This window comes from Coregonus lavaretus (assembly GCF_964263955.1).
Source record: "Coregonus lavaretus genome assembly, contig: HAP1_SCAFFOLD_495, whole genome shotgun sequence".
NCBI lineage: Eukaryota > Metazoa > Chordata > Actinopteri > Salmoniformes > Salmonidae > Coregonus > Coregonus lavaretus.
Window position 1 is genome coordinate 434 of NW_028156244.1, and position 144,179 is coordinate 144,612.

The window sequence follows — 144,179 nt, forward strand, 5'->3', positions numbered from 1 at the left end:
TAAAAACCATATGACACCCTGGGCTGCACTGCTTAATTACAAAGGGATGAAATCTTTCGTCTACATCTGGAGAAAACATTGCCCCCATAACACTGATAGATTTACAGCTCCCAGTCCTAACACTGGACTCCAGCACACAGCAATTAGGCCAAACATACACCACTTGGATAGACAGCCATCGCCATGGGGGAGGGTGGGGTTGACTTTTTTAACCCCACACTATGGAACTAAGGCCTTGAGGATCTCCAGGTTAGGAGTTCAAATCTCCCCAGGAATAGTGTTTGAGCTATGGGGTTGGCTCGGTGAGTTCCCATCTTTAAAGAAAAAATGTCCATAGAGAGAATTGTCTAATGTTAGACTAGTTGAAAAATGTATGCACTCAATAACTGTAAGTCAATCTGGATAAAGAGCGTGACTAAAATGTAAAATGTAAATGTAGTTCTAAATATTAAAGGGATACTTCGGGATTTTGGCAATAAGCCCTTTATCTACTGCCCCAGAGTCAGATGAACTCATGGATAAAATGTTCATGTCTCTGCATCCAGTATGAAGTAAGTTAGAGGTAGTTTCGAGAGCCAATACTAACTAGCGTTAGCGCAATGACTGGAAGTCTATGGTATATACTAGCATGCTAGCAGTTACCAAAGTCTATGGCATCTACTAGCATGCTAGCAGTTACAATAGACTTCCAGTCATTGCACTAACGCTATTTAGCATTTGCGCTAAAACTAGTTAGCAACTTCCTTCAAACTGCAAGCAGAGAAATAAAAATGATATCCACGAGTTCATCTGACTCCGGGGAAGTAGATAAAGGGCTTCATTGCCAAAATCCTGAAGTATCCCTTTAATATAGCAAATACAATGCATACCACCAGCATTAGACTTAACCCATCAAATACCCATTTAAACTCACTAGTGGGGCATTACAAGGTAATGGGAGTGAAATTCAAACAGCTAGGTGCACATTTCCATTGGACTCTTGTTATTTATCTGTCCCCAGATTCTCCTCGGCAGCCCAAACCTAAACATATTGGGGTCCCTGTGTGCTCATCCTGATGCCTGAGATCCCCTCTCTGCCTACTCCCCCTCACCCCCCTGCCCGCCCCACAGCCCCACTGAATAGAGAGGCGAGTGGAGCAGTTTTGTGGCCCTGACCACTCGCAGGCCGTTAATCTGGTCGCTAAGCCACTGATGTATTGATGGTGGTGAGCCGGTAAGCCAGCCTGCCTCTCTCTCCATCCCTTTAGCTTAGGAGCCACACAGATCCAGAGGAGCTCCGGTCCAGGCCTCATCAAATCAGCGTTTACCTGCCCATCGACTGCACTTGCTCTCCTGGTCGACCTGGCTGCGGGCTGGCCAGCCAGATGGCCCCAGGAGAGACTGGAGAGGGGAGACCATGATAGACAGAGAGACACCATCCACCTGGCCTGTCATTTCACTGCGCTTTGACTAGCAAATACATGCAAAGTTAACACCAAATTATAGAGCCTGCTGATTAAATGTGGCTCTTATCTGGTCTTTTTTGAAGACAAGGAAGGGGATGCAATCTCGCTGTTATCTCTGGGATGGGAAATGGTGGGGGAGGGGGAGGCTGAGGGGGGCCAGAGATAGGACTATGGCTGATATGTCTGTAATATCATCTTTACAAGATTGAGGCTGGCAGTGGCTGAGTAAAACACTGATTAGACAATAGAGGAAGAGACCCTCTGGTCAGGTTCAGCACAGGAAGTTGATTCTGTAAGATGTAATTGCGCTCTCAATAATTCCTCCTCTCATCAAGTTAGAAAGTACAGCTCTCAGTCTTACGGTTGGTTCGTCATGACTAGGGGAGTAGAGGAGAAACACAGCCTTCAAAAGTGATGTTTGTTTGCTCTATTTTTATGGTGAAATCCTGTGTTTATCCTTTATAAGGTGTTTTATGAAACCCAGTTGAGTGAATAAATTAACCAGAGCATAAACAACAAACGTCTTGCCCCAAAGTAAAGAACGAGCAACTATAAAGAGAGAGAAGACTAAGGGGAGAATAGAGAAAGAGAGGAGGGAGGAGTATGAGGAGGGGTGGGGGTGTTGGGGGGTGCAGAAAGAGGATTTGGCTAGGGAGAATATTTAGTTTTCCAGCCTGGTTGGATTAAAGATATTTAACCTTAAGCAGAGCCCCATACAAGACCACCCACTGGCCTACAATCCGTATTGGTTTGTTTTGTGGGTGACGGGTATTTGCCTTGTTTATTAATTTTCAGGAGACAAAGAATGGAGAGGAATGGAAGGGGGGAGGAGAGAAAGAGACTGAAAAAAAGGAAAAGACGGGGAGAGTGAAAGAGAGAGGGATACGGGTGTGTGGGTGTGTGATAGGGGTGTCAGTAGGCCGTGTCTTTAGGTGGAAGGGAGGAGGGGGGGTGGGGGGGGTCTGTGTGTGTGTGTGGGGGGGGGGGGGGGGGGGGGGGGGAATAGACCTGTAGATCTAGGTCCTGCACTGACAGCACCAAACAAACCTAAAACTCTACTAACTCCCCCCTCTAGAATACACTGAGCTGCTCTAGTCCTCTCTCTGAGTCCTCCTCCTCCCCTAACCCTCCCCTTCAGCCGCCAATCCGCCTTTTCTGCTGATCAGGCAACAGATAATAGGATCAACGGCTTCCTTGCACACCGGCAGGAGCGTGCTCAGTTGCTCTTGTCCGGCTGCCCAAAGACAAAAACTAAAGTCAAAACAAACAACCATTAACACAATAACCAAGGAACTCCAACTCCCGACTGAACCAGAAACATAACATCCCACTCCTCTCCCCTCTGGCCCTCCCTCTGTGGGCCTACAGAGACATGACACAGTGCTGGACACGTCCCTATCTCTAACCAGGGCCCTGCTCCCCCTTCTTCCATCTAGCCATTCTATTAGTCAATCTAGGTAAACAGCTTGTGAAAAAGGCTCAAATAAAGCTGGGCCTACCCTGCTTGGGCGCCTCTCTCCCTCCCTCTCTCTCTGTGCTGGCCCTCGAAACACCCACGGAGGGGCAGATGCACTCCCAATCAGCAGCAGCAGTGCAGCAGCTGGTCCACGGGTCAGCGCCTGGCCTTCTCCGAGGTGGGAGCTGGAGGACTTGTGAAATTCCAACACACTGCCAAACACAGAGTCCTGAACACGCCCGCTCTGCTCTGATACCACACCCCTCACAGCCTGACTGACAGCCACTACAGCCAATCATAGACTGATCCTCTGAGCTCTATTCCTCAGAGAGAGCCCTGTGGTCCCACCCACCCTCTGGAGTGATTGGGTTCTGTTTAGGCAATGCAGCCCAGAGTTCACCACCCTGCAGGCAGGCTATCGACAGAGGGAGGTGGGAGGGGGAAGGGGGTTCTGGATCATTGCTATGTTGACTGAGGGAGTGTAAGGAGGCCCCACACACAATTTAAACACTTCCTCAGCTTTACATTACGCCGGCTACCACCCACTTGTACCGAGCTACACAATATCATATGACCTGCACTATGTACTAACGAATGTGATCTGTACAGCCGCGTGTAGCTATTCACCCTAGCCTCTGTAAAGGTGATTGCTGTAAAGGGGGAGCGTGTGCGTGCGTGTGTGTGTGTGTATAGGGGAATGGGCTGTCTCCCAGGATGTGCAGCGAGCGCTTTATTAGAGCGGTAGTACCAGTAAATCTGAGCTCTTCCTGGAACCGCTGCAACCTTTCCCACTGAGCACTATTACTGAACAATCACAGGCCAGCCATGATAATTAGCAGAGTATCTCTGTCTAAACGAGCCTCTCTCCGTCTCCCTCCCCCCCGCTCTCTCTCTCTCTCTCTCTCTCTCTCTCTCTCTCTCTCTGTCTCTCTGTCTGTCTCCCCCCTCCCCTCCTCTAACTGCTGTCTGGTGGTGGTGAGTGTCTGTCTGTCTCCTGACGGGGCTGAGGTTGGGCTGATCGGCTGGCAGATGAAAGGACCATGACGGATCGGATCCCAACAGCGATTAAATGCTCCCCCGTGACTTTAACTCCAAATTACTCTCTCCACTTTTATTTGATAATAAAAAACAATCCTTTCTGGAGCCGGCGAAACCATTACTTATTCGTTATGATGATGATGGTTTCCCCTCTCCTCTGATGGTCAGGAGGATTTGGAATCAATCCTGATAATTATGATCATTAATGGGGAGGTCAGTGTGTAGTCTGGGGCAGAGGAGCAGAGTACTTGTGCTGAGTAGGATCATCAGTAAAACACCTTAATGCATTTCCATGTAGCAGCTAATCCCTTCATTTACATTACACACGCTTTGCTCCTATTATACTTTTTTGATTATTTGCTCTCTGCAGAGCAAACATTTTCTTTCCTAACTGCTCAGTTATCCAGTTGGATCGCACTGGAGGGGAAAATAAGGAGAGAAGAGGCGTCCAAGAAACAGATGCTTTGCGCTGGTTAGTGGGCCAGGCTTGGGTCCCAGTCAGCACCGCGTTAGTCTTAGCAGCTAAGACTTGAGAACATATGATCTGTTCTGAAGGCCTGTTTTCAGGGGTAAGGGAGGCAGTCGCTGTGCACAGTCTGTGTGTGTGTGTGTGTGTCTGTGGGAGAGTTTGTACAGTTGTGTGTGTGTTTAATAGAGCGGGACCAGGACCGAGGGAGGGGTGTCGGGGCTTTCTTGGTTAAAGATTCCCAATGTGATAGTAACGGCACTTTCTTCCTCTCTTTCCACGGCCAAGCGGCATCTGGAGTGGATTTTGTGCGAGCAGACACCGAGGAACATGATTACATTCAGCTAACTGCGCTCTAAACTGATTATGCATGTGCCAAGCTAATGGACTACATTTGCAAGGGGAAAAATAACATCCAATCAATCTCAATTACCGCAGATCGCACCGGCCCCCGAGACAAGGAAGGTAGCCAGCTAGCCCCCCATGCTCCTCCCTTTTCCCCAAACTCCTGCCTGGAAGCAGAGGCCTGGCCGGCCCAGGCTCCACCCATCCTTACTGAGCAGAAGCAGAGGCTGAGGCAGAGTACAGCAGCTAAGGCCTGGGACTGGCAGGGAGCTGGCCGGCTACCAGCCTCCTTTCCCCTCCACTCTTACACATCCAGACAAGCACCTGAGGCCTGCTGGGAACGTCTAATAAACCTGTGTGAGTCTCTATCAGAGATGTTTGGAGCGATGTGTTACTACTACTACCGTAAGATAACTGTGAATAACTGTAAATCAGGAGTAGAAGTTGGGTTTCTCCAGGTCAGAGTGTCCCTAGGGAGAGTGGGAGAACTGAAGCTTCCAATAAAAGAGAGCTTAACTTTGGGGTGACCTGCATATTGTAGTGTAGGGCCATCTGCTTGCGCTTATGGGTGACCATCATGACATCACTACCGCAACTACAAAGTCGACAGTGAGTGGGGAGAAGTGAAGGGAAGGTGAAAGTTCATTTAAGAGCAGAGGGGTGTGTCAACTGCAGCCATAGTGGGGCTCCAGAGTGAGTGTCTCCAAACCCAGCACAAGGGAGTCAGGAAGAGGCTGCAGCATCACCCCCACTGTGTGGTGGTCCGTGCGGTGAGGATGCCTCGCTCAAGCTTTCTGTGGGCTTTCAGAACATTCCAATACGTGGGGTGGTGGGGGGGATATTTTTAGAAAGCCCTAATATGGGCCGCATACCACAGACTCTCAAATTATCCCATCCAGCTTAGCCCTCAGTTTAAACCTTCCTTTTTAATTCTAGTAATTACAGGCTCCAATTTATATGGATCCGTGCACACAAAGGGCCTGTTTAATGCAAACCAGTTTGATTTGGGTGAAGTGTCCCAAGGATCTCCCACATCTTACAGCCTGTTTATGCTGACTTTATGATTTATTTTCTCCCCAAAAAGGTTTAAAAAATGCTGCTATTCGCATCACATTTCTTTTGGGAGGAATAAATGATGTGACTTTCCTTTTTTCCTTTCTTCATCCTTGCATAATCTGCCAGACTGAGGCTGAGGCTGTGGCTGAGCTCAAGGGCCTGCTGTGCTGTCGGTTTCTGCCTGCCTGGCTGGCTGTCATTCGCTCTGCTCTACAAGGACTGTAAATCCAATACGTCACAAAGGCTGTGACATTGTCAAGTGGGGAGCCATCCCGTGCTGCAGTGAGCTAGGCCTCAGAACCATGTACTTATCATCCACTAATCACATTTGTGGGTCGTGAAATGCAGTAATAATTATTGTCAAGTTGTGAACATATTTTTTCGCCACTACACGTCTGGAGTGATGGGAGCTGCCTGCTAGTGAGGGCCAGCAGGGCTCTGTGATCCGGGGGTGAGAGCAGAGGTCATTCCTGGGCAGATACTTCCCTTTCTCTGGAGATCAATTGGCTTTAAGAAGTATGGAGCCATCTTAAGAGGCTTAAGTGGTGGAAAACGATCATGCTAGGATGTGTTGTACATATTTAATCCTCCCCAGTCGTATTACCACATACAGTATGTCAACTTTCTACAGTAAAGCAAAGTTAGGGGAAGGAAAAAAACAGTCTGTTCCTTTCACCGTTTTGGCACTTGGTAAAGTGGAAGGCAGACAGACAGACAATGTAATATAAACTCTTCACTCTCCTTTCAGACAAAACAGTATTTTCCACCTTAGGTGTGAGGAGAATATGCAGGATGCCAGGGTCCATCTATTTCGGTCAGGTGTGAGACAGTGCCACTGGCATGTGGGCAGAGTGCCTTGTCTGCCTCAGTGGCACAGAGAACAACCAGGGTAACCCCAGCCCTGCCCAGTGATAATGAACCCTGCCTGGGGCACTAGGAGGCCCCTCTCAGCCTCTCTGCCTCCACAGGCCAGGCCCAACATGTCCTACAGATTGTGTTACATATTTTAATCAGTGTGGTATTTGTAAATATCCTGGCTACGTGTCTGGGCATGAGCAGTGGAGACACTGCTCCAGTCCTGCTCCACTATAACCCTGCTCTCTGTCTCTCTCCAGTCCCAGATGCTGCTGGGATGGCGGCCGGGCCCCTACCCTACCCTGACCGAGCGTCAACAAGGCCTGCTCCCTCCGGCCCTCCTAATGGTCGACCTGGGAGCAGAGCCTCACACCTCCCCCTAAGTGTTAAAAAAACATTTATCTCCGTTACTGTAGGTTCTCTCACTACAAAGGCCTTGCAGACAGGAAACCTGCAATAAAAACATCAGCGGATCCCTGGAACCATTCATAAAGCAGGTCGCTTTCAATACAGTCAGGAGACAGGCTTTTGGAGAGGGTTTTCAATTGGTCTATTCTAGCCTAGCTTTTTACTGGGATTAAAAACACAATAATGTTTCCTCATTTTTCACCCTGTCCTAAATTACACTATTTGCCAAAAGCAGGTATACTGCTAAAAGACAGAAAATAAGAGTTATACTCGTATAAAACAAATATAGTTTGTATTTGTTATAGTTTGTTTTGCCCATTTACTTTCCAATAGCCTAACACTTGAGAATGGAGTGGAGTCTTTGTGTAAATAAGGGCACAGTGTGTTTGGGGACAGAGCAGTGTGATGAGCTACAGTTGTGTGGTTGTGTGAATGCTTGGGTGAACGGTTTGTGTTTGTTTACGTCTTAGTGTGTGTGCGTGAGTGTGTAAGCCGTCTATGTAGCCATGCCAGATTGGGTTAAACACAGACTGGCCCTAGTCTAGCCGCAGACATACAGGATAGGTGCCTAAGTGGAATCAGGCCTGTTAGATTTATGGCCATTTGTTCGGAGAGTGTTCATCCATTGGCTATTATGGAATGATTAGAGGAGAAGGTGAAGCTCCAAGTCCAGCAAAAATCAATACGGCTGTCGAGAACGATTCTGCCTTTCCCGCTCCGAGGAGTATTAACACCAAACCTCTGTCTCCTCACACTTCTTCATCTCTCTCCTAGTGATTTCACCCCTTATCCTCCTTACCCAGCTCCACCTGCCATGGTCTAGCCCCCCCACTCTTCTCTACGGGCGCTGTGAACAGAAGGGTTAGACAACAGGGCCATCATTCATGACTGGTGGAAGAGGCTAGTAGTGGAGCAGAATCCTAGCATCTGCAGTGGAGTTCTGTGGAGGAATGTAACGTTAGGAAGGAAGAAGAGAAGAGGGAGGAAAGGTGAAAGGTAGGGTGAAAGGTAGGGTGAAAGGTAGGGTGAAAGGTAGGGATGAGAGGGGAGGGTGAGGCACGTACCTTGTACAGCTTGAGGCTGGCCTCGTGGCGCGAGTTGATGGTGTGCATGCGCAGCTTCTCCAGGCTGTTAGTGTAGTAGTCGCAGGCGTTGCACTTCAGGTGCACCGGGTTGCCGATGGCCACGCATTTCAGGCGCCACTCGTTGCCCTTGCCCCCCTCCTTGATGTGGGCCACCAGCTGGTACTTCTGCACATGCTTGTCGGTTTTGCAGTGCAGCTGGAAGTTGGCCTTCAGCTGGGTGGTGTATCGGCACAGCTTGCACTGGTGCGAGTCGCCTACCACGGCACGCCACTCCTCCTCGGGCAGGCTGCGCTCAGCACCCATGTGCATACCCAGCACGTCCAGGTTGTCGGTGGTGAAGCGGTTGCACACGGCACACTGGAACAGTTTGAGGGAGGGGTCACTGGTCTGAGACAAGCTCTCCCCCAGGGTCATTAGCTCCTCAGACACCAACTGACCACCAATGCCACCCAGCCGCACGTCCATGGGGATCTCCCCACCTACTGAGCACCAGGGATGGAGAGAGAAAGAGGGAGAGGAGGGAAGAGAGAAATTGCGAGAGAGAAAGAGAGAGAGAGAGAGAGAGAGAGAGAGAGAGAGAGAGAGAGAGAGAGAGAGAGAGAGAGAGAGAGAGAGAGAGAGAGAGAGAGAGAGAGAGAGAGAGAGAGGAGAAAGTGCTTAGTTGGTTACACGCACACGGTCAATTGGTTATTTTCAAATTTCACAAGCTCTAAATTCTAAGTACAGCTTTCAGGGATTATTCCTATCTAGCCATCAATCTATTTCACTTTGTGTTACATGTACTTTTCTGGACATAAGGATTTATTTAGAGTTTCTTAGAGGGGGTGGAGGCATGGGGTTTTCCAAAGGGGCTCTCAGTTCTTTGAGCCTCCCTCAGCATGGAAAATGTCCTAGGAAAAGTGAAAGGTGTACGGTTAAACTTTCAACAAAGAGCCATGTTTGTCTCTGCAGTCAAAGTGGATTTGCTCTCTAGTTCCAATACCCCTCGGAGGATAATGTGCATGTGTGTATTTATGTACCTAATTTTATTAAATCAAGATTATCCTTCCTTTGAGCCGAGAGAAAGAAAGCCTGGACTTTTTCACAGGGAGCAGAAACGTTGCACCGCCAGAGTAAGGATTTACACGTAGTCCTGTTTGGACTGGTGCACTTTCATGGCCCGGCACTAAATCAACTCCAGAGGCCGTGAGCTCCGCAGAAAAAGAAAGTTATTCTATCATTACAAGAGAACTAAAGAGTTCCCAAGCATACATTACTGTAAATCAAATCCAGTGCCCTTGTTCACAAAATAATAATAAAATAAAATCATTTTTCTGTTTGGATTCTCCTGCCTCTTTCGACTCCGCATAGCTGCTAAATCGATACAGACACCTACCAGATTAATCCTACTCGGTACTGAGCGAAGGAGGGGGGAAGTAAAAAAACAACGCACGCATCCAGATCCAACAACAGAAACAACCATATCTACAGTCTGAGGAGGAGGAGGAGGAGGAGGAGGGAAAAAACAAAAGGCGGTAAAAATGAGGTAAGAGTGGCTGGGGAGTTTTTGCTTGCTGATCTTTAATCTATCACTGCCCAGACTGAGCTCACTGGCTGACCCCGCCTGGCTTTACACTAAATTAATTCCAGCAGCCCCTTTTTATTTATTGCTGCAGTATGCAGCCTGCTCTCGGACTTTTCTCCATTACCTGAGTTTTTATAGCCGGGAGAGGGCCTCTGTGAAGCCCTCTGAAATCACTCACAGATCCACCTCTCCAGCCATGGCCCCCCTTCTCTCTTTCTCTCTCCCAGTCCCCTCACTAGTTACTACCCCTATCTCTATCTCTTTCTCTCCTTTCCTCATCTTTATTCTCTCATTCCTGTGTGGCTCTCCCATTATTTTCCACTGTAGACTCCATGGTCCGACATAGACACAGTGATTACCTCTGCCTTCATGGCTGTGTGAGAATAGGTTCAGTCTGCGGTACCTACATGTGTTTTAGATGTAAGCAGGCCTCTGTTAAATATAACCTATAATATTTTGACTGAGACGTTGTCAGTCCGTATCAATGTTTAGGGAAAGGGAGGCAGGACGCCGTGGAAATATTTTACCTTTCAAATAACATTAAAAGGCTTGAGATAAACACACATGGGAAATCTTGGAAACTCTATTCTTTGACATAAGCAGAGTCCAAGTCCAGGCTGTAACTATATTAACGCGTCTCTACAGGGCTTGGTGGAACTTCCAAAAGATTAGTGGTGGACTGGCTTTGCTGGATTTTCAGAGAGCTCTACCTAGATGCTGCAGCATTCAGGCAGTATATTGGCCAACAAAGTAGAGCACACAATAGCTAAGGCCCAAATGCACTCCCCCTCCCTCTCTCCCCCTCGTTCTCTCCCCCCTCGCTCTGTATCTGCAGCAGCTCAGTCCTGGGGATAAGGATTACCAAGAGGGTGAGATCATGTGAGGTCAGGATTTGTCATCTCCCTTTCTGTCTGACAATGTCCTCAAAAGTCCCAAATACACAGTGGAAAAGAGGAGAAAAGGGAGGGAGGTACAGACGGATACTCTCTGTCCTTGAGCTGCACAGGCAGAGTTATGATGGCAGAGTTGTATGTGTGTGATGGAGTGTATCAGTGTGTACAGTCAATCAAAATGTGTGTGGCTGGGGATGACACCGTGGTCGTTTTAGGGCTGAGAGTGATGCCTCGTCATTCCTCCCTGTAACATACTTATTAAACGTTCCCTCACAGGAAAATGAACCAGATGGCAAGAGAGGGGATAGAAAATTAGTCACAGCAATCAATTCTTGTTCGTGTCTTTGAACCGGCGACAGTTGGAGACAAGTCTGTACAAACTGTGGGGTTGTAACTGGCACGCCAAACACTCAGCTATTCCACTGAATTACCCATGCTGGGCCCTCTACTCCTCCCTTCTTTGACCAAGATACAATTTATTGCTGCAATTACAACGTTGGGGGAAAAAAGAGAGCTCCAGTGGCGGAGTTCAGTGGCAGTTTGGAAATAATGACATGAAAACGCTGATGTTCAGAGGAGTGGAGGCCTGGAGCACATGGGCGAACAAGAGGAAGGCTCACTGAGCTGCTCGCTAGTTCTCTCTCTCTTCCTCTCTCTCTCTCCCTCCCTCTCTCACACCGTCTATTGTGAGGAAAACAAGGTATCACAGGGGGACTTTCCCAGTCAGTGTGACCCATATAGAGTGACATTGACTGGAAATGTAAATTAAACTCCTGCGTGTGTTATGAAGAGAAGTGTGGATGTGGATGTGTGGATTTGGGGAGCATATTTGAGGCCATATAGGAGCTTTCAGATAAGTTTTACCTACACCGATTAATATCTGATGCAGACAAAAAAGCCCTCATAACTCTAATGGCTAGGGTCGTTTTTTAACCCACCTGTAACAGGTTCAGCTTTCTCTAAAATCAACACAAAAAGTCCCTAACTCAAGCTCCACCAATACCTCCACTAGCCTTGGGTCTAAAGGTCCACTCTTCTCAGCCGAGCTGGAGTGAAACACTGTCCTAATACCAAGGCCACCGTCTGGAGAGTATGCTCTCTTTTACTGGGATGATATCGATTCAGCTCCAACTAGACAAAACATGGCATGGAAGTCATGGGCCCTGGCACATTGGTGAGAGAGAAACTGTCATATAACAACTAACAAGTCGTCTTTTACACTAAGATAGAAAGGGGGGATTGTTGTGGGTTAGGTCCCCCCTCTAGAAATCTTCTGTTTTATACATTGCCATTATTTCACCTTCTCCCTTTTCTCTCAATAGTGCTGTTTGCTTGGAAAGAGGGCGAATGATGTTAAGTTCAGTAGGGCAGGTGTACCTCAGGGCAACAGAAACAGAAAGAAAGAGAGAGCTGCCAACATGAAAGATAGGATTGTGTGTATACAGTGTGTGTGAGAGTGAGGAAGGGAGGGCTAATGTGTTCCCTGGTTAACCCTTTGCCTGCATGTTGGTTCAGAGAAAAGGCTGCTCTGCTGTTTCTCATGGGGATTTTTTATATTCTATATTCATCACTAAAACTATAAATCATTGAATGTAAATATAAAACTACTTACCATTTATACATTCATTTACTGGCCACGCTACACACATTCAGTAAATAAATGAACACAATTAGCCTATGTCTAAATGGGTTAAAAAGTGAAGCATTTCTTTTTTTAAATGAAAGCTGAATACTGTTTATAACTGTGTGTTTCATGTTTAAAAATAAATAGCTGGCAGCAGTGAGAGTGATCCCACCCCTTGTGAACTCGTACTGAACTGCAGTCTGCTTTCTCTGTGGTGACCTTAGGCAGTACTGAGGGAAGAGCCAGAATGGCTCCCACTGCTCCACTGTTGCAGAGGCGGACTGAGGGAGCTCACCTAGTTGGGGGGCCAGGGCGGCCATGTTGGGGTCCAGGTGGAAGCCTCCCAGTAGGAACTGGGCCTCAGCTCCAGCCGGGTCCATCTTGAGGCCAGGGGGCAGGCTCATGTTCTGGGTCAGGTAGTACTGGTAGAGCTCAGCCTCGGAGGGAGAGGGCATGGCCCCCAGGCCCAGCCGACCATGCTGCATCTGGGTCACGTTCTGCTGCAGCAGCATCATGTTGTGCATGTGCTTCTCGCTGGTCATGTGGATGCGCAGGTTCCGCGCCACGTTGGTTTCGTAGTCGCACACCTCGCAGCGCCACGTGGGCTTGCTTTTTGGCTTGGTGGGCGAGGGGGAACCGCAGGGCCCCGCCATGTGGGTGGAGGACTGGGTGGGGTGGTGGTGGTGGTGGGGCGGATGGTGGGTGCTGGCCTGGGTCACAGAGGGCACGGTCACCACTCCTACCCCTCCAGGGTGCTGGCCAAACACCTGCTGCTCGGCAGAGGGGATGGAGCCCCCGTTCTGCAGGGTCTGCATGTTGTTCAGGTGCTTGTCCGACTGCATGTGGATGCTCAGGTTGCCCTTGGTGGTGGTCGAGTAGTTACACACCTAGAAAATAGAGAGAAGATGTTCATTTTTGCTCATGTTGTAAAGTGGAAATCTTTGTTGTCTCTAACCTATAGTCCATGAAATATAAATCATATCATGACATGTTGATTGATATGTAATATCAGTCAACATGTCAACATATCAACATATTTCACATTGTGCTAAAGTTCTATTCAAAGTCCTACCACCTGTCAGTATACTAGTCATTAGGCTGAGGTCAGTACTTCAACTGACTAGGTTGGATCTTCAACTGACTAGGTTGAAGTACTGACCTCGCAGCGGAAGGGCTTGTATCCGCAGGTGTAGCTCTCTCCTCGGGCCAGACGCGGGTGGCTCTGGCCACTGCTGCAGTACACACAGGAGCCACCGGAGTCTGGGTGCTTCTCCTTCATGTGGGCCTCCAGGGTCTGCTGGTACTTGTAATGCCAGTTGCACTTGGGACACTTGAGTGTCTTGCACGAGTTGCGCGAGTGCATCATGGTCATGTGTCCGCCCAGGGACCGCGAGGAGCCCAGGACGGTGTCGCATTTGGGGCATTCCACCCCACTTCCTCCAGGCCCGTGGTTCTGAGGGCACTCACCGCCGCCGCCCATGTCACAGGACCCCCCTGGGTGGGGGTGTGAGTGAGAGTGGGCGTGGGCTGAGGGGTGGAGGTGGTGGTGGTGATGGTGCAGGTGGTGATGGTGCAGAAGAGCGCCGCTGTCCTCCTCTCCCTCTGCTGGGCAATCATTTGGTTCAGGAGCTGTGGCACTATCTCGATTGGCACTTTCGTCGGCGGCGGGGTTGGAGGCCAGAGGTGAGGAGGTGCCCGCGGCGTCGTCCTCGCTCCCTCTGCTGGCGGCAGCCGCCATCGCCATTGGGACAGTGGGCCCCTGGCAGTTAAAGCTCAGAGGGAGCTCCGAGGTCCTCCCCCCACCGTCTGCCGCTGAGCCCTCATCCCTGACAGAGGAAGAGGAAGTGGAAGCTGGGGCTTTGCTGTTGAGCGTGGGGCTGGCTGCAGAGGGGCAGGCAGAAGGCTGGAGAGCGCTACTAGGCATTAATAAAGGAGATTTGGAAATGCTTTGGTTTGAGACAGCCGGTTCCCCCACTTCTCCGCCGCCACTGCTACTGTTACCAACACAGGCCAGCGCAGTTCCTTCTTCCTCCACCTCGTCTTCCTCTTCCTCTAATAACAGTTCTTCCTCTTCCTCCGAGCCCCCCACCTGGCTAGCCAAGCGTACCTTGCCTTCTCGCCCCTCCTTGTCCCTGTGCTCTCCCCTGCGGATCCCCTCTTTCCCAGCAGGCCCCTCTGTTCTCCCTCCCTGCTTGGGCAGGGCGTTGGAGTCTTTGGCAGGGCCTGGGGTTGAGGTAAGAGCAGGTGCTTTGGGGTTGCCCAGCCCCCCCAGAGAGAGGAGGGAGCCTTGCTGCTGCTGGAGGCCGGAGGAGTCAGAGTCTTTGTTCAGGAGGGCCTCGCTGCCCCCACTGCTGCTCCCTGCCTCCAGGTGGACCCCACTAAACGTGCCATAGAAGCTCTGGCCAGAGTTCATGGGGACCATGGTGGGGGGCGCCGGCACAGGACAGCTCTTGTTTTTTGGTTCCAGGAAGCTGATGAGGGGCTCTTTGTCCTTCCCGATGCCCTGGATGATGGCAGACGCCTTATTGTCCCCCAGCAGCCGCCTCTCGTCCTCACACAGCGTCATGCGGTGGTCGTGGACGGCATGAGTGGCGAAAGAGCGCGGGTAGCCGAAGGACAGCTTGCAGAGAAAACACATGAGGATGGGCTTTCCCTTGCCATAGAGGGCCAGCCCATCAAATTTGGAGAAATCCACGTTGTTGGGAACATCTTTGGATACGCAGGACTTCTTGGCAGACCCGTCGCTGTTCAGGTAATCCTTGTTGCTTTTGTGCCGCACATCGAAGACGCGGAAACTGTGCAGGACAGGACTGAGGCCTGCCAGGGTTGAGGTATTGGGGAAACCTTGGTCTGAGGAACCGAACCACTTCCCGAACGACGAGGCTATGTGGAACGTGTTGATGATCTGAGGGTACACCGAGGATGAGGTCCCAGCAGGTTCCCCCGGCTTCCCCGCCACGGGGAGAGAGTTTGTGGGGAGCAAGCCGGGCACCGCACCCCCTCCGCTTTGGATCAGCTGGCTGAGGCTCTCAACAATGTAGGCCGAGCCGTCCGGCTGGTAGACTATCTCTCCAGCCAGGTTCTCCACATCACTGCTCTCCTCTTCTTCCTCCTCCTCTCCTTCCTCACTCCCGCTCTCCGCCACACCCCTTCGTTGGTTGGGCTGCTGGCGTAGGAGCGTGGGCATGCCCCCTCCTCCAGGAGCTATGGGTACTCCGGGGAAGGGCTGCAGACTTGGGAAACAGCTGTCGATCTCCATCTCATCCAAGTCCTCCAATTCTTCTTCTTCCTCTCCGCAGCTCACTCCCTCCTGCTCCTCGTTGAGTTCCTCTCTTCTGGGGTGCAGCTGGCCTGAGGCGGAGCTGTTGCTGTGGGCCAGGGGTGGGGTCCGGGTGGGATGCTGCTGCTGCTGCTGTGGCTCTCTCACAGAGGGGTAGGGTACCGAGAGAGACAGGGGCTCCAGGGAAGAGGGCTGGCTGCTGGGAGGGACCTGCGAGTTAGAGTGATCGTTCCAGGTCTGCGGAGGGTGCTGCTGCTGCTGCTGCTGTTGCTGGGAGGTGGTGGAGGAGCCGAGCCCATCGTCTGTCCCAGAAACCACGGGAGACTCACAGCTGTCCATGCTGATGCCTACATGAGGCGTTCATCGCATCCAGGCCTGAAGACACAGAGAGAGAAGAGAGAGAGAAAGATTGGTTAGAGACCCTAATGGTAATGCATATATGAAAGGACCATGGTTATCAACAAGGACACATACACATATGCACTCTCTCTCCCTGAGCTTGTAAGAACTCCTTTCATAAACATAACCCATAGCATTGTTCTCATCCTAAGTACTTCCATATTTTCCCCTCGCCTAATGCTTTCTTAACGCAAGGGGGGATTAAAAGCACCTTCATCAAATCACCATCTATCTATAGAACCCAGGTGAGAAGAACACATTTAATGTATAGTGCATCGGGTGAGAGCCAAAAGTGTGAGATCTAATTAGGTAAATGACAGAGTACTCATTATGCTAGATTAGGTACTTAAACACAATACCTGAGACAAGCACTAATAAGTCGTCCCACGATTCATCTTCCTGCCATATCAGGAAGTTACCATCTTTTATCTTCACCTTCCAAACAACACCCCTAATCTTACATTCTCCAAATCCTACATCAGTTTTTAATTAACTTCCAGTCAGAAAGAGGGAGAAACAGGCCTAACTTAATGGATAAAATAGATTCAATGTGCGATAATTAGACACCGACACAGAGAAACCACCCATCAGCACATGATACATTTACATAACTAGAGAAGAAGTGAAGGGTACTGCTGATAACTTCACAGCCATTTTACAGCCCTCTCCCTTTCTACTGAAATAAGAGAAATCATGCATAGAAAAACACAGCTAGACACATCACCCACTCCTCTCTCGTTGAGTGCACACCATGCAGTATGCAACGCAGGTAATTACTTGAAACCTCGCATACACACACACACTGGAAGAGGATGAGAGGGAAAAGCAATGTATTCAGTGAAGCCCAAAATACACCAGCTGGGTTGGGACTGAAATGCAGCTGTGTTTAGATCTGGCATCCACCTCCTCGGTCAGCCTGGCTTCAAACACAGCCATCCTCTGCCTCTGAAATAATAAATTGGGCTGTGCTTTCAGGAGCTGGCCATGCCCCGAGCACCAGTGGCCCAGCAATATAAAGACCACAATTTAGAGTTGCGAGGAGATAAAATGATATCGCGAGATACTGCTGAGCTAATAATTGTATTAAAGGGATGCAGGCAGCATTGATTAAAGGGGGGCGACCGGGCTGAAACCAATAACTCTGGCCTGCCCTTTAACCCAGCCAGTACTGAATATTACATGAGCAAAGTTTCCCGGCACCATGCTCAGCCCAGCCGCCATGTCCCGGCTGATTAGCACATTCGCTGCCGCCACTTGATTTATTTACTTATTTACTTAGAGATGCAAATTCTAGCTGTGATCAGACAGTGTGTCTCTCCCCCCACCCCCTACCATATTAACTAGAGAGGGCTGGCCCACACTGGAGAGATTGATCATGTCTGCCTCGCTCTTCATGAATGTCTGATAGAAAATACCCCCACCCCACTCCACCCTATATGCACTTATGCTACTCAAACAATGGGCTGAGTCTTTTAGCATGCACCTTTGCATTTTGACTGCATTTTGCTAATTATGACTGTCTGCCCTGACTGGAGGAGTGAATTCTAATCAGGTGTAATTAATGCACATAATTGGTTTGATAAGAAATTGGTTTAACTGCATTATCTGAGCGTAATGAAGGCAAGGCGGGGAGTAGTAGTTGCAGGATCTTCCACTGAAAACAGTGAAGGTAGGCAGCCATTTTGTGTCAGGCCAAGTCCACTTGCTTTTATTGTTTATACTCTACACAGACAGAGCCACCCTGATGACCTCTCTGTTGGTTTGCATACGGAATGAAAGATAGTAGGCTTATTAAGAGGATTACTTGAGCCAGACAGACATGATTTGTAGCTGACTGCCATATTGAGTGAGAGGATAGTAACCAGGCCAGTCTGCATTCACTACCTGCTCCATTAATAAGAGAAAGCTAGGCGCTCTGCAGACATTTCACCCAAATGGACTGAGGTAGACGACACGACAGCGAATGAAAACAAATATTTAAAAAATCCATGCCTTATAAAATAAATAAAATAACTAATTCATTCATTAAACAAACGACATCTGGATCATATTTTGCAGCTAACTAGAAAAAATGAAAAACTTTCCAGTGGGTGATTTGTCTAATGAGAAGAAGTATCAATGAGACGAGCACCTATCCTGTCTGAACAAGGATCTCCTTCACACCTTTTCCTGTAATCTGTTGTTCCATCAGCCCCTCCTCCAGATTCCACTGCCTGTCCTGACCATGCCCCGAACACAGTGCCCACATCACTGCCTGCTACGTGGGGCGGCTAGCTAGCCCACAGAGGGGTGGGGTGGAAAAACACACAGTACACCAGCATAAACTCCTACTCTACATCCCTCATTCACTACATTTATCCAGTCCTTTGTCCAACATCCCTCTATGGATCTCTGAGTCTAAACAGAGGTGCTAGCATGTAGCTACTGTATAACTGTACGTGTGTGCACTATGCATCTATTAGCATCACGTCCTTGTAATGTGTCTATAGCAATTAGAGTGGGAGAGGAGAGGAGGATGACCCCTGGCCAGTAATGGAGGCTGAGCCGTGGCCTGAGCCAGCTCAGCGTGTCCACTGCTTACTAGAAAACAGGATTGCTCTTTAAAATCAAGATGGTCTAATTCAATAACCTGTGGTGGTTACTGATGTGCAATGGGATTGTCTGGAGTCGGAGAGTCGCAGATGGGCCGGCTGATACAAAGCTATCTCCCTGTTTGTCTTTAGGAGGTCTGCTCGCTAAGCGACACCTGTTCAGAACAGGAAAAGGCTGAATCTTTCAAAGGCACTAAATGAGGGAGATGGACAGACGTGCTGGAAGTATGGGGCAAAGTGTCTCTGTGCTGTAATAACCAAACATTAAAAGGATGAATCATGCCAGTAAAGGTAGTAATGCCTGCAGTATGTTAACATTAACACCCAAGGTTAAGTACTATACTATGCAAATGACTTGGACCTCTCCTTTGCATATTGGTATCTGAGGTGCTGCTAAAGATTCCTGCCATGGCCTGTGCTTTCCCCCCCCCTTTCAATTTCAATTAAATTCAATTTAAGGGCTGTATTGGCATGGGAAACACATGTTAACATTGGCAAAGCAAGTGAAATAGATAATAAACAAAAGTGAAATAAACAATAAGAATTAACAGTAAACATTATACTCACAAAAGTTCCAAAAGAATAAAGACATTTCAAATGTCATATTATGTCTACATTCAGTGTTGTCATGATGTGCAAATAGTTCAAGTACAAAAAGGAAAATAAATAACCATAAATATAGGTTGTATTTACAATGGTGTTTGTTCTTCACTGGTTGCCCTTTTCTTTTGGCAACAGGTCACAAATCTTGCTGCTGTGATGGCACACTGTGGTATTTCAATTCTTTGTGGATCTGTGTAATCTGAGGGAAATATGTGTCTCTAATATGGTCATACATTCGGCAGGAGGTTAGGAAGTGCAGCTCAGTTTCCACCTCATTTTGTGGGCATTGTGCACAGAGCCTGTCTTCTCTTGAGAGCCAGGTCTGCCTACGGCGGCCTTTCTCAATAGCAAGGCTATGCTCACTGAGTCTGTACATAGTCAAAGCTGTCCTTAAGTTTGGGGCAGTCACAGTGGTCAGGTATTCTCTCTCTCTCTCTCTCTCTCTCTCTCTCTCTCTCTCTCTCTCTCTCTCTCTCTCTCTCTCTCTCTCTCTCTCTCTCTCTCTCTCTCTCTCTCTCTCTCTCTCTCTCTCTCTCTCTCTCTCTCTCTCTCTCTCTCTCTCTCTCTCTCTCTCTCTCTCTCTCTCTCTCTCTCTCTCTCTCTCTCTCTCTCAATTAAATTCCAATTTAAGGGGCTTTATTGGCAATGGAAACGTACATTTACATTGCCAAAGCAAGTGACATAATGAACAGTAAACATTACACTCACAAACGTTAAAAAATAATAAAGACATTTCAAGTGTCATATTATGTCTATATACAGTGTTGTAATGATGTGCTCTCTCTCCCTCCCTCCCGGGCCCATTGAGCTGAGAGACAAACAATAAGCAGCCTAAACAAGCCTCAACTCACAATAAGAGATAATCAGAGGGAAGAAAAGCATGGATTCCTGAACTCTGGAAGAAAGGGAGGGAGGGAGGGAGGGAGGGAAGGAGGGAGTGAGCATGCCCATACACACTACACAGGGCCTGGCCATAGGGGGCAGTCCTCACACCCAGCCTCACACCTCTTCTACACAAGTCAAATGCCAGACCATCTCTTTTCTCCTGTCTCTGACTTAGAGGCATAAAAAACATGATGCTCTCCTCCCCCACCCTAACAAAGCAGATAAGGTTGAGCCTATTGAAAGGGCCCAGGTCCTAATGAACCCTGTCGGAGAGTGGGTCTGGTTGTCATTTTGCAGGGATGGAAAATGAGATAAGTTTTTATTTATGGGCCCTTTCATTATGTGGGATTTACCGGGCAAGCCGGGGAGGAATTAAAGGCTAAGGATCCATCTGATTATAAGCATGCACAATCACCTGCCTGGGGGCCAGGCCTCCAGAGGACCAGGGAGAACCAGGGTCTCCTGGGGAATTAACTCTGGCCCAGCCCCAGCTGAGAACACCCCCATCGGGCTTGGACCTGAACCCCACCCTACCCCCCTCCATCTCTGCCTAGACCCCAGCCTTGCTAGCTGAGGGGAGACCTTTAAAAATAAAAATAGGTTCACCCCATGAACCCCCCAAAAAGCCACTACACCCCTCCACTCCCCCCTTCATCTCCCATTGTCCTTCAGGAGGGCTGTCTGTGTTTGAGTCTGAGCCATCTCACAGAGCCTCGGCCTTGCCAGCCACGCATGGTATGGGTGCTTATTGGAAAATCAATGGTGTAAATGCTAAGCAAGTTACAGGAAAATGTGGGAAGGAAGGGTTCTTATTGATAAAGCAGGGAGGGCCTTTGATGTTGCACAGGGGACATGCTTATCGATGGGGGAACCATTGTAGTCCTCAGGCAGAATGAACAGGGGCTCTTATCAAAGGCTTGCCCCAATTAATCACCAATGTATGTATGCATACATCTCACTCTTTACCTTAAGTCCATGCTAATGCCCAACATAAGGCCCCTGTATTGCCCTTATCCATTAGATGGTTGTATCTTCCTAAGGGACTACATTGAGGCACATGCTGCTTCTCGCCTTCTCGCCACCTCAGCCTTACTCCGGCTGCCCCTATCACCCACTAGACCAATTGTCTCTACTATATACAGTACTAACATCTAGGCCAATTAGTTTTTACACAATTAACAAAATATGTTACAGTGCTAATTAAATATGATTCCTTACACAGTACATCAAAGTGTTTCAAATCAGGCCAGTGTTTGTCTTTTCTCTGTGTACTGTAAACTTCCTCCCTCTCCTCTTCTTCTCCTTCTCCTCCTCCCTGTGAGTGTATAATGCAGACACAAGAATGCTCCAGTGCTGCTCCTACTTCAGGAGGGAAAAAGTCACCTCAGGTCGATGGCACTCAGTCTGTAAACAGGGCTTCCCGTAAAATCAATGATCTTCAGTTGGAGCTATCAGTCTGTGGAACAGAAATAGCCGTGGCTGTGTCAAGACCGAGGCTGAGGCTGGGGAGGAGAGTGGGGAGTATAGCGGTGGCGGAGGAGGCGGGGTGGGGGGTGGGGGGGGGATCAGTGTAGTGTGGCTGGGAGTACTGTACATCAAGGAGCTGATAACAGGGCTATCTGAGGCATGCTGCATCTGTCATGCCACAACCACTACACCTTCAGGCCCCAGGCTCTGAGGAGAGGATGTGGGCCAAACTACAATTCCCAGCACGCATCACCGCAGTTACAAAACATTTCCTGCCAAAATTCTAGAATGAGATGAAGATTGGGCTGACTACTATATGGCACAGTAAAGCACCCTGGAGGTGTAATGGTGTAACATAGACCATTCTGTATCACAACATTAATGCCTGTTACCATTCAGTTATTACACTGTTTTTCGTTGGCCAGAGAAAGCATGAACAAATTGATTTTGTAGTATCAATTGCCTCCTTTGTTCATGGACTCGAAATAGAACCTTGAAAATGATGTTATCGTTTACGCAACATCATCAGATTCTCTTAATCCATTCTGTGTTGCAGAACAGAGGTTTACTGATTTGAACAAAGTGGCAGGGCTGTGATACAGCTCCTGACAGTCTGAACAAATACGTCAATCAGAGAGCAGTTAGGTTCAAAGCCTTCCAGAAGGGATTGGAACGTGGCGGCAGAGTGTCTCCTCATTTTTGGAGGGTGCGATGGAAACAGCGTGGTGTGTAATTAGAAGTAGTTCATTAGCTGTGGGTTAATTACTCAGTTGTGGGGAAAGAACTGCTGGGGTGGCAAAGCGAGGGGAAGCAGCGAACACACAGCAGGAAGCTCCCAGTCTCCCGCCAATTAGCAGGCAGCATGGGGGGCAGTTGAGCTGTGGCAGACTGGGAGTACAAATGAGAGAAACCTCACATCATCTCACTCACACCACAGAGAGGGAGAGAGGGAGAGGGAGCAGACTGAATAGTTTCAGATTAAAAATTCATACTGTTAGACATTGGTTTTCCTCGCTGTGTTGTTTTTGTTAAGCGATCCGTTTGCACAAAAGCCACTCTTCCGTTTTAACATTGTTTGCAATCACAGTAATTTTTTACTGGACTCCAGATTCCGGAGGAGCATGCAAGTTTCTGCAAAGTGTCAGGTAAAAAATTTAACAGAGAAGACACTGTTTTAATAACTACAAAAATAACTTATTGTTACAGCAGCCGTGAGCTATCTTTCTTTTTTAACAAAACATAGTGGAAGTCAGCGCTGTGTTATTTCCCTGCGCTGTCCCCAGTGGTTCGTTTAGATAAAGCTTTGTGTTCAGTAAATGCATAAATTATCCCTGGGATAAAGGTTTTGATGTAAAATCAGAGATGGCCGATCATGCTCACACCGCAAAAACCTACGTTCACCCCCAGGCAACCTGGTGCACAGAGCAGGCACAGGATGCGCCACAACTCAGCAGGGGGTCCCGAGTTAGCAGGAGTGTGTGTGTGTGTGTGTTTGTGTGTGTGTAGGCCCTCCTTTACCTGCTAACAGAGGCTCACAAACACCAGGCTGATCAGTTAGATACACTTCCACCTTCTCCACCCCAGTTCAGACAGACAAGCAGGCTAAGTTGACTGATTAGTGATGGTCTTATATAAAAAGAACTCCTATTCCATAGCATGCTGTGAACATTTTCTCACAGGGCTGAGTGTGGAATGCACAGGGACACATGGGGCATTACAGAGCCCAGTGGAAAGGTTAGTCTGGCACTAATCAATCAGACGACATCATGACTACCCATTCCTGGGAAGATCAGCTTAGAAGAGACTCTCAGAGAGAGAGAGCGAGAGAGAGACATAAGACAACTCCCTGGTCCAAGCTTCCTCCACTCCAACCAAAGGTCAGCGGGGAAAGGGGGAGATGTTGCTGATCAAAGTCTGCCAGGCCCAAGGCCTTTAATTCATTTTCACTAATTATCAAATCTCCCCCTGTTCATATATGAGGGAAGCAGGCCCTCTCTCCCGAGAGGATGGAAGTTAAATGTGCTAACTACAGGGCTTTTGGAGCCTTCAACTTCTCTGTTTTCACTCAGTCCATTTCATTGCAACAGGATGAGGGTGGAAGGGGGGGGAAGAGGACTGACCGCGAGAAGCGCAGGACTATTTTAGTGTTATGGGCGCTTAGACGCTTATGAACGATAGGCAGCCATGTATAGAGCAAGGCTGAATGGAATGAGAGAGGATAGGCTCTCACATAGTTGTTCTATGAGGTGGGACGCTGGTCTTTACATGCTAAACAGTCATAGGAAAATCTGCAGTAAAACTGTATCGTAAAGAAAAACTGCTGCTCAACTAGATCACATTTTGTTGTAGCTCCTGCACACACACACACATACACACACACACTCACATTTGTCCTGCAGGCCTGCAGTAAAGGCAAGCAGACCGCAAACACGGTTGTTAAGATGATCAATACCATTGAAATATTAAACCTTAAGAAGCCACATTATTGATTGGGAGGCCGATGATAAAACTGTTTATTATCATAATCGCAAGGCTCTATGTAAACGTTTTGGAGAGGACTTCAGCTGTCCAGCTACTGGAGACTGGGACTAAACTTCTTGACCCCCGCTACCCCCCAGGCCCCTACCCCCCTCTACCTCCCACCCAGCTCCTCTGTCCTGTCCGGCCCATCCTAAACCCCAGGGATTGAGTGGATAGGGGCGGACAAGGAAAAGTAATTACCACACTACTTCTAGTCCCATTAAGGACGGCTGGGTGAAAGTCTGATCAGCATACCCAGCCTCTGTTGACAGGGAGAGCTCCTGTCCTTCCTCCTCCACCCCCTTACAGCCAACAGTGGCCCAGGCTGGGAGGCCGGTTATTCTGGGCTGTGGTGTGACAGATCCCTAACAGCACCAGGAGCCAGGCTAGCCTCCAGTGTGACTGGGGCAGGACACAGGCAGCCAGGCCCCACACTGGGGATCAGGGCCTGACAGACAGAGGGGGACAGGGATAACACGCCTCTAATCCTGGGCCGCTCCATGTAATCTGGAAAACAAATACCTTAGTAATGACCCAGGCCTGCACCTGGTAAAACACAGGGATCGCTGGAACCTGGAATTAGACAAATATTCTCAGAAGATCATTCTTAAAGGGACACACTCCCTTTCTGGAACGCCCCTACACATACATGTACACACACACTAACACACACACTAACACAGGTATGGATTGTTGAGGGGCTTTGAGCAAAACTAGTGGGCAAGGCCTCATACCTTTCAGTCTATTACATAGACACAAGTGGTTAAGCTGTGACAATAAGCCAGCTATATGAAGGTCAGGGAAGCCCAGATCTGGTCCACCCACAGCGGTATTTAGGGATATCAGAGGGACAATGAATGGGGGAGCTGGTGGGTAATATAGAGCTTCCATGCCTAGCAGACAAAGGCTGAAGCAGTGCCACCAGACAGACTGAGGGTTAGGGTTAGGCCCAGTGTTTTTTTAAGAGTTTAAACCTGAGGAGGGTGATAAGATAACCCTTTAGATGGCATGTGAAGGCAAAATGACCAGGAAACCTGAGTGGATGACAGCTGTCTGGGGGTGAGAGCTGAGACCTGGACCTAATGTGTGGAGAATGATGTCTAAGGAATGGACACTTAAGCTACAATCTCTTTCCACACATCAGAATTAAACATGGGCTGAGGCATATGGGCCTACATACATAGACACGTAGTCATGCACCCTAGCAATGACACACACACACATTTGTGCATGTGCTCACACACACACACACACACACACACACAGACAGACAGAGAAAGCAGAGTCCGGATTAGAGAGTGTCCCAGTGAAACCATTCTGTGGAAATGATTTCTTTGCAGAAAAAAGGCATGAAAGCCAATGGTGACCCAGCCTCTAATTCTAGAGCGGGATATCCTGGATAAATAATTAGAGGGTTCCTTTGAAGACCCTGCACAGCCTCTCCATTCACTCTCCACTAGACATTTGCTAAAGTCATTAATGACAAAGATTTGGAAAGAAAAAACGAAAATCTTTCTGGTACACAAATACTTACTTTATGAGGCCAGGCCTGAATTCCTGTCTGCTTAGTTGAAGCTCTTATGCTGGGAAAGAGCTGTGCTCGTTTTAAACAATAAACCTTGAGGGAGAACTACTTTCTGCAGCTTTCCCCCCCTTTAATGAATTATGGAGTGTTAATAAAGTTAAAGGAATAATGTGTCCTGTGCTTAAATAGAAGGAAGCGAAGGAGGAGTGTTGGGACACTCAACGTCCGGGCATTTGGAGAAAACAAAGACGAGAGAACAGACCCAGAGTTAGCCAGAAATTTGAAGGCCGCTCCATTTTGAAAGAATAACTCAGGAGTGGGAGTTGGCTAGGACTGCCAGTGAGAATTAAAGAGATGCACTAGTGATCCCACTGGCGTGTAATGCCTGGCTATTCTCATACAACACTGGACTACAGCTCCAATTAGGTACCCGTGCTCACACTTAGTGACAGGCTATTTTTACATGGAGCTATGCAGCTTCCCAGGCTAGTGAGGCTACCCAGGCTCATTCTCACTGGAAACATAAATAAAGAGGAGATGACAGCTGAAATTACAGTCGTCATATCCGGATCCCTTTCATTTTCAACTGGGACTTTTGTGCGACCACTATCTCCCATTTTCTTGTCTAGTTCCATTTAAAATGATGAATGTTAGGGGAGGGAGGATAAAGCAGTTAGAACTATGAGAAGGTGCATTGGGACTATATGTCTCTGGAGAGTCAAGGCCATTCAGCACCTGTCTACCTACAGATGGTACACTTCATCGTTAACAGTGTGGCAGTTTATACACAGAACACTCATAAATCATATCTTGATGCAATCATCGTGTTAGAAAAGGTTTAGAACCTGCCCCACGGTCTACAAGGACAGAAGCCAAGGCAAACTTTGGGAGGTGATGTCCATTCCTTCAGAGCAGAGCTGCGATGAGGAACTGTCAACAGAGGAAGAAGGAAGAAAAACACAAAGAGAAAACAAGTTGTTAAGTGTGCAACAAGGTGGCCTGGATGGCGGCGCTGAAAGAAGCCTTGACGCTCTGCGTTCAGGATTGTTAGAACAACTGCAGCTATGTGAAAACAATTCAAGAAGTAAAGCAGAACTGAAGTCATTCACAACCGTTCCTAATGTAACCATACCAAACCATGTAGCTGGGTTGTGTTCAAGATGGCTGAGGAGCTGTGAGATTCCCAGACAAACAGGCCCAGCAGCCCACTGCAGTCCAGGCCAGGCCAGCGCTGCGCCCCAGACCTCCTGAGGGACCTGACTCACTACCCAGGGTGGGAACAAATGACTGCCAACAGCAGAGACAGAATGACCCACTCATAAAAATAAACACCAAACAATGGGCAAGTCTCATCTGGCTAATGTCCTAACAGCCTGGGATGCCTGCTCTGCTCTGTTCTGGTCCTGGGGTAATATCCATCTATGTATCAGGTCCGGAGGAGAACGGCCCCTGGGACTGCTACTGGAGCTGGGAGGGAGGAAGAGAGGGAGCGGGAGAGAGCGAGGGCGTCTCTCAATAGTAATCCCTCTAGCAGGGAGACAGTGGGGGTGAGAAGGGGTGAGGAGGACACCACAGGGCTCTGATAGGCGGCTGGGGGGAAAGCCGACACCACACTGAAAAACATAAGACGATCAAAGTTGTTGGCACGTCAACTCTCACAGACAAGCCGGGCATTGTGATGGCTGCCAGGGCTCAGAGATTGATGCCTGGGCTGCAAATGCACTCACAGTCCCTCAGCCTCTATGGGTGGGGAGAGAGAGAGAGAGAGAGAGAGAGACAGAGAGAGAGAGAGAGAGCGAGAGAGAGAGAGAGAGAGAGGGGGGGGACAGAGAGATAGAGAGAGGGGGGGATAGAGAGAGAGAGAGAGGAGGGGACAGAGAGATAGAGAGAGAGAGAGAGAGAGAGAGAGAGAGAGAGAGAGGGGAGGGGGGGGGGGGCAGAGAGAGAGAGAGGAAACGGAGAGAGGAAGAAAAACAGCCTGATATTGTAAGAAGCATGACAAGTGTTTGTGAGTCCCCTCTTCCTCCTCTCCCTCTCTTCGTCGGGTCTGATCTAGGCGGTGGGTGGAGTGACAACCAGCCAGGCAGGCCAAGCTGAAGGGGCTGTGGACTGTGGTTGTTTGAGAAAGAGCAGAGTCCTGCCCCTAGTCTCCATACACACAGTGCAGCCCTTGTTCCCCTTGGCTCTCCTGCCTTAATGAAATGGCCACATGCCGTCCTCTCATCCCGCTCCCTGCACTGCCTGCCCACTGCAGCACCTGTTAGATATAAATCAGCCCTACTGAGCTGTATTTGGGAAGTGAGGCATTAAGCATGACACAGCCTGTCAAAGTTCAGATCGCACCAACCGCAACATCTAGTTGAACCGCTGCGGAGCAGACCCGAACCAGAGACGGGGCCCGGCCCTGCCTCTCTTATCTCCTGCCTCCCAGCACCACATGACATGCCTGCCACATCTGGCTCCCAGCTGGGCGGCCTGCCGAGCAAACTAGCCGAGCCGGGAAGAGGAGAGAAACACTACAGCACCCACGCTCCACAGGGAGAACTACAGCCCCAGCAACCAACCCCTATCTTAGAACAGTCACTGGTCCTCCACTTATAGCCAATTCAATGATCTTTATTTGTTCATGGTTTGAGTCTTATCTCATTGGTGAGGGCTGTGGGCGCAGTGCAGGATATTACTACTGCTCCCGAGTGACTGGCTTCTATTTCAGACAGGCTAGATAAAAGTGTGTGCGTGTGTGTCCTGCAGCCCTCTACAGAGCTGAAGAATCTCAGTCACGTGTCAGCCTGGGGTCTGAAGGTCAAAGGCTGGAAGAGAACCCACACATTCCTCAGAGAACAGGCACACATCTTCACTGAGCCGCTGTGTGTGTGTTTGTGTGTGTGTCCAACTAGCCTAGTTCTCCCCACTTCACCCGTCTACCCCAGGACCTAGCAGTTAAATATTAACCAAAGATGTTTTCACTCTGAACTTCACATGCGGTGCATGGGGTAAGCAGCTCAGATGGAGAAAGGGAGAGTGAGGAAGAGAAGGAGAGAGAGAGAGCGAGAAAGAGAGAGTAAAGAAAATATCATCTGCTAGGGATTTATTCCCTGGTGGTGTATGCTAAAATGTGGCTTGTTCTGTTTAGCTGGGAGCTGCAGGGGAGGGTGGAGGGATGGGAGGAGGCCTGGGAGGGGAGAAGAGAGGAGAGAGGAGAGAGGGAGCGGATGGACAGGGCCAGTAGGGGCCACGGCTCAGCTCAGCCCTACTGTAATTTACATTGCTGGGTAATTAGCTGCAGGATCAGGGGCTACAAACCAAATGAAAGATGCATCTCTCAGGGAGAGGGAGACATGGGGAGAGGCCTGAAGGCTTACTGTGCTTCTCGCTTTCTCTCGCTCTCTCTCATACACACACACACACACACACACACACACACACACACACACACACACACACACACACACACACACACTCCTCCATCACCCAGGGTCTCCCAGGGTCTTGCTCACAGGCCAGGGAGGGAATGGAGTAACACTAACACACCTACATTAAAGGAAACATGCCAACGGCGAACATGTTTAGAGCAAACAGACAAATCAGACCACGCCCTCGCAGTTATCGTTGGCAGGGGTACACCAAGTAAAGTCAGAGAGAGAGAGAGAGAGAGAGAGTGAGAGAGAGAGAGAGAGAGACATACTGACCCCATTCACAAGGCTCAGATAAACAGCTGTCTATCAACCCAAACCCAGCTGATGGAACAGCCGCCAGGGAAACAGGATCAGGTCGGAGTAAGCCTTAGCTAGGCTAGCTGTAGCGCTGCTTTAGCTAGGCTAACTTTAACTGTGGGGGTTGGTGACTGTTGGTTCTATTACCAAACAGGCCCGATCACTCACTCACTCCAGGTGGGGGTGGCTGTTCTGTGTACCTGCAGCCAGTTTGGCTGAAGTTCTTCTTTATTGTGCAGCCAGAGTAAACTAAGGTGTCTGCAATGTTGACTTATCTCCTATTTACATATGGGTACATGCACGCACACGCACATGTACACACACACACATTATTACGACAGAGGGAGATGGCATCAGATCAGTGACCAGAGACGCCACACAGATAAGTAAGTCCATGATACCAGCAGAGATAACCCATGCTCACTTACGAGCAGCATGAAGGGAGGAAGGTTAAAAACTAAACTACACTAACAAAAATACCACAGAGTACTGACTACAGTTACTCACATAACTCCCCATGTAAGAAATGCAGAATCTGGGGGGAATGTGCATAGCTCAGAAGCAGTGGAATCAGCACTGCCTAGTGGACCGTGAAAATGGTGCATTTAATACGCGTTTAATTAATGATGTCATTGTTTTGACATTGAAAGAGCATGCCGGCTAACAAGATAAACAAGCTCTAGCTCTGGGGAGAGTGCTATCTGAATACTAAAGGAAACACCAGGCTGAGAGATCACAACCAAAGCACTCTGAATCTTAACCCCGGGCCTTTGGACTGCTCTACTCAATCCCCCATACGATGAGATAATATGTTACACATAGAGCACAGCTGCCAGGTCTCCACTGTGTGTGTGTGTGTGTGTGTGTGTGTGTGTGTGTGTGTGTGTGTGGTCAGGGAGAGCAGCCAGATATAGTGCCATATTGTGAATGAAATCCCTCTCTGGAGCTGTGAGTTTCCACTCAGGCAGGAGTGCCAGTGCACTGGGCATAGGCAGGAGATGCTACAACTGCCAGCAAGAAATTGGCAAGGGTCCACAAGTATGCACATACAATACAGTGCTACCATGCACGCCTGCATGCACACACACACACACACACACACACACACACACACACACACACACACACACACAAAACAGTGACAAATATACACATACATGCAGACACATATTCACTGAGTGTACAAAACATTAGGAACACCTTCCTAATATTGAGTTGCACCCCCTTTTGCCATCAGTACCGCCTCAATTCGTCAGGCATGGTGCCGAAAGGATTCTACAGGGATGCTGGCCCATGTTGACTCCAGTGCTTCCCACAGTTGTGTCAAGTTGGCTGGATGTCCTTTGGGTGGTGGACCATTCTTGATACACACAGGAAACTGTTGATCGTGAAAAACCCAGCAGCATTGCAGTTCTTGACACACTCAAACAGGTGCACCTGGCTCCTACTACCATACCCCGTTGAAAGGCACTTGCATCTTTTGTCTTTCCCATTCACGCTTTGAATGGCACACATACACAATCCATGTTTTGAATTGTCTCAAGGCTTAAAAATCCTTTAACCAGTCTCCTCCCTTTCATCTACACTGATTGAAGTGTATTTAACAGGTGACATCAATAAGGGATCATAGTTTTCACCTGGATTCACTGGGCCAGTCTATGTAAGGTGTTCCTAATATTTTGTACACTCAGTGTACATAGTCATAGAGGTGAAAACTACAGCAAGGCCAACTGGCTTGCCCTAGAAGTTCAAGTTAAGTCTCACAACAAATTATAACTTGACAGCTTAAATTACCCAGAGTAAATTGTTTCTTACAATGTATGTGCGTGCTGGGGTTTGTCGATGGGACCTGCAGCGTGATTCATGTTCTCTTACAGGTATTTACATCTCCACTATTATCTCTACACAATATACACAGGAACAGAGCACATTCTTTCTCCTGCCGTGCTGTTAAGAACATCTCTACCCCTACCCCTCTCTACCCCTACCCCTGCTCTCTAGTAGGACCTTCAGTTCTATCCCTGACAGATGCCCTAATATTCGAGCTGTGAGGGGGGAGGGCGAGGGGGAGGGGGGCAGTGTAAGATGAGAGTGTGACTAATTGGCCCAGGACCTGTAATTGGGGAGTCCTAATTGGACTGGACTCTATAATGCCAGGTGCACCTTTAGGGGGGTGGGGTGGCGGTTTGCCCTCTGATTGGCTATAGAGGGGTGGAGGGTTGAATGGGGGTGGGGTCTGCACGTGGGGGGACAAAGAGTACTGCCACACTCAAGGCTCCAGTAGAGAAGCGCTGAGGAGTGGCGTGTGCCTCACGCTATTAGCCCCCTGAAACCACATGAAAGCCCCCGTACTGAGCCCTGTCACAATGACACACACACCCACCCACGCCCAGTCTAACATCTACACACACACACTCAACGGCTACCAGCAGCAGCATTCGCTCCGCTTGCACATTCTCAACACTCTACTGCTAGGAAAGAAAGCTCCAGCTCAACATTTTCCATTTCTCATGGTTCACATGACCGGTCAATGTGATCAATGTGTTCATGGCTCACCTATCCAATACTACACCACTCCCAATCAATGTAATGGGGGCTGAGTGTTAATTGGGACAGAGGGAGCGAGAGGGAGGGAGAGGGTTGCTTTCTGCAGAGACATCAAAAACGATAGGCTCTTACAGAAAAGCAGCTTAATGCCTATTGCGTGTTTCTTTAATACGTTATGCTGTGGAGTTCTGTTCTTGTACTTTGAGAGAAAGAGGTGGTGGGGAGTTGGAGGATGTTTTGACAATCAGGGCACATAGGTAACACCTGTTTGTCCTGCCACCACCATATGATTATTGGTAATTAGCAGTAGCTAGCGCCTGCAGTGGCGTTGGGTGGGCGTGGCGGCGGTGCATTCCCCTCTCTGGGCAGGTATGTGGAGCGCCTGTAAAAATAACACCCTACCCTACCTCCTGACTCCTGCCTCCCGATTCCTACCTCCTGACTCCTACCTCCTGACTCCTACCTCCTGACTCCTACCTCCTGCCTCCTGATTCCTACCTCCTGACTCCTAACTCCTGACTCCTACCTCCTACCTCCTGACTCCTACCTCCTGCCTCTTGATTCCTACCTCCTGACTCCTACCTCCTACCTCCTGACTCCTACCTCCTGACTCCTACCTCCTGACTCCTACCTTCTGCCTGCTGTCTCAGGATCCAGGCTTCAGGCTGGCCTCCACACAGACACACCACTCACACACACACTTCCTGGGCACAGCCATTACAGCCATCACCCACTTTCATTAGGAGGCTCTGCCATCATATAACTTCTGTACCATCATCTGGAAACTGGTGAAAACAATAGAAGACAACAACGTGCTCCTACACGATGATAGAGAAATCTCCTTAATGATCTAAATATACCAGTCAGTAAATAGGCCTGGTGTCTATATATAGCCTGGAGTGGGATTGATAAAGGCTAATTATGGACAGTGGTGATTGTTCATCTCTCTGGGGCCTTCTGAACGTTCCCATTGGGAAAAGCAGCAAAGCTAGATGAAGCGCATCAACAAACAGAGCCTTTCCAGAACCCGGGCCCAGCTCTGAGGAGATCCCCCCTCTACAGAGGAGATATGGCCTTCAAATCTGGCTTTGAGGAGGACTAGAGGATCCACTTCAAACACCACCCTTCGCCGCTCGTCATCCCTGCCTCCCGTTTATCAGGGAGAATGAAACAGCTAAACATTGTAATGAGAAATATATCTGCATTGCAAACAGGGGAGAGAGAAAGAGCCATGTTGCTGTTTGCAGGTACAGTAGATGAGCTGGGATCGGATGTCTCTCAGATCGTTAAAATAAGACTCCGTTATTCAAACATTTAAGCTAGCATCCTACTCTCTTGACGTCCCTTTGATGGAAACCTTGGGAAGCTGCCACTGAAGAAACTAACAACTAAAACAAAGGCAGTGAATAAAGGTAGAGAGAGAGAGAGAGAGAGAGAGAGAGAGAGAGAGAGAGAGAGAGAGAGAGAGAGAGAGAGAGAGAGAGAGAGAGAGAGAGAGAGAGAGAGAGAGAGAGAGAGAGAGAGAGAGAGAGAGAGAGAGAGAGAGAGAGAGAGAGAGAGAGAGAGAGAGAGAGAGGAGACATGTAGCAGAAACAACTGTTTACTGAGCTTGTTTAGTGCATGTTTTATCCTTCTGCTGTGCTTGCCTGTAACCCCTTGATGAGGAGCGGGGACTGACAGCTAAAAGTATGGAGCTATAGCAGGAGAACCTGTCTGTCTGTCAGATAAGGGGTGAGACAGGGAAGGGGGAAGGAGGGGGGCTGTATGTAAGCAAGAGGAGCACCCCCTGTGCAGCCTCCCCTCTTTCCTTGTATGTGGGGTGAGAGGTTAGCCACTATGGCCTCTACCCCCATAAAACTAGGCCTGCAGCTCATTTGCCTGTGGTTGAATTCAACAGAGAGGGCGTGGGGTTCAGTTCTACTGGGTTTAGTGAAGCCACAGTGAAGCTGTGTCTCTATACCCCATCTCGTCCATATTTCATGATAAATGGGATTTTTAGCACCGTGGCTTGGTGTAAGTACTATAAATCCCCTTCACTAAGAGAGAGCCCCGGCCGTCTGCTTGACCATTAGGGCTGAGGTGAGGACGGGTGATGGAGATGTATTGATTATGCAGCATATTTGGTGTAATTTGGTGGAGATTAATTAGCATTTTGTCCCTTTTCTCCATCCCTCTCCCATTCCGCTGACATGATGAACAGCGCCAGGTCATCTCTGGGGTCTGGAGTGTCTGGATTCAGGGCACATGGTCAGTCCTGTGGCAGGGCGGCTCCGGCCAACCCCCAGCCTCTAAATTACCCAGCAGGCTGGCCTGACACAGGGAGAAGAGATGAGGAGTAGGTAACATTAGCCGTCCACTCAGGCCAGCGTCTGGCTGGGCAGGTCAACCCCTTCCCAATCAGGGATCAGGTCAAAGCCACATAACTCTTTAGCTAAGGTGAGGGTCACTGTGGCGCTGCGGCCAGGCCAGGGTTAACCAGAGGTCTCCGGCCACTGAGGTTCATGGCAATACAATAAAGCAATCAATCCTGCCACTGGACCCTGGTCAATAATATACTCCCGGGGTCACCACCTGTTCTCTGGTCTCTCCTTGGACTGTCCTGGCTTCTGGAGGTGTGCTAGGGTTTCACTGTCACCCAGGGGTTGAGGAGGGGTGAGGGGAAGGCTGTGGGGGTGCGTAATCAAACCGTCAGCCTGCTCGGACACAGGTGCAATAAAGCATCTGATGCATTACGTAGAGGGAGGCTGTCATTGGCTGGTGATGAGGCTAGTTTCTGTTTAATTACTGTAATGCGGGCTGACACAGTCAACCTTGCTGTCTGTCAGACAGAGGATGCCCATCCTGTCACAAAACTGGGCTTTTCTCCATGTAGATCAGCCTGCTCCACACAGCTCCCACTGACAAACATCTGATGATATAGCTAGTCTCTGTAGCTATAGCAGACTGCTGCTGGCGTCAGGCCATGGGTCAGTGGTGCTCTTTCCAGGCATCCTCAAAGACAAGAGGACAAAACACCCTTAAATGCCGTTTTGTAACAGAGAGTTTTACATAGACAAAGCAAAAAGAGAGAGCGGTGCTAAAATGTGAAACGTCCTGTAATCGGACACCGCTCCCCAACGCCAGCCCAGCCACCCCCTCTCTCTATGAGGAAGTGCAGACGTGTGCTTTATCTATTTTACTTCAGAACACTGTCTTTCTTCCTGGCAGAACCTGACCAGATACACCCGAGCCCCCAGACCAAGATACATTATTCCTCCCTCAACTAATCCACCTTTTTTCCTCCTTTTGAGGTTTAGAGGGACTCATCAGCAGCACTGTTTCTCTTTTTCTCCCCCTTCCATTCCCTCTACCTCCCTCCCTCCCTCACTCCGCTCTCATGCTCACCATGAATGGAGGCAGACAGCATGGTCGTCGGCTGCCAGGATGAAGCAGCAGTTCATTCTTGGCTGCCCTCCCTCTCTGCCTAAAGGCAGGTATAGAGTTTCTAACAGCTCTGGCTGGCTGGATACAATGGAGACCTCAGAGGCGCAGGCCGAGCTCCAAACAGGTGAACCAAACCAACCAGCCTCCCTACCCTGGCCCTATACCCTCTTACACCCACCTCCACCTGTACACCCCAACCCTTCTGTCCCCATCTCCCTTACAATCCCCATCTATCTCTATCGCTGTCTCTGTCTGTCTGTTCTGACATTCACTGTGCTTCTCCCCTGTCTGTCTGCCAGAGAAATATAAAACTCCAGCCAGATAAGATCTGATCCAGGAACTAACTAGCTAATGAAACACTGTAGGTTCAGAGGCCAAACACCTCTCACATCCATTGTTTCGAGGAAGGTAAATATTTAGACTAGAATATTGATATTGTTCAAGTGGATTTTTATGCATACTCATTCACATCTCTGGTTTTGGCACCTTGACTTCCCCCCTTCTCCTTCTCCCTCTCCTCCCAGGTCTCTTCTGCCGGCAACACAAGGCGTCATTAAGCAGCATAATCAGCATGCTGTTTGCATACATCTGCCTTATTTTATTGATCCCTCTTCATTCATTAAGATGCAGGGTATATAATTAAGGCCCCTCCACCTCACCCCAGGGAAGGCTAATTCCACTGCATGCCAAGGGGATTTCAACTGAGGGCACAAGTGGGCTTGTCACGACGGGCACAGGGCCAGTTCCAGTCCCAGTCCCATCCCTGCCTCCCCTCCGGCTGTCCACAGCCCCAGCCAACTCCCCTAACAAGGACAGCCTTTTCCTGGCCGCGTTAACTAAAAGGACAATTATCTGGAGAACAATGATGCTTTTCACAGGGCCTGTGTTGTCATTAATGCACTGGATCTGGTTACAGCAGCCAGCTTAAGCTAATTAAGGAATGCTATCTGTGGACTCTCATTGCTTCTTAATTAAGTAGGATTCATTTAAAATTGGGGACAAACAGAGTCACATTTTTTTGTTTAGTTTTTGTGCTGTTCTCACCAGTTTTGGATTCTGTTGGGATTTTTTTCTTTCCTTTTGGCTCTGTCTTTTCACTTGATAAAAACTGACAACTGTGTAAGGGAAAATACAGTACCATTCAACACCATTCCAGTTCAGACAAAATTAACCTCAGTAATTATGAACACAGAGAAATAATACAATACGCTTATGCGTATGTATAAATGTTTTATAAACACAGGCTCAGTCTCAGGCCTCACTCAGCCCCAGCAGGGTAACAGGACACCTGGCCTGTCTGCCTGGGCTTTGTCCCTCTACAGTGGACCGTGTGGAGGGGTACAGGCCCTTTCACCACCTTTCACCTCCTGACACAACCTACTCACCAGCCCAGGCCCCAGCTCCATCCACCTCCACCATCAATAACACATTCCTATTAGGCCTGACTGAGTGCCGGGCAACTCTTTATTTCCTTAAAGACAGCTCACTCTTTCTTTCCTCTAGGACAGCTGACTTCTCAAAAAAGGCCTGTTAGTCACCAGTCACTCGCCACTAACTGACAACGTGGGGAAAAGTGAACGAGTGAGGGAATTTGAGGGAGGTAGAGTTGTGAGAGAGCTCTAGCAGAATTCTTCCATGGTCTTGAGCTCTCTCTCTTTAGAGGGACTGACCCCTCTGAAGAGGTTAAGATGACATCCAGGCCTTCTCAAAGGCCCAGCACAGCCTCTCTAAAGGGGACTCGTCACTACAGACCAGGGTCTAACACTGATGAGAGACAGAGGACCTAACATGACGGACAGCTAGTGAGCCAATAGTGAGCCAATATTGAGCCACCTTAGGACTATAGGACTACACAGGGCGGGCTTCAGTGCGTTAGCACTAGCAGAATGTAAAGAGTGTGTGGTAGTTCACATTTGAGAACGCAAACAAACACACACAGACACACTTGAGCAGAGAAATCTGGTTTGGCAAGTATATGTCCATACTTGCTAGCTAGGCATTGTACAGCAGGCTACAGCTGTTAATTGCGATTACAATGTAAACAAAAGCAGAGTTCAGTAAGAGGCCGGGTGTGTGTGTATTGTCAGAGCTGGTGTGGATCCGGATGGAGGCTATACACACACACACACACACACACACACACACACACACACACACACACACACACACACACACACACACACACACACACACACACACACACACACACTTACAAAGACACACACATACACTTACACACCTCCCATATCAGGTTCCAGGAAGGTTAGCTTCAGCCCAGCTCACTCTGTTCTTCAGTGAAAGACTAGATGGATGAAGAGCTTATGGCCATGTATATTTATTACTTTTCCCTTTCACCCCCACAGCTCTCCACACCCACTCAAAACACTCCAACCATTCACACAGCTTCTCATGGCCTGGCACCGCCTTAAACATGCTGCAAGTACCTGACTTCTTTCTTCACAACTACTAGGATCCATGTAACTGGAGTCCTCTGTGTCAAACCAAAAGTGAGTGTTATCCCATTTTCCATTTTCCCAGCTCTTAAGTATGCTAAAGTTTGAGCTCTACAAATCTTCTGATGAGCCCATGTGCAGCCATCTGGACCGTCCACTACCCATAATGCCGCTGGAGTGTTGTCCCCGCCTTGTGGCACCCCATGTCTGGGGTCACAGTGACCTCTGGTACTCTGCTCTTCTTATCAACGGCAGCGCCGCTCCCTTAGTTTGCCCTGCTTTTAGCCTCTAAACAAGAAAAATGTAGTGTTTTAAGTAATCCTAGTTGGTACAGGCCATAATTGATTGGGTAATCCTGGTTTAACATGCACTAAAGCCAGTGCTTAAGAATCTATTAAGAAAGCTAGCAGCTTAAAGAGGCAGAATCTATCTCACATTGGCTGGTTGGGATGGATCTCACACAGCATGACAGCCCATGTTACTGTCCCGAGCCCAGAGGGTGGAGGCAGCGATGTGTCATTTTCAGCCGACCCACATTTGGTGCCCAGTGGTTTAGTCCCTCTGTCTTGTTTGTTTGCCTACTCATGCTTGCTGCTTGCTCCTTTCACGTGCTAAAGACAATACCAGGCTTTGCCCCCTGATCTCTGGCTGACTACAAATCCCTCCGTAAGAGGCCATGCTGGCGCTCCTCCATTAATCTGGTGGCTCTGTGCCGGCCCTGCCCGGGCGCCGCCCCGTCTCCACAGACGTGACACCAAAAGGGCCCGTCAAGTCGACATGACACACGCCACGCCGCCCGCTGATCACTGTGACAGCCCTGTCATAATCACCACAAATCTCCCCACATCAGCATGGAGAGGGAGAGGAGGAGGAGGAGGAGGAGGAGGAGGAGGGGAGGAGAGAGCAGAGAGAGGGGGGAGGTGAAAGAGAGACGGATGGTAAGAAAGAAAGAGGGAGGAGAGAGAGGTGGGGGAGGAAGATAGAGAAGGGAAGAGAAAGGAGGAGGAAGGAAGGAGGGAAGCGAGACAGTAGAGTTCCTGGAGCAGTAGACAGAGTGGCTCGTATCAGACTGCGTGTGTGAGCTGGGTCTGGGTCTGGGTCTGGGTCTGGGTCTGGGTCTGGGTCTGGGTCTGGGTCTGGGTCTGGGTCTGGGTCTGGGTCTGGGTCTGGGTCTGGGTCTGTGTCTGGGTCTGGGTCTGGGTCTGGGTCTGTGTCTGTGTGGACACAGGAGGATCAGTCTGGGGGAGGCCCATCTCTTCCTGCTCTCCTCTACCTCACTCTGTGGCTGTGTGACGCAAGAAGAGAGGGGCTCCCTGCTGTACTAGCAGAGCTACACAGCCTCATCATCACCAGGAAGTGAACAGACTGTATCACTGTGAGTGGAAGCTTGGAGCGTGACCAGCCAGCTAGATAGACACCACAATGACACCACGGACACAAATGTGCCTGCATACACACACACACACACACACACACACACACACACACACACACGCTACACACGCTACACTACACACACTCTCTCTCAAACCCACATAGACACACACAATGGAAAGAAGAGAAGGAGCATAATCCCCCCCAAGACCTCTGCCCTAATGGGGCCCACTACTGTAATTACAAGGCACAGATTTAGGATCAGGCACTTAAGTAGCCAGCTAAAAGTGCCCAGAAAACAAAAAGCTCTGTAATTATCGTCTGCCTTCTCTCTCCCCTGTGCAACTTCGGTTACCTGTCATGCTGCCGTTTTGTCAGGACCCCGTTGTTTCCCGGATTCTCCCTAATCCGTGGCTGGAAGCGGCCCTGGCAGAGCGCCTGCCTGTGCGAGATGCGGGGGCGAGTGACGACACGGCACACAAAGATAGCAGAAACCTGAGTCCTCGCAGCCCCACAAGCACATGAATGCATTTATTTTACAAGAGGAGGGAGGAGGAGGGGGGTGGGTTCAGTTTGCACTACACAAAAGATCCATTGTGCAGTGAAACTTTATATACATATTAGAAACTCGAAACCCATAGCCCCGGCACGCAGGATTCTTGTAACTGTGAACAAGATAACATTACCTACCATTCTTTCCCTCAGAAAAAGAAAGGCTTCAATCCTGTTTTTCTACACAGGTCTTATTCCTCATGATGGATTCCTCTTTTTTTGCGCTTTTCTTTCCCAGCAGGGTCATCTAATATCTAGGATAAGAGATGTGGTCTTGGGGCAGTTTGGTGGCCCATTAGGTAACACATTCCCCAGGGGGAAGAGTGCAGCAGGAGACATCATGTCCGCACAGATTTGCACTCAACATTCTCTTGGCCTGCAGTCACCCTCCACCTCACCTCTCAGGTGTTGCAGGAGGAATTCAAGTGCCTGTATACATCCGTTTCTTAACACAGTTCATTCACTCCGTTCAGTCACCCTGGAATGCAGTCAACCTCTTCCTCACACCGTCTGGTTCGACGGCACAATTCAAACATAAATCTACATCTTTCCTCGCCATTTTATATACATTTAAATCTCAACAGTGTAACCTGTAAACATTCCAAACTCAGAGAGGATGGTGGGAAATGATGCGGTTAACAAGACCGAGAGACACACACACTTTTTTCTCCCTCTTTTTTGGCACAAGTCCATTCTTGTCAAAACAGTTGTAGAGCTCCTTATCTACTTGTTCAGCAGGGAAGTTAAATAACCACGGCCACAGAACACATAATCACATAGGATCCCAGGCACACACTTAACATCAGGGGGGAGGAGGGAGGGACATGAGGAACATTAGGAGAGAGAGGAGGATAACTGGGTTAAGAGAGAATGGGTAGAAGGGGAAGAGGTATAGAAGTATACCAGTCGTAAGACAATGGGTCTGATACAAGAGGCCCTGTAGGGCAGTTAGAGGACGGATAGGGGGGAGACAAAGGAGGGGGGAGTCAAGGGTAAACCTATGGGAGGGGAGGGAGAGAGACTTCCCAGCCAAGCCCTGTCCATGGGCCTGAGAGTGTCAGGAGATGCCACAGCCATGATATCATCATTGTGAGATCTGTAATTAAGCATTGAGAGCTGAAGAAGACAGTGTCAGCAGCACAGAGTCAGAGAGACAGGGAAGAGGCAGGACAGCCATGTTCATAATGACAGCTTAGCGTGGACCAGAGAGACGACAGACCCTTACTGTGGCAAATAATTATTGGTGTGACATAAACATGCACGCATACACGGGACAGACATACTGTACATAAATACTAGTACACCTTAACACTTACGTCATGAAACAAGGTTGAGTAGAAATAGGTGCCAAAATGGACACATTATAATGACTAACTACCTACTATTGTCCAAATCAAGCTACGCTCAAAGCATGTGGTTAACTAAAAGAGTAGTAGCATAGGAATCAGTTAGACTCTCCTAAAGCGCACAGGAAGTAGTCTATTCTTATTTATACCTGAATTAAATCTCTGCACAAATCAGCCCTGATTCAAAGTGTAAGTGTCACACATTCACAATGGAGTGGGTTTCTTCTAATTTGGGTGCAAAATGAATTCATTAAGCAGTTCCACCTCCGCTGTCCCCTGATCTTGTTTGGTTACTTATATTTATATCAGCTGCTCGTGTTCTGAGAAGGCTAAGAGGGGTGGGGGGGGGGACAGAAAGAACGCGTTCTCAGTTGAAACTAGCTACAGACAGACTGTGTGCATAATATGCCTTTAAAGTTTGCTGGGTTTTTTTTTATCTCAGTGCTGCTGACTTTTAAGTGTTTTAGTCAGAGTGAAAATGTGCATCCCAGAATGGGCCTCTCTGAGCCCATTGTAACTGTAGCTCATCTACAGAAATATGGCTGCAATGTGCGAGTTATAGGCCCCTCTCTCATAGTTTACTTTACTATGTTCCCCATGCCTGATGAAGCCCAGTCTAAGGGAGGGGAGGGAGGAGGGAGGGTGGAGGGGAAGGGGGCTCTGATATGGCTTGGCATACGTACAGTGGGGAAAATAAGTATTTAGTCAGCCACCAATTGAGCAAGTTCTCCCACTTAAAAAGATGAGAGAGGCCTGTAATTTTCATCATAGGTACACGTCAACTATGACAGACAAATTGAGAGAAAAAAAATCCAGAAAATCACATTGCAGGATTTTTTATGAATTTATTTGCAAATTATGGTGGAAAATAAGTATTTGGTCACCTACAAACAAGCAAGATTTCTGGCTCTCACAGACCTGTAACTTCTTCTTTAAGAGGCTCCTCTGTCCTCCACTCGTTACCTGTATTAATGGCACCTGTTTGAACTTGTTATCAGTATAAAAGACACCTGTCCACAACCTCAAACAGTCACACTTCAAACTCCACTATGGCCAAGACCAAAGAGCTGTCAAAGGACACCAGAAACAAAATTGTAGACCTGCACCAGGCTGGGAAGACTGAATCTGCAATAGGTAAGCAGCTTGGTTTGAAGAAATCAACTGTGGGAGCAATTATTAGGAAATGGAAGACATACAAGACCACTGATAATCTCCCTCGATCTGGGGATCCACGCAAGATCTCACCCCGTGGGGTCAAAATGATCACAAGAACGGTGAGCAAAAATCCCAGAACCACACGGGGTGACCTAGTGAATGACCTGCAGAGAGCTGGGACCAAAGTAACAAAGTCTACCATCAGTAACACACTACGCCGCCAGGGACTCAAATCCTGCAGTGCCAGACGTGTCCCCCTGCTTAAGCCAGTACATGTCCAGGCCCGTCTGAAGTTTGCTAGAGTGCATTTGGATGATCCAGAAGAGGATTGGGAGAATGTCATATGGTCAGATGAAACTAAAATAGAATTTCTTGGTAAAAACTCAACTCGTCGTGTTTGGAGGACAAAGAATGCTGAGTTGCATCCAAAGAACACCATACCTACTGTGAAGCATGGGGGTGGAAACATCATGCCGACTGATCCATGTAAAGGAAAGAATGAATGGGGCCATGTATTGTGAGATTTTGAGTGAAACCCTCCTTCCATCAGCAAGGGCATTGAAGATGAAACGTGGCTGGGTCTTTCAGCATGACAATGATCCCAAACACACCGCCCGGGCAACGAAGGAGTGGCTTCGTAAGAAGCATTTCATGGTCCTGGAGTGGCCTAGCCAGTCTCCAGATCTCAACCCCATAGAAAATCTTTGGAGGGAGTTGAAAGTCCGTGTTGCCCAGCGACAGCCCCAAAACATCACTGCTCTAGAGGAGATCTGCATGGAGGAATGGGCCAAAATACCAGCAACAGTGTGTGAAAACCTTGTGAAGACTTACAGAAAACGTTTGACCTGTGTCATTGCCAACAAAGGGTATATAACAAAGTATTGAGAAACTTTTGTTGTTGACCAAATACTTATTTTCCACCAAATAAATTCATAAAAAATCCTACAATGTGATTTTCTGGATTTTTCTTTCTCATTTTGTCTGTCATAGTTGACGTGTACCTATGATGAAAATTACAGGCCTCTCATCTTTTTAAGTGGGAGAACTTGCACAATTGGTGGCTGACTAAATACTTTTTCCCCCCACTGTATTAAGGAAGAAAAGACCATACAGTCCACTGGGGCTGCTCAGCTCTCCAAGGGAGAGAAAGAGAGACGGAGGGAAAAAGGGGGGAGGATTGAGTAATAATAATGCCATAAAGTTTATAACTGGACTAATTTCTTTATGTAATGGAGAAGTTGGATGTGTTTGGATAAAATGGGGAACCATTTTTACAGGCTCCAGAAATATCAGGGTTGAAGGTGATTCAGATGTGATTCAGACCTGGCTGTTTCTGTTCTCAGCAGTTCTACTTTATGTTCCATGGAGATGGACGGTGTAAAACCTTTTCCATGGAATCTGCTCCTATCACACATTCATTCATACTCAACCTTGGTACATACTGTACACTGAAACACCATGCTTTGATTAAAATGTTACATTAAGCCACCTTCTTCCAAGTGAAATATTTTAAAACACCTACAAAGGGCTTTACTATGGTGCCAGCAGTGAACTAATCAGTAGCGTATAATCAGTTATGTGTGAGGCCCCATTTGCAGAGCAGTGAAGTGAAGTGACCTGCTGATGAAACACAACCAGTGGGCGCGAAGGCGTCTCTGAGGTGACCCCTCTGTTAGAGCACTGCATCGTGGGAAGATCACATCCATCGGAGAGAGAGAGAGAGAGAGAGAGAGATACTGTACAGTAGGGTCAATGTGAACAGTATCTTTGTGTTTGCTCTCTTTCTTCTGCTAGACAGGGCAGGGCTGAAGGGGAGACATGGCTTGCCTGTCCATGGTCAGACTAGCTAGGCCCAGAGAGCCACAGGAGTAAAAGTATGTTTTAATAGGCACATTATTCCCCCCTCCTCACCCCCGTTCGGGCTCCACTCTGAACGAGCGGCCTTTTGAAGTTGGTAACAGCTGTAGTGTTCCAGCCCTTATTTAAAGGTCAGCTCACTGACTTCACTTAAAAGGAGAAGGGGACTATGGGAGGGAGAGAGGGAGAGAGAAGGAGAGGAGGGAGTGGGAGGAGAAATGAAGAGCGGGGAGGAAGGAGAGAGAATAAGAAGAAAGAAAGAGAGAGCTGCTAGTGTAGAGAGGGAGTAGTTGAGGGAGAGGTTAAACGTTTGTAGAGTTGCATCTGGCCTCCTGCCTACTCCCCTGTTTATTGCCCTGGGCCTGGAGATCTGCTGCCAACGGTAACCGCACCTGAAGCCGCTCCATGGCACGCCGACTGGGACGACAGAGGAAGGAGCGCACGTGTGATCCATACACCACAGCCCTGCACTGGCATAGCCTGCATGTCTTTCTGCCAACCCAGAGGAGGTGGGACTGTGTTAGTGTACTACACTCACCCTTGCCAAGTCATGACTTCTCCTTACTCGTTAATCCTTCCCCCCTTCTTTCTCCCCACACTCCTCTCTCTTTCTCTCCTTCTTTATGTCTCTCTGTCTCTCTTTGGGTTGTCAGTTCTCTCTGGGTCATGGTTTGCGTTACCACCTGGAATAGATTCTCTCTCTCTCTCTCTCTCTCTCTCTCTCTCTCTCTCTCTCGCTCTCCCTCCATTTCTCTCGCTCTCTCTCTCTCCATTTCTCTCTCTCTCCATTTCTCTCTCTCTCTCCATTTCTCTCTCTCTCTCTCTCTCTCTCTCCATTTCTCTCTCTCTCTCTCTCTCTCTCTCTATCTCCCTCTCCCTCCCTCCCTCCCTCCCTCCCCCCATCTCTCTCTCTCTCTCTCTCTTACTCTCTTTACTCCCTCCCTCCCTGGCCAATCCCTCTGAGCCAACCCACCAACCTCCCAAGTCTGCAATGGGCTGGACAGCAAGTCTCTGGCCAGCCTCTTTAACACGTCCACAACAACAAGGTCCTAACCACAGAACTAAACAACTAGAGGCAGATGGTGTGTCTGCTCCATGGAGGAGGCCTGTATGCCAGACTACAGTCCTGCATTGAGTACATGAGTTTCTAACAGACAGACTAGGCTTAGACTACACACAGCTCTATAGGAGAATGGCATGATGCCACCCACGGCCACGACAGGCCCAGGAGACAGACCATTATCTGTTCACTTCAGCATCTCTCTTTCACTGGAATTCCCCATAAAATCCTGCCAGCTTACATACTGACATACTGTACACACACACACACTGATACACACCATCACCTTCACATGAGCTGGGATATGGGAGGGTCAGGAGACAGAGGGAGAGGGGAGGGAGACACTTGGAGGACACATGGGTGGGGGGGGGGGGGGGGGGGAGGACTCCTCTTGCCCCAGGCAGTATAGACAAGCCTGCCAACCAATTAGTGTAAACTGAAGCCACTCCCACCATCCCTCATCAACCCCTCCTAATATAACCCCCCCTAGCCCACCTCCCCAGCCTGGTCCTGGTCCTTGGCATGGCGAGGACTGGAATTCTGATCCTGCTTGTGTTCACATGCACATCAAAAGCGATTAAGCACAACCCTCCTGGATTAAGATGAGTCTGTGGCCCCTCACATCTTGGGCTAACCTCTAGAAAGTATTCGGCTCCCTCCTGACACAACAGTATCCAAGTTCACTTTGGCCCGACTCAGGCCTCTCCTTTGCTTGTGGAAGTAATACCAGATTACAGAGCAACTGTTGTCAAACGTTTATATAATGTGTTTTTCTTGTTCTTTTTTCCCCTCTCTGTGTTTGGACAGCTGTTCTTTAACAGCGGGCCATCTTCAGATGCTGCTCTAGCATGACTTTTTTTGTGCGGAATTAACGTCTCATTTCAACTTAATAAACATAAAATACATTACGGATTTGGCAGGGAGAGGGAACCTCTGCAGCTGAGGGGGGGGACGACGACGGGGGGTAATTCTGTTCCTTGCTTTTTTTTACCCTCAGAGCGTCATCCTTTCTGCTCCAGCTCTCTGCTACGGGGTTGTCTGCCTGTGTGTTAGGAGGTGTCAGGAGGAGTCAGCCTCAGTGTACTGTGGCATGGCAGGGGTTAACTCTCCCCCTGTGACTCAGGTACACATGACGTGTCCTGACAGGCGACCCAAACCCCAGCGCCGAGCTACACAGATCCACACAGCCCACAAAAGAGGGGGAATTTCACCCGAGCGAGAATTTCTACGAAAACAAAAGGAGAGGAGGAGAAGAACAACACCTTGACAACATTCTTTTCTTTGTCAAATCAAAGTAGGGGAGCTTAAAAGAAACACCCATCAAAACACCCATTCATAAAAAGCGCCAGTTTTAGGTGTCTGGAGGGATAGAAGGAGGGGGGATGTGGGGTGGAAGCATAGGGTGCAGCCACAGGCCAACAGACATCAGAATCAAGCCCAGGGAGTGAGGAGTACCTAGAGGGGAACTCCAAACTGGAAGCAGTAGTGTGTGTGGAGACTGGAGGACCAGTGGGCTGGAAGCTCTCCCAGAGCCCAGATGCTCTCTGTCAACATAGAGATTCCAGAGAGAAAGCAGGGCTTTACAGCAGCAGGCTGGAGACAAAGCCAGGGCCTGCAAAGACCAGGAGCTCTGACTGAGGAGACAACCTGCTTCACACTAACAGTCTAACACACACCAATCCTCCTTCTCTTCCTTCGCTCTGCAGAGGTCCAGGCCCCTGAACGGGCCTGTTTCAGAGCAGGCTTCCCCAGCAAAGAGGCCCTGAGAGCAGGGGACTGAGCTGCCGAGTCTCCCTGTCCGGGCTGGGCCCCTCTCAGCCTACCTCTGTCAGGAGGTAAATAGCTATTGGCTGCTCAATAAGTGGCTTCAGTGCGTTGGAGTGAGGGCCTTTTTTCCCTGCGCTCTCCCCAGCCTTGACAAGCATGTATTGACAGAGCAGTTACACACTAACCCATTGGGGGAAATCCTCCACATTGTGCCCCAGGCAGCTGATAAATGGAACTCATACACTACTTGTAAGCATGAACGCATGCACACACACACACACACACACACACACACACACACACACACACACACACACACACACACACACACACACACGCACACACACACACACACAAGGGTATACACAAACACCCGGATCGGTTCAATACCAGACACACACACACACTCACACACAGTAAAAGGTGAGGGAGTGTGTTTGAGGAAGGGGGATATTATGCTAATGTCTTCTCCTAGTATATAAATCAAGCAGAGGAGAGGGGAGACACATGTACATAAAGAGAAGAGGGTCAGAGATGAAGGGTAAATGGGCTCAGGGCCGAGGTCACCAATCTGTCTGATCATATAGATCCTGTAAAACCCCCTCTACTGACATCCTACTCCATAACAAAATAAGTTCCATAGTTTTGTTGCCACCTCAGGTGGTGCGAGATTACAGGATGGAAATGACAGTACAGGGACCTCAGCTCAATATATACAGCAATGATCAAAATACTCTATTAAAGATTCAACCATTCGATAGCTAAATAAGGGCCTTGTAAATAGCTCTCCAAACCCCAAACAGAACGACTTGTACTGACACAGTAGGGGAGGGAGAGAAATGGAGAGAGAAATAGAGAGAGATAAAGAGAGTGAGAGAGAAAGAGGGAAATCATCTCAGTGCACAGCTTGGCAGTGCTGAGGTATCAGAGGAAGCCGTCGATGCCAATCCCCCTGGCTCTATCTGGGTCATTCAGCCATCTCTCCCTCTATCCCTCTCGCCATCCCTCCATCTCTCCATCTCTCCATCTCTCCCTCTCTCCATCCCTCCATCTCTCCATCCCTCCATCTCTCCTTCTCTCCTTCTCTCCATCTCTCCGCCATCAGGGAGCCACAGCAGCCAGCCACATACGTCGGAGGAAGCAGGAATGAGGGAGGAGAGGAGCGGAGGGGACTGAGCCCCCAGCAGTGGAGAGTGTTGTCCCGTCTCTACCCCCTCTCTCCCACACCTTCACCCCATCTGATTCACAGCTGATAAATAGCTGGGGGTGCAGCACTCGCTTTCACTTTGTGATATGATGTCAGTAACCTTCATTGATCTGCGGGTGGGCAGGGAGGCCTTATCGCTGCCTTTCCCCTGTGATATACTGTGATCTGGGGCCCTGACTGCTTTTTAATACACTGCACTTTGGGTAACAGTGTCACGGGTTAACCTCCCTGCCTGCTAATACCTGGGGCCATATTTTACCCTCCCAGTCTGACGGCCATAGAGATTACACTGAAACTAACTCAGAGAGAGAGAGAGAGAGAGAGCATGACAGAGGGTGATAACACAGCCCTATGGAGGATGGGAAAATGCAGAGGTGAGATGATCGGCCATATTGGTTCTGGGAGTGGAGGACTACACTACCCAATATCTGAGGACTGAATACTACACACTCACCTGTCTTGTCATCCCTATATGTATTGACTAAGCCCTACTGACCATATGGCAGGGCCTCACCCTGACCCCTCCAACATCCAGGTCCTGACCTGTACCTATCTCCCTTAAGTATCTCCTCCCCTACCTGTGTGTGTGTGAGGCTCTGACTGTGCCCTGACTGTGTGAGAGCCCAAACCAACACCTGTGTCGCGACACTGAGCCTGTGTTGACAGAGAGCACAGGGTTCTTACTTGAGTGGAAAAAGTGCTGACAGGGACTTCCTCCTCTCAGATTTACACACCCATCCACCTGACCTGAGAGCTGTTCCCAGGTCCTGTTGCACCCTCCCCAGGAAGCTAGACCCAGCTCATCGACCCCTTACCACCCACCTTACCCTCCTAGCCTGTGGCTGGTCAGCTGGCAGCCCTCCAGAGGCATATGAGAGGAGGGGAAACTGGCACACTTTAGTAAGGTCTTAAAACACATAGAAGAGGGAAAGACAGAGATATAGGTCATTTAAAGTAAATGGAACAAGGCCAATATTGGGTGTTAGTGGACTAATAACATCAATGCCACCACCATAACCCACTATAAACGGATAGACACGGGCACACACATACATCCAAGCACACACTAGCTAACCCCTAACCCTCATGTACACAGGTTGAGGAAAGCTGAAGATAAAGGAGACTAGAGACAGAATTATCCCGCCTATTGATTTTAGCTGTTGGGTATTACAGAGGGAAACAGCGGGTTTATCAGGCCAGGATCCCCCTGCACTTTCACTAACTAAACGAGTATTTTCAGGGCTTTTATCAGACAAGGAGCCTAGTACTGACTCCCTCAGCCTCCCCCTACACCCAGCGAGAGAGAGGAGAGAGAGAGGGTGGCCAGGACACCTCCACCATTACCTGCCCACAGACTCCATTTTGACATGGCTCTTATAGGACCTCTATCACTAAACCATTCACACCACACTCCATCCTCACTGCACTAACAGAAGGAATCTGTGCAGGCGTGATGGGCACTTGAGACCGTCACTCTGAGCCTCTTCCTCGCCCTTTTCCTGCTCTTCCTTCATGCCAGGTTCCATCCCTCTCTTTATTTGTTGGTTGCCTGCTGATGGACACCGGTGGCCTTTTAAGCCAGTGGGTCTCTATATCAGCTCTCTCTCTCTCTCAGGTTTAATATCATTCTACTGGCTGACGTATATGAAGCCCATCGTCAGAGAGATAATGGTAGCGCTCTAATCCCAGAGAGGAGGCTCATACTGGAACTAATCACAGAGAAAAATGTATGTTTTAATGAATGAAAAAAAGATCTGTAAAGCTTGATACACGTCTCCTTAGTGAACGTGTCTTATCTGTGATACCTGCTCTGAAAACTCACACTCCTCCTTTCTCTGTCTGGGGTCAAAAAAGGACTAGAGCGCTCTCATTCTTTCCCTAGATGAAATTATACCTAGGGAGACATTTTGAATGTATACCCATTTCCCAATATTAATAATGAAGGCAGGTAGAGACAGAGAACATTTCCCTCAGCAATTACTGTAAAAATCTATAATCTAATCAATGTGCAATCCAAAGGATTGTCTTAATACATATAAAATATAGACCCCACACAGCATGTGTATGTGAGGGCTGGTACCGTGTATGAATGTGCATGAATTTACTGTGGCGTAAAATGACCTCACCAAGATGAGATTATTATTGAAGAAATAAAGCCTGGTTTAATGATTTACATATTTCATCTAAGACAGGAAATGGGTGTTTTAGAGAGGGAATTTGGAAAGAGAGGCAACGACTGCTAACCAGAAAAACATTGATTGTGTTTCTTTAAGTATTTTTCTAACTTCAGAAAACACTGGCAGTGAAATCTACATCCATTATTCAAATCAAATCAAATCAAATTGTATTTGCCACATGCGCCGAATACATCACGTGTAGACCTTACAGTGAAATGCTTACTTACAAGCCCTTAACCAACAATGCAAAATAAGTGTGAAGTAAAAAATAGATAAGTAAAAAGTAAAAATAACAAATAACTAAAGAGCAGCAGTAAAATAAAATAACAGTAGGGAGGCTATATGCAGGGTGTACCGGTACAGAGTCAATGTGCGGGTGCACAGGTTAGTCGAGGTGTGGGTAGAGTTAAAGTGACTCATTTTCCAGCATAAAGATACCCTGGTGTCTACAGTCATGGAAGGAGGGAGGAGGAATGGCGAGATGAATGTGCCACGGAAGGAGATCGAGAGAGAGAGAGACTTGAACTTGGTTCAATTGGCTGCGGGAGGGAGGGAGGAGCATCAGAGGGGAGTCTGCAGCCTGACTGTTTGTCCCCAGCTCTGGCACCCTCTGAGGGGGCTGTGCTCTTTTCCTGACTCCCTGACTCCCTGACTCCCAGTCAGCCCTGTAATTTGCTTGGGGCAGAGATAAATCTTATCTCAGAGACCTGATTAAGTTTTTAATTTACACTCCAATCAATAGCCCAGGTCTATTGGCAATGTGTCTAAAACTCTATTTACCAAAGGATTCCCTGCTATCAATTGATCAAGGACCCGGCAGCCATAAATTATAGGCACGTGTGTGTGTAAGAGAGAGAGAAAGATAGAGTGAGAGAGCCAGTGTGTGCCTAAAGGATTATTTTAGGCTAGAAAAGAGATATGAGGGGCATTTCACTGCAGACATAGTCAGTACATCCTAGTGAACATGGACATATGACCTGGATATTCTCACACATTTTCAAAGCAACTGCTCAATCGGTTTTTACAGTATTTCTAGTGGCAGCTGAAAAGCCAACTGTTGGCCCTGTTCAGTTCAGCCAAATGTGTACAGTGCTCTCCATTGGCAAGTCTGGGACTGGAATCCTATTGAACAGTGACATTAAAGCAAAAAACGCCCACTAACTAACTCCCACACAACTTTCCTAAGATTGGCACCCAGAGCGCCCCAGCTAAAGGTCTGGACTAACGAGACCTCCCACTTCCGGTCCATTCTGCTTAAGTGCCATTATCTGTTTACAGTCCCTGCTTTCCCAACGGAACTGTTAAAGAGAAATCTGCTGGAGTCAGGGCTCCCTGCGCTGTGAATTCCTAAACGCAGTTCCTACGCCATGCTCCATGGCATTCCGCCTGGGAAACAGAGGGAAGGATTGTTCAGGCACCAGTTAGCACCACCATGACATCCAGGAAACGGCCAGTCGGCTATTTTCAGCAGTTCAGATGTTTGTTTAGAATTAAAGAGGGGGGGGGGGGGGGGGGTTATCCATGCAGAACTGTAAAGATCTCATTAATCTAAACAGGGAAGAGCTCCACCTGATTTCTGACCCCACCCTCACATAGGACTGGGAGAGAGACTGCGGTTAGAGATGCTCCTCTCTTCTTGAAAAGCGCTATTTAAGTCCCATGTATTATTATTATTATTATTATTAGAGGCAGTAGCCTCTTTTAGCTCCTCTGTTCCCTGTGGTCCCTGTGAAAGGGTACAGACACAGAGCAGGCTGAGGCTCTCTCTCTCTGTTCCCATGAAAAGGAAGTGGAGGGGGAGGAAGGAGGTCAGGCAGGCAGGCAGCGTTATCACCGTGGAGAAAGTGTCGTCATGGCGGTTCTGCTCTGACCCTGCTGACTCGCCGATTCCTTAACATGAGATCATTTTGGACAGCTGACCTCAATATCACTGCACTCCTAGGACGAAAGGGATCCAATGGGTCTTCTTCTTCTTCCCCCCACTCTATACAGCCTACTACTGACAGAGCACTGCACTACCAACCAGCACAGGCATTTAGCTGCTATGGCCAGAAATACCCTTTTATTCACACACCTCCATTTAGAGGAATTAGAGGAACTAACTGTGGTAAAGTAAATAAGTTATTTTCCTTCTCCTTCCTTCATCCACAGAGACAGAAATAAATAAGAGGTAACACAAGCTGGGCTTTATAGACACTGTCTGTTCACAACGTTTATCCTCAAAAGATCACATTTCACTATGCTACCCTCCACCAAATTCCCTCTCTTAGACAGGACATCATGGCGTGTTCATCTAATCACCTAACTGCAAATATCACATAAATACCATTGTTTTCCCATCAAACGTTTCAGACGCTGACCTACAAAAATAAAAAAGGTTGAAAGATAATGCGGTGATAAATGTTTAGGAGGAATGTTAAGTGCTACTTAGTCATTAGGAGAGAAGTTCTCTGACTGGGCCCAGCATAAACATGCGTCAGAATTACATGTAATTACAGCTGAAAAACTTCCGCCTGCGAGTATGAATCAGCTCAGCAGCTGGCTGGCGTGCCAGCGGAGATTATAGTGCCATGCTCTTCTCAACGGCAATACCTGGGGGGTGGGGGGCAGGAGGGACACTGGGCTAGCATTGGAGACATATCAGGACTAAAACCACAACACTGAGTCATGGGGTGGGGCACTAAAAAGGTAATCACATAGCCAATTGAAAGGTGTGCTCTCTGAAACAAATAGCTTTGGGTCACGCTCTGTGCTGGACCATACCAGAGTCCATGAGAGCTTGTCCTTCCTGAGAATCACCCATGGGTCTGTGCAATCACGCCATCCTCCCTCTCCGTCTCTATCTCTCTCTCAGTCCCAGCGTCCTCCTCGCTAGCTAGCTAATGTCTCGGTCTGATTCGATTTAGGCAATTAGGCAGTAATCTATAGACCCTGGGAGTGATGGAAACATTTCCCACTGTCCTCCTCGTCTTTCTCCCAGCTGCTATAATTAGCCAACTTTGTTTCTCATTAAACATCAGAGTGTTATTTACATACCCAGATCCAATTTGGCTGCGTCGAGCCCATTCCTTTTAAAACACCTAGAAAACCCTGCACCATGTCTGTAAACAAAGGGATGAGAGTCTACTAACCTAGTTACTTATTTACATAGGAAATTATACAATCATGTGCTGCAGAAAACCATATGGAAGATGGCGCCGCATAGACATCTAGCTACTAAAACTATCCAGAGGTGGCGTCCATGTTGACTGTTCATGATTACAGTATATAACAAAGTGTGATGCTGCTGTTGTTGTGAATGTAGAGGAGGCGTCTGGAGGCCTGTCAGGGCATGTGATCTGATCCTAAAATGGATGACATTCCTCAGGTCCCTGGTGTGAATGAGCACTGATAGGGGCTGAGGACAGTCTAGTCTGGGCTGGATACAGAAGAGAGTAGAGCACATACACCATTTATTCAAAGTCCCCAATTGTTTTGTAAGGAGCAAGCAAAGTCCCCGTGGCTTCTGAACACCACAAGACTGACTTCTGAAGGAATTAACATGCACAAGGAGAGATCTGGGCGACTAGCTCATTTGAAAAATCCCTTTTGAGAAATGTAAGATCTAAATTAAATGCACTTTGTAATTCACATTCGAACAACATAATCAAAAGACACATCTGATATAAAGGGAAATGAATAAAATGGAAATGGGCCTTCTTAAGTACTGTGAGTACTAACACATTCATTACTTGTTTTGTCCTCTCTGCTTTAAACTAGCCATGGTCATTAGGCACCATCTTGACTATTGGGGGAGAGCTTTGTTTGAAGGCTATTTGTCTGTTTCTGTCCACTAGCAGGCCTGTTACGTGTCAGAGGGGAAGAGAGGGGCTGAGAGAAGGGGCTGTTCCATGGAGTTCTCTTTAGAGCCAGGCAGGTTGGTTGCAGTTAAGGCCTCCACCTCGCGCTCTGCAACTTTTCTGTTGATATGCAAAGCAGTGGGGATCATTTGGGTCCCCATGGTAACAGTGGCTCTGCTTTGCACAAATGTAATGATTAATCGTGGCTTTGATAAAAATGGCCAGAATATCTCCAACATGAACGATGTGTTGGTGTGTGTCCTCACCACAACACCTCCCACTATCAAAATGGGGAGGTTGAAATGAAACATAACCTTTCATAACAAAGCCTAGCTAGTAGTGGAGTGGTAACACATACACACCCCTCCCTGGACACAGCTGCAGATATTGCATTAAACCCTCACCACATTTCAAATGATTTCAATCAGGCGCAGGGCGTCCATATCAGTTAACCTCCCATGCTGTCTGTCTGTCTATCCACGGGAAAGCCCCCATAATCTCCCTACTCACTTCCCTTCTTTCTTTCCTTTGATTATGCTGGGATTCAACGACAGACAGTGTTTGTATTTTGAATGAATTCCTTCTAAATTATCACTGTAATTTCTACACCCTCTATCTCGTGAGGCTCATTACTAGACGCTGCATTTGCATATGCCTCCAATCTGGGAGCTCCGCCTCCTGCATGGGCCTGTAACTCCAAGCTCAGCTCCTGGCCATTAGAGAGGCTGTGGGTTCTAGACATTATCCATACCTGTCTGTGACCCACAGAGAGTCTCCTCAGACAGAGAGCAGGGCCAGGGTCTGACAGGTCCCATATCACAGACCTATCAAAGCTATAGAGAGGACATGGATGAAGAGGGAGGTAGAAATCTAATATATTTCCCTGTCTGTCCATGGCATGGTGGAGTTGGAGTGCATATGCAGGAATGTGGCCAGGACTGGGACTGACTGGGGAGAAGTGTAATTCAATCAGCAGCGCTGCGGCTTGACACAGATTCACTTTGTCAGTTGTGCTTTACCAGTAATTCATCTTTTTGAAAACGGAGACAATCCAAACAATCATTTCTTTCAACTCAAATACCTGGCAAAGGGGCGGGTGAAAATCTAATAACAAGGATTGATAGGCTAACACCCCCACCCCCCATCGCATCTCACCCTATCAAATAAAAGTTTGCCCTGCCTGATGTACAGACTAGGTCTGTCCATTATGTGACGTCCAACAGTGGGACACAGAGGATAAATCCTGCAATTACGCCATTAGCTATATGGACAGAGAGCTTACAATCTGTACACTTAAACAGATTGCCTCAACACACACACACTGTTACTGAGTGAGTGGAATGTGTGTGGGTAAACAGTGTGTGTGGTGGTGGTGGTGGTGGTGGTGGGGGGGGGGGGGGGGGGGGGGGGGTCCAGATGGGCAGGCGGGGAGCCCTGTCCTAGTAAAGGGTTGTTCCTCCCAGGGCCTAACTGCACCCCTCCTCAGCACCATTCTGCCTCCTCTGTGAGTAGCAGAACTAGGCTACATAGGACTGGACTGGGCAGCAGAGGGTTAACCGCCCTGCACCGCCCAGTCACAGGCGTCAAGTGAAACAATGAAATAATGGCAGCGAGTGAGCGGCTCAAAGGGCCGGGGTGGAGGGGGCCCTCGGCACAGGCTCCTGCAGATGTTGCCGGGCCCGGCAGGTCACACACACATTAGCATTCCTGATGGAGGGAGCCTGGATTAGGGAGCTGAATGCCTTTCTCAACCCTCTCTGTCAGAGCCTGAACACACCGGAGAGAGAGCCAGGGCCAAGGAGAGAATGCACAGACAGGCCAGGAGAAAAGGGGGTAGACAGAGAGGAAGAAAAGCACCTTCAGAGGGAGTTAAGGATAGACTAGTTGAGAGAAGGAGCAGATAGAATTGTAGACGGCTGGGGGAGAGGTGCAGAGAAAGGCCCTCAAATAGACTAAAACAGCAAATGGTGGCATTAAATGGACAATACAGAGAAGCATGTGAGAATGTAATGGTTTGGTATGTGTGAGAGGGTATTTAGCCTTATAATGAAACGTCTTCCAAGTCTATTTGTATTGGTGGCCGTGTGAGTGAATGAGCATAGACAAAAGGCTTTCTTAGTGTGTGTGTGTGTGTAGAGACAAAAGGCTTTCTGAATGTGTGTGTCAGGCCGTCCTCTTTTCCCAGGCCAGAGGTCCGGAGAGGCCTCATATTTCTAGCTGCTGTCATCTGGGGTGAGAGGGAGAGACAGCGAGGAGCAGCTGCTTTCTACGAGGAGCCCTGGCTCCCTCACACACGCCCTTTGATCCAGCCTGCCTTGGCCAGCCAATGGTCTCCCCCTGTGTGTGTGTGTGTGTGTGTGTGTGTGTGTGTGTGTGTGTGTGTGTGTGTGTGTGTGTGTGTGTGTGTGTGTGTGTGTGTGTGTGTGTGTGTGTGTGTGTGTGTGTGTGTGTCCATGGGGGGGGTGTAATTGGCGTGGTGAGGGCCACAGGTGGTGGCTACCCACGCAACATGGTGGCGAAACCCAAGTGGCAGAACTGGGGAAAAAAGCGACACCAAAGTCTGATCTCTCTCTCTCTCTACCTCTCCTTCTTTCTTTGTCTTAGCGCAAGACAAATTATTCCCCAGGAATACAGCAGGGCCGGTCTGAAATGGCTGTTTATTCAGCAGAGATTCAAGAATGTGGTGAGATAGACACACTCTCACACACACACACAATAGTTGTTTATTCGGAATAACAAAAGAGGCACCACTCGTAATTGGTTTTTAATTGCAGGAGAAACGGCTGCAGAGGGATGACCTGTACATCTGCACAGCAGAGAGAGACAGAAAACAACAGCAGAGAACTACAGCTCATCCAGCTGCTCCAACTTTGTGGAGGTCAACCTTTGTCTTCAGTACAGGGGGATCTGGCCAGGCTCAAACTCCACGCTGCTAACCCATTTCCTCTCATGTCATGACTGGGACTACCTCTCTATTCAAAATGGAAGGTTTCCCTCTCTCCTTCTACCTCGCCCTCTGTAGCCTACGTGTTGTTTGCATCTCTAGCCCCTTTCATAATTCTATCAATGGTAATTACTGACAGCACTGCTGTCATTTCTGAGGGAGGAAAGGTGGGGGAGAGAGAGATACGTCTCCATCAACAAGGCAGCTCATTCGGTGGGTTGGCTGTCACAGTGGAGTCACACCATAGGACAGCTGGGCGGCTGGGCCTGGTTCTGGGTGTCCGGGGGGCACGCTGCCCCTGACCTGGCCCTGTCCTGTCCTGGTCCTGACTCCCTGGCCCTCCATCAGCCATCGGCCATCCAGCCTCTTTATTCCAGAGTGCGTGGGCTCATCAGGGCTTGACAGCTCCCAGTGCTGCTCCACTAAGCCAAGACAGACACCATCAAAAGCACAGTGCTCTGCTGCGGCATTCACCGAGTCTGTAATATACCATCTTTCACCTCTCCCATCTGACATACAAACACACTGTGGGGTGTAGAGGAGGTCAGGAAAAGGTAACCCAGTGTAATATATTTACCTGTTTAAAAAATGTAAGGACATTTTTTAAATAAAAAAATGAAAACTACAGTGAATCTGCTAGTTATGTTTTATTAGTGTGATTTTACTGTGATAGTACACACGCAGTGTGCTATAAAGGACAGATAGGCTATGGTAACAGTGTGCATAAGCATTGAGAGTAGGCCTGTGGAAGCCTGGGCCTCTAGTAGAAGCCTCTGCTGCCTGTGTGCTCCCAGCTCCCCTGCTGTCCTTACTCCTCCTGCCTACCAGCCCCTGACGACAGCTAACGCAGGGAGACACCGGAGCACAATGAGGAACCCTGGCATTTGTCAGTTAAGAGAGGTGTACCTTTGTCCCCAGCCAATGACTGTCAGTGGCTCTACAAGTTAATATTTGCTTCCGTCTGCTCATACATTTGCATGCCATTAAAAACCTGACCTAAATGCATTTTTAACACCCCCAGTAATTAGCAGAGTAGGAGAGTAGGAGGGAGAGACTCCCGAGTGGCGCAGTGGTCTAAGGCACTGCTTCGCAGTGCTAGCTGTGCCACTAGAGATCCTGGTTCGAATCCAGGCTCTGTCGTAGCCGGCCGCGACCGGGAGACCCATGGGGCGGCGCACAATTGGCCCAGCGTCGTCCAGGGTAGGGGAGGGAATGGCCGGCAGGGATGTAGCTCAGTTGGTAGAGCATGGCGTTTGCAACGCCAGGGTTGTGGTTCGATTCCCACGGGGGGCTAGTATGAAAAAATAAATAAAATAATGTATGCACTCAATAACTGTAAGTCGCTCTGGATAAGAGCGTCTGCTAAAATGACGTAAATGTAAAATGTAGAGAGATAAGAGGCTGCTGATTCCTCCCTGTCTGACTGTGACCTGGCTGGGCTGGGAGAGAAAAGAAGAGAGGAGAACACCAGGAGGGAACCGAGGATGAAAAGAGGGAATAAACAGGGCTGGTGTACTGCCTCTTTAATCTAGTACATTAACTCTACACTACACCATGCTGGGAGGAGCTAGCATGAAGGGAAATAGTACCTCCAACACAAAGGGGGAGTGTCAATGAGGGGGCAATAAGGAAAGACAGTGAGTAAACAAGCTGGGGAAGTCCAGACCAGGCCTGGCATGTTAGTAAAACTCCCTGCCTCTCCTCTCCTCAACCAGACTGGCACTGACACAATAGCCCCAATGTAATTAGCCACCCAATTGGTTTGTTTAGCATTTGCATATAAATGCCCTCTCAGGCCAGTGCTAAACACGCTGACACAAGCTGTGCCCAAAACAGACGTTCGCCACACCTCTTCCCCTCTAGGGGGTTCCAGGGGGCCTCTTGTGACAGGGTATAACCCCCTCCCTGCGCCTCGTGCCTGCTCTGGCTGCAGGCTGGCACTCATGGCATGGCAGAGAAGGGAATGGAGCGGTGTGTGTAAGGGGTAGCTGGTTACTCGACTCCACTTGGTTCCTGTTTCTAGTGAGGTTGTGAAACAGTGCAGCCAGGCTTCCTGTTGAAGAACCACACAGCCGGTCGTCATGACAAAGTACACTTTCTGACACTAGCCACAGTACTGGGGGGATAAACAGGGGGGTGCAGGTGGTGTGCACACACACACACACACACACACACACACACACACACACACACACACACATACCACACACACATCACACATACTACACACACACACACACATCACACATACCACACACACACATACCACACACACATCACACACACACACACACACACACACAATAATACACGCACACACACAAATACACAAACACACACACTCCCTCTACAGCACACACACATGCACCGGATTGTCCTGAGGAAACCAGAGGTCTGAGGAGTGTGAGAAAGTGTGTTCTCTGCTGATCAGGGTCAAAACACACAGGCTTGTTTAATGTGACCTGACTTACACAGAGAAGCAGGGAGAGGAGAGATAGGGGGATTTGGCAGAGCAGGCCAAACTCAGAGATTAGGCTAGTCAGTCAGTCAGAACACTTTTACACTGTGCTTTACATTGAAGAGGAGATACACCAGATGCGGTGCTTTAACCGTGTCTATAATTCTAGAGTTTCTATACATAATGTTGGAACAATGTCTGAATAAGGGCTCTTTTCTTCACCTTTTTTACATGTCATTTTTTGTCCACACTGTTGTTATGACAATGGTGATTCATAAAAAAAAGCTAAAGAAGGAAGGAAGTGATGGGACTGGTGTCTGTGAACCCGCCTCCTCTCCCCTCTCCCTCCCCTCCCCCTATCCTCGCCAATATAAACAAAGCCTGTGTCACCTACAAACTGGCCCTGCTGCTGAGAGAGGACAAGAGCCAGAGCCTCTCTCCAAGGCCTGCTAATAACTAGTCTGCTCTGGCACAGAATAGAAGAGAGAACCACTACACAGAGGGGACACTTCCTGTTTCATCCCCCAGCCCTGCACAACCCTCCACAGGCCTCTACAGCCCCAGAGAGCAGGCCCCAGGAGCCCTGCTGGAGGCAGGTAGGAAGAGAGCCATGTTAGCGCCGGAGGCCTGGTTCTCACCTGCAATGATGCAGCCTGTTTCTCTACACCGGGACAGGACCCAACATGAGGGAACACCTGGCTTACAGAGCACAGAGGAGAAATGAGGCCAAACCTAAACCTACCACCATGCTCTCTCACTCTGTCATACACAGCATACCTCACCTGATCTGCAGAAACCACATTGAGCTTCAGCAGAGATGCTACACAAATTAGCAAGCCTAAGCTCTGTGGCAATTTCTACATATCCAGCAACCGCAGGCGATTAACAACCTACTCCAAAGGAAACATTGCCCTGAAGTCGTTGACTACTGAGAGAGCCAGAGAGAGGAAGAGAGAGTGATAGAGTGTGTGGGGGGTGATGAAAAAAAAAGAGAGTTGCTACAAAGAACAATGGCACCTGACAACTAACTACTGAAATAATTCAGGCTTTGAGCTCCCAGCCCAACGCTCACCTCTAGCTGACCTGGTGAATGTGTCCAGGCTGTGTTCAGTTCTTCTGCTGCTTCACACAGCTTCACATAGCAACACTTCGCTGCTATTTGTTTATACCTGCATTCAACAGGAAGGCCGGTTTGTCCTGTCCGGTATGAAATAAATGGATGGGAAAAAAAGATGCCTTTTCTTACCGAAGCATGATAAAGACAGGGAGATAAGTTGATACTTAGTCATTCTACCACGGGAGGATGAACTAATTATCAGAGGCTGTGTTTTGTTTTCACATGCCATCTACAAATAGGCCACTGTTCTCTGCTGCTGTTTGAATCACAGCGTCACTATGCATCATTATGAATGCTATCACACAGCAGAGCAGAAGCTGAAGGGAATTCAGCAGCGACCAGACGGGCTCTGTGACGTCACAAAGCCAGGGTCACCAGTCTGTCACGGCCGTCTACCCTAGTGTCGGTCCCCCGAGGCCTGCCTGGGCCCCCAACCCACTATAGACCCACGCCCCAACCCCCTCCAGGCCACAGCACAGCCCCGTGCCGGGGTAACTGAACCTCCAAATGAAAACCAAACAGTCATGGGAGTGAGGGATGATGAATATGAAAAGGCCAGGAGGACGCTGTAGTCTGTCACCACCACGCCAGACACCGGCCACAATACAGTGACCAGAGCGTGGCTAGCCCAAACACATGGAAGGGGTTGGGGAGAGGCAGAAGGTCTGCCATTAGCCTCAGTTGGGTTGGTGTGTGTGTGTGTGTGTGTGTACACGTCTGCGTCTGCATGCGTCTCCTCCTCCTCAGGCCAAACACAAACACACACAGCTCCAGTACTGGGTGCTACTGTGTGGGAGTCTGCATCTCTCTAATCAATTTATTATGAGGCTCCGAGGTCCTCGTGTTTGTTCATTTAACACAGGGAAAATGAGCAAGTAGCATTTGTTTTAGGTACAGTGAGACAGAGAGAGAGAGAGAGAGAGAGAGAGAGTGAGAGAGAGATGGAGCGAGGGATGGTGGGGAGGAGGAGAAGGGGAGTGGGGAAGCATACAGGACAGACTGACGCCCTTCATCTGACAGTGGATGTGTAATAATGTGGCTTTGAGGAAGTGTTGATTTAATTGCAGCCCAGTGCAACGCTTAATACAGTCTGTAGGACACCTGGCATAAACAGGTTCCACCCAGGAGAGAGGGGGGAGGACAGGGGCAATTAAACCCCCCAGCCAATCAGATGGCTCTCCTGACATCTCCTGTTTGACATCTAAATGCTCATTTGATGAGAGGAGACAGAGACAGACAGCTTATTTCTCCTTTTTTAATTATAACGTCTGCAAGAGGACAATGTGATATAAACAATCATCAATGCTATCCATAACAATAGCACCAACACCATACGTGGAAGCCTTACCGTAATTTAGGCCCCACCCTAAATAATGATATTACTGTGTGTCTCCTTTATACCAGTATCCCCATAGCTATTACCACTACTGACAAAACAACATCACATAAAATTATAAAACACTGAAGAAAAAATAATCATGTTGCCTCATTGTGTATAAATATAGTATATATCCTAATAAATGAATAACAAGATGCTAGAAAAAATAAATATTGCAACAGCAGCATTATGAACATGTCTATGTAAAAATGTAATTTGAAAGTAAAATGGAATCATTTCCTCTCCTCTGTGGTTGTGTTAATAGAGACCTCTAAAAAGGCACCAAAATGGCTGCAACACTCGGGACAGATCTGATGTCTGAACACACATTCAGAGAGGGGGGCAGACATTGGCCTTGACATTTTCACACACACACACTCTCAAACACACACACACACACAGTACACAGTACAGTACTAACCCAACACAGTAGCTAGTTACATAGCTAGCGTTTCAACTGAACACAATGCAATAGCATTACCTTTATGTTAATGAATACAAGCAGGGCCATTGCATTGAAATTACTTTAATGATCAATGTAAATATGCAGCACATATACTGAATGTCTCTAGATATTAAAACAATTACTTCATGAAAATAGCTGTAGATGCTTCCTTATTTACATTCACTGAATGTTTCTACTTGCATCAAAATAACACAACACATATTTATATTAGGTATCTGTATAATGTGTCTCACAATGAGCAGGCTAATGTAATGACTGACAGAACAGGAAAATAAAAAAAAATACCACATTCAACTAATGCTTATGAATATCAGCTACATGCATTTCATGCATCAGTGTGCATTGTGAGACACAATAAAAAATATATAAAAAATATATAATTTCCAGCGTACTCGTTAGCGCTCGCTAGACTAGAAAACGAAAATTGCATTAAATAATAAGCTGGTCTGAGAATGCTAGAGGAAAACACGTAGTTAGCAGCACTGACGCATGCGTTCGTGTGTGAGCGCGGCCATCAGAAGGGGTAGGGAGACTGCAGCACTTAGAGGCCATTTTATTGCTTTGCTGTGGTCAAGTGAGGTGCACCGAGCTCAATTCCACCACAACAATGGCAAAGAGGGCCGCAGAGACAAAGGGGGCTATCCCTGCTTCTTAACCCCTTCACTGCTGCCCCGACGGCCCCCTAGACAGGGGGATAACAACAACAGACCAAGGAACCCGGAGAGAATGACAATATTACATAAATACTACACCGGCAACAATGGCTGTCAAATGCATGCATACACACACACACTGACACACACAGAATCTCATCACGTGCATAGAGTACTCTAAGCCCAGGAGATCAGATGTTAGGGATGTGAATAGCTTGGGAGCAGTCGTCGTTTCCTGAGCGTCAGACAGAAATAGCAGATCCTAGAGTCCCATCAGGCCTACCGTGGTGAGCAGGCCTCACACTCCAGGAGACTGGAGGTTAGGGAGCATAGCTGCTACAACCTCTCTCTCTCTCTCTCTCTCCATCCGTCTCTCTCCGTCTGTCCTCTCTTTCTCTATCCGTCTCTCTCTATCTCTCCCACTCTCTCTCTCTCTGCCCCATGGGGGACCTGGACAGGCTGCCGCACATTTGCAAGTGAATCACACTTTTTGTTCGAGTTTTTTTTTTACACAGAAAAAGGGAAAGAGGGAGGGGGGGGGGGGGGGGGGGGGGGGGGCACCTCCAATCCCTATTTTCTTTTGTTCTCTCTCTAATCCTGAGGAGGATAAGCTGTGAGGTACACAGAGAGGAAGTGCAATGGGCCTGCTGGGGTCCAACACATCCCCACGACGCATTCCTGAAGCCCAGCCCAACCTAGACCCGGCCCAGCCCAACCTAGACCCGGCCCAGCCCAACCTAGACCCGGCCCAGCCCAACCTAGACCCGGCCCAGCCCAGCCTAGACCCGGCCCAGCCCAGCCATGAGACTGAGACTGGGATAGCCCCACACGGCCATCACTGCTATAGCCACTGAATCATAGTCCTAACTGACTGTAAATACACAGCACTGCTAGCACCTCAAATGAATGCTACCTCCACCTGGAAATAAAATGAATATCCAACCTAGCAGAAATTAATATTGAGTAAAAAATATGTATTTGTTTAAAGAAATCCTACTGACATCTCAAATATAGTAGCATAAACAAAACAAGAACGTACATGGACAATACCTCGGATGGATAATACCGCCTGAACAAATACACAAACACTTTTAAGCAAATATATCTGGATTTTTCAAATTGTGTCATGTGAGTTAGACATGTGGAGCTATGGGAGGAGTGTAATGGAGGCAGGGAGGGACTGTCTGACCGTCTGTCACTGGCTCTTTCTCTGGCCTCACTCCCTCCCTGGCCGGCCCACTGACTGACAAATAGAGGCCATCGCTGCAGCTGAGAGGCTTGCATGCTCACGCTCATACACACACACGCTCACACACACACACACACACACACACACACACACACACACACACACACACACACACACACACTACTACCTAATAATGCACACACACACACACACACACATGCAGCCAAAGCAAATCCTGTTGCATAATTGAGCTAGCTAGCCGTAAAACAGTCAGGGCAAAATGACATCTGCTGCAGATGGACGTATGAACAGGATCACCTGACTGAACGACAGCAAAAATAACATTCCTACTGGTTCAATTTACCATAATATTCATTAATTAATAATTATATTATTCTTTATTTAAGTTAATGGAAAATCATATTTATGCCTTTGTATATGCTGTTAAAAAAAAAATATATAGATATATATATATTGTTATGAAATATTAAAATAATCAAATGAGTATAACCACATTAGAAAAATGAATATTGTTTTAATGCTGCTTGTCTCTTTTTAAAAATATTACAGAATAATGCAGTTAATCTTGACGAAATGTCATAACACATGGCCTTTCTGGAACCTGGTGTACACAGCACACACGACACACACACCAGACACACACACACACACTTTCTTCACTGGGGAGTCTCACGCCGTGCATTTTTAATAGCAGCGTTTCAGTTACATAATGCACATTTGACTAGCGCTGACAATAGCATATTACTGATAGACACGGCGTAACTAACAAAACAATATGTGGACAGGCATCGCTGCATGGAGCACAAGTATACGCAGAGGAAGAGGAAGAAGACGACAATGAAAGAGAGGAGGATGAAAAGAGGGTGAGCGTGTCATCAGAGTCACAGGCCAAAAGGCCCCATGCATTGTTCCATGGTTCAGTGTGGGAAGAGAAAGGCGACCTCTGTCTGTGTGTCCACCATGTTTTATGCATTCTGTCCTTTGTGATGATAAGCGCCAGCGCCGAGGGTGGAATGCTGGTCTCCGGGGTCCAGGAGAGGGGTGGGCTCGGCTGGGCCTGGCCGGGGGGGGGGGGGGGGGGGTTCTGCAGAGATCAATTGGGCAGCCCCTGGAGTGCTCCCTGTCGCCCGGGTACGTAGCTACGTAGGCTACATACGCACGCTGCACGGCCCGCCTGCACAGCGGGGAGCTACAGCCAGCCGCTGCTGTCCTGAATATGAGACACGGCCTTGCTGCTATGCTACTGCTGTCCTAGCCTCCACTAGCTGCTAACCTGCTATGCTACTGCTGTCCTAGCTTCCACTAACCACTAACATGCTATGCTACTACTTCTCCGGCACTCGTCTGCATCACATCACACAGCACTCGTGGACCAGTCCCTGCCAAAATACAACACCCTAGCAACATGCCATGGCTTAACACTGCTATATAACCATCACAGACATCACTACACACTGATGGGGGAAATGACAGGAGCTACCAGTGCTTCTGTTTATCAGTGTGTGTTTTTGTAATTAAAATGTAATAATCAGAAATTATTTATATAAATCGGATCCCAAACATAAACATTAGAGTGTACGCAGTAAACAGATAATGTGCAATGCCAATGGTATTTTCTAATGATTAGATTGCTAATTATGTTGATTGAGAAGTGTGTCTTATTATAAACATACACACATACTTCCACGTGTGTATGGCTTAAAACATCTGTATTTGTTTTCAGAAAAGTATCAATCACTCTCAATTACCATGTTTGCATTTGGATGCAAATATGGGTGTAGATATATACATTCTAATAGGAGCTCTAGGGCTAACTCTCAAGCCGAGCATACCAGCTTGTATTTTTTATGTAGTGCTATATAAATTACAAAGGAGGCCGAGTGGCCAACGTGGAAGGCCCTCTATAGCTGCTTAAACATGTCCTGATGGGAGGAAAATACAGGAAAGACCATATAGGAAATCTTCCATTTAAATCCGTATCTAACCCCCTTCTCTCTCTACCACATTAATCAGGTGTGGGTTTCCTCTCATTCTCTTCCTCAAGTTCAGACATATTACCAAACAAAACACGTCTGCTTTATTTTATATTTTGAAGATATGTCAGCAATAATACCCAACATCTCATGTAATAATATTCACAATATAAGGATTACTCTGAAATTCTCTCAAATTGACAACGTGACATTGCACACCTCCACCTAAAACGGAATAATAACCAAAGGAGAGCAGACACACACATACAGTACACACACCTTCCCAATTGTAAATCTACCCCAAAATGATTCAGAGAATGTTAACCCGATAACATATTGTGAAACAGCAAACCACATAAATTCCTGCCAACTTCACTTCAAGAAGATAAAAGAATGACAGCAAGAACAAGAGCTCAAAAAGAGGACAGGGAACAGGGAGGGGAAATGGACATAAAATCGGTTCGCTGCTGGCATAGAGGAGCTCTCGTGGCGATTCGGGGCTGCTGGGAGCAGAAACCAGGTAGAGCATGCACACACACACACACACACACACACACACACACACACACACACACCTAAGAATCCCTGCCATCTCCTGGCCCCCTCCCCTTGCTCCCCCCAGCCCGTGTCCCGCCCCCAGCCCGCTCCTTAATGACACGGCTGACACGTATGCCACTGGCCTGGGCTACGGGACAACTGGAAGAACAGGTCCTGGCTGGACAAGCTTGCATATTCAAAACCATAATCTGTAATCAGAGCCACTGCTCCTGCTAAACTCATTTCCACAAAGCCCTACAGCAAATGGAGGAGGGAGACGCTTTAGCCTCTTTCTGTCTCCAGTGCTATCAATGGAAAACGAATCTACACAAACATATTCATATTTATACTATCCTCGCCCTTAGAGCAAGTCAACCCACTGTAAAAGTAATTTCTCATAACTACAATCACAACAAAATCTAAGATTGTGATAAAAAAATTAAAAAAAATCTAAAATAATTAACTGGTTTAAATGAATGTAATAATAATACCAAAAATATTATTATTATTATTAATAATAATAATAATAATAGTTAATTGCTATAATTAATAAGACATCACTACTGATTATTTAAAAAATATCAATGTATTAGGCATCGTCGCTGGTAAAAAATATTTTTCGGAGGAAAAAATAAACCTTCTTTGGATTTGATTTGGCAACGTGACCAACGGTTGGTGAATATATTGTGCTAGTCCATGCGTTGCCTGCCCCTTAGCGGCCTGGCGCTTGCCCAAAGAGGGCTCTCTCTGACTAGGGACATGGCAAAGAGCTTCCCTAGGGGTGCTGCCAGCCCCCGAGAGCAAGGGAGAGAGGGAGCGAGCGAGAGAGAGACAGAGGGAGGAGGGAGGGGGCAGTAGACGACCAGGGGCACTGTCTCTCCCCCTCACGTTACCCTGTAACCATGTCACCGCTCTCCTCTTTATTTCAACACTACTACACCCCTTATTCCTGTCCCCCTCCAATCACAAACCCAAATAGGACCTACACACTCAGTCTCAGACACACCAGTAATCAAATATGTTCATGGAACCAGACATAGGGAGATAACGCAGGTAGTATAACAGGATAGACGAACAGGGCGTCATCTACAGACTATCACTGAAACAGGAACCTCAATCAAATCCCTAACGTCACTACACTACTGACTATTCACTGCTTATGATATTATAAACAAAGATCATGATAAAGATAAAGATAACTATGATACTAACATCCTTACTCCTAGTCTATTACTACTTGTAATAATAATGTTGATAATAAACATCATACTAATGATGATGATAATAACAATTGTGGAAAATGTTACATTATATCAACACCATAAGTTAAATGTCCATATCATACTTCCCGGCAGAATACATACCCTATTCTACACATAGAGTAATAGAACATTCTGCCAGGTGTGCTGGCATTCATATACTGTAGGCTACGGTTCTGTCCTATTACGTGTATCCTATGATTTAACACCATTATCGAACATTACATGGTGATAGTGAATAGTCAAGTACAACATTTAACTATGGGTAAAGACAAACTACAAGTGTACAAATTTACACAAAATATGTTTTTTTTATGTAAATATATCTATAAAATAAATATTGTTATATGTCCATATAAACAAACTGTGTGACTGATAATGAAAGACCTTAAAACAAAATATAGTCTTGAGATAAATGCAATAAAGTCCTTATCAATACATGTAATTAAAATAAATATGTAAATTGAGGATCATGCTTTAAGTCCCCCTCCTTCCGTCTGTCAAGGATTAATGGAACTTAATACTTTACAAAAACACAACCCTGGTCATTACTAATGAATTGGAAATCAAAGTTGAGTATTTACAATGATTTTAAGTGTGCTGTAGCTATCTATGGTAAAAACATAGTCCCTCATGACATCTACCCAACCCACAGTCCCCTTAAGCAGAATAAACAGCACGGTCAGACAGATACAGTGGTTCACCAAATGCACATCCTACACCTAACCATAATGTCTGCTATGTGATTCTAACAGAGTACAACACAAGGAAATCAAGAACCATCTTAAAACCCCCATTAAACCATACCTGAGCAGGTAAATGCAGCTGACATAAATATTATACATTGGATAATTACTTTTGAAAAATATCAAAAAGGCATCAAAATCCTCCTAATCTGTAGTATACATTTTGTAGTTGCTTTTCAAATGTTTCTACCAAAGGGTTTGATATCAAATCCAGGAGTCTTCTAAGAGCAAGTGAGATGACACCGAGTAGCGTTGCTACTTGTTTTGTAAAGGAGGAGGACAGACAGATCGAGAGAGGAGAGAGAGGGGCGAGGGAAAGAGAGATGGCGAGAGGAGAGGGAGTCCTGGCACAGCACATGTACTATGCTAGATTTCCTTTCCTATGTCACGCTTGTAATTATTGCCCAACCTACGTCTACGGAGCAGAGATACACAAAAACAGACATATAGGCCCAAAATCTAATGCTCCAAGTTTTCCCTCCTGAAATACATAAATAATAATATAAGCAAAAAATAAAGAGGCAGGGGGTATTATATTCTCTCTTCCAGTAAAAAAAGCCTCCACTGCTCCTGCTAGTATATTTGTTTGCCATCTCTCCCACTACTATCCTCTGAGTCCTGGACATACTGCTGGTCTGAGTTATCTATAAGGGAGCTACTGGCCCCTCTAGTTGGGGCAAGTCTGAAAGGTGTTAGTATCTGTTTTCCTGACCTCTTCCCTGACTCCTTCTCCATGGCCCATGGCTATCTGACCCCTTCTATCCTTCTCCTCCTACCCCCTCCCTCGCTCCCTCTCCTTCTCTTTCTGGCTTTCCCCTACTCTCTGTCTGAGTCTCCAAACCCCATTATTATACCTTCCTCCATCCTACTAGAAACCCATAGAAACATTTGTATAGTGTTTCTCTCCTGTTTACCAAACTGGAGGCATATTTTTTATCTTGCACTTGCTGACCCCCTCAATCTCAGTGTTATGCTTTGTGTGACCCCTCAACATAACCCCCCCACCCCTCTCCTTTCCCCCAGTCTCACTCTCCCACTGCCTTCCCTCGGCTGTTTGTGTAGGGTTTTTCCTTCTTTCATTTTTATCTCTCTTGCACTCACTCGATGACCCCTGCTCCCCTGTTTCTTGCCGTCTGACCCCCAGCCTTTCAACCTCCCACTCTTTTCTCCCCCAAACCAGCACATCCCTGCCTTGCCTTAGCTTGCTAAACGCTTTTCTTTTCCATCCCTCTGTCGCGAAAACTCGTCGGCTGCCTCATTCTTTCACTCTTTCTTCGAGAGTCCTCCATTTCGACCATGTTGTTCTATGTTTTCTGTACTTTTTGGGCATCTTGGCACTGCTTTCTGGGTCTTAAACGTCGGGAGGTCAATAGCATTTCTGCTTTTTCCTGTCTATCTGTCCTTCTCACGGAGGGACTAGTTATATTCTCACGCAAGCCTAATCCGTCCCAGCGTCTTGTTACTAGTCGATCTATTGCTTACCAATTCAAATCTGGCCAATGTTTAGATCTTTTTTTGTAAAATTCTCAAGTTATATTTTTTCCAAACAATCCGTCGTGTATGATTACACAATTTATTCTGACAGTAACGCATCCAAAGTTGATTTAGTCTAGTTTCTGGTTGTTTTAGGAAGAAATAGTTACGTTTACTTTCGAAATCAGTAATAAGGTTATTATTACGCAGGGAAGCATGTTAGGTGATAGAATAACATTATACCATAGCTATTGAGTTTTCATTGATAATGTTTCCTTTTTGTAGGCCTATCAAGTATAATGTTTGTTATTTGTTATGAAGGTAAGCTATAGCCAGTGGGAAGGAAATGTTATATTACTGCTCTTACTTATTCCATAAAAATCCATACGAGCTGTCATCTGTCTCGTCGGACAGACAACCTATTCTGTAAATCCCTTTCTCTGCTCGCATCACCATTCTATTCTTTCCATGCAACCCGCAGCTCAACTCTCTGCCTCGGCTATGGGCTCTCCCGTTCCCGAGGTCTTACTGATCCGCTCTTGTCATGAAACACACCAGATTTACAAAACACACACACACATAGGCCTACCGATCGATTTGCATGTGACTCCGTCAGGGAATCAGCAAGAATCGACTTTAACATCGCTTCAAAGAAGCAAACAGGAATGAAAAATAAAAGAAAATGATGGACAAAGTGGGGAGAGAGAAAAGTAGAGGAACTGAGATGTAAAGCGGGGCGGAGGGAAACACAAATGTAAGAAACGAATCGGAACGTGAACATTTTGCTTAACATTAAGGATTTTATCAACCCGTGATGGTGCTGAAAACAGCGGACCGAACAAGTGGCATATCTGTCAAAATAAGAACGCGGGCGGTGTTTCTCTTTCGCGGGACGTAGACGGACCCACAAGCTGGACTAATGTGCTCCTTTCCTGGCTACGCTCATGTGCAGCTCCCGCTACCCTCCGTAGGCTGAATGTAACCCTTTCACATCATAATCGTCCTCAAAATGTGTTTCTTGACACCAATAAGACTTCTCTATCTTTCATGATTCCATCGAAAAGCACAAATGTGTTTTTAAATATATGTTTTTTTGTGGTCTACTGCTTGGAGGGGAATCGCTGTCTTGACCATTTCTTTTCTTCCAGTCATGAGGAGAACGAGGACGAACGCAGATGTAAACACAGGTAATGATACGAATAAAACCGAGAATAAACAAAACTACTTGCATGATATAACTTGTGATCGCCTGTCATTTCTCAGAATATGAGAATAGTGAAGATCGGTGCGTATCTGGATAATAGGAGAAACCTTCGGTTAGCCCACTACTAAAAGTGAAAAGAATCGAATCGTAGAAACATCGAGAGAGGAAAAGAGAGAAACGCAAAGTTGTAACTTACAATTTTTCGCTGCCGCTTTGTGATCCTTGCTTTTTAATCCAGTATTGAGACGATTCGGCTAAAGATCCCATCAAGGCAGTCCCTTTTGGTCAGTTTGCGTTTAGGATGGCAAAAGAAAGATCATTGTTGTTGCGGAGTGTAAAAAAACGAAGTATTAGTTGTATAGGGCAATATAAAAATAATTTGGATGCAAAGCAGGCGATGAGTCTTGTGTTAGAGGGAGCGAGGAAGAGGTGAAAGTGAGATCTGATGATTGAAAAGAAAAAAACTCTTTGGATCTTTATTCCTGCTAATTAGTTTCCTGCAAAAAATGGCTGTGATTAATTCAGTGCGCATGTGCTTCATTACACAGGCACGACGGGAAGGGCTAATTAGCCACCTTCTGGATCAATAAGATTCAGCAAAGGAGAGAGCTAGGGAGAGAGAGAGGGAGGGAGGGATAAAGAGGAGGGAGGGAGGGATGGATGGATAGATGGAAGAAGAAAAAGAGGAAAGTAATGATCAGGAATTGAAAATATGGAATTAAGTACAGCGGAAAGTAAGAGTTTGATTAGAAGGAAGACAGTGAAAGTTAATACTGGAGTAGACGCCACAGCCGCCGCAAAGCACGCAATACCCCGCACTTCGCTGCATTTTGTCCGTTCTTTTTAGTTTTTTAACATTAGGCTATAACGCATTTATATTTCTTATTATTAACACATTTATATTAAAACACAGTAATAGCCTATATTCATTATCACATTTTCCTATATTGTCACTTGTGTTAGTAGTGAGACTAGATGCACTCTGAGACAGCAGTGCTGACTGCTGGAGTTTGAAATACTTTTGAAATGTATTTATACAACTTATAGACACAAATCAATATTTTTTATGATAAGCTACAGTTGGACAGTACGGGAAAACAAGTAACCAAGAAATTAAGCATTATGCATAAGGAAACTTTGACAAGATGTGCACATATTTGCTATAGACAACTAAATAGCTTGTTATTTATTTTTGTTTTGTAAATGAATGCCTAGTCTCATGATGATACATGTCTAACGTGTGGGATAAGACAGAATGCCACTTAAACTAGAATGTAGAACTAGAACACCTATGACAATACTAATTAACCATGTATTTATATATTTGCAAACGTAATAAACTATTTAAACATGATCCGTGCATTTTAAGCACAAAACGAGACGCAATAACTCTCTTTGCATGCTTTAGAGTTGCAAAAGCTTACAACAAGCAGGTGTAACACTACTTCTAATGTTGTGCAAAGTTTAAAAAGCCTTATTCCACACTATCAAGTGTAGGGAGCACTACTTTTATATGTCTACACATATATAATTTGAGCTAAGATGCATCTGATAAATCTGCCTTAGCCTCACTGTAACAGACTGATACGTTCTGTAACTGTAGTTGCATGCATGTATAATAACCTACTTCTGGATACAAACAGAAATCCTTTTCGTGAGAATGTGGAATCCTTTAATGAAAAACTGAGATTTGTCTCGATAAAATATGCTTTGTCCCAGGAGTAGTGAGAGGGAGATAGGGAGATGGGAGACCTGAGGGGATTGGAGACTATACAGTCTACTGTCAGTGTAAAACAATAGTTTACAAATGACACTTGATAACACCATTGTAAATACAACACCTCGACATGCTCAGTATGTCGGCGATGTATTTAAAATAGTTACAGAATTTAAGTTGAAGTTGTGAAAAGCAGACTCCAACTTCCTGTGTGTGTATATGGTATGGATATAGCCCACGTCCAGTCCACTAGTTTTGAGTAGCTTGCCTCTGTGGGTGATATTGGCCACGAAGCTAAAGCATTGAATTCTGCATTTTATGATGTTTATATGTGTTTGAGTAGGCCTTTGTATAGAATATGTATACAACAAACACTTACGCAGCAGATTAGGCTACTGACAGTAAGAAATGCATTGGGGGAGTTTGCATTGCATGATTCTCATATCTCCCATGCCTATGCAGGTCAATACAGGTAGAATATATAGGAATGAATTCAGTCATAATCAATAAACATTTCCTAAGTATCCTAATCCTATACTTTGTAGGCCTAATGATTTTCACCTGTTATTACAAATTATAACAAATAATCGAATCATCTCATTGCACTTGATATTTCATTTCAAGTGGTTTTTGTGAATGACTTTCTCGTAGTGGTTAAATGTTTGACTATGAGTGTATGATTTCAATCAAACAGTTATCTGAAAACAAGCATAATTGGCATTACTCAAGTCATATCCGTGCATTTCGAAATTATTCCTGATAAATGGAGAAACTTCCAAACGACTGCGTTCAAAGAGGTGACATTTGATCAATACTAACAACTGTAGTATAGATCGGTGAGGTTCTCCACAGGTTTGCCTTTTCCCCTTCACTTTCCCCCAAAACATTTCGCCTCTTATAGAGATGGTCACTTAATACGTTTGGTTTCCCCGGAATGGAAATATTGGATTCTAGAAATCAACCTTTGAGCTTGTCCCACTGCCTTTTGTCATGATAATTCTATTGTTGATTCTCTTTAAAGAAATTGACAATCCCTCACTTTCAGTATGCACACTTTCTGTTCAAAAATAAAACTAACCCGCTTAATTTAATTGATTAGGCTACATAATGTTTATTGGAGTAACATGAATCTGAAACACATTGTCTATTCATTTTTTAAATTTGATGTAGAAGTGCACGTTTAAGTTGATATAATATGTAGATTATACAAAACACTAGGCCTATCTTATTTTTCTTCTTGACGTAATTTGTGAGATTCCAAACGCAGTTGTAATTCTAGTTTTAGGCTACTTTGACGATTTTACACGAGAATAAACGCACTTAAATATAACCTTAACTGAGAGTAATCTTAAATGAAAATGTAATGAGTATATTTTAGCGTTTTTTCTGCATGATATTAAGCTAACATATAGCCTACTTAAACGGCCACAAACATCTACGTTCTTTTATAATGAACACACAATACTATTTAGATTCAAATAAGGCATGTCAAAAATATAATGTTTCTGATGTTTTAGTCTGAATGCTCATGTTGCATGATTATTCAAATCTTAATTTGCATCTTGCTCTGATGTAGGGTGAACGTTAGGGATGACAATCAAAATGGGGAGCCTCACGTTCAATGTGAGCTCCTGCAGGTATGTCAGGTCTCGGAGACATCTACATATTAGGGAAAAATCCTTACTATTAGGACCAAAAGGCGACAACGCGCGTGCCAAAGCCAATATTTGCAATGTTACAAGATTTTGCACCCATATAAAAGTATATTTGAGGCCACATATTTGATAAACCAATCGGGACTGTATCGATACAGAATATTAGCACGGAGGCCTGCTTTGCATGTCAGCTGTACCAAAACCATAATGACCAAGTGTGCCAAACTGAGATGCTGATTTAGCTGTGTGAGAGGCAGACAGAAAGGATTTGCGATGTGTCTACTCTCTCGGGAAAGGGAGATTGTAAAAATGAATGGGTAGAAAATAGAGTGCGAGAGGAGTTCGAGGGCCAGTGAGATAATAAAGAGCCTGGTGTGATTGGGGCTGGTGAGAGACATAGCCTATCGGAGCCGGTCTATCGCTTTAGCAAGCCGAACAATGCCAATCTGAGTTTACAGTTTATGTTTAACTAACGAGCATTAATACCGTATAGATCTGACTCAGTAGGATAACTCACGTTTATGAATATACACACCAATTAGATGTACGAGTCCCCGAAAAAAATGTGACAGGCTCGCGAGCCTTTGTGTTATGTGAATTGAAACGCGTCCCTCTGTGGGAACGATAACTGTCCACGTGCCAACCTCAATAGGCCTACATCGATGAGTGGCATAGCAAATTCAACACAACCTGTATGACAGCCCGTGGATATGACAAAGAAAAGCTGAAGTAGCTTAATATGCTCACTCCATTATTCGGGTCGCATGAAAACACTTGACCATCACAGAGCTGCAGGAAACAAAACAGTATATTTAAACACCCTTAACCTTGTGTAACATGCTTGTAGTTTGGAATCATATTTTTCTATTCTACATTTACTGACGTTAAGTGATTGTATTCAGTTCTATTTCAGAATATGCATGGGTAGACCTACTGTATATGTGTGTGTGTGTTACTTTATGTTAACCTCATGCACCGCGCGTGCCATCCCAGGATAACAAAGCACAAAAGGGAGCACAGAGGAAATGAGAGCGGGGTGAAAGCATTTACAGATAAAAGCTGCTGTCTGGAATAGCTCTGTAACTTTATAAAGGGATAATGAACATTTTAGTCCGGAGGATTTGGGGATTTGGGCTGTTATATTAACATATGAGGCACGCAAGTCCAGGTTTCCTATATTTAGGTAAATAGAAGTGAAGAGGGCATAGCACATTCCGCAACACTAAACAGTTTTCCAAGAAAACGTTCATCTTAAAACATTATTTTCACTTCACCACTGAATGACACTAAAATTGCTTTAATAAACTAACATGCTGGAATAAACAAATATGATTAACAGATTAAATAATTAGTCAAAAAAAGTCACCTCTGGATAAATGTGCCTTTGAAAATGTGGAGGCAAAGTGAAATGCTGTTGCATATGTTCCTTCTAAAACAAACGGAGTATTCTTCAAGGGTTTAGTCAGTCAGCAGCAATGTGCTTTTGTCCGGCCCTGCTGCGCCTGGGGTGGATGGGGCATTACATGCTACCAGGTGCAATGGGAGCGCCCTCTTATGTTCACTCTGACCACGGGGATCAAGGAGCACATGAACCTGCCTCACCAGAGTCTTGTGCCTCTCAGAAAGATAATCATCCCCGGTGCCCACCTGTGCGCCACCGCGCCAGCCCATGCCATCAGACTGCGATAGTGGCTTTATCTATTTACATATGGCCAATATGCAAATCACCAGATACAGTCCACCGCCCAAAGGAGATGTGCAGGGGACAAGACCCACACAGGCTACTCTAGAGATGTTAGTTTAAATAAACAATATAGCTCATTCAACAGTGTTTACTGGTATCTAAAGCCCTCTATGCAGTGTATTTGCATACGAGTATTCAGTGGGGGGAAAAAATAAATAAATCAGTGAATAGACATATAGTTGTTCAACCCATCATATCAAAATAGGCTATAGTCTTGCTTTACAGCAGTTTTATATTGTATGTATATATATTTATTTAGGTTAAATATTTAACTAGTGAACTCAATGTGATGACATTTGATTTGCTAGTTAGTGATGCCATGCAATGTTCAGAAAATATTCATATTAAAATGTCACAAATAAAATAATTACAATTTTATTTTAGGTTATATCGTAATAAGACCTCATTCGGGACCTTATTCAGGTGTTAGAATGATGTCTCTTTTTAAGATTAGAGTGAAGGGTTCCCCTATCCCCTATGTATGGGGGTGTCTTACACTCAAGTGAAGATGAATATATAAAATTTTAGTCATTATTTAAACATGTGTTCCTCATGAATGCACTACAGCGACCGAATCTTTACGGAAGCGTTTTTACGTAGGCCTAGCGGTTATTTTGCATTGAACTGTTAACCCTGGAGTAAGAAGATCTGCCGTAGCTTGATGTTTGCTAAACTGTGATGCATGATGAATATTTAATCCGTTAGTTCACAATCCCCGCTTCTTCTCTCCAAAGACTATTCTCTTTGTCACACACAGCATATACATTTAAGACACACAAAATGCATCTTTTGCATGATATTTTGCATGCTCTGTGTACCATTTTGTATCAAAAGGCGTCCTGTTCTAAATAATCTTATTGCAAACCCACTTAATCTATTTATTGTGAGTATCGTAACTGTGTTTGGACAAAATGCTTTTTAGAACAGCGTTTGACTTTGATCTATGCAGGGCATAGTAAGGAAAAAAATATAAAATATTAACAACAATTAAACAACATCGGTGACCAACCTTGACATATTGTTGTTCATTTTCTGTCAACCCATGTGTCATCGTATGGTCTTTGTGGGCATTTCACTTCTACATGTGTGCATATAGGCATATGTAATTTTAATGTTTTCAAATAAATGTTATTTCCCTGTTTGCGCTACTTAGATAGGTGGACAAGTACCAGACTAATATATGTGTATAACATGTTAATAACAAAACTCTACATTTGATTACTTAATTAGAACTAATTTGTTTGAAAAGTTGCGAAACCTGTTATTTTGTGTATTATGTGCATATTCCACTTACATTTCCATTGCTAATTAATCATTCGAAATTTCTATTCAAATCGTTAATTGTTTGCAGAGAAAAACACTTTATGGTTTGATTGAAATTAAGGATTGTAATATTCACCACATATTCACAAACGAGACGATTTCGATCTCAAACACATCCATTCTATGCATTTGTAATTGTTTTTGTCTGTTACATGAATGTATTTTGTAAACGAAAATTAAACGCAATTAAAAATATACATTTTTGTCTCTTGTATTAAGTTTTGTTTCTTGTAAATGAAAACAATACACCAGCAACGTCAGAAAGTGGGGACAACACTGCCATCAGTTGTGTGGATGCTAACTGAACTGGGAGCAGGACGACCTGTTTGTTGTGATGACCATGATTTAGAGATAGTGACGTTGGAGGGTAAATATGACTACCGTCCATCTGGTCACTCTGTCTCATTTACATTAAAGATAAGGAATAGTAATTAATCTGGCTCTATTCTATTTACTTGTGTCCTCCCACTATACCTCTTCAGAATGTGCATTATTATTTTAATTCAAACGTTGTGTTCGTTGTTGGTGAGTGGATTTAGGAAGCTACATGTTTTATCGCTAATGTCGATTTTAGAAATGTGCATTTCAGAAAACGAAGGTCAGCAAAGGGGTTTACTTATGTAAATACTGTAGGCCTATGCAACATGCAACGTGTGTGTGCGCGCGCACGCGCGAGTGTGCCCCCTTACCCGGTAGGTCTGCTACTACCATATAATCCTGATTTTTTTTTGTAATCAACTAATAATGTCCATTACAATATGAAACATCAAAGCATGATTTCCTTCGTTTTTTATTAAAGTTGGTTCTATTCTGCATTTTGTTTTGTCTGTAAACGCACATAATCCTCTGTTCCAACGTCAAAATAATGTGTTGAGAAACTATAAGTGATGCAAGGGGACAATATTCGTCTCTGTGCAGTAAAGTAGTACAGATGTCTCTCCATCACCCGTGCAAAAACAAGACAAAATGTATTTCAACCTGCCTGGAGCAAGCCTCAGTCCATCCAAGCAGCCTCATCATCCCTTATCACTGACTGGCTGTGCTTCAACCATTTCATCTCTCTTCAGGTAAGAAAATTATTTTCAAAAACGACATTTTAAACCAATTCGTTTCCATAGACACTGTGATGAATATACTGGTGAGGTAAACCAATTCAACGAGAGACCAGCGCACAGTAAAAATTACGCACTTTTCTATCAAAATCAAATGAAAATTCTAACAACAATTTGATTGTCTCAGTTGCATTGCAGTGTCGATATACAAAGTTGGCCAATGTTACAAAATCAAGTCAATAATTTTATAAATGCGCAGAGTACAACCAAGATTACAGTGATGGTATAATTCACAGGCCTTCTGCACATCTCCATAGCTCCGGCTACGAGTAGGTTAAAACAGGCCTAGCGCATACATTTCAGGTCTACGTGGACATATAGAATAATGGACAAATCCTGAGAGCTGCTGTCAAGTGCTCATGGTGACAGACAGAGCCATGACACATGGGCTTTGCGCGCTTTGGAGAGGAGCGGGGAGAGAACACCGGGCGTCTCCAAAGGCCAGGGAAGAGGGCTCCCAAATCAGAGCCATATGACCACTATACTGCACTGTGGATGAGAGGGAATATAACTGCTGCAGAATAGAATAACGCATGTCCCCCTTAAATTATCAACCTAAAAGGAAACATTACATCGACGCATAATATTGTGCCTGGTTTGGCTTTGCGCTAGCACATTCTAGGCCTAAATAGAGAGTCATTTTCTCCGAGATGCTGCCAAGGAAAGCCCCCAAATCGCACACGATGAAAGATGACAGGTGGAAGCGGACACAGAAGGGCAACCGAGATCTAGGATATCGCCAAGGGTCACCATCCAAATCCTTTGCCTCTGGATGCTTCTCTATCAGCTGACATATATGTCTGGCTTATGTGCCAAGCTATGGTCATGAAATCATTTCATCCACACATGAACGCTTACTTGAATTTGCGGTCAGGAAATCCTGCATTTTCTACAACCCAAATACCAACAAAGTAACCACAAATACTTGAGCTGAAATTACAAAAATGCAAATGTATGACTGATATGTTGATAAACATTCGATATGGAAATGAAGGCTTATTTACTGATTATATTGTACAAAGTATATGTTTTCATTCTCTTCTGATATCATAATATCAAGGTAGAAAAAGGAATCACATTACGCAATCCTATTATAACTCCAAGACCTATAGCCTATTGACTATTGAGCACCAACATTTGTCTTTGAATGAGAAAAAACGAACAATTTCAATAGCCTATCATAATTTGCCAGCCATCGATAATCATTTTTAATCACCAAGAGTGTTTCCTACATGTACACCTACTACATTCCAGGTAATATTCATTATGCATGGTAATAAAGCCCTAATAGGGAAACATGCAGTGACGATTGAATTAGATGCATCAAAGGACACATGTTGAGAATAGCCTTTGATTTCCTTAGTAAGTTAGAGCTCATCAAATTAAAGTTCATCTAATTTAAATCAGAAGGACTAGGGTGAAGATAATGATAATAGTCATAATGCAAATGAGGACATTGATGGTGATGATGATGATAATGATGATGATTATGCCTATGATGTTTACATTTGTGAAACATTTTAATATCATCCTGTTTGTTTTTTCGTTTCCACTGCCTGAAATATCATAGCTTATTATTTAAATGGCTTCTTGTTTACTTATCTAAACATACCACTAAATATCCAATGAGGCCACATGCATCTTGAATTGTTCATTGAAAAAGCTTATTTTCATTGTAAAAAATAAAGTGTGGTCAGTGGAAGGATAGCATTTAAGGGAAGTGGAATGATCATTCAATCTGAGCCTACTGTACAACTGACATTGGCATGCACTACATAAAAACACACACACACAGCGGGCTGGCCTTGATCTGTATGAACCAATGGGGAAACAACTGAAACACAAACTCCTCTCTTTCTGCCCCTCTAAAACTTCCTGAAGTGCAGGCATGTGGACTGGGAGTAATTGCAGGTGACCACAGTGGCTATCTCTGAATTATGGGACACTTAACCCCCGCCAGCACCCCCTACCCCCTCGACCTCAGCTCCATGGCAGGTGATCCCACCCATATTTGAAGAGGAGTGGGGGACCGAATGCTGAGCATCACTTGTCAGCGTGCTGCCTGTGGCCCTAAAGAGGCAGGAAGAGGTGGGGCCTATCTTTGGGGTCCGGGGCCAATAAAAGCAGGTGATTAGTGAGGCTGGCTAGGTGTGAGCTTCTTAAGGCAATTAACGGCAGAGGTGTTTACCTTGGCACTACATTAACACTATAAGAGGGGTGGGTTCAGACCCTACCAAGGACAACGCACAAGCCCACCTAACAAGTACACTTTAGTCATTTAGCAGATGCTCTTATCGAGAGCAACGTACAGTAGTGAGCGAATAAATGTTCATTCTTTTTCCGTACTGGTCCCCCGTGGGAATCAAACCCACAACTCTGGTGTTGCAAGCGCCATGCTCTACCAACTGAGTCACACGGGACCCCATACCCTCAATGTGTGTGTGTGTGTGTGTGTGAGTGACTGAAGACAGGTAATACAACATTTCTACAGCTTATTCAGTCAGGATTTGAAAGGGTACTCAAGGCATCGGCCTGAATCTGGTATCTATATGTGACCTGTCCAATTTATCAGTTTAATTTTAATGTGATTAAATCCATATTATTTTGATGCCTATCTATACAGTAAAAATAGACACATTAACAACAAAAAACAATGTGTGGCACGTAATAGGTCATCCCCTCCCTGTGGTCAACTGACAGGCAGCTTTGTGACATTCCCCTCATTGCTTAGAGCATGAAACATGTGCATTTGTTTAACTCCAATGACTCCAATGATCACAGGATGATTACTGGCCTGTCTTGAACTTGACTTAAAAACTTGAACTTGAAATCATTAGATGTCTACTATTTAAATGGTTTAAGTCTGTGTCCTGAAATGTAATAATACTATTAGGTTAGGATCTTGGTATTATAGTGGGAGTGTGTCCGCTATGTTCTCTCCTAAAGCTATATAACACAGCAGTCTGAACCATGCTGGGATCAACTGGAACATACAGATAGACTGGCTCCATCTGTTCTCTTTCAACATCCACATGTAATATCATGCATGCAAATAAAAGTGTGATAATCTGTGTTCTGTAGGTTTTTTGTATTTTGTGTGTTTTATGACATGTGCAAATACATTTCCGGAAAAAAAAAGGAGCGACTGAGATAGAGGGGAATTGCTTTTAACATATTCTGTTTAGAATTGTAAATGTGTTGTATAGGCCCTGCTGTCCAATTACATATATCTTTCATGTATGAAATCATGCATGTCTTTTTTTTACCGGGAGGCCAAAGAGGGCCGGCACAAAGGGAGCGACCCTGACTGCAGAGCAGAGCAGTGCAGAGCAGCAGCCCACATGCAGAACAGAGCAGGGCCTGGTGTGGTGGGAGCTAGGAGCCCTGGGCTAGGAGCATAGCTCCATCAGCAGCACACAGGCCAGGAAGGAGGGGTGGTGGAGGGGGGCGAGGGGGGGGAGTTATCCCTCCTGACTGGAGCCCTCTCCGCCTCTGACTCCTGCTGCATTATCTTTGTCCTATTGTGAGCCAGCTGACCCTTCAGGCCCTGCAACGCAACGGGCTGCTCACAAACTACATTTCAGATCACGTCCTTAATTAGCTCCACAAAGATGGATATTGTCTCTCCTAATGCTTAGAAGTGTTTCATTTTCCACACAATCACACAAATAAAAAAACATGTAACCCTTAAAGACGCACAAGAAAGCTCAAAATGAGGTCTGTTAGGTTACTTATCTTTCCCTCTTTCGTTCTCTCATTCTTTCACAAATGATGGCTCGCTGCAGTGTACTTATAATTTGCGGTGACCTAAATTTTGCAAAATGACTTTGAACATTTCAAACAAAGGCCCTCAGCTCTGTCTGATACTGATCCTCTCCTGCATCCTGCACGTCGCTTTGTCTGCCATGTTTTCTTTTTATTTACTTAATTCTATAAACACCATTTACTTTCAATCAGGATTATTTAGAGAGTAGAAAATAACCTCATTCACAGTAGCTGAAGAGCTACTATGTGTTTGCTGTTTTGTCTATTGTGAGAAGAAACCCTTCCAGCTTTGCCATACAGGTATACAGTGTATGTGCTTCAGTACTTGCAATATGCCTCAGTAGCTCTGATTCCATGACATAATAACAAAGAGTGAATGCAAAAATACCAAATATTCTCCTAAATCATGCAGATTTCCTAATCACATAGTGATTTAACATAATCCAGGTACTATGGGATTTAGTGTATACCACCGACTAGAAATGATTGCACGATGCCATTTGAAACACATATTATGTGTAACTAATATGCTATTACAAAATAGCCTTGTGAAATATATGAGTACAAAATACTATTTATGACAGGTAAGGTGATAATTAGGTTATGAATCAAGAAGAGTAAAAGTTAAATGACACCTCCATTAGTCTGACCATGTTAAAATGGTATCAGATCCCAGTAAAGCATCAGAGTATCTCCAGCCCTTCATCTGTGCAGCTAGCTAGATTGAAACCCAGGCCAGATCTATCTCTCCCAGAGTCACTCTGTATGGAAATACTGACCCCTGAACCTATGCACCTCACAGCGCAAACATGCATGTCCACATTCCCTGCACACATACATACATACTGAAAAGCTTACACACACATGCATGCGAACACCCACCCACCCTTGGCTTTACTAATGACCAGAGATTACATTGTATCTGCTGGAAAACGCTATTTTCCCCTAAATGAAATGAAAAGCACCCGTGTCTTGGTACTGTCAACTCTCCCTTTACTTAAAACACCAGAAAAAAGCCTCCCGCTACAACGTGAATGTGTGTATATGTGTGCCTTCAAAATAATATGTGTATGTGAGTGTATATGTTCAAACAAACTTTGTGTGTGCATTTAGGTACGAGAGCGCTTGTGTGTTTGTGTGTGTGTGTGATGAGCTTCCCCCACCCTCCCCTGACACCCAGGCCGAGCGGCCACACGTTTCCCCGCCACATGTGCAGCAGCTCTGCTCTCTGTGGTCAGTGCCAGAGCCTGCAGGGGGTCAGTAAAGAGCCCAGGGTGAGCATCTATCAACCAAACAACCTCCACACATTCAGAGCCTCTAATCCGAGGGGAACAAATAGGAGAGCAGAGCATGAAAGCAGGCCGTTTATCAGCAGCCTTTCCTACATGCTGCCTCCTATGGGGGGCTGGCTATGTGAGGGGACACAGGCTGGGGGGCTGTTGGGAGGTGGCTGGGGGACTGGCCAGCTTCAAAGCCCAGAAGGAGTTAAAGGGCTTAGGGCCCGGCCAGCGGGAGCAGGGGGGACTTCACAGCCTTACCTGATGGGGTGTTGGTTGGAGTCGCCGCCGCACGGAAGCCTCTCTGACTGCGTCCCGCTTTTCAAGTGTCTGTTTGAAGCCGGTAGTCAGAAAGGTCACGCCCTCTCGGTCACAGCAGGTTGGTTGGTGGTGCACTGGTGGATGGATGGCCACAGGCTATTGCTAACGTTCAGACTTTGTACTCTTTCTTGGTATATTCAAAAAGAATGAAGCTATAATGTAAAGCTATAGGATCCGGTGCCTGGGCACCTTGATAAGTTTGGTGATGTACTCCTAAAAAGTCCAGGTATTTCCAGAGTTTTCCAAAGCTATTGGGTTGGGAATACGAGATTCCTGTGTCACAAGAGATACAGACTGCCTATCAGGATGACAGTGATACAGACTGCCTATCAGGATGACAGTGATACAGACTGCCTTTCAGGATGACAGTGATACAGATTGCCTTTCAGGATGACAGTGATACAGACTGCCTTTCAGGATGACAGTGATACAGACTGCCTTTCAGGATGACAGTGCTATAGACTGCCTTTCAGGATGACAGTGATATAGACTGCCTTTTAGGATGACAGTGATACAGACTGCCTTTCAGGATGAAAGTGCTATAGACTGCCTTTTAGGATGACAGTGATACAGACTGCCTTTCAGGATGACAGTGATACAGACTGCCTTTCAGGATGACAGTGCTACAGACTGCCTTTCAGGATGACAGTGATACAGACTGCCTTTCAGGATGACAGTGATACAGACTGCCTTTCAGGATGACAGTGATACAGACTGCCTTTCAGGATGACAATGCCACCTGGAAAAAGAAGAAGAAGAAAAAGCACCATGAGAAAAAGGAACATATGAAACAAAACAGTTGAGGCCAAAGTTATAACACAGTAAGTATTCAGACCCCTTGACTTTTTCCACATTTTGTGACGTTACAGCCTTATTCAAAAATAGATTTTTTTTTACTCATCAATCTACACACAGCACCCCATAATGACAAAACAAAAAACGTTTTTTTGAAATATTTGCAAATGTTTTAAAACAGAAATACCTTATTTACATAATATGTTAAATGGCATATTATATTATATTATTACATAAGTATTCAGACCCTTTGCTATGAGACTCGAAATTGAGCTCAGGTGCATCCTGTTTCCATTGATCATCCTTGAGATGTTTCTATAACTTGATTGGAGTCCACCTGTGGTAAATTAAATTGATTGGACATGATTTGGAAAGGCACACACCTGTCTATATAAGGTCCCAGAGTTGACAGTGCATATCAGAGCAAAAACCAAGCCATGAGGTTGAAGGAATTGTCTGTAGAACGCAGAGACAGGATTGTGTCGAGGCACAGATCTGGGGAAGGTTACCAAAAATTGTCTGGAGCATTGAAGGTCCCCAAGAACACAGTGGCATCCATCATTCTTAAATGGAAGAAGTTTGGATCCACCAAGACTCTTCCTAGAGCTGGCCGCCTGGCCAAACTGAGCAATCAGGGGGGGAGGGCCTTGGTCAGGGAGGTGACCAATAACCTGATGGTGGACTCTGACAGAGCTCCAGTGTTCCTCTGTGGAGATGGGATAACCTTCCAGAAGGACAACCATCTCTGCAGCACTCCACCAATCAGACCTTTATGGTAGAGTGGCCACTCTTGACATGACAGCCCGCTTGGAGTTTGCCAAAAGGCACCTAAAGACACTCAGACCATGAGGAAAAAGATTCTCCCCAAATACATGTATGCCAAGCTTGTAGCATCATACCCAAGAAGACTTAAGGTTGTAATTGCTGCTAAAGGTGTTTCAACAAAGTACTGAGGAAAGGGTCTGAATACTTATGTAAATGTGATATTTCCGTTTTTATTTTTTATACATTTGCTACAATTTTGAAAAACCTGTTTTTACTTTGTCATTATGGGGTATTGTATGTAGATTGGTGAGGGAAAAAATCAATTCAATCAATTTTAGAATAAGGCTGTAACGTAACAAAATGTGGAAAAAGTCAAGGGGTCTGAATGCTTTCCGAATGCACCGTAAGTGCAGTAACTGTAGCACTTTGTGTGTTCCCTCCCTTTGACTCATAGCACAAAATAATTATCTTTCATAAAGGGAAACACAGGACAATATGGCTTCTATCAAGCCTTAGAAATCTTTAATAAGCTGTTTTAGAGCAAACTAAATTAATATATAATTATTTGTATTACTGCAGGACAGAATTGTATGATTTCCAGATTGTATTAAGTAATAAACGTATTGCTCTGTGTAATTTCTCCTCTCGTACCACTTTAGGCTTTTAAAATCAGAAATGAAAAAGATTTCCGCAGAAACGTAATTTCCTTGTAACCAGAACAAGACATATTCCTGTAATAACGCTCATAATTGTGTGTTCTGCAGAGGATCTCTCATACACAACAACAAAGTCACTTAGACAACACATATTTATTCAACTGTCAATTCCCTATAAAAAATATGTACACGAGATATTTGAATTCCACATGGGCCTGGTGTGTGCGAGGCTGAGTAAATGCGCTTGTCATGGGCTAGGGTTGTGACAGCTCCAGAGCGATTGAGCTTTAGTTAGGAATAAAGGACGGAGAGGAGAGGCAGACAGTCTGTGATATCTGAATGGTCCCTTTGGAACCCCCTCTATTTGGCAACATTTTAACGATAATTTTTACCTCTGTGGTTAGACCTGAGTTAAAGCCCATGTTTAATTGTTCCCAAGAGCTCTTATTATGTTGTTGATGAGGAGCTCCGGGGAGCAACGTTTAAACTGCAACAAAAACAACCAGGCCTCAGCTCATTGGCCATGGCAATGAGAGGGCGGGGTAACTCCTGAGAGGCTCCTCCCATCAGAGAGAGAGAGAAAGTGAGGGAGAAGGAGGAGACAGGGGGTATATGGGGAGGCCTGGGGCGGAGTACTGTCAGGATCACCTAACATCTGGTGCACTCATAGCTCACAATACTGAGGTAATGAAGTTAGGCCCAGCTTTACAATGTATGGTGCTATAGCATTTTATTACATTCACACCAGAAGGAGTCTTTGAGTCTTTTTTTATTTAGCACCTTAAACAACTATGAAATGAGCATTACTTTTATCTTTGACCTTTTTTTTCATTGCATTTGAGTCCATTTTCTAAACCCTCCCTATCTATTTGTCATACAGGTCTGAAGTACTGTCAGAGAATATGCTCTTATTATCTTATCATTTATTTAATCAATTGGACAATTCGTTTTCAAAGTTGTATTATTTTCATATTAATGAGACCCATAACAGCAACACTCAGACATAAATCATGGTGAGCTTTTCTCAAGTTGAGAGGCTAAGATGTGAATGTGAAAGGTTTTTCTGTGCAGGCTACATGTATAGAGAAATGGTAAGTGCACGCATGTGTGAGCATGACTCAGTGCAAACACACACACAGTGGTCATGTGTATTTGTCTTGCAGGCTCCTTCTTCTCTCTCTCTCTCTCTCTCTCTCTCTCTCTCTCTCTCTCTCTCTCTCTCTCTCTCTCTCTCTCTCTCTCTCTCTCTCTCTCTCTCTCTCTCCCCCTCTCTCTCCCTCTCTCTCTCCCTCTCTCTCCCTCTTTCTCTCTCTGGCCGTGACGCCACGGTGAGGCAGGCAGGGCGACCTGTGGAAGTGTGTGAGGGATCAATATGTCCCACCCTGGAGCACAGTAGGGCCGCGGGCCATCCCTGATCTGGCTATTGATCAGGCCTGGCTCAGCTGCCAATAGCAATGTGCTGGATGTGACACCAGGCTAAGACAAGACATGGGCTGGGGAAGGGGGAATGTGTATCGCCGGTGGCAGCCCCACAGCACTCTGCAGATAAAAGTCAATTCCACTTAACCAAATCACTGATAACTAAATAGTTAGTGGACAGAGGAATGTGGGTGGTCTCAGATGGTGGCAGCTGAGCTGACTGGCTGGACTGACTGGGGGGATTCCCCAGCCCTTGACCTGACCTGCTCAGTGGAGACACGGGCCGTGGGAGGCAGCAGCACTATGACGTCTACAGGCCCTGGGTGGCCCAGTGACTGGGAACACCAGCCAGGTAATTATAGTTAACAGCATCCTCTGCCCAAAACACACAGGATCTACTACAGATGGTGGGTAATATTGGTGTGACTAACTTGTTGAGCACATCATTAGTGTTCAGTTTGAGGAAACAAAGTGGATGCCTGAGTGTTGAAGAAAACAATCAATTAAATAATTTGACTTGACAGTCAACAATTTATCCTCAAAAGAATGAAGTAGAATAAAGATAAAGAGCTCACATTTTGTTGGAGGAGTCATGACTGTCTGGAGATGATTTGTTATTTACCTCTTTATAAAAAATATATTCATCTGTGTATCAAATAAATCAGTAGATTATGCCATGTTGACGTTAAAAACCCTCTGCATGTACCCTGTTTGCCTGTGTCTGAATGTGTCTGTATGTGTACCCTATGCCTATGAACTTGACCAGTCCCTCTCGATCCATCTTGCTCCCAGTCATTACCAGTCCATATGAGAGTAGTTTACATGTCACTTTACAGGTCCCCTGCCTGCTCAATGCAATTTTCTGGAATCTGTTTCATTGTCTTGCTCTGCATTCAGCACCTATCTATAGCTCCATATCTCTCCCTGTAATTGCTGAGTGACAGAAAGGCAATAGTGACTACTTCATTATGGGACAGGCCCACTGACCGGACCCTGAACCCCCTGCCCCCGAGCTCCTAGGCCACTCCGGCCAGACTGACCTTATCTGCCCAGGTTCACCAAAGGTCAATCAGCCGGAATTTATCAGAAAGGAATTGACTGGTCGTACCGGAGTGGTGTTACAGAGGGGTCAGCTGACCCTGGCAGACTGCTTACAGCAGGTATTGATCGCTGGTCGTCTACTTCAGTTAAGGCGGGACTAATCCACCAATACCAGGGTCTCTGGGGTAAAGGCTTCAGTGGGAAGTTAAGTATGGGAAGTAATGGAGTCAAGGTGGAGAGGTTGGACACTAGAGTGACCATGAGAGGGTTAGGAGATGGAGAGCTGAGGAAGGCCACTTGTTCTGCTGATAGGGAGTGTGAGAGAATGCAGTAAAGGGTTTTGAACAGAGAAAAGTGCAAGTGATGGGCTTTCAGACAGATGTTATTCATTCTCAAGCTGGAGGACTTGAATCAGTGTAACAATCATGTCAATTAAATATGTATAGATTCATGATATCAATGAATAGACCATTTACTACTATGGAGAACCTCATCACTTGAACATCCAGATATCTATGCTACTTCAGTCCCTCAGTAGGAATCCATCCCATCTTGTTTAACTCTACCAAACAGACACAGACAGCGACCTCACTTGGGAGCACAGATGCTCCTGCCTGTAAAAACCAGACATGTTTTCACATTTCCACTCCTGTTTGCATTGATGTCCCTCACTCCCCAGCCAGTCAAGTTAAAGGGACATGGCACTGATCAATATTTGAACAAATCAGTATTAGTTACTCACTTGGTCCCATAGGGTTCATTCATTTGCAAAATCAAGTAGCTGTCACTCTGTGGTTACCATGACATATGGTTGGGAACATGCATGCATGTGTGTGTGTGTGTGTGTTTGCGTTTGTGTGTGTGTGTGTGTGTGTGTGTGTGTGTGTGTGTAGTAGTTAGTGTTTGTGCACTACCCTGTACTGTATGTACATACGAAAGCATCAGTGACACTCGTCAGATCTCGCCTGGTGGCTGGTGGCTGGTGCTTGGCACCGCTCGCATTAAATGACAATAAAGGCAGCCGAGCCGCAGCGCTGGAGAGACGTGCAGCCATTTGAAACCATACTTTATTACGCTTTGTTCCTTTTAATAAAAAAACTAAGGCAAAAAGATAACCCGGTTTAAAAAGTCCCTGATAAACAGCGTCGATTTCGTCTTTAAATAATAAATGATCCCCAGCTTCATACAAACGAGAATATAACGGAAAATAATTGAAGACAACAATGTGCTATAAGAGCCCCAGTGTAGCAGTGCTGATTCAGAAACCCTCCGAACTTCAAACGCTCCGTCAGAAAGTATTGGATAATCCCCTAAAAATTGTTTTTGAAAGGCATGCTTCTGTTTACAATTTCCTTCTAATTAAGGCTACAGGATAGGGTCTACCTTTCTTAAAGTTGTTGTGGGTTTGTTAGACTTCCACAGAAAACTGTACCACTGGCAAATTAGGGGGAGAACGCCAAACGAAACAAACAATAACACTCTAATATGATCTGCAGTCAAGGAATACATATTTCACCATCTGTCTACATATGACACACTTTCACAAGAACAAAGGATTTCTAAATAACAAATTAGCCAATCTTAGTTTCTTATTAAATAACCTTTGTGACCTGCATTAATAAACAAGCTTGGTTGAGACTTCCGCCTCAGATTTTGTGCTGCTCGTAATGTGTCCTCAATTAGTTTAGCCTTCGCTCATAAACGTGGACACTTTCTCTTCTCTATTCTTCTAGGTCAACTGGAATTATTTTTTGTTGCCAGCTATGGAACATATCAAAACAGATCAAGAAGGGAACAAACAAACCCCAAACTAAGCCAAATGAAGAAAGAATAACACAATTAGAGACAGACTCAATGACTGCAGGAGATCAGCTCTCTCTTTCATAGCCATATCTACTGGGATTGCTAGACTTCTCTAAAATGTCAAAGCAATATTAAAGTTTCTAACAGCAGCTAGAAAAGTGACTATGAGCAGAGCTCAATGAAGAGTCAATGCCTGTTGTTTAAAGCCATAACCACCCTACACACTTATGATGATGATGTTAATACCAATACTGTTATGTAGGAGAAGGAGGAGGGTGTTGATTATGATAATGATTATGATACTGTCCTACTGGGCGGGAATGGAACACAGAGGTAGGAGGCCTGTGTGGTGGTGTGTAGAAGACGGATAAGGCAATGCTGTATGATTAATCACTGGTCATAATAAACCATAGTTAAGCTGATACCCTGATATGATTGGAGCCGATTAAAAAAGAGAAATCATTCCGGAGTCCATTCAAAACATCCTCTAATAATATCTGCTGATTGGAAGCTAGTGGAGAAGATAATAGGGGTTGTTCTTCAGAATGAACTGCTAGATTACTCCTTGAAGTTCATGAAACAGGGGGCCACATGCCTGTAGGCCTGAGATTTGAGGATTAAGATAAGCTGACCTTTCATATTCTGTTGCCATGTATAAAAGATGAAGTTTACTGGCCCATGATCACATTAGACCTTATCAATGGACAGAGTCGATGTGAGGCCGCTTTGAACACCACAATGGACTTTCATGGCAACACACAAGAGGCCCTTACCCCCTACTGCAGGATTAGTGTGTGTGTGTGTGTGTGTTGTTGGGTTGTTTAATAGTGTGTCTGAGTTTGTGTGTGTATGGAGGGGTGGGGGAATAGGCCAGTGGTCCAGAATAGGCAGTTTGTGAAAGCAGTTTGTGAAAGCAGGTTGACAAATGTTATGTCCATTGAAGGCAACTATGGATGAACTAAGCCATGAGCCACCCAGTACGAAGGCCAGTTTGGGTTAGGCCCTGCATATCAGGCTGGTACCTCATACCAATTGTAGGCAACAGTATCCATCTCCTCCATCACTCCACTACAGCCCTCGCCCATTACACTAAACAGGTTAGTGTGGCTATATTGCACGCTCCCTATCAAACTATCACTACATATCAAACCCTTTATCTGTCACAGAACCACACTGTCCCTGCCAGGTCCTGTAGGCCCACCCTGACATATCACAGTGTATAGAAAAGTCTCCATGACTGAGGGGCCTGCTGTCTGCCAGCTCTACACCTCCACACTGGTCTGTGAGAGGTCAGCTCTGGGGCCAGTGGGCAGGGCAATTCTGGGGACAGTGGGCATGGCAGGCCTGGGGTCAGTTGGAAGGCCATCTCTGGGATCAGGGCCCATATTCACAAAGTGTCTCAGAGAAGGAGTGCTGTTCAAGGATCAGTTTGCCATTTTAGATCATTATATGAAGAGGGGAGAAATGATTCTAGATCAGCTATCCTACAGCTATCCTAATATTTTAGAATACGGGCCCAGTGTCACGGAATCAGCCGAGGCTGCTCCTCCTCCTTGCTCGGGCAGGCTTCGGCGTTCATCGTCCCCGGAGTACTAGCTGCCACCGATCTATGTTTCGGTGTTTGACTTGTTTTGTCCTGATTGTGTACACCTGTTCCCCATTATGTTGTATTGTATTCCCTATTTAACCCTCTGTCGTTCATTGTGTGTTGTGTGTTATTGTATTTCGTCATCGGCAGTGTTCGTGTGCGGGTTGTTTATCCTCCTTATGTGGAGATTGTTTTCCTACTCTGGTTACTTTCGAGTAAAGTACGTTTCCAGTAAGCTCTGTGTCCTGCGTTTGACTTCGCCTACCGCATTTCACCGTCGCATTCTGACAGAATAACACACCATCATGGAGTCAGCAGGATCGGCGGTGCCAAGTGGATCACTGGAGGAGCGCGTAATCCACCAAGAGGCCATGATCCAGCACCTGGGCACCACCATGCAAGGGGTGATGGACACCTTGAGGCGATGGGAGAGTGGAGGTTTGCCCACACCTCCTCCTACGATACCACCACCATCAGCCATACCCATTGTTCCATCTCCGGAGTCCAGTGGGATTCGGCTCTCGCTCCCGAGGGCTTATGATGGCACCGTGGCCGGGTGTCAGGGTTTCCTACTCCAGGTTGAACTCTACCTAGCAACCATTCACCCGGCGCCCTCGGGATACGAGAGCGTGTCTGCCCTCATCTCCTGTCTGTCCGGCAAGGCGCTGGAGTGGGCCAACGCCGAATGGGGTGGGATAGACGCCGCTACGGTCAGCTATGCAGAGTTCACCCGCCGCTTCCGGGCGGTATTCGATCATCCCCCAGAGGGTAAAGCGGCGGGTGAGCGTCTATTCCACCTTAGACAGGGGAGGAGGAGCGCGCAGGAGTTCGCGCTGGACTTCCGGACGCTAGCTGCCAACACGGTATGGAATGAGAGGGCCCTCATCGACCACTACAGATGCAGCCTGAGGGAGGACGTGCGTCGGGAATTGGCCTGCAGGGACACCAACCTCAGCTTTGATCAACTGGTGGACATGTCGATTCGCCTGGATACCCTGTTGGCTACCCGCGGACGTCCGAATTCGGGGCCGTCCATTCCATCCCCCAGCACTTCCGAGCCGACCCCTATGGAGCTCGGGGGTGCTGGTGCTAGGGAGACCAGGAGGGAGACCAGGAGGGAGGCCGTCCCCTGCACCAACTGTGGCCGCAGAGGACACACTGCTGGTCGGTGCTGGGGAGGGTCTCCTAGGAATCGAGGCAGTGGGCGACGCACTGATGAGTCATTCCAGGTGAGTAGGCACCCAACTCACCCAGAGCTCTCTGCTGATCATATGTGTATTAAAGTGGTGTTTCCCGAGGTTTCTCCTCACTCCCAGCATAAGGCGCTAGTAGATTCAGGCGCAGCTGGGAATTTTATCGATCGCCAGTTCACCTATAAGTTAGGGATTCCTATCGTACCTGTTGATGTGCCCTTCCCCATTCATGCCCTAGATAGCCGCCCGTTGGGGTCAGGATTGATTAGGGAGGTCACGGCGCCTCTCCGGATGAAAACACAGGAGGGTCATGAGGAGATAGTACATTTGTATTTGATTGATTCTCCTGCGTTTTATTCGTGGTGTTGAGGCTTCCCTGGTTAACAGCTCATGACCCCAACATTTCATGGCAGCAGAGAACTCTCCAGGGATGGTCTGATCAGTGTACTGGGCGGTGTGTAGGCATTTCCGTAGGGGCAACGACGGTGGAAAGCCCGAACCAAGTTCCCACCTTGCACATTTCAACTGAGTATGCCGATTTGGCTCTCGCCTTCAGTAAGAAGAAGGCGACTCAATTACCACGTCATCGACAGGGGGATTGTGCGATAGACCTCCAGGTAGGCGCTGCGCTTCCACGTAGTCACGTGTATCCTCTGTCTCAGGAGGAGACGGCCGCTATGGAGACCTACGTCACCGAATCTTTGAGACAGGGGTACATACGGCCGTCTACTTCCCCTGCGTCCTCGAGTTTCTTTTTTGTGAAGAAGAAGGATGGGGGATTACGCCCGTGTATTGATTACCGTGGTCTAAATCAGATCAACATCAAATACAGCTATCGTCTCCCTCTGATTGCTAGTATGACGGAGTCATTACACGGGGCGCGATTCTTCACAAAATTGGATCTCAGGAGCGCGTACAACCTGGTGCGCATTAGGGAGGGAGATGAGTGGAAGACAGCATTCAGTACCACCTCGGGTCACTATGAGTACCTCGTCATGCCATACGGGTTAATGAATGCTCCTTCAGTCTTCCAATCATTTGTGGACGAGATTTTCCGGGACTTGCATGGACAGGGTGTTGTGGTATATATTGATGACATTCTAATATACTCCGCTACACGAGCCGAGCATGTGTCCCTGGTGCGTAGAGAGCTTGGTAGACTGTTGGAGCATGACCTGTATGCGAAGGCGGAGAAATGTCTGTTCTTTCAGGAGTCCATCTCCTTCCTGGGACATCGGTTGTCCGCGTCAGGGGTAGAGATGGAGATTGACCGTGTTTCTGCCGTGCGTAATTGGCAGACTCCCACCACGGTAAAGGAGGTGCAGCGCTTCTTGGGTTTTGCCAATTACTACCAGAGGTTTATCCGGGGCTTTGGACAGGTAGCGGCTCCCATTACCTCTCTGCTAAAGGGGGGTACGGTGCGCCTGCAGTGGTCAGCTGAGGCGGACAGGGCGTTTAAACGTCTGAAGGACTTGTTTATCTTGGCTCCGGTGCTGGCGCATCCGGATCCCTCTTTGGCATTTCAGGTGGGGGTGGACGCTTCCGAGGCTGGGATCGGCGCTGTGCTGTCTCAGCGCTCGGGTACGCCACCTAAACTCCGCCCCTGTGCTTTCTATTCTAAGAAGCTCAGTCCGGCGGAGCGCAATTATGACGTGGGGGATAGGGAGCTGCTGGCTGTGGTTCAAGCCCTGAAGGTGTGGAGACATTGGCTTGAGGGGGCTAAACACCCTTTTCTCATTCTGACTGACCATCGTAACCTGGAGTACATCCGGGTAGCGAGGAGGCTGAATCCTCGCCAGGCAAGGTGGTCAATGTTTCTTTCCCGCTTTGTATTTAAGCTCACCTATAGACCAGGGTCCCAGAACGCTAAGGCAGACGCCCTGTCCCGACTATATGACACAGAGGAGAGGTCCATTGAGCCCACTCCCATACTCCCGGAGTCTTGCTTAGTGGCACCGGTGGTGTGGGAGGTGGATGCGGAAATCGAGCGGGCGTTACGTTCCGACCCTACTCCTCCACAGTGTCCGGAGGGTCGGAGGTACGTGCCGCTTGAGGTTCGCGACCGTTTGATATACTGGGCTCACACGTCACCCTCCTCTGGTCATCCGGGTATTGGTCGGACAGTGCACTGTCTTAGTGAGAAGTACTGGTGGCCAACCTCAGCTAAGGACGTGAGGGTTTATGTTTCCTCCTGCTCGGTGTGCGCCCAGTGTAAGGCACCTAGACACCTGCCCAGGGGGAAGTTACAACCCCTACCCGTTCCACAACGGCCGTGGTCTCACCTATCGGTGGATTTTGTCACGGACCTTCCTCCCTCCCAGGGGAACACTAGGATCTTGGTCGTTGCGGATCGGTTTTCTAAAGCCTGCCGTCTCATTCCCCTGCCAGGTCTCCCTACTGCCCTACAAACTGCTGAGGCCCTGTTTACACACGTCTTCCAGCACTATGGGGTGCCTGAGGATATAGTGTCTGATCGGGGTCCCCAGTTCACCTCTAGAGTCTGGAGGGCATTTATGGAACGTCTGGGGGTCTCGATTAGACTTACCTCAGGTTTTCACCCCGAGAGTAATGGGCAGGTGGAGAGAGTTAACCAGGATGTGGGTAGGTTTCTGAGGTCATATTGCCAGGACCGGCAAGAGGAGTGGTCGGGATATATTCCCTGGGCAGAGATAGCCCAGAACTCCCTCCGCCATTCGTCCACTAACCTTACGCCTTTCCAGTGTGTGTTAGGTTATCAGCCGGTTCTGGCACCTTGGCATCAGAGCCAGACCGGAGCCCCTGTGGTGGACGAGTGGTTTCGGCGCTCGGAAGAAACTTGGAACGCTGCGCATGTCCATCTGCAGCGGTCCATCAGGCGGCAAAAGGCGAGCGCCGATCGCCACCGCAGTGAGGCTCCGGTGTATGCACCGGGAGACCGGGTCTGACTCTCGACCCGAAACCTGCCCCTTCGCCTGCCCTGCCGGAAGCTGGGTCGGCGGTTTGTGGGGCCCATTAAAGTCCTGAGGAGATTGAACGAGGTATGTTATAGGTTACAACTGCCCATTAATTACCGCATTAACCCCTCGTTCCATGTGTCTCTCCTCAGGCTGGTGGTGGCTGGTCCACTCCAGGAGAGTGAGGTACGAGAGGCTCCCCCACCCCCGTTGGACATCGAGGGGTCTCCGGCGTACTCAGTCCGTTCCATCTTGGATTCGAGGCGTCGGACGGGGGGCCTGCAGTATCTCGTGGAGTGGGAGGGGTACGGTCCGGAGGAACGGTGCTGGGTCCCCAGGAGGGACATTCTAGATCCCTCCATGTTGAGGGACTTCCACCGGAGTCATCCGACTCGCCCTGCTCCGCGTTCTCCTGGCCGTCCCCGAGGCCGGGGTCGGCGCACGGCTGGAGCCACGCGTCAAGGGGGGGTACTGTCATGGTATCAGCCGAGGCTGCTCCTCCTCCTTGCTCGGGCAGGCTTCGGCGTTCGTCGTCCCCAGAGTACATGTTTCAGTGTTTGACTTGTTTTGTCCTGATTGTGTACACCTGTTCCCCATTATGTTGTATTGTATTCCCTATTTAACCCTCTGTCGTTCATTGTGTGTTGTGTGTTATTGTATTTTGTCATCGGCAGTGTTCGTGTGCGGGTTGTTTATCCTCCTTATGTGGAGAATGTTTTCCTACTCTGGTTACTTTCGAGTAAAGTACGTTTCCAGTAAGCTCTGTGTCCTGCGTTTGACTTCGCCTACCGCATTTCACCGTCGCATTCTGACACCCAGGTCTCTGACTGATCCTAATGTAGGACAGGAAGCCACAGTCAGACATGGACAACAACTGTTCCTCTGACGATGGAATGAGTCCAAACTCTCTCCTGTCAGTGGTCCTGTCCTGCAGCTCCACAGCCATACATTCATCAGATTACTGCCCAACATCTCCAGGACCCTTTGATGTGGGGAGGCAGTGAGTGTTTACTCCTTCCCTGTAAGTTACAGCTGAGCACTGGTGGGACTTCGTTTTATAACCTCCATTATTTTCTATTGTAAATATTTAAATCCAGATCTTAAATCCTCGGCTTAGTGAGGAGAATAGCCAAAAACAACATACGGCTGTCTTCAGCTATACCCCCACTCTCAACCTATTGATAAAGAAATCATTATGAAAATTAATACAGGAATCATATAGAATGATGAGACGAGTCTGTACAACCCTGTTGAAAATAATGCACTCATAGAAAAGAGCACTGAAATGTAAATTTGGTCAGGAGTTCTTGTGCGATTTTTGTTTTCTTTATTTGTTTGAGTGTTTTGACACATTCTGCATTTCCTCCTTTTGGCTGGAATTAATATTTGGAGGCTTGAATATTAATCCTGAATCAGGGCCGGATTAGTTTGCTATTGTCCCCTCTGAACTGAGCTCCAAATAAAGGAGCTGACACGGAGAGGAAATCTATACGTCTCTGCCCTGCAAACAAAGCCCCCTGCACCCAGAGATAACACATACACGGCCCTCCAACACAGACCCCCTACTCCATCAGTCCACACACACACGCGCGCATGCACGCACGCACGCACGCACGCACGCACGCACGCACGCACGCACGCACGCACACACACACACACACACACACACACACACACACACACACACACACACACACACACACACACACACACACACACACACACACACACACACACACACACACACACACACACACACACACACACACACCACACCCACACACACACACACACACACACACACACACACACACACACACACACACACACACACACACACACACACACACACAGGACGCACCCTCTCTCTCTTTTCTCTTTTCTCTCTCCTCTACCCCCCCTTCCTCTCACCACTCTCTTCCTCCCTGTCTCTCTTTCTCAAAAAAAACTTTGCCATGGTAGATTTGCAAGGCAATTGTGCCCTTAAACCGTGCCTCTTCCCCAGCTTAGACCATGCATTTTCCAGAGTTTATCAAAGAATACAATGGGGTTATGCTTGAACCATTATTCTCCAGGCAAGAACAGTAATTTAAATGCAGTAGTACTACTGAGGAAGGGAGCTGCTGGCCCGTCTCGCCGTGGAACAGAGAGAGATGAAAATGCGTTACAAAAACGCACCGCATTACTGTGTTGACCTTTCCTGTTCCCATAGTTTACAAACAGCTGTGAAGCTCCTTCCTCTGGGCTCTTTGTACATCAGAGACTAGGACTGATGGAGGCACGCCATGCTTAAATAGAAAGGCTTCTTCTAACTCGCCTCGATAGCAACTCACAAACACATCTTCACAAACACAAATTCTCCCTGCCGCAAAGCAGCTACTCAGTGTGGACATAAACACTGAAACAGATATGCTAGAATCACTCTCACACAAACACACACAACTTGGACACACTATTCAGCAAAGACTTAACAAAACACACACACACACACCACCACCCACAGACAGACGCATGTCTAATTTTCTCCTCCACTGACATACAATGGCATGGGAAAGTAATTTGTCAAGTGATGCTATTTCTACATCCTGGAACCTAAACAATACAGAGAGCCCTTTGAGATGATATTTTGATCCAACCTAAATTATACAACTTATTTTGATCTTGATCCCCGTTACAAATAAACAACACACAACTCTCTACAATGACAGCAATCAGCACATTCCTGCAAGCTACACACACACACACACACACACGCACACACACGCACGCACGCACGCACGCACACACACACACACACACACACACACACACAGACACACACACACACACACACACACACACACACACACACACACACACACACACACACACACACACACTCACACTTACTGCGGTACAGAAGTTTATCATGTCATTGTGAAACCAGATGGAGAACAGAGAGTGCCTGGGTTTTAATGCTTGTCTACATGTGTGACCTAGAGGCACTGTGCTACGTGTGTTATAGCAGGGAACTGAGAGGAGGAGGAGACAGAGGAAGAGAGGGAGGCTGACGACTGGGAGGAAGGAAGGAGGTAGATGATGAGTGGAGGGAGCAGGAGGAGAAGCGAGGAAGAGAGTGATGGGAGGAAGAAGAAAGAGGAGAAACATTGGAGAGCTCTGGATGACCTGACCGCCCAGCCGTGCTTTACTGACATCAGTTAATCAATCACATGGGTGTCTGTGTGTCTGGGTGGGCGGACACTGCCAGTCTGGAAGGGGTTAATGGAAAATCAATAAGAAAGGGATGCGTCTATGAGCGGGATAGGGGAAAGAGAGGATTGAGGGAGGGGCGGAGAGGGCTAGATAAGGACCTTGTTTCCTGTGATAGCAACAGACTTCCCAGATGTTATCTGTCATTCAGAAGACCACTGGTGGCCAGATGTTTAGTCTCAGTGTGTCTGGAGTGGGTATACATCGTACACAGGAATCAATAGAGGTCAAGTGCATGGAAATATTTATCTCTGCGCTGCACACACTGACACTCATGCACTCTTGCACTCTGTCTGCACCATACACATCCTGAGGAGGAAGGAAGAAATCACACCTTTGTGATATTCTCGTCTATTTCAGGACAAGAGATCTGGCATGATGGTGCATTCTCATTAACATGGAGTGTGTTGGTTTGGCCTGGATCAGCAGCGTTATCTATACCTTCTTCCATTAGGGACACAAAGGGGAGAGCACATTTGGAAGGAAAGGTAAAATAAATGCATGGAAATGCAGCCAGAGTACTTTTCCAAAGGCCTAAGGGGGTTGGAGGGAGTTGGGGAGGGTTTGATGGGGGGAGCCAAGAGCAGGCCCCAGTGCACTGAGGCTTTTTTGTAGTTTGTATTTTCTGAACTAGCCAGGGGCTCACTTCAATAACCTCTAACTCTCAGGAAGGCTGTTTTGGGAAATGACACGGAGGTGTAATTAATAGAGTAAATGCAGCGCTGCCTTGATTTGGATTACATTAACATATCATCAAAGATGTATTAATCAAATTCAAATAAATAATTCTGAAGATTAGTTTACTTAGGTATATTTCTACCCTGGCTGAGTAAAGTCTGAGTTCGTATTCGAGAAGTGGGGGTGGGCAGGCAGAATTGCACTGAAAGCAGAACAGTTTTGCAGCAGTTTGAAACAAGATTTCTATGCTCTTATCTATTCTGATTCATTAACCCCTTTTTTCATCACTGGCAGCTATTTATAGGGCTTCGACCAAGAGGCAGAAAATTATCAATTCATATATTTACATTTAACAATAGCACAGTGCATCATCACACAAAATAAATAAACACATCCATGATATAGCACTGAGAACACAATGCACATAATCTATGCAAAGCTACTTTGGGCTTGATTTCCCCAACCAACTAAGTGGATTGTGAAAAGAGTTAGCCACTTTTATCATCAGCAGAGGAGACGAATCAGCTTTGCCTTTGTATTTTCCCTTAAATGCATGTTCTGTTTTTCTCAGATAAGTTGTGTTGTTTAAAAGCATCCGTTCTCTCCTAACGCTTTGTTCATCGGGAGAACTTCATGCCCAGGGATTTTCTAAACACAATTCATCAAAGTGGAACGTCAGTCTTTTACCCCCATTCCTAATCCCTTTTGCTGCAGATGAAAGATTTGCTGTTCAGACTCATTAAGATTAGTGCGTTTTGCCAGAGTTATTTAAGAATGCAAAGTTCCATGTGAGACCTCTCAGAGTTCACAACAGAGGAAAATCTCAGAGACACGCTCAGTGCACTGGGGGCTGATCTTAACCCATATTTCTATATTTGGTGTCAGTGATTGAGTGATAGCATGTGAAATGGCTTTCCCTTCTATATTCTCCTTTAGAGAGGCCAGAAACACACTGTTTGCCACTGCTCTTAATTTCCTTACTTTCACAACGAGGCATTGGCTGTGGTAAGGTTTTTCACTTGGGAGAATATATTACTTTGGCTCTGTAGTATTATTTTGAGTGCCTTGGTGATAGTATTTTGGCTGAAAAGTTAGCAGTATTTTGGTTGGAAGTAGTATTCTTTTGGATGGAAAGGCAGTAGTATTTTGTCTGGGGAGTTAGTCATCTTTTGGCCAGGGAGTTAGCAGTGTTTTTGGCAGGGGACGGGGTAGTCTTTCGGCTAGAGAGCTAGTAAACTTTTGGCTGGGTACTTGGTAGTCTTTTAGCCAGGGAGTTAGTATTGTTTTGGCTGGAGTGTTAGTAGTGTTTTGGCTAGTGAGTTAATAGTAGTCTGTTGGCAGGGGAGTTAGTTGTCTTTTGGCTGCCCCCAGGTTTCAGTGGAACTCAGATCCCGTTGGTGTTTGAACACACAGCTCCAGTCTAGGCACTATTCCCAAACTTTCCAGCTCCAAGTGGTTCCAATCTGGTTCCATTTTACAGCTGGCCTTGAGATTGTAACAGAGCTCCTTTCTCCCCCTCCCAAACCGCATATTTAATCCCTGTGCTTATGTCAAACTTAATTACGGGACCTTGTACGAAGAAATAACAAGTGTGCCTTGTAAGAGAAGGAGAGAGGAAGGAAGAGCGGGAGAGAGAAGAAAAGACAGGAGAGAGAAAGCCAAAAGGTGTGAGGAAAAAAGAGGAGGAGGGGTAGAGAGAAATAAAATCTATAAATTCAGGGGAAAGTGTATTGAAAGAGAGAAAATGTGTTGGTGGATATATCTAACAAAATCTTTTTCCTTTTTAAGACCCGGAGTCTCCTTCTCCTACCTCTATACAAAATATTAGGTATTGTATTATGAACCGAAAAATATATATTCAAATTGTTAGTGATCCTGTTAGAACAGGAGTGGGCACTCATAAACAACATGTTGTTGTCGCCAAGCATTGTCACAGCTGATACAAAGCGTCAATAGAGCAAATGACATGAGGATGTTTGTGTCAATGTTTTGAGTTCCCTGTGTAGTATAGCGTCACTGTCTGATGAAAACCTCTTATCTCCAAAACAGAAAATGGAAAAGATAATCCCATTAATGAACATTCAGTTCTGAAACTTTAGAAGCTGTTTTGAATACATTTTCTTGGTCTTAGAGTCATTACATTTTCAGAGTACATTGAGGGAAGCTACTGCTTTCAATAAACGTAAAAAAATGAACATTTGCTAAAATTTTGTTAGGAGGTTATCCTCAGACAATGACGATAGGTAGCCTAAAATGTCTGATTCCAGAAAGAAAGAGAGCGAGAGAAAGAGAGAACTTACGCAAACCCTCTAAGAGGCCCTCTACCCATATTTCTTAAACTGACAACACCACAAGCTCTCTATACCCCCTACAAACCGTGAAGAAAGAATCATTAGACTAAGCCAGTCACCCACAGTGTGTATGTGTGTGTTTATACGTGTGTGTGTACGTCTGTGTGTGAGACTAAAACTATTTACTCTGCAGAAGTGGAACAGCCAAGGAGAGAGATGTTTAGTCTGTCAGTTTAAAACTATTACATCAAACTCTGAAAATATGAGCCAAACCTGTCTCGCACCGACACTAGGAGACAGCACTGTGAAGAACAAACCTTTGAAAAGTCTAAATCAATTTTTTGGGGGAGTAACAAAACAAACGCCTCACCGGAATGAAGAAAAGGGGATTTCTTTTTTTAACACTTTGAAAAGCACATATTCATACAATCTTCATAAGGCAAAACAGCTTAAATGCAGCATACATGAAGTATTTTGAACAAGGAGACAAACCACAGAGCTGAGGCAGCCATGGATGAAAGACAGGGATGCTCCTCAGAGAGACACAAGAAACAGCAACACAATTGAGAAGAGGAAGACCTTCCACTCTACCCCACCCTGTCCTGCTCTGCCCCACTCCCATGGATACCCGCTGGCCAGAGCCTTCCCAGACTGGACCCCGGTGGCCCTAGCGCTGGGCCGGAGGAGGGAGAGAGGTTCCCATGCCACTGGCGGTGAGACCGGCGCGCCACCCTGAGGTATTTATAGCAGGCCAGCTCCAAAGGGCCGGGAGAGAGGGCACGCTTGTTTTCCTTTCCATTCCCCAGGCGCTCTCGCCAGGCCTCACACAGGGGTGTTAAATATATACCCAAATACTGGGAGCAGCGCCGCAGGGGGAGAGAGGAGAGAGGAGGAGAGAGGAGGCAGCAGCAGGCCCCACAGAGCATATACTTCTACTCAGACAGAGAGAGAGAGAGAGAGAGAGAGAGAGAGAGAGAGAGAGAGAGAGAGAGAGAGAGAGAGGTAGAGAGACAATGAGTAGGATATGTTCAAAAAGAAACAGAAAAAAACAGTGGACTGATGAAAAAAGAAAGAAAGAACGAAAGAAGAAAGGAGGACAGAAACAAAGAAAGCAAAACCTAGTGAGACAGAAAGTGAGACAGAGAGTGAGACAGTACAGACAGTACAGTGTGTGGGGAGCTGAAACAGGCTCAGTGCCAGAAGGCCCAGGCCCCAGTCCAGGCTCAGGCCCAAGCTCAGCCCAGTACAGCCCATTAACCAGGGCCAAGCTCAGCCAGACACCAGCTCCACATGGGGGACTGGAGATGCGGGGTTACTCACAGGCAAGCAGTAGACCAGCCCTGTTGGTGTGGCCTCTGCCCCGACATCAAATGATGTCTGAGAGAGTGAGACTGGATCCAAGAACCAGCCCTCCCATTCTCCCTCCTCCCTCTTTGTCTCTCTCTGACTTGCTCTCTCTCTTTCTCTCTATGCATGAGAATTCCAGAGTGACATTATTACTATGATGAAAACAGACCCTATAAATACTGAACACTGTGATGAATATAACAGTGATTACGGAGGCAGAGATAATTAGATCAGCGGAAAAAAGAGAGAAAGACTCATTGAAGTTTGCTCTGTTTTTGTGTTTGGGAATTCCTTTCAAGATGGTGTCTTAATTTATGAGGAATTACAGAGGCAACAGTAGTGTGATAATCATCAGGGTGTTTGGGAGGGCCTCTGGGGGCCTCTCCAGCGATCCTTTCTCCTGTTTTCATCTTTTTGGCTTTCTCTCTCATTTTATCTCAGTAAAAGCCACACTGCCGTCTGCTTTTTTAATGACGGCTTGGCCAACAAACAATTAATAGGCTGCCCCCGCAGATGCCTGTTAAAAAATGAAACAGCAGGAACCATGGAGCGCTCCCGGAAGGGGTCTGATGAACTTTCAGCGCTCCATTTGTTCCCTCACCCACCTATCCTCCTTCTCTCCTCCTCTCTTCCCCTCCTATCCACACAAGTCATTGTAGTCTCAACAAGCCCTCTCTCACCCATCCAGCCAGGGCTTAGGTTCTAAAGCTGTGGGACTACGTCTTTAACAACCCCCCATGTCCAAACCTCGCCAGCCAGCGTCCAGCCCACTGTCTGATTGCGTCAGAAGGATTCCACAGCCTTGGCCTGTGTTTTTTCATGCTTGTGGGAAAATAGCAGCTCATGTTTCCTAGGATGCTTCATACATTCCTCACCCTGTCTTCACATAGCAGGGCCCCAGAGAGTAGGAGGGCCCATAGGGGGAGGGGCTTTACTATGGAGAGGCGGGACCAGATGAAAGGGAAGTGGATAAAGTCTACAAAGTTTATTTAGTAGTGGGTTGCTAGGCAATGTGAAACTCTGAAACTCTAATTGCATTTCCCTTAGTTTGATGAATAAAACAGAGAACTTGGACAGATCCTTTCCAGCTCATTTCACCTATCTCAATCCAGCTGGGAATGATAGATAACAGAACATCTGGCCGTCACAAAAATACTTCTCTAGTATCTGATCCAAAATGACTTTTTAGTGTCTCCACATCCTGCAATAAACTCCATGTGCAAAGCTAACTGTAACAGCTTCAATATTTCAAGGTTTTTTATGTACAAAACTGGCTTGAATTCTAGATGATATTCCTGTCCTTTGGGTCCAAGTTTTATACATTTTATATCAGTTGATTTTTAGATGCTTGGTGAAATGTTGAATTAGATAGAATTTGGTGGTTAGAAGTATCAGGAGTCTGCTTGTCAGTCTCAAGGTCAGAACTGCTGTCTGCAGGGAGGGAGGTCTCAGCGGAGGCTTGACATTTGGCATTAACGTTCAGTAACAATAAATCACCTGTTTAGCTGTTCCATGCTAAATGCCACTCCCACTCTTCTCAGTCTGTGTGGACACACGCACGCACGCACGCACGCACGCACGCACGCACGCACGCACGCACGCACACACACACACACACACACACACACACACACACACACACACACACACACACACCTTCCCGATTGCTTTTCATCCTGGCAAGACTTCACCCAGGCATCACACTCTGATAGGGTTCAAGTTTTGTCCACATTCCTAGCCTCAATACATTAAGCCACGGCTCAAGATTAACAGCATGTGGATTTCGGAATTGCAAAGCAATTAATTTTGATGTTGAAAACCTTATTAATGGTCATGTTAAAAACATCTAAGCTCAGTTCGACGTGGACACAGCAGCTCAGTACTGGCACAGTGGAACAGATGAGCTCAGTGGAGTCAGGCAAGGTGAGGAGCAGAGCAGGGGAAAATACAGTTTGTCTCTCCATTGATTTTCATTGAGATTTCCTGGAGAAGTGGTAGGGTCAGTGTGGGTTAAACTCAGTGTAGTGTCTGTCTGTGTTTGAGTGGGATTGGCCACCTGGTGAAGTGCTTCCCTCACTCTTTGAGAGGCCTGTTAGCTGTTAGCTAGCATAATGTTACCGGTTCCATCCTCTGACCTCAGCAGTGTGAGGAGGGGTGGAGGGGAGGTGGGGCTCAGCCAGTCCCCATCATTACAGCCCAGTAAAAACACATCTCCATAGCTAAGCGCTGCAAATTCAGCATTTTACAAGGCCTGTTCGCTTTAAATTTTAATGAAAGGAGGTCGGTGAGGGCCAATTACAACCAACAGTCTGCTCTGCTCTGAAGACCAGAGGGTTAAACCTCACCGCACCACATCAAGCCTAAGCCTCTGAGCCCCAGCCTGGACACAGGATGTAAAAGAGAGCAAGGCGGAGACTCGTCAAATTAGCGAGTATGAATCTTAAGCATGGTAATGACTGGGAGGCCCATTGGATAGCTGGGTAGACTGCTCTGAGTTAGCCTTGGGCAAAGTGATAACCACCCCACTCCCACAAATTCATTTACCCCCCGTCACCACGCCAATTCAAACAGGGGGTCAGGGGGAGCCGTATTGAGATTCACATCACATCTCCATCCTCACTGGAAACATTATTTCACTACATATATTATGCATTCAGAATAAGGGAGCGGGTGAATGTGCAGTGTGTGAATAGTTGTGTGGGTGTGAGAGAGCACAAACATTTCCTTCTATGTATACACGGGCCATGACAAGCATGTGGTGAAAAGCGTTCTTTTAGGGGGTGTAAAAGCGATAGAATGCTTCAGGGGGCTTATTTTAATGGGACTGAGTTTACTTTGAGAGTGTGGAGAAAATATTTATTTCAATATGTTTGCATCGAGATTATACAAGTGATTTGGATCTTTTACATGAGGAAGATGGACACAACTTTTGTGCACACAGGGTGCATCCATTTCCTCAACTTTGGAAGTGTTTTTAGCTATGTTAACTTATCTCACTGTGTGAGTGCTGTCGTAAGCGTGTCCTCATGGGTGAATGAATTCTGTGTTGGGGTAATCTCTGGCACTATGATGAGCATGTGAGAGAAAGCCCTTTAATTCAGCCCTTTGCTCTGAAGGCTCCAGCCCAGATGTCAGCAGAACAGTTTTTGTTTGTTCATGTGTCCTGTTTTATGAACCCTCCTCAAAGCGCCTCGCTTCCTCCCCCTTGTCCCCCCTGAGTCCCTAAGTGGCTCAATTAAGACACAAGACAGCTCTTGTCTGATCCAAACTGGAATCAATTTAGAAAAGAAACCATTTCACCTCAGATTAAGCGCTCCTCTGTCTGTGCTGTGGTATGCTGACCTTTAGCAGAGGTCTGCCTTGTGCTGCTGGGAGGGGCCAGCCAGAGGATGCGCTAGGCTAATTAGCGCTCTTGACGTCAGAGGGCCAGCGTGGGCCTAGCTCAGTGACTTATGGTTGAACCCCTGGCCAGGCTGTTAGTCAGGACTCACAGTCCCCTCTCTGTCAGGAGCCAGGCTGGGACTGGGGAGGCCGCCAACATCACACTCACACACTCATCCTTATTTAAAGACGCACTATGCAGAATCGCTCCGCCATTTCCTGGTTGCTAAAATTCTAGTAGTTCACCTAATTTCAGTTTATGTGACAAAACAAGCAGTCATTGTACCATCTAAACCGCTGTGAAATATATTTTCCATAACCCAAATATTGTATATTCAGCTGTTTGAAGCTGGTGTACAAAACCTAAGGTAAACGATGCAAAAACGAAACTTCAGAACGGGAAGCATAGAAATAGCACACATCGAACTGATCTACCACTTATTAGACTTGCTTTCAACGGGAATGAAAGATCTATAACTCACATTTCTATGCGCCCATAAAGTTACTCTAGCTCACTTTCTCTTCCATTTCCCTCCATTCCTCCCTCCCTCTCTCAGTGCCTCTAGTAGTGACCTTGTAGCCCTGCCCAGACTGAGAGGATGTGAGGGCAGAAGGACCAGCTACTAACATAGGATAGACAGCAGGCTGGTGAGAAACCCCTCTCCCACAGTATGTTGAGTCACAACCCCTTAGAAGTGAGGAAAGAGGAGGAGACCAGCAGCCCTGCACTCCAACCAGCCTTCAGCCCTGAGCTTCAGACACCCAGGGGAATGTAACAGACAGGGGATGCTTGGTGAGGAGAAGATCCTGAGCAGGTCGAGCCCATTCCATTCCTCTGGTCTTTTATATAGGCTTGTTTGGCTGCGGAGGAAATACGCTCCAGCCTGACCCTGGGGAACTCATCCAATCAGCCTGCTATCTCCTGAAAGGGGCTACATAATAGTGACATTTTTTCACCTCGTCAATAAAGTGTTGAAAGCCACCCTCCACCCGCTACTTGACCGTTTAACTTCTTCCTGAAAAGGCCCTTTCTTTCTGCCTGCCCCTGTGTCTGGCTGAAATCAATAAAAGTAGAGCAACGAATGAGGCCGATCAAGAGGGTGCATTACTGGTGTTCTCGGCTGCCTTCACTAAGAGGCCTGGCAGGCAGCAAAAGAATGCTGCAGGGCTGGCGGGCCTGGCCTGGCCCACTCATCCAACACTGGGTCGGGTGCAGGCTGCTGTATACAGACGAGCCAGCGCTCTCACACAGGCGAGGGCACAGGCCTCAACACATGGGCCAGCTCCTTCACAAAGGTCACAGCACAACAAACAACAATGAGCTTACACATTCACAGGCATGCAGACATAGTTGTACACAATTCATATGTATATGTAGTATTCACATACACACCCACACACACACAAACACATGAAGACAGACACTTAAAACAACCAGACACAAAGTCTGAAAGATACGTAGACAACCCCACACAAACAACTCCACACACATATGCCACGATGATTGATGTCTCAAACATAAAGCCAAACTATCTTCCTATCCATCCTGACTAGCCAAAGACAAAGCCCCATGCACAGAAACACTGAGACTGAGATATACATTAGTGGGTGGAAACATCCAGCTTTGTCTCTAATGACCATTGCCTGCCATGATCCATTTAGCAGCTGCGTTCACACATCATCACATGTCTGCAGTGATTGACATAATGGCGGCAGAGTGAGAACAAAATGTCTCCCAATAAAGGAGGGTGGGGGGGTGTGGGGGATGAGCAAGATAGGTTGCATCTACGCTCCTGCTGAAATTAGCTCAGTGCTTTGTTTGGTTACGCTGCCTGAGCTGAAATTGATTTCTGTGTAACGCACTCTCTTACAGAGAGGGAGAAAGAGAAAGAGAGAGAGGGAGAGAGGGAAAACGGAGGGAAGAAACAAAGAAGGGGGATGTCAAAATGAAATGACAAGGAGAAAGACAGAGGGAGGATAGAAAGAAGAAAGCAAAGAAATGGAGGAAGGATAGAACGTTATAGCAGTAACGTAGCGTAGCATGCACTGCAGTGTGACAGCATAAATGCCATCTGGCAATGGGCTGTAGAGGATCAGTCTCACACCCCTCAGAGCAGACATCACTCTCTACCACAGGGAACATGACCAGGGATTACAGTTCATTACATTTAAAAACATGTTCTGGTAATGAATGGGATGTGGCTCGCCTTACATGTGTTCCAATAATGACTATGTTCCTCTCCAGTGTGTGAGACTCATCAGCCGTGTGTGTGTGTGTGAGTGTTTATGAGTCTGTGCGTGTGTACATTTGTGCATAATGTGTGTGCGTACAATGCGTATGTGTATATGAGCAAGAATATGTGTGTGTGTGTGTGTGTGTGTGCATGTGCGTGTGTGTATGAGTGTATGTGTGTGTGAGCTGCGTGTTTATCCCAGTCCTGATGGTAGGAGCAGAGCAGAGCTCAGGGTCAGTAATGTGGAGGAGGCCCCAGGCTGTATGGTACTCCTCTGTTACTCCTCCCCTCCCTACCGCCACCAGTCAGGGGACAAGAAGCTGCTTCCTGCCGCAGTTAATTAAAAACACAGCATTAATTAGACAGACATCTCTCACCACCACCTCCACCCCCTCTGTCCTCCACAACAAGCCCGGCTGGAGCAGCCTCAGACGGTGTGGTTTGGTCAGCGTCAGGGTTTGGAGCTGGAGCCAGAGAGGGAGGGGACAGGCCGAGCCATACACCCCAGAGGGAGGAGGTTGACTCTGGGTCACAGAGGCTGAGTTGGCTGGCCCTTATGGCTGACAGCTGGAGTCTGGCTGTGCTCTGGAGATAGTTACACCGCATTCTGCTCATCTCTAACCTCTATGTAGAGCCGACTCATAGATACCCTGACCCAGTGACACAGAGGTGGATACCGGCCATAGTAGGCCATTGTGTATTTACAAGTCTCCGAGTAAAGAACATGTGATTCTCAAAACATGCCTTAATAAGGCCTCTAGTGAAAATCAGCTTCATGTATCTGGGTCTGTGAGTGACATGGTCCCTCTGTAACATTCCCAAGCTCCTGTACTGTCCCTCTGTAGATACAGCAGCCTGCTGGAGTTGCTGCTGCTGATAGTACTCCTCCCTGTACTCCTCAGACAGTAGCAGTGACGAGCTGTGTGTGTTCCCTCAGACAGACTGTAGTGTGTGTGAGTCAGGAGGGAGAGGCAGAGGGAAGCCCAGGCTGTTCCAAGACTGCTCTCTGGTCCCTCATGGCTGTATGGCAGGGACACAAAGATGGCTGCTGCTCGCCTGCCTGCCCGCGGGTCCCCTCCTGTTTGCTCATACTGAGGTGGCTGAGGAGAGAAGACATGCGGGAGCAGGGGCGGTGGTTCCCTGTGCTGGGGATACCCAGGGGGAGTGTGGGGTGTTGAGGGGACACGTCAGCCAGGCCGATGCCAATGTAGGGCCACGTGGGCCAGAAGGCGGGCACAGGGGCGGGTACAGCGGCGTGAGAGCCTCTCCCTGCCGAGCGAGGGAGGGCGGGGGAGGAAATTATACGACAGCGGATCGTTAAGAGACTGGCATTGCCTGCGGCGTGCTAATTTATGCAAATTAAGATATGAGCCCATGGGAGAGGAAGGGGTGGGGAGGCGGGTGTTGCTGTTTGGCTGGTAGCCAGCGTCTAGCAGTGAAAAGGTTAAACAGCCGCGCTGCGCTACATTGGCGGCTAGGAAAGTTCTGCTGTGTGAGCCGGGGAGCGCCATGACGCGTTGGGAACAATGACACAGGCAAATGGAGCCCTGTCTACGCCAGCCTTCTCCCTGGCAAGGTGGGCAGACAGGCGACCAATCAGGGGGCACGCTGGCTCTCCCCTGCCCGAATGGCATGGCCCCCTGGCCGCCCCTCCTCCCCTCCCCACTGCTCCGCAGCTGCCCAGGATGATTTTGTAAACATTTTGCCAGCGGATCAATAGCCGTATTGATCAACCATTGTGAGAGTGATCCGTCTAAAACCCACAGCAGCCTAGAGCTCAGAGATGGGAGGAGCGAGAGAGAGAGGCTACGGAGAGGATGAAGAAAGGGAGAGAGAGAAAGATAGGGAGAGAGAGAGGCTGCAGCCACAGAGAGTGGAAGAAGAGGTAGAGGGGAGAGAAGGGGATCTCAGAGAGAGAGGCAGACGGAGAGCTGAAGGTAGGGAGGCACGTTTCGGATGGCGCAAGGCGAGCAAGAGAGGCCATTGGGAATGTGGAGAAATGCATTGTAATCGTTTTCTCGTTAAAAGAGGGAAGGAAGGAGGGGCGACTAACGAGTCTGGCTGTAAGTATGTGGGGTAAGTGACAGATGGTGAGACAGTGAGAGAGAGATTCCCACACATGGGGTAACTGGTGCCTGCGCTGGTTTGGCCTGGTGTGTGTGAAACCTACTGTGTGTGTATGTGTGTGTGTGAGTGAAGTGTGTGTGTGTGTGTGTGCATGTACATGCATATGCTTTTGTGCATGATTGCGTGAGGTTGCAGGGTTATGGGGGGTGCAGGTGAGTTGTCGACCTCGCTGTGAGAAAGCAATAGTAAATTTAATTTATTTTCTCTAGGAAAATAAATGCCTGGATGAGAAGCAGCAGTTAACAGATTCGCAAATGTCTACACAATTTACCCGACGACGACTTAGGTCAGAGGAGGCCCAGGACATACAACAGTCATCAATGACAACCAGGAGGCTTCATCTTGGAGCAGAAGGGAATTCCTTGATGAAGATGGTAAAAGGCCAAACTGAAGGCCAACATCCATGGAATTGCATCTTTGGGATACATACATCAGGACAGAGGATGACTATGCTGAATCTAGGACGCCTCACTCAGCATGTTCAGATACTGTAATACTGACTTCAGTGATGCCAGGGTAAAAGTCCACATCCTTGGGCGTCTGGTTATGGAATTGAAAGTCCTCACTAGGGTGGAGATGGTTTCGCTATGGAATAATGAGCTATTTACCTCCTACATTAGATGGATAGTGATGGGGCGTGGATTCTGCTCTTTTTTAATACTTTTTTGTATTTGGGGGATATATCTATTTTTTGTGGTCAGGCATGAATCCAAAAGGCATGCAGGCGACCAGTCTGATGCATTTTCACCTTTTTATGGAGGTGCTGGTCTGGACTGGCAACACAATGGATGTAAAACACAACGCTCCAAGGCTTAGCACAGAGGAGGGCCAGTCACGTGACCCACAGGGATCAGTCCCCAGACTCAAGGGAAATCAAGTTTTTATTGACTGATTTTAAATGTTTTTTTTATTTTTTTGTCCCATGCATAGGAGTGGATGTTTGGGGACTGATTCACCATAATATTGCAGACAGACTTTGGATATTGTACGATGCTGCCCTGAGACCTGGCCTACTCTGTGCAGGATAAACACTAGTCTTAGGCAGTACTGAATCCCTGATCTCAGACCAGTGGATATGACATGCACTCTGAACGCTGCCTTCCTGTGTTCCAGAAGGAGACTTGGAAAAAGAGTGAACGTTGTGTGCTGCAGGAGCCAGAAAAACCCGAATAGAGTTCTGGTTACTTATTTGTAAAGTCAAAACAGTCAAAACTATAATAAAGAGATAAAATACTGGAACTGTACACAATACACAACCTCCACAATAAGAAAAACTACTTCTACCTCCTATTTGTCCTTGCACTTTGAGCCTATTTGTTTCAAAACATCTCAAGGACATTTTGTGAATAATATGTCTATCAGTGAAACGTGTGCTAATGTGAGACATTAAGACTTGAACAAGCTTTACACACCTCAGGGTAAACAGGAGAACTGTACCCACTCCTTAAAGACCATGTCATGTTTCTTCAATGCACGCTAAAAGTAGTAAAATCGTAAAACATTCATTGCCACAAATCTTATTCATTTGTTGAACGTACCATATTAATTTGGTTAATTTGTCCGTGCATTGCATCAAGGACAGAGTTGAACTGTTTAGATGAAGAAACCATGGTGAGGCTTAATGTTGAGAGGGCACTTTCTATTCTCTGCTAGGTTTATTCTAAGGGGCAACAATGGCTGTTCACTAAGTGGAAATAATGAAGAACATACTCAATAATAAATATCAAGACTACAATCAGATAAGGCTGAATCATGCTGATTGTAATGTGGATATTACTGCCTTTACAGTCTCTTACATTTTAATGTGAGTACATGTATTTTTATTAGATTTATGTAATGTTTAATTTCACATAAAGAGCGTTTTCTTTCTGTTTGAATCAACTATTTTATTCAAAGGCCTGGACAATCCAGAATGTTTCAAGTCTACAGTACCATCTTAAATCTTTGTTGTTGTTGTAATTTAGTTTGACGCCTACCCACACAATATTTACATCAGATGTTAATCTGCATTCAAATCTAAATGAGTATTTAATTAACAGGTCAGTCAACCCTAGCTAATCAACCAATTAGGATGTTTTGTTGGAACAAAAGGCAACAAAACACAGTGGCCCCCTGGGAGAGGAGGAGAAACACAGTGCAGAAGAGTGACAGTGTAAAAGAGGAGTTTCTGCCAGAGGAACTGAATAAAGAGTGAGGGGAGGGGTGAAAGAGAGAAAGAGAAAAGAGGAGAAAGAGGGAGAGAGAGGGAGGAGGGAACATGTCTAGAAGAACAGGGGAACAGGTCTGGGACATGTCTGCCCCTGTTGTTTGTGTGTAAGGCATGGAAATTAGTGATAAAGTGAAACATAAAAGTGTGTGTGTGTGTGTGTGTGTGTGATTTGGGGTGGTGAGAGGGTCGATATCAGAGCCTCTGGCAGGGTGTGTGAAGGAGCGATCCAATTGGATCATGTCAGTGATACCCTGGAGCGAGTGTCTCTCCTCTCCCATTTCACACTCTCTCTCTGGGAGTGGTGGAGGGCTGCCCTCTCCTAGACACAACAAAGGCCCAATCAAACCTTCTTAAACACTGCAGTGTCATCTCAGACTACACAGCACTCCTGTTGTCCTCTTTATACTGACAAAATATCTAATCTGCTTCAGAAATGAAAAGGCTCTCTCCTTAGAGAGTTTCCAAGGTCAGAGACTTGAACCTAACCTCAGTTCAACAACCATACATGAACGTTGTGCTGAAAAGGAGGGTTTGAAGAAGCAGGAGGAAGGAACAGCAAGAGTTTCATTGTGTGTATTCTTGTGTGTTTGAGTGTGTGGAGAGAGCAATACAATACTGACTTTTATATAAAAACAATACTAGAAAAAGTCAATAAAAACATCATATTCAAATAATGGATAAGAAATAACCTTCAAGACAGTAGAATGCTGTTCCCCTGAACTGTATAGTATCAATCATCTATGGCAGTAAAGAGTAGTAAAGAGTAAAGAGCTGTTTGTAGCCCCATTCAGTCAGTAAGTGTGATGTTTATCGGGAGTGTTGTGTTGAAGTGGAGGAGGCAGTCCACGTACCGTCAGGCCGCAGGAGATCAGAATGTTCAAACGCCTCCCTCCTTACACAGTGGAACTGAACCTGAGACACACACACACACACAGGAAAAAGAAAGAGAGAGAGAGAGAGAGAGCAGAACGTCAGTACTCAGTACCCTCACTCCAGGAGTCTTCCTCAGTCAGAGCCAGTGCAACCCGACAGCGGGGGGCAGGATGTCAGCTGACGGCAGAGAGTGAAGCATGCTCCAGGATACAGCCAGCAGGAGCAGCCTGTGAGAGAACACTCTGGTTCTTTGTTCCCTTTTACCTACACTAGCTATCTTCTGTAGCCTCCATTTCCTCCTCAGCCCCATCCTGAGATCTGACAGGGAGATCCAGCACTGGCCAGAGGGGAGCAGGGGCCCAGAGAGGAGAGGAGGAGAGGAGAGAGGAGAGAGGAGAGAGGAGAGAGGAGAGAGAGAGAGAGGAGAGAAGAGAGAGGAGAGAGAGAGAAGAGAGAGGAGAGAGAGAGGAGAGGGGAGAGAGAGCTAGGAGAGGAGAGGGAGGAGAGAGGAGAGAGAGAGGAGGGGAACACCATTATTGTACCAGTAAACGCCAGAGCAACCCCATCTAATTGTGCCATTACTAATTCATGTTTATTAATGCAGTGATGTATGATGGCGCCTGGTGACAGATTGTGGCTGTCTGGCCCTGTTGTGGAGTGCGTGTAGTGTGAGGGAGGGAGGGACATGGGGAGCGGGTGCTGAGGGGTGGAGGGATATGTAGATGTGACGTGTGTGGTGACAGTGCCAGGTTGTGTGTGACACTGTGGTGATGATGGGGCGGGTGGTGTGTGGGGGGTTGAGTGATGATGGTGCTGATGTCTTCCCCTGGCTCTGTGCCAGGCCCCTGGTTCCCCAAAGCCACGGCCCCAGAGCCCCTCAGCGCCCCTGGGCACACACACACACACACCACAGTTATGGTTTTCACTGCCACACAATTAGCAGCGGTGACGATTTGTTTTGTCGTGATAATCACCTCCGGGCTCCAACAAGCCCCACCCCCGACCCCATCCCTCCGTCACTCACCCAGTACCAGTGATTCAGCAGGAGAGAGTGAGGGAATGTGAGGAGGAGAGGAGGAGAGGAAGGGAGGGAGGTGGAATGCTGGAAAGGATGACAGGAGCACTAGTAGGACCCGGCTCTGTGGATCAGCACTTTTTAAGAGATCTTTGGGGGCCTGTTGGCTGAACGGTGCGCGCCTACTGGGAGGAAAGGCCAAACACAGCCCAGTTACACTTTTATAGAATGCTTTGTGGAAAAACACCCCTGACACACACCTCGGCGTGGCAGCTCGGTTTGTCATACGGCCCATGGGGCTCCGCTGCCCCGTCACATGACCAGAGCAACAACCTCAGAGGGCAGCCTCCTCAACAAGAACAGGCCACACCTACCAGTTGCACTGCTCTCTAGGAAATGAAGTTTAGTCGGTCACTGTGATATACTTTGGCATCAAAAGGTATAAGACAACCACCTTTGAGAAATCTAACCACAGGGAAGGCAGTGAGTATACTGAAGAGGGATAGCAAAAAGCTGTTAGAAAACATGTTAATGTTTCTATCAAATGTTGTTCCTCTCTCTGAGCAGAGTCCCTCCCTCAGCTCTAATCCTTTATGAAATGTTCATAATATAACACCTCATATGAATGTGTGAGTAATGTCAAACATTCTTTAAATACTTTTATTAAAATGGGCTTGTGAATTGAGGAGAATAAACACAAGGTATGTTGCAGATTATTTACCCAGACAAGCAGAAAGAGCACCACAGGAAATAGAACCACTTGATATTCCATTTTTGGAAGGGAGCAGATTTAAAACAAGATGTTGTGATGTGATGGAGGAGCGCAAAGCCTCTATGTGTGAGCAAATGAAGGTCAAAGGCAAGTTCAAACCCATGTGCATATCTTATACATATTCATAAATGAGGCCCATCAATCTCTGTAGGCTGCAGGGGCTGCGAGGAAATGTGTAGGCCCCAATAATAAAAACAGCATGCGTAAAATCATAAGGCATATGCCTTTGATCACAATGAAAATGTGCTGATGTAGGACATCAGAGAGGCTTTTTGGGCTGTATGATTTGTCTGATAGACCCTCTCTGATCATTACTGGAACACAGTGAACAGTAGCAACGTTATGCAACGACGCGCTAAAATGGTTACACAGTCCACAGGGGCTGTTATAGAGATTAAATATGAGCTTCCATTTTACTATCTGGGGAGGGGGGGGGGGGGGGAGGGGGGGGTGCGCAGTGAGATGCACGCAGGCTTAACACCTGCCAAATTAAGGAGAGTTGAAATCACAGAGTACATTTTTTAAAAGTTCAATTGACTCTACTGGAGTCATCTTAACCATCAACAGAGTGATACGCTCCCCGGAGTTAATGTTGATAACTGGAGTTGATTGGGACTGAGTACTTTTAACTCCATAAGTGTAAACAGAGGGAGTTAAAATTATGGAGTATCCACAGATGTGGGAGGGGCGGCACATCATATTTCCCAGCATGCTCTGTTGTAGGTTGATTTTTAGAATTGCTTATTTTAATATCTGTGCTTTCACATGTACATTGATTGCTTTTGATCTGATGCAACATAATGATTCAGTCTGTAACATACATTTTCCTAAACTAATCTAATCTATTATTGGTTTGATTTATTGCAACTGTTACTGAGAAGGCTGTTCCAGTTTACGTAATGTAGGTAGTCTCTAATAACAATTCTCTCCTCCCTGCTCTGATATGCATTTTGAATGTAAGTTGTGGGTGATGTAAAATTATTGGACATCCTCCCTCTTAAATGGATCCCAATTGAGTTTGGATGTCATATTGCAAGCCACCATAATTTGACACAGTAAGAAATATGTAAATGAGACTCTACACCTTTTCACCTCAAATGGGACCATATAAAACCCTAAAATAGTGTTGCGTTTGTCTCCAAAGGCATTGAATTATGTCACGACTTCCGCCGAAGTTGGTGCCTCTCCTTGTTCGGGCGGTGTTCGGCGGTCGTCGTCACCGGCTTTCTAGCTGCCACCGATCTACGTTTCTTTTTCCATTTGTTTTGTCTTGATTGTACACACCTGGTTCCCATTACATTATATTATTTCCCTATTTAACCCTCTGGTTCCCACATGGTTTTGTGCGTGTTTGTTCTTTGTTTTGTGTCTAAGACTTAAGTGAGCTGGTGTGTTTTCCCTGCGTGGAAATCAGTGTTGTTTATTTTTTGAGTAAAGTACGTCGTTTACTCAGTTCTGTGTCCTGCGCCTTACTCCGTCCTACCGCTGCACATGGACACTTGACAAATTAACTCTTGCAATTATATTGTGAGAGTAAACATTACTGTAAATATTTAACTCTAGAATACTGAACAACACTTCAGAGAGTTAAAAAGGTAACAGAGTTATTTTCAATTACAATTACGTAAATGCAATTATGTAGAGTTAAATATCAACCCTAAATTGAGCATATACAACTCTGAAAAAAAGAACTCTGTTGCCAGAGTGTGTTTGCCTCTTTTTAGACTGGGACCAAATGTTATCTGATGCAAAGTTACATTTACTTCAATTAGAGTAACATTTACTCTGTCATTTTTACTGTGCAGGAGTCTGTGAGTGTGTGTGAGTGTGTGTGTGTGCGTGTGTGTGTGTACATGTTAAAGCTGTGTGTGGGTGCGTGTGCATGCGTCTGTGCGTGTTTTTTTGTGCATATTGGTTGATGTATCTCTTTTTGGCTAGTTGATGGGGTTGGGTAATGGGTATCACTGTATCTGTATATGTCTGGAACAGTCAAGTGCATGTGTCTGCCAGTATGGTGCATGTTCCTCAGAAGAAAAGAAAAAATCTCCTTATTTTCATTCAATTATGTGACCACCAGAAATGAGCAGCTTGAATGTTCACAATGTTAAGCATATATCTTGAAAGAAGACAAAAATAGTCATTATAAATCCTTGCTTTCAGTGGTTTCCACAGGCAACGTAGGCTATGCTGTCTTTCCTGTAAACATGGGGGGGTTGAAGGAGGAGAAGAGAGAGAAAAGAAGAGAGGGAGAAGGAGAGAGGGAGTAGCAGAGAGGGAGAGGAGAGAGGGAGAAGGAGAAAGGAAGAAGGGAGAGGGAGAGTGGGAGAGAGGGAGAAGGAGAGAGGGAGAAGGGAGAAGGAGAGAGTGAGTAGAAGAGAGGGAGAAGGAGAGAGGGAGAGAGGGAGACTGGGAGACGGAGAGAGGGAGAAGGAGAGAGGGAGAGGAGAGAGGGAGAAGGAGAGAGGGAGAAGGAGAGAGGGAGAAGGAGAGAGGGAGAAGGAGAAAGGGAGAAGGAGAGAGGGAGAAGGCGAGAGGGAGTAGGCAAGAAGGAGAAGGAGAGAGGGAGAAGGAGAGAGGGAGAAGGGAGAAGGAGAGAGGGAGAAGGAGAGAGGGAGAAGAAGAGAGGGAGAAGGGAGACTGGGAGACGGAGAGAGGGAGAAGGAGAGAGGGAGAGGAGAGAGGGAGAAGGAGAGAGGGAGAAGGAGTAGAGGGAGAGGAGAAGGAGAGAGGGAGAAGGAGAGAGGGAGAGGAGAGAGGGAGAGAGGGAGAGGAGAGAGGGAGAGAGGGAGTCTGGGAGAAGGAGAGAGGGAGTCTGGGAGAAGGAGAGAGGGAGAAGGAGAGAGGGAGAAGGGAGAAGGAGAGAGGGAGAAGGAGAGAGGGAGAAGAGAGAAGGAGAGAGGGATAAGGGAGAAGGGAGAAGGAGAGTGGAAGAAGGAGAGAGAGAGAAGGGGAAGGAGAAAGGGAGAAGGAGAGAGGGAGAAGGAGAGAGGGAGAAGGAGAGAAGGAGAGAGGAAGAAGGAGAGAGGGAGAAGGAGAGAGGGAGAAGGAGAAGGAGAGAGGGAGAAGGAGAGAGGGAGAAAGAGAGAGGGAGAAGGGAGAAGGAGAAGAGAGAAGGAGAGAGGGAGTAGAAGAGAGGGAGGAGGAGAGAGGGAGAAGGGAGAAGGAGAGAGGGAGAAGGAGAGTGGGAGTAGAAGAGAGGGAGAAGGAGAGAGGGAGAAGGAGAGAGGGAGAAGGGAGAAGGAGAAAGGGAGAAGGAGAGAGGGAGTAGAAGAGAGGGAGAAGGAGAGAGGGAGAAGGGAGAAGGAGAGAGGGAGAAGGAGAGTGGGAGTAGAAGAGAGGGAGAAGGAGAGAGGGAGAGAGGGAGACTGGGAGACGGAGAGAGGGAGAAGGAGAGAGGGAGAGGAGAGAGGGAGAGGAGAGAGGGAGAAGGAGAGAGGGAGAAGGAGAGAGGGGGAAGGGAGAAGGGAGAAGGAGAAGGGAGAGAGGGAGAGAGGGAGAGAGGGAGTAGAAGACAGGGAGAAAGCGAGAGGGAGAGAGGGAGAAGGAGAGAGGGAGAGGAGAGAGGGAGAGGAGAAGGAGAGAGAAGGAGAGAAGGAGAAGGGAGAAGGGGAAGGAGAGAAGGAGAAGGAGAGAGGGAGAAGGGGAGAGGGAGAGAGGGAGAAGGAGAGCGGGAGGAGAGAGGGAGAAGGAGAGAGGGAGAGGGAGAGAGGGAGAGGGAGAAGGAGAGGGAGGAGAGAGGGAGAAGGAGAGAGGGAGAAGGAGAGGGAGGAGAGAGGGAGAAGGAGAGAGGGAGTAGAAGAGAGGGAGAAGGAGAGAGGGAGAGAGGGAGACCGGGAGACGGAGAGAGGGAGAAGGAGAGAGGGAGAGGAGAGAGGGAGAAGGAGAGAGGGAGAAGGAGAGAGGGAGAAGGAGAGAGGGAGAAGGGAGAAGGGAGAAGGGAGAAGGGAGAAGGAGAAGGGTGAGAGAGAGAGAGGGACTAGAAGAGAGGGAGAAGGAGAGAGGGAGAGAGGGAGAGGGAGAGAGGGAGAAGGAGAGAGGGAGAGGAGAGAGGGAGAGGAGAAGGAGAGAGAAGGAGAGAAGGAAAAGGGAGAAGGGAGAAGGAGAGAGGGAGAAGGAGAGAGGGAGAAGGAGAGAGGGAGAAGGAGAGAGGGAGAAGGAGAGAGGGAGAAGGAGAGGAGGGGAAGGAGAGAGGGAGAAGGAGAGAGGGAGAAGGAGAGAAGGGGAAGGAGAGAGGGAGAAGGAGAGAGGGAGAAGGGGAGAGGGAGAAGGAGAGAGGGAGAAGGAGAGAGGGAGAGAGGGAGAGGAAGAGAGGGAGAGAGGGAGAAGGAGAGAGGGAGAGGAGAAGGAGAGAGAAGGAGAGAAGGAGAAGGGAGAAGGGAGAAGGAGAGCGGGAGAAGGAGATAGGGAGAAGGAGAGGAGGGGAAGGAGAGAGGGAGAAGGAGAGAGGGAGAAGGAGAGAAGGGGAAGGAGAGAGGGAGAAGGAGAGAGGGAGAAGGGGAGAGGGAGATAGGGAGAAGGAGAGAGGGAGAAGGAGAGAGGGAGGAGAGAGGGAGAAGGAGAGAGGGAGAGGGAGAGAGGGAGAGGGAGAAGGAGAGGGAGGAGAGAGGGAGAAGGAGAGAGGGAGAAGGAGAGGGAGAGGGAGTAGAGAGGGAGAATGAGAGAGAGAGTAGAAGAGAGGGAGAAGGAGAGAGGGAGAGAGGGAGACTGGGAGACGGAGAGAGGGAGAAGGAGAGAGGGAGAGGAGAGAGGGAGAAGGAGAGAGGGAGAAGGAGAGAGGGAGAAGGGAGAAGGGAGAAGGGAGAAGGAGAAGGGAGAGAGGGAGAGAGGGAGTAGAAGTGGGAGAGAGGGAGAGAGGGAGTAGAAGTGAGGGAGAAGGAGAGCGGGAGAAGGAGAGAGGGAGAAGGAGAGAGGGAGAAGGGAGAAGGGAGAAGGGAGAAGGAGAAGGGAGAGAGGGAGAGAGGGAGTAGAAGTGAGGGAGAAGGAGAGAGGGAGAGAGGGAGAGGGAGAGAGGGAGAATGAGAGAGGGAGAGGAGAAAGGGAGAGGAGAAGGAGAGAGAAGGAGAGAACGAGAAGGAGAGAGGGAGAGGAGAAATCCTCCTGGTAACAAAGCCATTATATGTGAATAAGGCTGATGGGGACTGGGCTGACATGACGCCATGCCGCTCTGTGTGATAGCGCTCTGCATGAGAGCATCCAGAACATTCCACACCCCTCATCGCACACATAAATATACAGACACACACACACACACACTCACACACACACAACCATTAACCTAAAAATGAAACACTTAATGCCCTGCAGAAATATCAGTATCAGTATTCATTGACATTATTCAAAAAAATATGAGCTAATAGCCTATCATTTCATATTTCCCTCCCCTATTTCTTGTGACAAAAGTCCATCTCCAGTGAAAATGGAACCTCAATAATATGGGGGGTACTTCACATACGTATATAGCTTTTTTCAAACACTGTGTCCTGCTCTCAGCGCATCCATACAAGACGGAGGTGTAACTGCTAATGGTAATGCAGAGGCTCTAATGGACTTGGAAATATTTAGCTTTTTCTGAAACACCATAAAACAGCAGGAAATTGCCAGCTTCCATCCAACATATGTCAACAGCAGGATGTAGTTCCTAAATATATTAATACATGAATATTTCTAGTTTTTTTCCCACCCAAAATATGAGGCCAAAATGATCCATTATGATGTATATGGGTACAGAGAGAGACAGAGAGGTGCATGGACCGTGGCTGCTTTAAATGTTATATTTCCATGATTGGTTCATTCTTTCCATTTCCTGTCCATTGTGCCAGTGCAAACGCCATTGTCTGCGCTGTGGCTCTGTTCAGGGCTCTGTTCGGCCCTCAGAAAGGCCGTCCCCTGGGAGCTCTGCATCTTTTATTAATCAGGGCCACTGCGCCACAGCCACAGCCCCGCTTATCTAATTTAGCAGCCCTACTGCCTCAGATGGAGAAGGGCTGGCCTGGGTGTGGGGAGAGGGGACTGGGGAGAGGGGTGCCTCTTTCAGCCCCTCTGTACTGCGGTGGAGACAGAGGGGGTCTGGGGGGGAGGGGGGCAAGTGGGGGAGAAAGCGGTAGAAAAAGGAGGAGGGGGCGACCTATCAGACACCTCGTCACCAAGCTTTCGGACTGAATCACAATACAGCAAATTACCTTCTGCTGACAAGAAAAAATGAACGTGGCGCCCATATGAAAAAAAATAGGATTGTCAGGAAGAGGTGACACATTGATTGCTTAGTATGCGCATCCTGGAGGCTGGGGTTCAGACCCTCCTCCCTATTTATATGTAGAAGAGGCGCAGCAGCGAGGGGGGATGAGAAATTGAAATGCCATGTTAGATTGGGGGGCCCCCTCTCAAGCCATGCTCCCCAGCCCAGCACAGCTCAGAACAGCCTCGCTCTGGTCCAGAGGATGTGTTCTGGAGAACTGCTACGCTCATACTACCATTAGCACAAATACAGGACTCTACAGGATCACAATGGTAAAGACTAAAGGTGCTTTATAGCATCACCAGCTACCTCAATGAGCTCTCACACACATACACTACATTCCAACAGATATATAGGACCAGTCTCTCTAGTGAGGGCCTATGTATCGTCACAAGACATGACACGACCTGGTCTCTAAGTTATTTTTTATTCCCTCTCTGGTTCCCTGTGTCTGTCCCCCCTCTGTCCCCCCTCCGCCCCCTCCTCTCTCATCTGTGTCATGGCTCAGATGAATCAGTGTCACCGGTGTTGAGAGCACTTACTGTCAACCCCAACGCCCCGGGCCACGCCACTGATGGACACAAACTATAAAATATCACCCCCCTGGGGAGGCATTGCTCAACCACTGCCCCACAGCCCCGAGCTGGAGAGCTACTCTGGGTTTGTGTGTGTGTGTGTGTGTGTGTCAGAGAGTATGTGTGTATGTGTGTTTTGACCATGTAAGTATGGTTTTGTGTGTGCAGTCCTGTGTACAATAGTGTGAGATGGGGGAGAGGAATGGCTGGGGGTGTATATCAAGCTAGAAAAATATCAGTTTGTCATGTCAGAGGATAACGCTCTCCCTGGTTTTAAGGCTCTTGTTTTACAGCCCCCTTTAGCGAGAGATTAGAAAAAATAAGAGGAGACTATCCTCTCTGATCCATGCTGAGACTCCTCCACAGAACCAGCACCGTGCTGACCCTCCTCCTCTGGTCCCTCTCTCCTTCAGGATCCAGGCTCAACCAGCCAGACAGTCAGTCCTGCTACCAGCCCTGCTCTGCTCTGGAACTCAGTGGATGGATGCTGGACACCCTGGCTGAAATACTATGCTTGTCTCCTGGCCGCTATAGTGCAGCAGAAGGTTGTCTGGCTATGCTATAGATGACAACTATCAATCATGGCATCTGAGGACACGGGTCATATCTGCTGATAAGTAGTGTGGAAACACCCCTGTGTGCTGGCCTGCTGGCTATGGGCTGGATGGAGAGGGGTGGGGGAGGGCTGTGAGGGGGCTGCAGGGCTGATGATGGAGGGGGTGGGGGGTGAGAGAGTGGTCTTTCCAGCCCCCTGACTTCAAATCCCCAGCCTGCACGGGTCACTGGGCTGCTATCTCTCTTTTCAGATCTGCAAGGTTAAGAACCATGTCTCTCTCTGTCATTGAAGGAGAGGGCATATGAGTGTTGTTTGTGTGTGTGTGTGTGTGTGGGTATATGTGTTTGCATGATCCTGCACATTTCATATACAGAGGATATATAAAATACACATAAGTAGATACACACACACACACACAACTTAGTCCCACATTTCCTGCTATACATCCTGAGGAGAAATCCCCTATAGATACAGTCATCCTCTTGGCTAGCTAACTCAGCTCGCCAAAATCCCAAATATTGACTATTCATTTGCACTGTCTGCTTTAGGGGTCTGTCGCTGCTTGGCTTGATCTAATCAAGGCGCATTAGCAGGGCTCCTCCGAGATCCAAGGACGAGGGAATTAAGAGAGGGAAGGAAGGGAGGAAGGGAGGGAGGAGAGGTAGCGCAGTGTAGCGCCACAGTGAGCGTCAGGCAGGCCGGGGGGAGGACTGGAGGACCATGGGGCCTAACAGCGCAATTCTAATTGTACCTGTTTACGTTGCGGGCGGAGTGAGAGTCCTTGGGCACCTCGAGCTGATTGGAGGAGCACAGGGTTGGAAATGGACAGAGTCAAATGCAGGTAACTGATTACAACTTCTCCTCCTTTTCTCCTTGTCTTTTGTCTTTGTGATGAGGTCGGGTGGAACGCTCGCTCAGACAAACACACAGCTCAACGTGGCTTAGTGGAACAGACGTGAACAGAACTGTTCTTGTGACAAAAGAAAGACGAAAACGGTCGTCCCGAGTGGTGCAGCGGTCTAAGGCACTTCATCGCAGTGCTTGAGGTGTCACTACAGCCCCGGGTTCGATCCCAGCTGTGTCACAGCCGGCCGTGACCAGGAGACCCATGAGGAGGCACACAATTGGCCCAGCGCTGTCCAGGTTAGGGGAGCGTTTTGCCGGCCTCTCCCGAGTCCGTATGGGAGTTGCAGCGATGGGACAAGACTGTAACTACCAATTGATATCACGAAAAAGGGGTAAAAAATATCATTAAAAAAATACAAATAAATAAAAAATACAGTAGTGTTTCAACATACAGTACTAATCAAAAGTTTGGACACACCTCCTCATTCAAGGGTTTTTATTTATTTTTACTATTTTCTACATTGTAGAAAAATTGTGAAGACATCAAAACTATGAAATAACACATATGGAATCATGTAGTAACCAAAAAATATTTTATATTTGAGATTCTTCAAAGTAGCCACCCTTTGCCTTGATGACAGCTTTGCACACTCTTTGCATTGATGACAGCTTTGCATTCTCTCAACCAGCTTCACCTGGAATGCTTTTCCAACAGTCTTGAAGGAGTTCCCACATATGCTGAGCACTTGTTGGCTGCTTTTCCTTCACTCTGCGGTCAAACTTATCCCAAACCATCTCAATTGGGTTGAGGTCGGGTGATTGTGGAGTCCAGGTCATCTGATGCAGCACTCCATCACTCTCCTTCTTGGTCAAATAGCCCTTACACAGCCAGGAGGTGTGTTATGGGTCTTTGTCCTGTTGAAAAACAAACTATAGTCCCACTCAGCGCAAACCAGATGGGATGGCGTATCGCTGCAGATTGCTGTGGTAGCCATGCTGGTTAAGTGTGCCTTGAATTCTAAATAAATCACTGACAGTGTCACCAGCAAAGCACCCCCACACCATCACACCTCCTCCTCCATGCTTCATGGTGGGAACCACACATGCGGAGATCTACTCTGCATCTCACAAAGACACGGTGGTTGGAACCAAAATCTCAAACAGATTTCCACCGGTCTAATGTCCATTGCTAGTGTTTTTTGGCCCAAGCAAGTCTCTTCTTATTATTGGTGTCCTTTAATAGTGGTTTCTTAGCAGCAATTCGACCATGAAGGTCAGATTCACGCAGTCTCCTCTGCACTTGAAGAAACTTTAAAAGTTCTTGAATTTTCTGGATTGACTGACCTTCATGTCTTAAAGTAATGATGGACTGTCATTTCTCTTTGCTTATTTGAGCTGTTCTTGCCATAATATGGACTTGGTCTTTTACCAAATAGGGCTATCTTCTGTATACCAACCCTACCTTGTCAAAACACAACTGATTGGCTCAAACGCATTAAGAAGGAAATAAATTCCACAAATTAACTTTAACAAGGCACACCTGTTAATTGAAATGTATTCCAGTTGACTACCTCATGAAGCTGGTTGAGAGAATGCCAAGGCAAAGGGTAGCTACTTTCAAGAATCTCAAATATAGAATATATTTTGATTTGTTTAACTTTTTTGGTTACTACATGATTCCATATGTGTTATTTCATAGTTGTGATGTCTTCACTATTATTCTACAGTGTAGAAAATAGTACAAATAAAGAAAAACCCTGGAATGAGTAGGTGTGTCCAAACTTTTGACTGGTACTGTATACTTTTTATTTATTTGTTAGCTCTACTAGCACTGTAGCTTCAGAGAAATACCCATTAGTCCTGAAAGTGTTAGTATGTCTATGGTCATCAATGCAGTATAAACATCTTAACTGGCATCCTATTGTCCTGAATGGAGTATCCTGTATGTGTTTGGGTCAGGTACAACAGCTTCCTATAATTGAATGGTAACTTCAAATCCCGGGGCTCAATAACCTCAGTCGTACTGTAGAACTAGATTCCATCTCTGAGCCAGCCAAGATAAGATGGTGGCGGTTGCCTAAGCAACGGCTTGTGCCTCAGAAGGAAATAGCCACTCTGATTCTCAGATTTGGTTTGGTTTGTACAGTGTCATTTGATGAATGCTTGTTGTGTCTGACCAAAGCCTTTCCCTGTGGTTTTGGGAGGGGAGGGGTGGTATGCCTAGTTCCTGTCCCTGTCGGAGGGTGCAGAGGACTGAGTGATGAAGGGGTGGAGGCCCTCGCTGTGACCCCTCCACCAGTAACCCGACCCCTGCCACTGTCACCCAGCTTCCCGGGCCTGTGTCCGCCGGGCCTGCCTAGGCGCCATAAAACTCATCTATAATTTCTGATGAGTGTAATGCCATCTCCACTTCATGATTATATGATATTCCTCACCTCAGCCACAGCCGATGAGGCCAGGGGGCCGCTGTCTTAATGAGGTGCCTCAGAGTTCAGGATGGGGGAAGGAGAGATGAGGAGATGCGGAGGGAGGGATGGATGGAGAGAGAGGGGAGCCCGTATGCAAAGGCAAAAACCAAGATAGCCAAATTGCAAAACACCCCATCAGGAGAATCATTTATCATTTGTTGCATTGTAAGACATTATTGTCTGAGTTCACTATGATAATGTGGCTGCAAAATGTGTAAACATAATCTACCTCAAAAGCAGTGGGTGAGGAAGAGACCACAGGCCAGACAGAACAAGCCATTCCAACCACAGAGCCAAGCCCACATAACAAAGAGAGACCAGCCATTAAAGCCATGCTCAGGGATATAGCGTACCACTCCTTAATAAATGCATGATCAGTGATCAATATAACATCCTGGTCCTGACGAGGACCACCTTCGTTAGTCAGATTCCCTGAGTGCCATTCCATCTCTAGTGCAGTGCATAGCTGTGCTGATGATCATTCCTCTGGATGATATGAATAAGTAAATAACAACATTTTTCCAGTCGTTTAATCTCTGAGCAGGGCAATTAGTTAGACTGTAGTTTGTGTGGCTTTTTTCTGTCCTTATTATTGTTACTGAAATGTCAGGCTCTTACTTAGCTATGGGATGAATAATAAATATGCTGTAATTACTGTCCTCAATGAGCTAACAGGCTGGATGTTTTAATGGTGAAGGGAGGGAGACTGTTTCTTTCTTTATACCACCTTTCTCTCTCTCTCCTTTCTCTTTCTACCTCTCTCTCTTTAATTGGATCTTGTAATTAGTTTCTCTGATGGATCTGGGAGGTCTGAGGCGTCCTCTGCAGCGTTCATTAGCGTCCATGGAGGAGTGGGCAGCTCTTTAAAAGCTCTCTGTGTTTCTGTCCCTGCTCAGCCCTGCCCTGACAGACACAGACCAACACACTATGAGCTTAACATAGAGGAATGAGAGAGTAGAGGAGGGGAGAGGAGAGGAGAGGAGAGGAGAGGAGAGGAGAGGAGAGGAGAGGAGAGGAGAGGAGAGGAGAGGAGAGGAGAGGAGAGGAGAGGAGAGGAGAGGAGAGGAGGGAAAAGGAGGGAAAGGGAGGGGAGGGGAGGGGAGGGGAGGGGAGGGGAGGGGAGGGGAGGGGAGGGGAGATTGTCCCTTTCTGCCTATAATGTATCAACTTCCTGCTATTATAGTTTTTTTTTCAAATGAGCATATGTGTGTCAGTTACTAAATTATTTTGTTTTAGAACAGGCACCAAGCTAAACAAAGGCATAAAGGAGAGAGCCAAAACGAGACAGCAGGACAGGCAGATATGAAGATACAGTGACATATAAGTAGTCTGACAGCATATTGTTGTTACTCTGAGGTAATGGTTAGCAGTATGATTTTACATTTGAGTACTGGTATCTAAAATCCAGCTGGAGAGATCTATCCGGTATGGAGTATGACTGTTATGTGTGTGTCAGAGTGATCTGAGCTGGTAGAAATGTCATTCATGTTCTAATTATAGTCAGCAGAGCAGGTTTTACACATTCTATTTAAATAGACACATATAATGTCCAGACATACACAACCCCTCCTCCAGCACCCCAATCCCTCTCCCCCCTCTTCCTCTCTCCGCTGGCCAGACTACACTAGACATCTCTCCCTAATCAGCAGCCTCACCGCGCACAGACTGGTTGCCATAGTAATATGCTGGCTGGTCGACATGGCAACCGCTCTGAGGTCCACTATTAAAATGATGAGCGAGAGAAAGGGAGGGAGGGATGGAGACAGACTGTCCAAGATGGCGGGGGTGGGGGAAATAAATATGGCAGAGCAAGAAAAGGGGAAACAGCAGAGAAAAATGAATAGAAGGAGAAAGAGGGGGAAAAGGGAGGTGGGAGGCGGGAAAGACGGAGGATAGAGAGCATCGCTGGAGCTGTGTGAGCTACCTAAGGCATTGTATTCAGCGCTCCTGATATAATGTGTCGCAACAATGCCATTAACCTAATGTATGACGTCATTTACTTTATGGCTTAGTATAAATTTATACACATGAAAAATGCATGTGCAGCTCTTCCTAATCTAGAAAAAGGATCGTAAACTAATATTGCGTTTTAAGAGCTACTTAGATTATTATTGCCAATATACTTTAGACATACCTGAAATAAGATATGAATAAATTAATATTTACAAAGTATAAAGAGTTTTATGGACTGCAGGGTCGTTATGATGATCAACAGTGACACGTGAAAACTTTATGTTAAAAAGGACAAAGGGGTTGTCATTTGTAGTCTCCTATGATTAAGTCTCCTATGGGACGAAGACTAGGAGCAGTCACAGTCTCAGCACTCACTGCTTTTACAACACTCTGGCCCAACAACAATAACACAACCAGCCTTTCAATAACATGCTAGTCTTTAACACACTAACTCTCTTTGTACCCACATGTATGCAAACATATTAGATACTAACTCTTCATTCTTGTTGAGTTGTCAGACTGGGGTGCGGTGTGTAAAATGCTGCTGTCATTTCACACTACTAGTGAATACACCCAGCAGCCTCGTTCATATCCCCAGCCCAGCTCTGTCACTGACTGAGCCATAGTGCACTTTGCCTGAACTGGGGGAAATACACCAGGGCACACACCTATACTGCTATCAGTCTCTCTCTTTCTCCATCTTCCTCTATCACTCGCTCTCTCCTTTCCTCCTCTCTTCACCTCTATCAGTCTTTCTCTCCTCAAATGTTTCCCCCTGTCTCTCCTCACCTCTATCTTTTGGTGTCGTACTACCTCTGTCGCTCTCGTTCTCTCTCGTTCTCTCTCTCTCTCGCTCTCTTTCCATTAATCTCTCCTCTCTTTCTCTTTGACTAAATCTCTCTGTCTTTCTTTGCATGAGTCCCTAATGAATTAAATATCATTCCATGAGGATGCTGCTGCAGTAGCCAAACCCAATGGCATTTTGTTGCTTTTTTCCTTTTGTGCGTGAAATTCCTTTATGAATCGGAGCCCTCACCCCCCACCACCACCCCACCCCCCACCCCCCGAGAGCCTTATGAAAGATAGCTCATTGATGTCCATATTGCGCCATCAGCCCTGACTTCACTAGCACACCATTCACAAGCAATTAAAGTGAGCTTAAACAGAGTAAGAAAGTGCGTCATCCTCTTAATGCAATTAAGGAAGTGTGCACACACAGATGCAGGAGAACACACACACACCCACATAGAGCATACTGAGGAAAGGCTAGCAGAAAAGGTTAATTTGTCAGGCAACACAAGCCCCTGGCCTAGCCTCACCCTTCACAACTCCAGCAGGCCAAAACAAGAGAGGGATTCATCAGAGAGAGAAACACACTCACCATCATTAGAGTTGCTGCCTCTCTACTGCCGCTCTAAAAAAAAAAAAACGGATCTTCCCTTCCCTGGCCGGGATGCCTTCCACAGCAGCAACTGACCACTATTCCAATGACAGGGCTGTGGTCTGACACAGATTACTTTCACTGTGAGACTCAAAGTGGTCCAACACTTTAGCCCAAGTCTCTGACATCCACAATTACAAGCACTGGCCGATCAATTAAAATCAGCACAGGCCTCATTAAAACATCCGGCCGCTCTTCACTTAGACCAATTGATGATGTGAATGGCTGCTAGCTCAGGGGCCATTTTGCCTCTGCAGATGGATGCCTTATTATTTATGGCTAGAAAGCCCCGGCTCCATCCCGCCCACCCTCCCGTGTTGGTGAGGGGGGAAAGTTAATTTGGGTGTTGCGGCGAGGGCGTCCCACAGCCCCACCACGTCAGACAGCTGGGAAACAGCTTTAGAAAGCTCACTACTAATTTCCCTCACTTTAGCATCTCATCTGGCTACTGGCGACTTTCTCCTACTGCCTCCTCCCCTCCACAGCTTTATTAATATTCACCGGGCCAGCCAAGCCAAGCCAGGCCCAGCCAGGGGATAGGCCCAACCGGATAGGGCTAGGGGAATTGGAGGTATCAGAAGCTATGCTTCTACCGTGTTTCACACACACATCACATACACAAACAGATATCCCCTTGACAGAGGCATCAGTGCGTGTGTGCACACAGTGGTATCTTTTGTTGGACATAATTAGTATTGATCTGCCATTATGGTATATTACGCTCCAATTGGATTTCCCTAAGTTTCAAGTCAAGTTCATTGGCTGGTAAGTGACTGGACCTAAAGCCCCACGCTTAGCCAACACTGGAGAGTACAGCCTGACGTAGCTGACCCACTGGTCTGACACACACACATACACACACACACATACACACACACACACATACACACACACACACACACACATACACACACAAAACGACAATAGGGCACTTTACTACCAACACAGACTAAAATAGGTTTTCCTAAAAGTGTCTAATCAACCGAATCAATACAGGAGTAGATAACAAAGAGGGAATTGAACATTTAATTGAATAAAGGAAAATCATGAGTGACCAGTAATGAGCAGGCATGTGGCTTTCTGACAGGAACAGAGGGCCTCACCTTAAATAATGTACAAGTACAAGAATTAGGCAAGCTTCCTTAGTGCAATTGAACAATGAATAAAACTTTTGTATTCAACCCTAACATACAGTAGTCTCACTAATGGGCACTAAGTAACATTCACAGGACAAAACAACTTTAGTCAAACGTACAGTATGTCTGTGAGGAGACTGTCTTTGAGGGATACAGTAGCATGGACAGGCGCGGGCCAACAGGACGGGAGGGAGATCATGTTTGTACAGATTAAATTAGAAAGTGCAAACAAAGCGGGCCCTTGATGGACCAGAGTAATACAAAAGCTCAGCAAGACCCTGTGACAGCACCCTATTCATTAACGCTCTTAACTATTTAATCAGTCCCCCGTCCCCAGAACCCTAAGATTAGGGCTACAGACAGACAGGCACTGCAGCACAGCACTGGGAAGTACTCAGAAGTAGAGGAGGTACGTCAGGCCATGTACACTGCATTATAGGTATCCTAATTATATGCCATTTAGCAGACGCTTTTATCCAAAGCGACTTACAGTCATGCGTGCATACATTTTTTGTGTATGGGTGGTCCCGGGGATCGAACCCACTACCTTGGCGTTACAAGCGCCGTGCTCTACCAGCTGAGCTACAGAGGACTGTGTATGTTGTCATGGCGATGCCCACAGTGTCTGAGCAGCGCTGGAGGTGGAGGTAGGTTTCTAAGGTGAACCCTCTCCTTCTCCGTCCCCCCCAGGGTGATGTGCTACAGGGGGGAGACATGTTATCTGTACAGGGCGAGAGTAGGGCACTAAAGCCAACGACAGTACCCTCTGGTGCACACAGCCCTTCTCAATTAGTCCCCAGCTGGGCCTCTCTCCCCGAGCAGGGAGTGGCCAATTTATCTACCACTTTTTAATCGGGAGAGTTTCTACCCCAAACCCCTGATCCTCCTCTCCCTCCCAAAGACAGCCGACCACACCCCCACCACACCCCCCATCCCTGGACTAGGATATCAGTCTTCATTTAAACCATCTCTGCAAGCATTAAATGGAAATCAATCGTGTAAGTTTAGCAAATAGTTAATTACTGCTGGGCTTCAGATTGATCTGGAGGGGAGTGCTGGCAGCTGAGCCATTTCTCTCCTTCATCTGCCATTAAAAATGAGAAAAGAAGGGAAGAGAGGGAGAGATAGTGAGATAGTGAGAAAAAAAGGGAAGAGAGGGAGAGATAGTGAGATAGTGAGAAAGAGGAGAGGATCATGGGTTAGATGTTGGAGAAGAAGAGAGGAGAAGTTGATGAGGGGTGAGGGTGTGTTAGAGGAATGGGGTGACACACACACACACTTAGACCACACACACTTAGACTACACACACACTTACACTACACACACACTTAGACTACACACACATACTTAGTCTTGATTATTTTTGTATTATTCATTTTGCATTGCAGGTAAGACTTATCATTATCCTGATTGAGTGAAAGAAAAGCTTCATTTGCAAAGATCCAATATGATTGGTGCCAGCAACAATGTAACAATGACTATTTTGTCAGTTTAAGAGCTTTGGGAAAAACATCTAATTGCCTCTGTCTGTTCTCACTCAGGTGAAATGTGCTTTTATGCATTAATTACTAGAAATTAAAGCTTTATCAAACCATCTGCAAAACTGATTGTAAAAGAGAAAAGTATCTGAGTAAAGATAGCCCTTGTTTCATGTCAATGTGAGTTATAAGAAACACTATGTTAACACCACATAGAAAAAGAGAAGAGGTGATAAACACTATCTAAACCCTAGTTCATCACAATTTGTACTGTAAACAACATCCTTAAACATCCATGAATTAAATATTTTATAAGCGTGCTGTAAAAACAGATAAAGATTCAAACAAGCAATTCTTTCCGTTTCTGGCTTTGGTAAGGCAGGCCCCTCAGTGTGATATATTGAGGAGTAAATCTAAGAATACGCTCTGATAGCGTTCAGGCCCAGGCCGCTGGATCTGGAAGCTGTACATCTCTCAAACGACTGAACACTGGTGACTAAAGAGTTCTGGGATCCTCCTGTAATCCTGGCCTGGAAGAACCATTTCACTTGGCTTCCAAAGATTTGTCACATCACTCCCAACAACAAATAGACAGCAGATGCCCCACTCCTGCCTCTACAATGAGCTACTTCACTGCAGCACGCCAGGGCCTACCGATGCCTCTTCAACCATGCCCAAACCCACCACCCCACCACCACACCACCACCACATCACCACCACTCTGACGCCAAATGTAAAGTACAACTACCCCCCAAATCCCTCCCAATTATAAAAGGTCCTTGAGTTGCTGTTTCCCCCCTCTCTCCAGTCTCTCTCCAGCTCCTGTCTGATTGCTGAGTGTGGGCCGAGCAGCACAGGCAATCACACGCAAAGCACCGAGGACCAAGAGGGGCCTGAAAAAAAATACAAATCCAAAACACAAAAAAGAAACTAAAGGGGGACTCCTGCACCGCAATTACAGGCCATCCAGTCAGGCCCCTGCTCTATCCAGCACTCGAGGGCTGCCGTAATTTCCGACAGAAAAGGTTATTCGTTTTTATTGGAGGAAATAGATGCTGGGTGGCTTTAAATGGCACAGTAATGCGTGGGGGTTGGAGGGAGGCCTGCTGACCTCGCTGTCCCCAGGGTCCCATTGCGAAGCCTGTGGGTCGGACGCGTCGAGGCCATCACGTACCCTCTCCCCCAGCCCCTGTCTCCTACTGCTCATGCTTGACCTCCGGGTCACTGCAACTCTCTCTGGCCTTGAACTCAACCTTGCCCACTCCCCCTCCCCCGTCACTACACCCTCCCCTCCTAACCCACACCCCTTCACCCATCAAAACAGAAAAGCTGCAGCACCATAGTTATTTCTAACACTTCACCATCTTCCTCTGTGAAGCCGCAATTCAGCCCTACGGGATATATCTAAAAATGGATTTCCAAAATGCTATGTATACCAATTTTTCACATTTCTGTTTTTTCATCAGAAATGATTTCTTATGGGTACCTTCATGTGTGTGTAAAATATGACTGTTCTCAGATGTTTTATTCATATACTGAACAAAAATATAAATGCAACATGCAACAATTTCAACGACTTTACTGAGTTACAGTTCATATAAGGAAATAAATTGAAATAAATTAATTAGGCACTAATCTATGGATTTCACATGACTGGGCAGGGACGCAGCCATGGGTGGGGAGGGCATAGGCCCACCCACTTGGGAGCCAGGCCCAGCCAATCAGAATGAGTTTTTCCCCACAAAAGAGCTTTATTACAGACAGAAATACTCCTCAGTTTCATCAGCTGTCCGGGTGGCTGGTCTCAGAGATTCCCGCAGATGAAGAAGCCGGATGTGGAGGTCCTGGGCTGGCGTGGTTACACGTGGTCTGCGGTTGTGAGGCCGGTTGGACGTACTGCCAAATTCTCTAAAACAATGTTGGAGGCGGCTTACGGTAGAGAAATTAACATTAAATTATCTGGCAACAGATCTGGTGAACATTCCTGCAGTCAGCATGCCAATTGCATGCTCTCTCAAAACTTGAGACATCTGTGACATTGTGTTGTGTGACAAAACGTGCACATTTTAGAGTGGCATTTTATTGTCCCCAGAACAAGGTGCACCTGTGTAATGATCATGCTGTTTAATCAATTTATTGATATGCCACACCTGTCAGGTGGATGGATTATCATGGCAAAGGAGAAATGGTCACTAACAGGAATGTAAACAAATTTGTGCACAGTATTTTTGAGAAATAGGCTTTTTGTGCCTATGGAACATTTCTGGGATCTTTTATTTCAGCTCCTGAAACATGGGACCAACACTTTACAAGTTGCGTTTATATTTTTGTTTGTAAAGATTTTAGATGTGTATAAAAATGTAATTTTTTTTGCAAAACGCTATATATCCATTGTTTAGCTGGAATGGAATGTTCGTATCCTCTATATTTGACTGTCATAGGTGGTCTTTAAGATGAATCTTAAGATGAATGCACTTACTATAAGTCGCACTCGATAAATGACTAAAATGTGAAATGTAATTTTTCATCTCATATTACTGTATTGAATTATAAAATATAAAAATAAAATTATATCACCATCAAGTGATAGGTTTTAAACAAATACATGTATGTCATTGAACAACCCCATGCCATAATTAGATAGTTAAAAAACACACCAATCTCTTTCATAATTTCTTTAAACAATAAAAGCAAATTTACCAATGTTTCTGAAAATGAATATATAGCATTTTGTAATGAAACTCTTCATATACACATCTACCATATAAACAGACATATAAAAGTAATATTTATCATTGTATCGCACTAACATTTTTGTAGAAAATAAACATTCTCTCTATGGGAGCTCCAAACAGTACAGAGTAGAGTGAGCCTAGCAGTATGTGGCCATGGTTCCTGCTCTGGGTCCTGCCCAGGCTTGGATTCTGACCCATAAATCTCATAATTCCCAGGAATTTTGTGTGTGTGTGTGTGTGTGTGTTGATGTGTGTCTGCTCTCCAGCCCTTCCATAGCGGCACATGTGAAAACATTTCCAGTGTGTGCGGCGGCTGTGTGTTTGCTCTGCTCTGTGTAATGACCGTCCGCATATTTCCTGTCACGAGCATGTGTCTGCTCTGCAGAACCAGGGAGGAGACGAGAGGAGAGGAGGAGAGGGGAGGGAGAAGTATGCGGCCATATTTGCCTTTGTGCTGTGCCGCCGGTGTGTGTACTCCGCTGTGTGTGACGTTTGTTCAGCATGTGTAAGCTATGATCTACCTGCTCCTGATGAAGTGCTCTTTAAAAGGCGTATGTCTGAGTCCAGTGATAGGCTGTGATAGGCAGTAATCAGAGACGCATGCTTTTATCTGCTAACCAGATACACTTCATAGCACAGAGTGTATTTGTCTGCATGTGTTCAGCCATTATTTTCTGCACATGTTTAGTGGTAATATGTTTATGTGTGCACCGGTATATTTCTACTGTCATTTGTGTCTGATGTGAGAGTGAAATGTGAGAGTGAAATGTATGCGTGTGTATATGCGATTTGTGTCTATGTACTCATCTTCAGTGATGTGCAAACATGTCCTATGTGTGTGTATATGTGTGTGTGTCTGTGTGTGTGTTGTCCACAGCCCTGCTCTGCTCTCCTCCTCATCAGTATTCAAGGCAGGTGGGCTCCCGCTCTGACCCCCAGCTCAGTACCTAATGGAGGGGCTGATGGGAGCCTGACGACGGCCACAAGGCCCCGACACACACACACACACACACACACACACACACACACACACACACACACACACACACACACACACACACACACACACACACACACACACACACACACACACACACACACACATTACCACACAAGCAAGTAAGCGACATAGATAGGAGTACATGCAAACACACACACATAAACACACTCTAGGGTCCCCTTTAAGTACGTACTATGTGCTCTGGACACATTGCTGCCCTAGTATCAGGGTAAATTGATTACATTGGCCATTTAACATAGGTTGTTTTTCTTTTCTTCAATACGCCAGGGATCTAATTTGATCAATTTTGTCACCTCTCAGAGTTATTGAGTAAGCAATTATACTGCAGGGCATGGTTCTCTGCTGTTGTGTTGATTCTGCTGCTGCTGTTGCTTTACTTTCTGCCTTTAATTGCCTCAACAACAAACTTTCCCAGCGAACCACTGCCCCTCTAAGTTGATTGCCAGGAAGTGCAGGGAATTAGAAAATTAATGTCACACCAGGGTCAGTGCATTAGAGCATGGCTCTGCTCACATAAAATATCAGAAACCTTGTTTTCTCTCTACAATATCACAGAAACTGTGTCCCCACCTTTGACTCTATGGAAGAAAATGTAAATGCAATTTTGAGTTTATTTATATTTCCTTTAGAACTGCTTATAGCACAACGTTTTCCACCACTAGACCCTACAGCAAGTCCTTTTAATGCACTAGTCTAAACCTGTGAATTACTTCAAAGTGTATACCAGGAACGAAGGACCACAGCCTACAACACAGACTCCAGGAACAAAAAGTGAACTCCTTGAGATGACTAAATACCAGACCCAAGCGCCTAAAGCCAGAGGTTCTCACAACAATCCCTTTCCAGCCTGCCTCTCCTAACTCCACTCCACTCACCTCATCTCTCTCTCTGAGGCCTGGACAGATCCCCTGCTCCCTGTCTTAGCTCTAATACAGTGGCAGTGTATCTGGGCCTGCTCTCCCTCTCTCTCCTCCTGAACGAGGGACACAGAGCTGACAGGCTGTGACCCAGGGACCCGGGGGCTCCCAGAGAGAGGGGTAATGGGCCCGACCCCGCCAACGCGCAGCAACCTTGGCACTCCCGGGGCCACCGGTAGCTTTGATCCAGGGGCCCCTGCTCGGGTCTCCTGACGCCCGGTGAGGAAATTCGCAGGAACAACTGGAAGAGGCCTGTGTTTATTCAGCTCCCTTTAATGAGGAGGGAGAGGGATTATCAGGGGCCTGGATCTCCCCGAAAAAAAGAGAAAAAGAAAACTGCTGCTCCAGATGTTGTTCTACCTTTGGCCACTTCAACAGAGGAGAGAGAGCAAGAGAGAAAGCAAGAGATAGAGCGAGAGAGAGAGAGAGAGAGAGTGACAGAGAGAGAGTGAGAGAGCGAGAGAGCGAGAGAGAGAGAGAGAGAGAGAGAGAGAGAGAGAGAGAGAGAGAGAGAGAGAGGGAGAGAGGGGGGGAGAGAGAGCGAGAGAGAGAGCAACAGGGAGAGAGAGAGAGAGAGAGAGAGAGAGAGGGAGAGAGAGAGAGAGAGAGAGAGAGACAGGGAGAGAGAAATAAAGGAGCATGAGAGAGGGAGAGACATTTTGGAGGGGGAGAGGAACCCCTTTATTTATATATTTCCTGGTGTTTTCTTCTTTCTTCACCGTGTCCAGATGTGGGAGCTGGCTAGCCGTCTCAGGGTGAGCCTAGAGGAGAGCAGCGGGGGAGAAGGGGGCTCTGGAGGGGGGCAGGAGTTCTGAGGGGCCACAGGCATGTGATTTTTGGGAGAGGGTGTAGGTTACCCCCGCTCTCCAGCGTAAGCTTTGCTTTTAGCAATTTGTGCTGTCTTATGGGGAAAAAGCAGCTATTTCCTGAGGCAGTAATACAAGCTCTAATGTGTTATTTTTGCTGTGTCTTACACATAGCCTTATTGTAATTCTAGTTTAAGCATGAGAAAGTGACGCTCATGCAGACGTATGAGATCTTTCACACAGGGGCAGAAACATAAGCATGGAGTTAGATGGACAAGTCGCCCTGGACATGGACACAGGTGGACTGGGGGGAGGACATAACCCTACTCTGTATCATGAGTGGCCTCTACCTGTAGAGAGAGGAGACAGACAGACCTAGCCTGACCTGACCAGACCTGACCAGACCAGACCAGACCAGACTTCACCAGACCTGACCTGACCAGACCTGACCAGACCTGACCAGACCTGACCAGACCTGACCTGACCTGACCAGCCCAGCTCTTGACCCCCAGCCTCAGACAGCTGACCTGATCAATACTCTCTATTGTCAACTCATTGAGGAGGGGATTAGGGGCTGGCCACTGGTCACACAGCACCATATACAGAGGTCAGAGATCAGTCTTACTGGATGGTTTACATGTGGCTTACACGCATATGCTCTGCCTAGTTAATAGTGTCAGGTGAGGCCCCGCCCCCAAACACTGCAGTCTGGCAACACCCCTTACTTCCCAAGTGTTATTGACCTCTCCCTCCCTAATCTGCACAGCCAGACTGGCCTTAACCCTCCCCGAGTCTGACCCTTAACCTATGACCCTGCTGACCTTTCCAAGTTCAAGGCTAGGCCACTGAGGCCAGGGAGTGATAAGGAGAGGAGAGGTGCCCCACCCTGTGACTGTCTGGGAGAAGAGAACACTAGAGGGCCATATGCTGGGGCTAAGCACCATGGACATCCAGGGATCTGCATGGCCTGAATCTCTTAAGAACAGAAAACAAACATGAACAGGCTGGAAATGAAAGGGCTCTGGAAAGGACGTCTCTATCCCTCCACAGATCCCACAAAGACTATATGTGTGTGTGCATGCGTGTGTGTGTGTGTGTGTGTGTGTGTGTGTGTGTGTGTGTGTGTGTGTGCTCCTACTACTACTCCTTGACTAAATGATTCTCGTCTCCATCTGGCTCCTCTTTGAGAGAGCATGCAGGCCTGTTCATTTACAAGTCTTCCACTTCACAACCATAAAACTACACTTGAGTGGATTAATGAATAAAAATTAATAAAACAGCACTTCATTGATGTTGATTAGTAAAACCACATAATGCAGACATCTAATTAGGAGAGATTGTATAAACATCTGTTTGTAACATTAAAGCATCTTGAAATTTAGCATAAAAGAGAGCCTTGTATTTATATGATAATTACTTCTAGCATTAAACACAGTGGGGCTTCGACATTAACTATTGAAAAAGTTGTTGTTGATTTTAATGAATCTGTGCCTCAGAGGGCACCAGAAGAGCCCTTAGTGAAAATAGGACATAGCTGGATGCACTGCGATTTAATCCACCATCATTATCATGGTGACACACTGTTTTGGCAAAGTCAACTCACCTTTTTGCATTTTGTTTTCAATTGAGACATTACATTTCATTCAGTGTAACATCCAAATAACGATATATGAACAGAAGCTCATTAATTAAATATTCACTTAATTGATAATACACTGCTCAAATAAATAAAGGGAACACTAAAATAACACATCCTAGATCTGAATGAATGAAATAATCTTATTAAATACTTTTTTCTTTACATAGTTGAATGTGCTGACAACAAAATCACACAGAAATTATTAATGGAAATCAAATGTATCAACCCATGGAGGTCTGGATTTGGAGTCACCCTCAAAATTAAAGTGGAAAACCACACTACAGGCTGATCCAACTTTGATGTAATGTCCTTAAAACAAGTCAAAATGAGGCTCAGTAGTGTGTGTGGCCTCCACGTGCCTGTATGACCTCCCTACAACGCCTGGGCATGCTCCTGATGAGGTGGCGGATGGTCTCCTGAGGGATCTCCTCCCAGACCTGGACTAAAGCATCCGACAACTCCTGGACAGTCTGTGGTGCAACGTGGCGTTGGTGGATGGAGCGAGACATGATGTCCCAGATGTGCTCAATTGGATTCAGGTCTGGGGAACGGGCGGGCCAGTCCATAACATCAATGCCTTCCTCTTGCAGGAACTGCTGACACACTCCAGCCACATGAGGTCTAGCATTGTCTTGCATTAGGAGGAACCCAGGGCCAACCGCACCAGCATATGGTCTCACAAGGGGTCTGAGGATCTCATCTCGGTACCTAATGGCAGTCAGGCTACCTCTGGCGAGCACATGGAGGGCTGTGCGGCCCCCCAAAGAAATGCCACCCCACACCATGACTGACCCACCGCCAAACCGGTCATGCTGGAGGATGTTGCAGGCAGCAGAACGTTCTCCACGGCGTCTCCAGACTCTGTCACGTCTGTCACGTGCTCAGTGTGAACCTGCTTTCATCTGTGAAGAGCACAGGACGCCAGTGGCGAATTTGCCAATCTTGGTGTTCTCTGGCAAATGCCAAACGTCCTGCACAGTGTTGGGCTGTAAGCACAACCCCCACCTGTGGACGTCGGGCCCTCATACCACCCTCATGGAGTCTGTTTCTGACCGTTTGAGCAGACACATGCACATTTGTGGCCTGCTGGAGGTCATTTTGCAGGGCTCTGGCAGTGCTGCTCCTGCTCCTCCTTGCACAAAGGTGGAGGTAGCAGTCCTGCTGCTGGGTTGTTGCCCTCCTACGGCCTCCTCCACGTCTCCTGATGTACTGGCCTGTCTCCTGGTAGCACCTCCATGCTCTGGACACTACGCTGACAGACACAGCAAACCTTCTTGCCACAGCTCGCATTGATGTGCCATCCTGGATGAGCTGCACTACCTGAGCCACTTGTGTGGGTTGTAGACTCCGTCTCATGCTACCATTAGAGTGAAAGCACCGCCAGCATTCAAAAGTGACCAAAACATCAGCCAGGAAGCATAGGAACTGAGAAGTGGTCTGTGGTCACCACCTGCAGAACCACTTCTTTATTGGGGGTGTCTTGCTAATTGCCTATAATTTCCACCTGTTGTCTATTCCATTTGCACAACAGCATGTGAAATGTATTGTCAATCAGTGTTGCTTCCTAAGTGGACAGTTTGATTTCACAGAAGTGTGATTGACTTGGAGTTACATTGTGTTGTTTAAGTGTTCCCTTAATTTTTTTGAGCAGTGTATATTATGAAGTGAATATTTCATCAATACTATTCCTTTGTTAAATAATAATTACCATTATTTATTTCGTAGTAGAATTTCATTTTCTAGGGGCTGATTAAATACTCAAAGTTATTCAATGCATAAGAAACATTTTAAATTAACAAAATTATTAATTCATACAGTGTGTGACTATAAAATTGAACTTAAGGAACATGTTACAATGTTTGCAAGGCAAAACCTCATTTCATCGATCCTTTGAAAGTACAGCTCACTCTGTAGTAATTTCACGCCACGGATGCTTTGGCGTGACAGAAGATTTCATAGTCAGCGTCTGTGATTTTTACCTGTACGTTGTCCCCACAAGTCACATTTTGAGAGTGGTGGCTCTCCATTTTTTATCCCTAGTGTTGTGTGAGTGACAGAGTGCTGGAATGGCATACGGTAGGTGGACACAGTCTCCAGATCAATACTGTAATGGGTTTCTGCACATCCACTGTCATGAAAGAACACTCTCCACCAAACCAACTGTCCTCTCCGCCTCATAGTGGAGTTCTCTAACTAAATGCATTGAGCAAGGTTAAGAAATGAAATAAAAAAAAACATCAGACAAAGATGGAGGTTTTTGAAGAGCTCACAGTGAAATTCACACTGAAGATGAAAAAACACATGAATTTGTGAGGACACACTTACCGACTGTTGCTGTGGTGTAACCAGGAACCTTCTTCACAGACCTGAAAGGCACAAGAGGAGATAATCATTAGCCGCAACCTTCAATCGAATATGAAATCCAATTTGATTTCAATCATTTCAATCACTGTCCTCAAAGAAAACAACAAACCACAATTGTCATTTTGAATCATCAGCTTTCCGTTTCGTATACTTTTGTAAACATTCTCCTTACTGACCAATAAGGCCACACTTATCACAGAACTGGGCCTTGTGTATGAATGGGCCTGGGCTACATGAGCTTGCAAATGGGAGGCAGGCATTAGGACCACATTCTTCGTGTACGTACACTCGTTTCTGTCTGCTAGCTAAGCTTTTATGCTGCTTGTTAGTGGCTTTCATTTCAACCCAGAGGCTAGAAAAGGAAACCTCGCAGACATGATATGCGTAAAAAACATTTTACAAAAGGAGGGGAGAACCTCAGCTTTGAATGTTTCATAATATCAAATCAAATCAAATTTTCACATAACTATCATATCTCACACATTGACAGGCTGAAACAGAGTGCCCATTCCCACATGTTCAATTCAATACATTTAACCTCATACACTTGAATATGCCTAGTTGAAAAAATGAAAGAACATCTAATCAGCAGCCTTTCAGGAAATAAACCATACAGCCACAGAGACTGTACCTGTACCTGTACATAACCATTCTGACTCCACTGCTGTGGTATCTAAGTATTTTACAACCAAACATTGAAATTAACAACACATTTGTTTAAACACCCTTCCTTTCATTCCGGCCCGTCAATCCCTGATCCGTGCCCTGCCACAAGACAAGGGGAGCCATGCCTCTGTGTTACGGCTGACTCCAGGTCAGTCGATTACATTGTAGTTTTGGGGGCTGCTGATTCCGTATGTGTTTTAATAAGGGGGTAGCAGAGTAGCAGGCTGCAGGTCAAGCAGATTTATAAGCTCAGTGGTGAGACCTGGACTGCTGTCTCCTCTGGCCTCCAGCTTCCCCCTGCACCATTACACCAGAGTGAGATATAGTGGGATATTGATCCCAATGCCACTTCATTTCGCAATAACTATTACACGATATTCTCCCCGGCCGCGCGTGGCCCCTGATTTATGCTGCCCTGCTATTTGCATTAGCAGTAAGTGTTTTTCTATACGGACTGAGCTGAGCTGAGCTGAGGAGGGTCTCGCCGCCACACCAGGAGACACACACACACTCCATACCACACCTGACCTGCCTAGACACTTTCTGATGCTTTTCCTCTAAAGCTATGGACACTTAGACGTACTGTGCACGAGACAGAGATAGGTGAGTTAGTTGAGATAAACTACTGGCACAAATATGACCTGAGAGAGAGGAATACGTCTCTGTT

The 144,179-nt window shown here is 46.7% G+C and overlaps 1 protein-coding gene across 1 annotated transcript; it reads right to left on the bottom strand.

The window, feature by feature from the left end:
• Window positions 1–1,307: 1,307 nt before the first annotated feature.
• On the bottom strand, window positions 1,308–71,865 carry LOC311126570 (zinc finger homeobox protein 3-like; the record flags this gene model as incomplete). The annotated part of the gene is made up of 6 exons (XM_084200562.1): window positions 71,590–71,865; window positions 13,395–15,890; window positions 12,531–13,122; window positions 12,224–12,250; window positions 8,134–8,636; window positions 1,308–1,380 (listed from the first exon to the last, which is right to left on the bottom strand). Coding segments are annotated over exons 2-6 (3,655 nt in total), but the record flags the coding sequence as incomplete, so codon positions are not given.
• Window positions 71,866–144,179: the final 72,314 nt, after the last annotated feature.